General features: G+C 41.1%; 1 protein-coding gene across 1 annotated transcript; it reads left to right on the top strand.

Annotated features, from left to right (window-relative positions):
* Window positions 1-26,998: 26,998 nt before the first annotated feature.
* MAOB (monoamine oxidase B) lies at window positions 26,999-133,019 on the top strand. The gene is made up of 15 exons (XM_059910691.1): window positions 26,999-27,182; window positions 64,418-64,512; window positions 65,955-66,092; window positions 104,144-104,248; window positions 105,248-105,339; window positions 110,229-110,370; window positions 111,606-111,755; window positions 112,753-112,912; window positions 118,757-118,853; window positions 119,887-119,940; window positions 122,514-122,571; window positions 125,116-125,213; window positions 130,248-130,359; window positions 130,925-130,987; window positions 132,024-133,019. The coding sequence occupies exons 1-15, from the start codon at window positions 27,137-27,139 to the stop codon at window positions 132,174-132,176; spliced, it is 1,563 nt and encodes a 520-aa protein (XP_059766674.1). The 5' UTR covers window positions 26,999-27,136; the 3' UTR covers window positions 132,177-133,019.
* Window positions 133,020-144,179: the final 11,160 nt, after the last annotated feature.

Raw genomic sequence — 144,179 nt, 5'->3', positions numbered from 1 at the left:
AATACTCTGTAATGGCCTATATGGGAAAAGAATCTTAAAAAAAGTGGAGATATATATATATATATATAACTGATTCACTTTGTTGTACACCTGAAACTAACACAACATTGTAAATCAACTATACTCCAATAAAAATTTTTAAAAAAAGACATCCTGGATGTTGTGCTGCATTCATAGAGCTACTATACCCTTCTCACGCAATACTGAGTCTTTCAAAAACAGTCTATTCATCTTATAAATTCCGACTTCTTCAAAATGAATTTTTGTCTGTAACATCCTCCAGAAAGCCTTCCTAGTTAAAACTTAATTTTCAAGGAACACATACTATTTAGAGGTAGGTTAAAGGGGTGTATGTTTTTAATAAGTATGGGAACCGTGCTTTGGTCAGCAAATCATCATAGAGGAGAGAGATTTTAAGCTAAACCTTTAAGAATGGAGAGGATTTAGATAGGGGAAGAGACTCGGGCATTCTTAGGCAAGAAGGAAAGGTTTCAACGAAAGTATTAGAAGAAAAGGTACTTATGCCAGATTCTGAACTGAATGATTTTAATATTTATTCTGTTCCCAGTATTACAGTTTATGAGTAGACATTCGTGCTTACCCTCTTTAAGTTAAAGTATAGCATCATGTACCTTTAAAGACTATTAAGTAAACTTATAAGGAAATTTCATAAGAAGATAAGCTTGTGCTATTACAGGGCAATTAGAGACTTTGTAGATTAAAAATAAGGACAATACATACTAAAGAGCTGACAGGGAGATTAAGTAAAATGGATATTGGAAATTCAGTGAGAATTGGCCAAGAAGGAACTCTAGATATAAATTCCTTGAAATTTAATATACTTTGCCCTAGGTAAGATTTATGGCCTGCATGCTTGTGGTTTTGTATTTTTAGTAAAATGCATATAAGGCAAAGCCTAAGAATGGCAAAGAGAATGAGTTTAAGCTTACTTTGGCAAAGCAAGCCCTTTAAGGTGTAGGGTACCTGATATATTAACGCCTAGTTACAGGGCAGAGGTCGTGGGATCTCAGTGGACTTATCATGGATAGTAGTAAAATGATGTCATGATTTGAAGTCAGTGACATTATCATGAACCAGCAATTAAAAGCCTTTTTCTCCACCTTTTTTTTTTCTTTAAAAGAAATGTAATCATAAAATATATAGGTATGCGTGAAAATGCACAGATAGTAGTTCTTTCTTTATTCTCAAACTGGGCAGGACCATGCTAAAATGCCATATCTATTCCATGTTCTCTAATGTAGGACGGATCTAGAGACCTAATAGTTCAAAGGAAAGTCACTTTGCCCAGGAGAACAAACTCCATAAAAAACTGTTATTATTTTTGTCTGAGAATGAGATGACCTAGGGGTCAAGTTAACAGTGCTTTAAATATACAAAGCACAGGTTGATGAGAGTGAGGTTTATTTTTCCACTTCATTGAAAGAAAAACCGAAGCAAGACTTTAACAGAATGAAGCTCTTAGATAAGATGGAAGGAAAGAAGGGCTTTTTGATAATAAGTATCTAATAAACACTCAAATGAATTACTCGATGACCTTGGAAGTCTTCCATCCAAGTCTTCTGTAGACAATTACAAGAGTGCTGGGCTGGGGATCAAAAGACCTTGAACCCTTAGTCACTAATTAGTTCCATGACCTTGGACAAGTTACTTAGTTTCTCTGGGTTCTAATTTCTTTATCTGTAAAATGACAGCTTTCGACTAATAAAGGACACTTTCAATTCTTACCTAGATTCTCATCTTGCTAACATGATTCCTATCTCAAGTCAAGGAAATGGAATAGATTTCCTTGCTAGGCTAGCTAATGGCTGACCTCTTATGCTTTTCCTCTTAAAGCACTCATTCTTTCACATTTTCTTATCATTTCATCAGCACTCTGAAATAGAAAAATGCAAAATATCCTTTTTTTCTAAAGATTCATATCAAACATATATTTACACTGAAAGGTCAAACTTCTATGTTGTTTGAACTTTGATGCTTTGCAAAGAGTACTATATGATTTCTTGGAGCTCTATACAACAATTCACCCAGTGCCAAGAATAACTTCTATATGCTATGATGGAGGCAGATGTGTGAGTCCAAATGTGCCCAGAAGAAGGTATTCAGGCCAACTGAGGGGGTTCAGGGAAGGCTTCCTGGAGGACAGGACATTTGAAATGTATCCCAAAGAATGATTAAGAAAGCATTCTAGTTAGGGTGGCCAGATACAATACAGAAACACACTGAAATCTGAATTTCACACAAACAATTTTTTAGCATAATTTTTAGTATAAATATGTCTCAAATATTGTATGGGACACACCCACTCTCAAAAAATTATTTATTGTTCATTTGAAATTTACATTTAACTGGGCATCCCGTTTTTTTTTTTTCTTTTGCTAAATCTGGCAACCTGAATTCCAGCCTCAGCTCTATCTGCTCTTCTGTGCCTCTGACATACTACATTACTCATCTCTCTCCAAGGCAGTATCTCCCTTCTATAGCATCTTCCCAGAATGGCCATCCCTGACTATGGGGGCCCCACCCCTATTAAAGTTAATTACTCTCTACTTTGTGCCAACCCCATTCTTTTTTTTTTTTTCACACACACACACACTGTATTTTATTTTTACAAGAGATAAATAGACTGACACCAAGCATTGTACATGGATGACCACAACAAAAGCAACAATGATTGCAATTACCAAACATGAGACACACTCATACTATGTCATAATATTGACATTCAGTCCAGTAATCCTCCACTGTAACAGCTCCTATACTTTGCAGTGAAAATTGATTTGTATATTCTTAACATTAATCTCTATGTAAAGACATCATACTGTATTGCAATTATTTTTTTATGTCTTCAATAATATTTCATAAAGAGCCAAAAATGCACAGTGGGGAAAAGACTGAGTCCTCAATCAATGGTGTTGGGAAAACTGAATATTCACATTCAAAAGAATGAAATTGGAACCTTATAACACTTTAGAAAACCTGAAATAGATTAAAGACTTAATTGGGATTGTAGCCATAAAACTCATAGAAGAAAATATAGGAGAAAAACTCCTTGACATGGGTCTTGGCAATGATTTTTTAGATATGACACCAAAAATTCAAACAATAAAAGCAAAAATAAACAAGAGACTTAATCAAATTAAAAATTTGCTGTACAGCATCAGTAACAATAAACAAAATGAAAAGACAATGTACAGAATGGGAGAAAATATTTTCTTCTTTTTTTAAAAATTTTTATTGGAGTATAGTTGATTTACAATGCTATGTTAGTTTCAGGTGTGTATTGCAATTATTTATTTAGTGTCTATCTTACTATTGGAACATAAGCATCTGGAGGGCCATGTCTTATTTATCTTGGTATGTTCAGAGTGCCCGGAAGCAGATGAGATCTCCGTGAACATTTGTTGCCTAAATGAATATATGGATGTAGATATGAGTGAATGGTCCATGTAACACTGATTTCCAAATTAATCAGAGAACAAATAGGAATGACACTTTGAATAAGACCGTTTATATATTTTTTTCTATTTTCTTCTGCAAGTTGAGTATATTGGACATTTATCATGTAGTGGACATTTTTCTCCCTCTTGATTGCCCAGGATCTAAACTCCTTTCTTTTATTTTGGGAATCTGCTATTGAATTCACACAATGACATGGTGGGAGACAGGTCCTGGCAACTAGAGCATGGTCATGTGACCCAAGCCCAGTCAATTAATATGGACTTTGAATTCAGAATGCATTCAGGGTTTGGAAGTCAGAATGAATGATAAGGGAGTTTAGGCTTTATTCTGCCATTGCTAGTGGTGGCCAGCAGTGCCCAAGGGTGACATGCTAACCAGGGGATTTTCCTTCTGCATGACTGTGACAGTCCCGAGTGCTGTTTGTCATCTATTTCCAGTTTTTTCCTTCTTCTGGGAACATGGTACAATTTCATTTCCCGGCTGCCTTGTGGTTGGGTGGAGCCATATGACCAGTTATGGCCAATGAATTGGGCTGGAAGTGATGAGTGTTCCTTCAGGGCTGAGGATTTAATTGGTCTAGTGAGAACCTCCAGAGTTATCTTTTCCTTCTGGTATGGCCACTGGCAAGGTTTGAGATGGTGGTTGCCTTATCAGCCTGGGGCCCTGAGTGACTATGCTGAGCGGAGGTCCTCTGTCAACCCAAAATGGATATGTGGATTGAGTAAGAAATAAGCCTTTATTGATTTAAGCTGCTTAAACATAACCTAGGCAACCCTGTAACTTTGGTTCCTGTTTATTTATTAGCCTAGTTCTTTAGTCTTCCCACTGATTCTGTTAGCCAACCTATATCTTTCCAACAAATCTTTGTTTCGTAAGATAGATAGAATTGATTTCAGTTGTTTACTCAAGAATATAAAGTGGCCCACTAGGGATATAGTGACAACTGTGACAGAAGATGGTCATTGCAATGCCCTACCTTTAATTTGTAAGAAGAAAGTTATTTGTGCCTAAGAGCTGTTTTCCCAAATTGTTATGAACAAGAAGTAGGATATCCAGGAGGAAAGAACATTGTCAGAAATCCTAACATTTTATGGCTCGGTAGCTATGCTACCTCTGGAATGCAGCTGCCACTTTTATCATTTATCTATTCCTCCAGGGTTGATGTGAAGGCCACATAAGAAATGTCATGTGAAAATGTCCTGTAACTTTAGCAAGGTTGTACACATGTGACAGCTTATTCCTCACCCAGGCTGGGACTGAGCCAGTCTAGGCCATGGAGAATTGAAGGAGGCCCATTGCAGTAACACTTGAGACTGAATTATTAAGTCTTTATGCAAAGAGCAGATCACTGCAACCACTGTGTAAATATGGGAGGAAAGTAGGGACCTTGGGAAGTAAGAAACCCTAAGACATCAGCTTGAGTTTCAGCTGGGTTTGGGTACATGGCATGTTAGAAGAACATCTGCCTGGATGTAAGCTTTTTCTATATAAAATGGATAAATAACAAGGTCCTACTGTATAGCACAGAGAACTATATTCAATATCCTAGGATAAACTATAATGCAAAAGAATATTTAAAAAATAATGTATATATATATGTATAACAGAATTGCTTTGCTATACAGCAGGAACTAACAGAACATTGTAAATCAACTATACTTCAATAAAAAAATAAAATAAGTTGTGCTTCCCTGGTGGCACAGTGGTTAGGAATCCACCTGCCAATGCAGGGGATGCGGGTTCGAACCCTGGTCTGGAAAGATCCCACATGCTGGGGAGCAACTAAGCCCGTGCACCACAACTACTGAGCCTGCGCTCTAGAGCCCGCGAGCCACAACTACTGAGCCTGCGTGCCACAACTACTGAAGCCCGTGTGCCTAGAGCCCATGCTCAGCAACAAGAGAAGCCACTGCAATGAAAAGCCCACACACTGCAATGAAGAGTAGCCCCCGCTTGCCGCAACTAGAGAAAGCCCACACGCAGCAACAGACCCAACGCAGCCAAAAATAAATAAAATAAATAAATTTTTAAAAATAAATAAATCAATAAAATAAGTTAAAAAAAAGAAGAAGAAAAACATCTGCCTGCCCTCCCAAGCTGTCACTGGGATGAGGCCAGAAGCACTATAGGCTGATGGGAAGAGAATTACATCCAGCTGAAGATTCACTTGAAACCTTGCTTCTTATCATGAGGCAACTGCTTCTGGATTCTTCTTCTACTTGACAAAAGCATTGTATCAGACCCTTCAGGTGCATTGCCTCATATCCTGCTAGCACATCATTTATCCCCAGTCTTGAAGTAGCAGCCCGTTTTGCCCAGGTATATGCTCATCGTTCTGTCATTTATCAGTTGTGTGATGTAAGGAAAGCCCCCATGCCTGGCAGTCACAGTGTCCTTCTGTGTGTGTTTTTACTGAGGAGGTGACTTGGGTTTCAAGTCATCTCGTAAATAGCCAAAGGTAAGGCTGTGACCTCTGGAATTTGGACTCTGCTACCCTTGCCCCTCTGACATTGGCGGCCTCTGCTGAGTTAGGAATTCTCAGCCCCTCTGCTATTGCTTGTGTGGCTGTTATTTTTCCTCACAGTGATTGGGTATACATTTACTTTATTTTAGAGTTATTTGTAGCTTGGCATTTCTGGTTTTGTACACTCTTACTCTGTTTAGCCTATTTTAAATAATTTTTCTATGAATTACTATTCTATTTTCTTTTCTATTCTTTGACCCTCTAAGATTTATACTTCTAAAAATTCTTCCCTTTGATTATCTCTTCATTTTATATGATCTTTTATTTTTCAAATCACCTTTATAGTATTTTCATTCTTTTTTTACTTCCAAGACACTAACAGACTCTTTTGATTTCAACTCCTTATATTTTCACCATTTTGTTTAATTTTATTCAATTGTTTACTATGCTAAATATCCCTTTTTACTATAAGTTTTTAAATGTTACCTTTCCCCATCATTTCTACCATTCACTGTAATTGTAACCTGCTGTTACAGTTTTTCAGGAAGAAACTGTTTTTTTGTTTTTTTTTTCACATCCAGATCCCAAGCTGAGATATGTTCTTTTTCTTCTGCCTTTCAGGCAGGTGGCTTGTGTCCAATGAGCCCTTTCATTGACCCATTCTTCTTAGTGTTTGGGCTTCATCCAGTGGTCTCAGCTTCAACATCTCATGCAGCATGAGTCCAAAGCGCTGCCTCCTATCCTGTGCTGCCCCTTAAAAGCCAATTCCCTTGGTGAGGAAAATCATCAAAGCCGCACTAGAGCTATAGTTTCATATGACCACTTGCATTTCCATCTGCCTCCTAAATTTTAGCCCCTCGTGATTTCTATCACTTTCTTATTAACCTGGCCATACATTTATTTATTTATTTATTTTTATAAATTTATTTATTTATTTATTTTTGGCTGCATTGGGTCTTCGTTGCTACACATGGGCTTTCTCTAGTTGCAGTGAGCGGGGGCTACTCTTCGTTGCGGTGCACGGGCTTCTCATTGCAGTGGCTTCTCTTGTTGCGGAGCACGGGCTCTAGGTGCACGGGCTTCAGTAGTTGTGGTGCACAGGCTTAGTTGCTCCGCAGCATGTAGGATCTTCCTGGACCAGGGATCAAACCCGTGTCCCCTGCATTGGCAGGCGGATTCTTAACCACTGTGCCACCAGGGAATTCCCAGGCCGTACATTTAAAAAGATGTTTGTTATGCCTCTCTATGTTTTGTGTTGAGACAAATTTCACATAACATGAAATTAACCATTTAGAAGTGTACAATTCAGTGATATTTAGTACATTCACCACGTTGTGTAACCACCACCTCTGTCTATTTCCACAACATTTTTATCATCCCAAAGGGAAACCCTGAACCCATCGAGCAGTTAATCCCCCGTTTCCCACCCTCCAGCCCCTGGCAACCACTATGCTGCTTTCTGTATTTATGGATTTACGTATTCCGAATATTTCATATAAATGGTATCATATAGTATGTGACCTTTTGTGTCTGGCTTCTTTTATTTAGCATAATGTGCTGTCTGTTATATTTTATCTAGTGTTTTTAGCTGTTTTGTGTTGGGAGAATTTTCAGGACATCTAGTATATACATCATGTTGCTGGAAATAGAAGTCCTATATCTGATTATTACCGTGAGTAGGAAATTAAGGGACGTTACTGAAAATCCTTTTCACTGATATTTATCTGTTGGAGTTCAGAAACTTTCACTCAATGTTTTACTTTTTTTTTTTTAAAGCAAGAATAAGAGAGTTTCCTCTAATATCTGGTCAATAATTCCCTAAAACAGTGGGCATTCAAAGTATACATTCATTTTATCCATATTTTGAATACACTAAATTGCACTTAATAAATTACTAGAAAAAGTGATTTTTTTCTAACTTCACTATAGGGAAAAAAAATTCTTGAATCAGGAAAAAATGTGTTGTGAATACATCTCCTTGCTTATCTCTCCCATAGGGATCAATTCTTAATGAGCTCCCAAATACTAGTTAGAAGTAGCAATTGTTTCTCAAAGTGAGGAAATAAAGTCTCTAGGATAGGATAGCCAGAGGCAAACAGTATGGCACCTACCTCTTTTGATAGAATAATTTTGAATGTGCAAGATTTTCATGCGGTTTTGAACTGATAGAACAGTGTTTATCAGCTGAAGAGATTTGCCTCTTGGGAGGGACTCCAGATTTTCAAGGATCTTTCTCCTTTTCCTTTATCATGGGCAATTTTTCTTCTCCCCCAAATTGTAGATGAAGAAACATTTATTAAAGGTAATCATCTCTGTAATTAGCCAGTAGTAATCTGGCTTTCATTTTCAGATGCACTTATTTTAATGAGTGAATCTGTTGAGGTCAACACAGGACCACTGAAGACAGGATCTTTGAAGTGAATGTGTGTGATCTTAATGGATGTAGTTCATCACTTGCCTTTTCATCACCCAGTATTCATGTCTCACAGCACCTTTATTCATCTTAGAGATGAGCTTCTCAAATGCATAGGCCTTATTTGCTCAAATTGTCCCTTATTTGTCTCAGTTGGATAGGAAAAGAATTACATTAGAGACTTCTTAGACATCTAATTCAACCAGTTCAGGGTGCTTTCATCTAGACCAATGGTTCTCAACAGGGGGTGTTTCCCCCCCTCCAGGGGACATTTTGCTATGTCTGGAGACATTTTTGTTTGTCATAAACAAATGGCGGGGGAGGGGAGAGCAGTGGTGATGCTTCTGGTATCCAGTGGGTGGAAGCATGGTATATCATTTAGGGTTCTCTGGAGAAACAGAACCAGTGAGAGGCACATATATAGATGACGAGGAATTGGCTCACCTAACTGTGAAGGCTGAGAAGTCCCATGATCTGCCATTTGCAAGACGGCGATCCAGGAAAGCCAATGGTGTAACTCAGTCCAAATCAGAAAGCCTGAGAACCAGAAGAACCAGTGGTTTAAATTGCAGTCTGGGGCTTCCCTGGTGGCGCAGTGGTTGAGAATCTGCCTGCTAATGCAGGGGACACGGGTTCAAGCCCTAGTCTGGGAAGATCCCACATGCCGCGGAGAAACTAGGCCTGTGAGCCACAACTACTGAACCTGCGCGTCTGGAGCCTGTGCTCCGCAACAAGAAAGGCCGCGATAGTGAGAGGCCCGCGCACCGCGATGAAGAGTGGCCCCCGCTTGCCGCAACTAGAGAAAGCCCTCGCACAGAAATGAAGACCCAACACAGCCAAAAATAAAATAAATAAATAAAATTTTAAAATTGCAGTCTGAGGGCTGGAGATCAGATGAGATCTTTCAAGGCAAGCAGGCAGGCAGCAAGAGGGGCAAATTCTTCTTTCCTTCACCTTTTGCTCTAGTTAGGCCCTCAATGGATTGCGTGATGCCCACCTACATTGGAGAGGACAATCTGCTTTACTAAATCCACAGATTCACATGCTAATCTCATCCGGAAACGCTCTCATTGACACACCCAGAAATAATGTTTAATCTGGGCACTCTGTGGCCCATCAAGTTGACACATAAAATTGACCATGATACCAGGAGTGCGGCTAAGAATCCTACAATGCTCAGGACAGCCCCCATAACAAAGAATCTTCCTGTCCAAAGTGTCAGCTGTGCAGAGGTTGAGAAACCCTGATCTAGCCTGAAGCAGTTTCAGAATTTAAATCATGTTCCTTCTTGGTCTCAGATGATTTTTTTTTCACACACACACACTGTATTTTATTTTTACAAGAGATAAATGAACCGACAGCAAGCATTGTACCTGGATGACCACAACAAAAGCAACAATGATTGCAATTACCAAACACGAAACACACTCATACTATGTCATAATATTGACATTCAGTCCAGTAATCCTCCACTGTAACAGCTCCTTTACTTTGCAGTGAAAATTGATTTGTATATTTTCTGCCTCTGAGTCCTTGTGGGATTTTTTTTTTATTCAAACAGAAAGTCACAAAAATTTTAATCAGCCTCATCAGTTCACTCAGTTCCATGTAATTAATTTTTTTTTCATCTTGATCTTTGTTAGCACTTTTATGAATTCATCAGTTTTCCATTAGAGTTCTGAAAATGCTTATTCATTCAGTTCAGCAGTATAGTCAGTTACCAGAAACCTGTACTTGTCAGAGTCTTTTCCATGAATTCCTTGAAGATGAAACCCTTTTAATAGGAACATATTTGCAAAAGCATCAGAGTACACCCAGAACTGTCTGTAAATGACAAAAGACTTAAAAATGACCACGGTTAATGATTTGATGAAAGTTCATAATAATGCAATTGACAAGGAAATTTAGTTATTTCTGAGATATACATTTTAAAGTAATAACTAGAATTATGACTTATAACATTATACCAGAACATATAAGATTTTTAGAAATTTCATGTAATGTCTGAAACATTTATATTAACATATTTCCATACAAATAACCCAAAGAAAGTTTAGTATTAGTTGTTGTTTTGGTTTGTTTGTTTGTTTTTTATACTGCAGGTTCTTATTAGTCATCAATTTTATACACATCAGTGTATACATGTCAATTCCAATCGCCCAATTCAGCACACCACAGATGATTTTTGAAAATTATCTATCTATCTATCTATCTATCTATTTATCTATTTATTTTTGGCTGCGTCCGGTCTTAGTTGTGGCATGCAGGATCTTTCTTTGCGGCATGCAGGCTTAGTTGCCCCACGGCATGTGGGATCTTAGTTCCCGCATCCGCTACATTGGAAGGCAGATTCTTAACCACTGGACCACTAGGGAATTCCCTCAGGTGATTTTTAAAGACTTTTTAAAATGCATTTGAAGTCTGCCAGGCCAGAGAATATGCTGTTCTATTAACACTTTGATAACAAAATGTTAGCAAGGTAAGATTTAGTCTCTCATTTTTTAAAAAAAAAAATCTTCATTGGAGTATAATTGCTTTACAATGGTGTGTTAGTTTATGCTTTATAACAAAGTGAATCAGCTATACGTATACACATATCCCCATATCTCCTCCCTCTTGCGTCCCCCTCCCACCCTCCCTATCCCACCCCTCTAGGTGGTCACAAAGCACCGAGCTGATCTCCCTGTGCTATGTGGCTGCTTCCCACTAGCTATCTATTTTACATGTGGTAGTATATATAAGTCCATGCCACCCTCTCACTTCGTCCCAGCTTACACTTCCCCCTCCCCGTGTCCTCAAGGCCATTCTCTACATCTGCGTCTTTATTCCCATCCTGTCCCTAGGTTCTTCAGAACCCCCCCTTTTTTTTTTTAGATTCCATATATATGTGTTAGCATACAGTATTTTTTTTTCTCTTTCTGACTTACTTCACTCTGGATGACAGACTCTAGGTCCATCCACCTCACTACAAATAACTCAATTTCGTTTCTTTTTATGGCTGAGTAATATTCCACTGTATATATGTGCCACATCTTCTTTATGAGGAAATAGGCAGTCTACCTGAAAAAGAATTCAGAGTAATGATAGTAGACATGATCCAAAATCTTGGAAATAGAATGGAGAAAATACAAGAAACATTTAACAAGGACCTAGAAGAACTAAAGAGCAAACAAACAATGATGAACAAACACAATAAATGAAATTAAAAATTCTCTAGAAGGAATCAATAGCAGAATAACTGAAGCAGAAGAATGGATAAGTGACCTGGAAGGTAAAATAGTGGAAATAACTACTGCAGAGCAGAATAAAGAAAAAAGAATGAAAAGAATTGAGGACAGTCTCAGAGACCTCTGAGACAACATTAAATGGACCAACATTGGAATTATAGGGGTCCCAGAAGAAGAAGAGAAAAAGAAAGGGACTCAGAAAATATTTGAAGAGATTATAGTTGAAAACTTCCCTAATATGGGAAAGGAAATAGTTAATCAAGTCCAGGAAAGGCAGAGAGTCCCATACAGGATAAATCCAAGGAGAAACACGCCAAGACACATATTAATCAAACTATCAAAAATTAAATACAAAGAAAAAAATTAAAAGCAGCAAGGGAAAAACAACAAATAACACACAAGGGAATCCCCATGAGGTTAACAACTGATTTTTCAGCAGAAACTCTGCAAGCCAGAAGGGAGTGGCAGGACATATTTAAAGTGATGAAAGGGAAAAACCTACAACCAAGATTACTCTACCCAGCAAGGATCTCATTCAGATTTGACAGAGAAATTAAAACCTTTACAGACAAGCAAAAACTAAGAGAATTCAGCACCACCAAACCAGCTTTACAACAAATGCTAAGGGAACTTCTCTAGGGAGGAAACACAGAGAAGGAAAACACCTACAATAACAAACCCAAAACAATTAAGAAAATGGTAATAGTAACATACATATCGATAATTAGCTTAAATGTAAATGGATTAAATGCACCAACCAAAAGACATAGACTGGCTGAATGGATCCAAAACCAAGACCCGTATATATGTTGTCTCCAGGAGACCCACTTCAGACCTAGGGACACATACAGACTGAAAGTGAGGGGATGGAGAAAGATATTCCATGCAAATGGAAATCAAAAGAAAGCTGGAGTAGCAATTCTCATATCAGACAAAATAGACTTTAAAATAAAGACTATTACACGAGGCAAAGAAGGACACTACATAATGATCAAGGGATCAATCCAAGAAGAAGATATAACAATTGTAAATATGTATGCACCCAACATAGGAGCACCTCAATACATAAGGCAAATGCTAACAGCCATAAAAGGGGAAATCGACAGTAACACAATCATAGTGGGGACTTTAGCACCCCGCTTTCACCAATGGACAGATCATCCAAAATGAAAATAAATAAGGAAACACAAGCTTTAAATGATACATTAAATAAGATGGACTTAATTGATATTTATAGGACATTCCATCCAAAAACAACAGAACACACTTTCTTCTCAAGTGTTCATGGAACATTCTCCAGGATAGATCATATCTGGGGTCACAAATCAAGCCTTGGTAAATTTAAGAAAATTGAAATCATATCAAGTATCTTTTCTGAACACGATGCTGTGAGACTAGATATCAATTACAGCAAAAAAATTGTAAAAAATGCAAACACATGGAGGCTAAACAATACACTGCTTAATAACCAAGAGATCACTGAAGAAATCAAAGAGGAAATCAAAAAACACCTAGAAACAAATGACAATGAAAACACGATGACCCAAAACCTTTGGGATGCAGCAAAAGCAGTTCTAAGAGGGAAGTTTATAGCAATACATTCCTACCTCAAGAAACAAGAAACATCTCAAATAAACATCCTAACCTTATACCTAAAGCAATTAGAGAAAGAAGAACAAAAAAACCCCAAAGTTAGCAGAAGGAAAGAAATCATAAAGATCAGATCAGAAATAAATGAAAGAGAAATGAAGGAAACAGTGGCTAAGATCAATGAAACTAAAAGCTGGTTCTTTGAGAAGATAAACAAAATTGATAAACCATTAGCCAGACTCATCAAGAAAAATAGTCTCTCACTTTTCAGTGTTCCAGCTCAAGAAACTTAACACCCGTATTCTGGTTGGATATTTCCCAAAATACAATCCTTAAACCACTAATGGGTGACAAGAGTTCCCCTGGAGAGCTGTAAACAGACCTAAAAATGTAAATTTTTACATTACATCAGTGTTTCTGATCACATGCAATTCCATAGACTTTTACTGAATTTTGTGGCACTAGTTCTTTTTCTACTGGAAAGTGCAATGAGTAGCGTCAACAGCTATGGAATCTTTTTCTCTGCCGTAGTCATTCTCAGTCAAAAAACGATTGAGAACCACTGCTATGAAAACTTTTCTTTTCAACAGCTCCTCCCCATCAGCCTCCTGCTGAGATGGTCCATTCTTTCTCTCTGCTACTCTTTTCCTATAGATCTTGGTCTTCCCTCAAGACCTACCTCAAGACCCCTCACACTCATGGATGCATTCATTTATTTGTTCATTCATTACATGCATTGAGAATCTACTAAACACCACTACCGCTATGCTAAGGGCTAGGGACATTGGAAAACCCCCCAAAGACAGAGTTCCTTGAGTAGCTCATTGTTGGAGGAATTCTGACCTCTGTTAATACTTCCCTTTCCCTGCACCCCACAATTTAATACTTAATCATATCCTGCTACTTATTACTCTCAAATTGACTTTTTTGGCGTTGATTTCTCCTCCTGAACCAGAACAAAATATCTTTTCAGGCTAGGGTTGCCAGATAAAGTATGGGCCATCCAGTTAAATTTGAATTTCAGACTAACAACATCTAATGTTTTCAGTATGAGTGTGTTGCAAATGTTGTATGCAACACATTTATATTTTAAAAGATTATTCAAACAACAAAGTCCTACTGTATAGCACAGGGAACTATGTTCAATATCCTGTGATAAACCATATTGGAAAAGAATATGAAAAAAAATGTATATATATGTATAACTGAATCACTTTGCTGTACAGCAGAAATTAACACAACATTGTAAGTCAACTGTACTTCATTCAATAAAATAAATTTTAAAAAAAGACTATCCAAATGTACCTGGGCGTCCTGTATTTTTATTTGCCAAATCTGGCAATCTTGTTTAGAGCAAGCATTCTCTAGTGTTTTCCCTACATCTCCAAGGACATATGAGAGAGGCCTGGATGTGCAGTCAGGACTCAAACAAGCACTCAAATAAGCAGCTGTCTCATTCCTTTGAGGAACACAGAAAGTTAAAATATTCGTCCCCCAAAGGTAGGAACAGTGAGTAATTTGTTCTAGTTGATAGTGACATCATAGCTAAATCAGTTGTGATCTGAAGCAGAAGCAGGCTTCCAGGAAATGGTGGGGTTTAGGGTGTAACTTCTAAAATATCAAATTAGGAGAGAAGAGAATCCATGCCCTAGGGATTTTTTTCTTCCCTCCAGGAGGATAGGGTGGATGACGGTCTCTCTTTTAGTCCCATCCATTCCAAGGTGAGTTTCACACAGGGCATGTATACTGATAATGCAGGGAAACAACTTGTTTCAGTCTCAAGTATTTGGATAATTAATCACGGAAATTTCACCACAAATAGTATTTTTTTTTTTCATCTAGCACTTTGCTATCAATGAACACTATGCTATTTCTGTGGTCGACATTGTAACTGAAAATACCCGGAGCTGCTCCTGAAATCTCAACCGTGATGAAATGACTTGACTTAAATGCCCAGAAAGCATAAACAGCCATTGCCAAATAGCATCCATTTTGAGCCCAGCAGGTCAGAGTTTCTATTTGCAACCTCAACTACAAGTATTGCTTTTTGGAGCCTGAAAATGCCCTGCTATGTGGAATTGGTCGGTAAATGTCACACACATACAGCCCAAGTATTATATAAACAGGAACTACTGTCACACAAAATGCCATGACAACTTTGCGACACGTGAGCCTTCTCATCCTTGTTTTTCATTGCCAGGAGTCCTGCGTTCTAATCTTGGCTGTATAAAAGGGTGCTGTTTTTTGCAGGAGGAAGGAGTATCAGAGATGAAATTACTTCCTGTTCCTATTTAGAGCCTTCTGTCTGTCCCACTGTCTCACTATTAGGGCCTGCCTGACACTGACATTGCTCCTTGGTCCCGAGGCTTTAGATGGACTGCTATAGGGACATGACTGGAGATGTAGACCAAATAGCTCCAAAGGTCTTTTCCAGCTCTGTGGCCCACATCATCAGTCCTCTTAAGATGGGAAGGTATTAACTTTTCATCTGTCTTGAGGAGATGGAAAGTTCATTTGCATTTGTTCTAGGTTATTCCAGGTGGAGAACCAAGAAACTGAATAATTTACTAGAGTAGGAAGTAAGGAAGATAGGGAAACTTTATTTTCTTTGGAATACAGTAAATCCTCTATTATCCAACATAATTGGACAGTATTTTTCAGATTAACACAAATTTATCAGCCAATTACCAGTTTTCAAATCTTTTGAACATAATCAAATATGCTTAATAAAATTACAGTAAACAGATTTTTAAAAATATCTTATTCTGAAAAATTTCATAAATGTACACAAGTAGAAAGAATAGTATATAAGTGAAGTAAGTCAGACAGAGAAAGACAAATATCATAGGAGATCACTTATATGTGGAATCTAAAAAAAATGATACAAATGAACTTATTTACAAAACAGAAACAGACTCACAGACATAGAAAACAAACTTATGGTTACCCAAGGGGAAAGGTGGGGGGGAGGGATAAACTAGGGATTTGGGAGTAACGTATATACACTACTGTATATAAAATAGATAAACAACAAGGACCTACTGTAGAGCACAGGGAACTCTACTCAATATTTTGTAATAACCTATATGAGAAAAGCATCTGAAAAAGAATATATATGTGTGTGTATATATATATATATATATATATATATAACTGAATCACTTTGTAGTATGACTGAAACATTGTAAATAAACTATACTTCAATAAAAAAATATAACAAAATAATGTATTCCTCATGCACCTATCACTTATCACCCAGCTTCAATATCTATCACCATTCTGCTAGTCTTGCTTTATTTACAGCAATCACTATGTCCTCTTAGTGTATTTTAAAGCAAATCTCAAACACTATGTTGTTTTACACTCAAATATTTAGTATGCATCTCTAACTGATAAGGATATTTTTATATAACCACCATGCCCTTATCACATATATCAAAATGAACAATAATTGCTAAATATCATCTAGTAGCCAATCCATAGTCAAATTTCTCCATCTGTCCCCAAAATATAATTGGTGTACTCTAATCAAGATCCAAACAAGTCTACACATTGCATTTGGTTGAGCCTTTCAAGTTTCTTTTCTAGTGAGCACAATTTAATCTGTTTTTATTGGACAATTTAGAAAACATTCCAGGATTTCAGAGACTCTTGGGATCCTTAGCATAATAATAATTACACTGCACATGGCCAGATGTCTGTGAGTAAGTGATTATAGTATACAGAACATCAGACTGTGGTTTAGAACTTTGGGATAGAGAGCTTCTTCCAAGTGATACACAAAGAACCAAAGTGAGACCATGGCCTTTGTCACATAGCTTCTTTCAGAAAAATGTGTAAAAGACTTAGTTGAGCTTTGTTGCCTTTGTTGTACAAATGCTTTAGCTAGCATTTTCCAGTTTAAAACAAACACCTCCAACACTACCTAAAGTCAAGACTATCTATTAGAGAAATCACAGTAAAATTTGAAGACATTTCTACTGCAAGATTTTTATGGGTGTAAGGTATGTCAAGAAAGAGCTAATGGGTCATTTGATTTACTGAGAGAGAAAATACACCGTTTCCAATAGGATGAGAGGCTTCACCAAAGCATCTAGCTAGGCTCAGGAAATTGGGGAAACCACATGACAGGGGACCAAGAGGGAAAAAAAAAAAATCAAGCAGCGGTAACACAGAAGGTATTGGGTTGGCCAAAAAGTTCGTTCGGTTAGTGAATACATTGTTCAATACAGCTCTTGGTGAAGATGAAAAATGTCTTATTTTTTCTTAAAACGGAACAAACTTTTTGGCCAACCCAATACATGAGGTTTCAGCAAAGTGACTCAGAAAAAGGTACCTGAAGAGGGCTAAGATAAGAGGAGAAAAAAATCCTGATACTGTGCATTAATCTGCTATAACCAAATATCACACAGTGGGTGGCTTAAAACAACAGAAATTTATTTCTCAGTTTTGGAGGCTTGGAAATCTGAGATCAGCGTGCCAACATGGTCAGGGTGTGGTGAGGCTTCCTGGCTTGCACGTGGCCACCTTCTCACTGTATCTTCACATGGCAGAGGGAGAGAGAGCAGGAGAGAGAGAAAAGGAGAGGGAGAGAGAGCTAGAGGGCTTTGGTGTCTCTTTCTAATAAGGGCACGAATCCTATCATTAGGGCCCAAGGGAACTCATCTAAACCTAATCACCTCCCAAAGGCCCTACCTCTAAATATCATCACACCGAAGAAAGGGCTTCAACATATGACTTTTGGGGGGGACACGTAGCACATGGGAACCAAGGGAATGGAAAGGAATGAAGGGCAGCGTAGTGCCAATTGTCTCAAGACAAGAGTGTCACTGTTCTCTTGGGAAATGCAAAGACAGAAAGTATATTTAACAGCTTTCCTACCCCTGTATAGGAAGTGCAACCTATATATGCCTTGGATGGAGCAGGAAAAAATGAAAGTGATAATGTAAGAAGCATGATGCTGACTTATATAAAGCATAGGAAAGCAAGGCTCAAGAAAGGCAGGCAGCCGTTTGGATTTTCCAACTAGTTTTGGGTGCAGATAAAGCTGTTAAACAGCTGGACTTAGCAAACTGCTGAAAACTAGACTGAAAGCTCTCTAAGGGTCGGGTCTGGGTCTCTACATCATTACTGTCTTTAACACTTAACAGTGCATATGCCCTGTGATGGGCATTCAATCCATACATGAATAAGTGAACTATTTAGTCCTTGTGGAAATAAAGTGACCACATGTGTGCAATGGTTACGTGCACCTGCCAGCCTGGCTATATCAGGAGCTTTGAGGATGTGACAGCATGTTTCCTGTCCTCAAGGTAGACATATGCAATCAACAGAGTTTAAACCGAGTGATAGGGAATTCCCTGGCGGTCCAGTGGTTAGGACTCCACGCTTTCACTGCTGTGGGCCCGGGTTCAATCCCTGGTCTGGGAACTAAGATCAGCCAAGCAGCCAAAAAATTAAAAAATAAAATAAAAAATTAAAAATTGGTGTTTTACGGATTCAGTGTAGGTGGAGATGAAGGGGGCCTGAGGACCCCGGAAGGTTAATGTGAGCAGAGAGACTGACCTAGACATTACAGGAGAGGCAAGGGGCTTGGGCAGGCAGCGGGAAGACAGAGCAGTCTGGTGATGGGTTGGCAAAGACAGGGAATGGGTAAAAAGCAAAGACGCAGGGGCTGGAATGAGCCTGGGTGGTGGTAAGGAGGCTTGCTCAAAAGGATATGCGTGGGGAATTATGGGGAGGGCTGTTAAAAGCAGGGGGACCAAGGTCAGCTCAAGGGATGCCATGAAGCCAGGTAAAGGGTCTTAGACGTCATACGAACACCACAGGGGCAAGGTTGATCACATTTTGCCATCTTCTCACTTAATATTTCTGCATTCGAGTCATTGTTAGGAAAGTTTTACCTACTCCTAGTTTATAAAGGATTTCTCTGAGCACTTGTATAGTTTAATCTTTCACATTTAAATTCCTGATATGTTTGGAATGTATCCCGGTATATATTGTGAGACATGGATTCAATTTTATCTTTTGCTTTATGGCTATCTAGTTATTTCAGTACCATTTATTAATAACTCCATCTTTGGGGGGACATGTCAGAAAGACAAAGAAGTCAGCTTGAAGGGGCACCCCAACTCACAGACAATTTGACCAAAATAAATAAAGATAGTAGTGGATTATAACCTACTGAATGAAATAAGGATCCATGAGTCCATCCTGCTGTAAATAATAAGCAAAATACACTGAAGATTTGATGAGGAATAAGATATTTACATAGTCTCAAAGTACCTCTCCACAAAATAGTTATTAACTACAAACGAAAAAAGTAACTTTATAGAAGAAGCCTGGAAGATACCACCTTAACCAAGATATCAAAATTAACATCACTAGTAACGGGACCAATTGAAATTGTACCTGATGGGATGCAATTAGGAGAACACAGACTTCTGTGAGATCTCTACCAAAGATGCATAAAATGAATCTAATCACAAGGAAACAACAGACAAACCCATGCTGAGGGACATTCTACAAAATTCCTTGACTAGGGTCTTCTAAAATGTCAAGATCATGAAAGTCAAGGCAAGACTGAGAACTGTTCCAAATTAAAGGAGTCTAAAGAGACAGCACAACTAAATGCAACATATGATTCGGAACTGGGTCATTTTGCTAGAAAGGACATTATTGGGACAATTGGCAAAATTTGAATGGAGTTTGAGGATTAGATCACAGTTGTGAGACAACATTAATTTTCTCATTTGGAGGGCTGTATTGTGGTTTTGTAGGAGAATGACATTGTTCCTAAGAAAGACACACTAAAGTAGTTGGGGGTCGTGGTGATGGGACATCGTGCCCGCAATTTATTCTCAAATGCTTCAAGGAATAAAAGGTTCTTTGTACCGTACTTGTAACTTTTCTCTAGGTTTGAGACTGTGTAAAACAACATAGTTACAGAGAAAAAACCACCTCCACCTTTTCCTGATTTGAGATTCACCTTTTATCACATGGTAAATTTCCATATGCAATTGAATCAATGTATGCAATTCCATTCCATTGAGCTGTGGATTATATAGCTCATGAATTAATGCCACTCTGTTTTAATCATAGAAGCTTTTCTACTGTTAAAAAAACAAAATTCAACTGAGTAAATTTAAAGATCTAATTGGCTTTATTCAATGGTTCATGAATTGGGCCAATATTATAAAATATTGGCTATATTCCCTGTGCTGTACGATATATCATTGTAGACAAGAGATTTTAATAAAGTAATAGGTTATAGAATAAATATACAAAAATGAAAGTTTTCCATTAAAGAAAACAATATAATATTCAAAGATATAATGAAACAAAAGACCTCATTCACAATAGAAAAACAAAACCCAGGCATAAAATTAACAAGATACATCCAAAACCTACATGAGGAAAATTACAAAACAGTTTGGAAATACACAGAATTCTACTTGATTGAGTAGAAAAATATTTCATGTGCTTGGATAAAAAGAGTCAACATCATAAAAATGTTCGCTCTTCCCAAGTTAATTTTATAAATTTAACAGATTCCAGTAAAATCTGTCAGCCCCCTTTAGGGGTTGCCTCAGCTGTTGAAAGCCGTGTCATCATCCCCAGGCAGCCCACTACCAATGGGGGATGAGGCAGGAGTACAAAGGCCTGGCCCCTGCTCCAAGGGGGAACAGGTCTGCAGGGCCATTCCAGTCCCAGAATTCCCTGCATAGTTGGCTGAACCTTCCACTGGGACTGAATTACAGGTCAACTTCTCTAACTTCCTGCTTCCTTCCTTTCCCTTCTGCAGTCCTGGATCCTGAGAGCACTCGCTAATAAATCTGCTGTTCACTAACCTCCGTTAAAGTGATTAAACGCCCTGATGCCTTGATAGCCTATGTGAGCAAACTGATACCTAACCCAGTTCAGGCACTTGTATCCAAGAGATGGCAATTCAAGAACAACCAATTACAAACAGCCAGCTAGGCTTTCCCAGATAGGCAGCTGCTTAAGCTCTAGCCAATCAAATAATTCCCTTGCTTTGCTTCCTTCTCTGATGTGTAAAAGCCTTGCCCTTAGCTCCTGCCATCCGAGTGCCCCCAATCACTTGCAGTTTGGTGCTACTCCATTCGAGTAGATTGGAGATTTTGCTCAAATAAATTCCTGAAAATTTTAATGTGCCTCAGTTTATCTTTGAACACCTCTATTTCAGAGTCTGTTTCCTGAGTAATCTAGACTGTGACCCAGGTTGTTGGATTTGGCTTAATCTGTGAGGACAGAATCCTCAATCCTTCATGCTTTGGGCACAAGACTGCTCTCTACCCCTGAAGAAAATGATCTCAAACTCATTATGATACCACTTAGGTTCCTGAGGAACGGTAAATTCCTGCAGTGTCTCTAGGTTGCCCCCTCTCATAGAATATTTTTCTTCCCTTGTAGATGTGGGTGTCTGACTTAAAAAACATGATGATGCTATATATCTTCTGAAGAGCCCCCCACCAGCCTCGGTTGCTGGTCCACAATCCTGGCTGCAATGCCACAGACAAATGGATCTCCGTGTGCACTGCTAAACACCTGTATTCATTATGTAATATGATATATCCACTTAAGATATATTATTTTATGTGAATAGTTATAATATATAATTAATTAATATGGACTACATTAATATATGTATATGTAATATATAGTTCTATGATTATATTCAGTCTATTACTATATATTTCAGAGGTATGCTCAGGTTTTCTACCTTCTGTAATACATTTCAGGTTTTTGCAGTAGATTGCCCAATCCCCGCTTCACTTATTTTTACAGTTGTTCATAGTTGAAGCCCCTAATGGTCACAACATCCATAGTGAAGAATACTTTTTTCCTTCTTTAACACCTTGATTTCAATCATTTCGTATAAAGTGAATGTCTATTACGTAGAAGAGTTCAAGTAGCTCAAGCTCCAGCTATTAGCGTCATTTTGTAATGTGTAACCCTCTCCACCAGGAACATGTCTTGCTGTGGTAGCCGTCTATGAGGGGAGATTATTTAACACAGGACTACATAAGGATAACCAAAGGATTGATTCTGCATCCGTGACCTCACACTATGAAATGAGAATCATATAAATAAGAAGAACTAATTTATTTAACAACGAATAGTTAGTATATGGTGGGGCTCTAATACTCATTTCTAATTTCTTCTTCCCCAAAGAATTGGTGAAAACCCTTAACACGATGTTCCTGGGAAATGTTCTGAGCTTCTCTTCTTCCTGAGCTGAATAGTTTGCAGTTTGCTCTTCCCCTGTGTGTCCCCTACAATCCTTGTCATGTCATCTGATACGTCACCCCTCGTTTAGGAAACTTTATTGTGATTCGTAGAAATACTCTTAGTCTCGACATACAGTCATTGTAAAAAAAAAAGAAATCACTTTGGGTCCAGTTGGTTTAGCACTTATGTTGCAAATAAGATTTGTTTTTCTGGGCTTCCCTGGTGGCGCAGTGGTTGAGAATCTGCCTGCTAATGCAGGGGACACGGGTTCGAGCCCTGGTCTGGGAAGATCCCACATGCCACGGAGCAGCTGGGCCCGTGAGCCACAACTACTGAGCCTGCGCGTCTGGAGCCTGTGCCCCGCGACGGGAGGGGCCGCGATAGTGAAAGGCCCGCGCACCGCGATGAAGAGCGGTCCCTGCACCGCGATGAAGAGTGGCCCCCACTTGCCTCAACTAGAGAAAGCCCTCGCATGAACCGAAGACCCAACACAGCCAAAAATAAAATAAAATAAATAAATAAAGTAGCTATAAAAAAAAAAAAAAGAAAAGTGCTTTAAAAAAAAAAAAAAAAAAAAAAAAAAAAAAAGATTTGTTTTTCTTCATCAGGCTCTGCAACATGTCTAGGTATGACCTCTGTCTTTCTGAAGCCTTGGAGCTTGGTGTTTTGGCCTGAGGCCATATGTTCTGGGGCCCACCCCTCTGTGTTGTGCCCCTTTGTCCCAGTCCTGCCCTGTTGTGGCAATGAGGTCATAGAGGAAAGAGCCATCCTCTGGTTCCTTGGGCAGGAAGAGTCATTTCTCTTCCCTCTCAACCTTGTGTCTATGAGCCAGCTCAGCGCATTCATCTCACTGCCGGCCTGTTAAGGACAGTCATGGAGACCCACCTGTCCTCTGCCTTGTTCTCCGCCAACTCTGCTTTGATCCAGGTCCTGACCAGTCCCCTGTCCCTGGGGCAGGTCTTTCCTTTGGCACCTCAAACCAGCCTGTGGACTTTTGAGTTGAATCTCAAGCTTCTAGCCCAAAGTCCCGTGAAGGGCTTTGACTTGGAATGAAGCTAGGCTCCCACAACTCTCTGGCTGCTTGAGGATGTGATTCCCCTCTAAGCAAGTCCTTGAGGCCAAAAGTAAGGTCTTGGCCCATCGAAAAATCCCCTACTGCCTTTTTGTTGTCCCCAAGGAGGGGATTTAGACACTCTCAGATTAGGATCCAAGCTGATGATGGATTTTTCACTGGGCTGAACCAGAGGCCCTATAATATTTAACCATTGTTAAGTTGTTAAAATTCCTATTTAACATTGTTAAAAAGCAGCGATGGCTGAGACCCTGTCATCATTTGATACTTCCATGTATATTTCAAAAAAAAAAGTGATTAACAGAGAAGTTGGGAAAAAGAAACTGGTAAACTCTAAAGAATCTAATTTTAAAACAAAATTTTCTATTCGCTGTCAGGCTTCCAGTGTTCAAAAAAAAGTGAAATGTACAACTTAGATAATATCTGGCGAACTCTGTTCTGCACAGACTACCTCTTTATTGAAACCTCCTGTGGCATCATAAGAGACTCACCGAGATATCTGTTAATGAAAAGCTGGACAGCAAGAAAGAAGTAATAAGGACATTTTATCTCTTTGGCAGTCTTCTAATAAAAAAAAATGAAAGGAAAGTAAGTTCATTTTAATTGATGAAAGAAACACGGATTTCATCAAGTTGGAAAAGGCAGATAAACACTGCTCGGGGCAAACAGCATTCCTCTGGGCTTCTTGGTTAAAGGTGCTGAGCATTGCTCTACTGGAACATGAATTAGGTTCATGGTAATTGTCTGTTTCCATATTTGGTTTTCCTAGGATTAGCATCATTTCTGATCGATAAGGGAATATTTCCAATGATGAGCACAGTGCCTGACACAGAGCTGGTGTTCAATAAATCATTCTGGAATGGATGAATAAAAGATAATGCAAGATCTCTTCCTGCAGGAGTTTATTATCTACTTGGGAAGAGAAACACACACACACACACACACACACACACACACACACACGATGCTTCCTATCATTTTCTTCATTGTTAATATTTCACTGTCATCTTATTTTTCATTATTAGTTTTGTAGTGTTTGTAATAAGTCCTAAAGGTGGTCAAAAGTGTTCTTTGTACCCTGGACTGTGTCCAATTTTTCCAACTCTCCAGCCTCAAGCTTGCCTCCCAACTCTGCCTGGCGTGCTCATCTTCCTCAGCAGTTGATTAACTCCTGTTCATCCTTCCAGGCTCAGCATAGTTGATGTTCCATAAATGCTTGTATAATGAACAGACATCTTATCATTAAGATCACCTTGAGATAGGTCAGGGGCTCTGGACCGTGGAGCTGGTTCTGAAACTGGTGGGGAGCAGAGGCCTGGAGAAGAGTGGAATGTGTTCAAGGTGTGTGGTCCACAGACAGCAGCACTGGCATCACCTGGGGCTTGTTAGAAATGCAGCTTCTCAGGCCCCACCCCAGACCTGGGTGATTTGTACCCACATCCAAGTTTAAGAAACACTGCTTTTAGAGGCTTCATCTTGCCGCATGATACCAAGGGAGAAGATGGACCTTGGCAGTTACCCCACCTAGGAGGCTGAGGACCCTGAACAGGCCTGGACAACTGCCCGGATGTGTCTCTAAAGGCTCCTGTTCCCTCCACAACTAAGGCTTGAGTTCTAATTCAAGCCATTTTTGACCTCATAGAGCACAATGTCACTGATTATTTTTGTCTGGGGAAAATGCTGTTTGCCAGTGAGTTTTCTCTGTAAACACCATGGAACTGCAGTTCCTCTCCTGGCCTTGCTGCCGATTGGATATCGAGAAAGGATAGTCAATCTTCATTGGACTCAAAGTTTTATATGCCCAGGTCTCTGGCCGACTTTGCATTGCTGGAACCAAGCAAAAGACATCCCAAGCAGATCTCACAAGCATCCTTTCCACCCGTCCCGTCCCACCCTCCTGGATGTGTGATTCTCTTGCAGGCTAGGTAAGGGGACAGAGTGTTCACAGCTAAGGAGCCCGCAGCTTCAGGGACCTGTGGATGGAAGTGGATGAGTAAGACTTGACAAGGAGGAGGCCAGCACAGGCTGCCTGCTGGGTGAGGCAGTGGGGATGTGGGCTCAACATTCAAACACAAGAGCTGTTTTACACCAAAGTGTGAGAGATGGAAGTTTCCAGAATTCAGCTTAGAGCTGGACCAAGACTTTCTCTGCCACCAGTGACTTCTTAGTCACAGACATGCCCAAACCCTCTTCTAGTCTGAGGGCAGCAGGAGCTCAGAATTCTTTGGCAGCAAGTGGATACACGGACTGGGGTGGGATGAGATAGAGGTGTACTTCAGGCTTCATCAATTCCCCAGACCTGGGGCCAGTCCCCCACCAGGCCCACAGCTTCCCTATTCTGAACAGAAGCACTTCACAGTTATTTCTTGAAAAAGCCACACTACACTGCTTCTTCCTGCTTTTGGTTCTCAGAGGTGGCTTTCCGGGTGGTATGAAGAAGTACACCTCTGTATTACTTAGAGCTGCCTCAGCTTAAACACTTGTCATCTCGTTGAATCATCCTACGTTTGGCAAAGCCCAGGCCCATGTCCCAGGGCTATAACTAACTCCCCTTGCTGATTCAGGGGGGCCTCTGAATTCTACCCTGACCATCCAAGGCCTCACCCTGACACCACCAGTTTCCTGGGTTCCTGCCTCAGCAGCTCCCACAAGGGACACACTGGGTTGCTCAAGGATCACTTGCAAACATGAGACTTTTTTTTTTCCCACACACACACACTGTATTTTAGTTTTACAAGAGATAAACTGACACCAAGCATTGTAAATGGATGACCACAACAAAAGCAACAATGATTGCAATTACCAAACACGAAACACACTCAAACATGAGACTTTTTAAGATAACCTTTAGGTGTTGCATTTGCAATACTAGGGAAGAACCTGCCTGAGTTCACTGTGGGCGTAAGGGCAGGGAGAGTGGGGAAAGATGTGGGTATTCGGAAGCAGGTGAGAGGGGTTGGCAATCCCACTCAAGTATAGGCCAAGGTAATGGCAATACTGTGTGGTAGATCAAGGTGGGTCTTGGAATCTTCCTGGCTTTTTAGAAAATCATTATTTCTGGCTTTTTATCTTGCCTTTGCCCCTCGCTAACTACTTTATCTCACTTTCCTCATCTGTAAAATGGGCTGTTGTAAGGTTTAACTGGGAATTATGCATGTAAAATGCTTAGTACGGTGCCTGGTACCAGAAAAGCCCTCATTTGCTGTTTGCTATTCTCTCTACTGCTCCTTTCCAGGGAGTCCCTGGGGTGCTGGAGGAAGACACCCAATCTGCCATCCTCCCAGCCCCCAAGCTGAACAGCGCTCTGGGAAGCTGATGGGAAAATACCGTGCAGTGCAGAAGGCCAAAGGGTGGTGGCTCCGGGCATGGACTCTCGGAGGCCCTAGGTGACCTCTCTGCTCCGGCTTCCGCCCTCCCCAGGTTTGAGCGGCGGAGCTCCGGGCGGGGTCGGGGGCGGTGCGCTCCAACCAGGCCGGCGCGTAGGCGGGCGGGCGGGGCTCCGCGACCCGACGCCCTCGGCCAGCAATATAGCCGCTCGGCTGAGGCGCTGGTGCGCGGGGGCAGCTCAGCGGGCGGGGCCGCGCGATCCAGACGCCGGAGCGGCTGGCACCGGGGTGGCCCGGAGAGGGACGAACAACATGAGCAGCAAATGCGACGTGGTCGTGGTGGGGGGCGGCATCTCAGGTCAGTGGCGGCTGCGCGCCCTCCTTTCTCCTCCCTCCTTTCTCCTCCCTCCTCCCGGGCTCCGACAAGTGGCCGCCCAGGGAGGCACGCGGGGCGGCAGTGGGGCGGGGTGCCCCCAGGAGCCCCTAGACCTTCCGTGCGCCGGAGGGGATCTAGAGGGTCCCGAGCGTGCACACGGAATCCTCCCTCGGGGGAGGGATTTGGTGCGCCCCTGGACAGAAGCGGGGGGCTGAAAATCTGTTGAAGGTCTGGGGCTGGACTTTGAACTTCTTCCCCGGACAGCTGCCAAGCCTGAGCTTGCTGGAATTTTCAAATCGCGGGGGAAGAAAATGGGCAGGGGACAGAGTCTTACTAGGGGGTGGCATAAAGGTCAGTCACTTGCCCCAAGCAAAGGTCAGTCACTTTGTTGCAGCCTGACCTGGACACTCTACATCCTTACTTGGAGCAGGCGTGCACCACTGCGTGTTGTTATTCTGGAACCAGGAAAACGACCTTGAACAGCTCCCAGTTCAAAAAGGATTGGACCCTGGGGCAGTCGATTACCAACGACCCTCCTGACCCTGATTCTTTGTGGTTCCTTGATTGCCATGGGTCTGCCTGGGGCTGCGGGGCCTTCTTGTCAAATGCCTCTTCTCCTCTCATTCCCTCCTCCCCCCACTCAGTGGCGGTGGCCAAGAAGCCCAACAGGGGTGGCGACAGAAACTACCCTCTTAGACACGGGGGGAGAGGGGCCGTGCACACAGCAGGGCCCCCAAAAACACAGAAGCCAGAAGAGGGATGGGGTCAGTGGGGGAACCCACCCTCTCAGGAGGGTCAGGCGGACCCTATGGGATGGAGTCAGTGGAAATAAGCAATGCTTCCAAAACAGCCTGTCTAACAGACCCCTGGCGATGCTTTGGCCGAACCCCCAGGACCTCCTGGTGCTTGAGCAGTAATTAGGACACCTCCACAACCCGTGAATGTGTTAGCTAAAGTATGCCCTAACCAGATCTCAGGAGCAGGGCTCCACCTTGCTCCCTGTGGGGCGGGCAGGGCAGAGGTGCTCCGACGCCCTTGTGCCAGGTGAAGAAACCAAGGTGTTGGATGTTGGGTGCTGCTCCTCCACTCCAGCCTTCCTCACCTTTGAGTCAGATCTCAGGTTACCACTTCTGTGTGCCCGGTCCCTCCTGAGCTCACCCATGCCAGGCTCTGTGGCCGGTGCTGCAGGTACACAGGTACATAAGCACAACAGCATGCTGCCGTAGGCTAAGGCTATATAGATGCCATTGTCTTTCAGTATTTTTGACATCTCCTCTCCTAGAAGAACTTGGACTCAAAATCATATCTACCTAGGTGTTTTAGAAAATATCGCTAGATGCACCTCCATGCTGCCTTGCACAGCACCCCATCTTAGGGAAGCTGAATGCTCTCTTTCTAGGCCCCCAAAGTCCTTTTCTTGCCCAAACTATGTCTAACGGGTTCAGATTCTTCTGTTTTCCCTCTTATTTTGGCCTTTCTGATTCATACTCCAAACCTTCAAGCTCACTCAAATTGTTCATGTTAGACTCGTATGGGAAGGATAGATAAGGTTTTAGCTATTTTTCCAACAGTGGTGAATGTCTACTCTGACCCCCAAACTCTCCAAACAAGGGACTGGTGCGTAGATCTGCCTTTTCTCAAGAACCTTACATAGAATAGGCATTGTTCTACATGAGGATAACACCAACTAGTCATAGCTAGGTCACAAGGTCCTTGTGAAAGGTAAGTGAAGCAATGTGTGTGAAAATGGCTTTGCAAAGTCTGACATATGTATGAGGTCTTACAAGAGTTTTGCTCATTTATTCAAACAGTAGGCGTTAGGTCCGGCTGCGGTAGAGGATGCAAAAATGGGTCACATTGTTCTTGTCCTGGAAGATTTGTCCGTTCAGGAAGGGAGGTGAGGTATCCAAACAAAGACAATACAAGGTAGAAAGCGGTAGGTGTCACAAGAGGGGTCCACTCATTAATTCATTATCCATTCATTCAAGGAATATTTGCTTCCTGTCCCACATCTTATCCCAGAGGGAATGAAAGATGAATTAGGCAGAGCCATTGCCCCTGGGGTAGTCACACGCTGAGGCAGGAGGCAGAGTCATTAACAAGTAATACTAATGACCTATGATAGATGCCTTAGTAGCAGGAAGTTCTAGGCAAAGTGCATGTCCAACTCTGCCTGAGAATATCTGGGCAGACTTCACAGAGGAGGTGACACTTGAAGTCGATCTTAAGGAATGGATATGAATTCACCAGGAGACTGGATGAAGAAAGTATTTGAAGCTAAAGAACAGCTTATATAAAATCACAAATATGTGAGATGTTCTCATGCTTAGGAAACATAAGAACTTCAGTGTGGAGTGTTGGGGGGACTTGTGAGAGACCAAGCTATGAAGGTGGGTTGGGATGAATTGTGGGGAGCCTTGTATGTCATCCCACAAAGATTTAGTTCCTTCTGAGGTCAGTGAATAACCACTGATGATTTTTCATTCACAGAGTAGCATGTGTTAAGTGACAGGAATATGGTGATGCAAAAAGAGGGACGTGCAGAAGAAGAAGAGCAGGCTTGGGGGAAAGAGGGGACATCTAGAGTTGGAGGTGCTGGTTGAACTCCCAAGGAGAGATGTCTAGCAGCTGGAAGTGCAAGGAACAAGTTGGGCTGACAGATTTGTGTGACAGAGACATTTTAGTTGAAGCCACTGAAGTCCATGAAATGACCCAAACCAAGAGCAGAAAGAGAAGAGAGGATGCCTGGGACAGAACTGGACAAGGGCGTGCTTACCTCCTCCACTGGGAGGAAGATATTACAGTTATTCTTTTTTCTTTTTTAAGAATAATCTTTTTAAAAAATTAGTTTATTAAAAAAAAATTAATTAATTTATTTATTTTTGGCTGCATTGGGTCTTCATTGCTGCGCGCAGGCTTTCCCTAGTTGCGGCGAGCTGGGGCTACTCTTTGTTGTGGTGCGCGGGCTTCTCATTGCAGTGGCTTCTCTTGTTGCGGAGCACGGGCTCTAGGCACACGCGCTTCAGTAGTTGTGGCACGCGGCCTCAGTAGTCGTGGCGCACAGGCTTAGTTACTCCGCAGCATGTGGGATCTTCTTGGACCAGGGATCGAACCCGTGTCCCCTGCATTGGCAGGTGGATTCTTAACCACTGAGCCACCAGGGAAGCCCTACAGTCATTCTTTATAGTTTGATGAGAGGGATGAGGAAACTGAGAAACTGAAAAACACTTAGTTAACCTCAGATCTTAGCTCAGATGTCATTTCCCCGGGGCAGCCTTCCCAAATCCCTCCAGATGGGATTAGATGCCTTTGTTTAATTTTCCTCTGTCATCTTGTTCTTTTCCATGAGTTTTTAATTGTTCATATATTAATGTCATTTCTTGTTCAATATCTTTCTCCTCCACTAGGCTGTAAGCCTCTGGAGCCCGGGGAGGTGTTTCTGTTTCTCCCTGAGAACCCCTAACCCCAGCTCCAGAGCTCTGCCTGGCCCAGTTAGCACTCAAAATGAGTTGAATCAATGAACTTTAACTTTACACCAACAAAGCAGCAGTTGATTGGATCTGATATTCACATCCATTCACTACCAATCCTTTTGCATGTCCTGCCAAATCATATTGAGAGTGGGAAAAGTGGTAAAATCAGAATTTGGGGATTAGTCGGTGCCTGACACAGTGGTTTAAAAGAGTCTGAATTAGACTCTGGTTTTTTAACTTTGTTAATTATTAAACTTGGGACATTCTGGTCATTCTGGTAATTCTCTGATAGTTTGCAAAGCTGTCAGCAAATTTTAATCACTCCCTTTGGGATAAACAGATGTACTGGGGGTACAGCTGGTTAATATGTAACTTTCTTTTTTAGTGTTTGAAAAATTCCAAGGCAACTGTAGAACAGCTTTTTGGTTTGGGAAATGTGTGTGGTATATAAATGCACACCTCCTGAAATCTCTTTCGCCCGAGGAGCAGGTCATCTCTGGAGACTTGGCAGAGTAAATAGCATTTCCCACATGGAGCTGGACAGCAGCATATGGTTTCTGTTCCGAGTCTTGGTTTTAAAGTTTGGTTTGGTAGAACCATGGAAACTATCTTTTGCAATTCTGGAATGGCTCTCGCTCAAGCCTCAAAATAAAAGCTAAAAAGGGAAACTTGAAGCAGAAAGGAGAACTTTTTTTTTTCCCCCAGGCTTGAAAGAGGAGATCTGGCCATGTGAGGGTGGCAGGCATTTGGCTCGGAGTCTGGAGGAATCAGAGCCAGCTTTCCAAGTGGTAACCAACACCTGGGAGGCGATCTGTGCGGCCAGGAGGGCCAGCTTGCTGCTGGTTGGCAGGACTGGCCTGGGCAGGGGCGTCAGAGAGGGCCCACGAGGGATCACGAGTTGAGGGACGCAATAGGCAGACGTGGCCTGTATGTCAGTGGCAAAAGCCCCGCCTCACCTTTGATGAAGAAAGATGGAGAACTTCCCTGGACTCCTATAACCCACCTGAATGTTCTAAAAAATAGTAATCGGATAGAAGTGCTTGGAAATTTGTATATCCCAGTCAAGGACAGGATATAGAGAAGCAGTATGGCAATGTTAAAGCAGCATACATCAAACATCAAACAGACTTGTTATGAATCCCATTTCCTACACTTACCTATTGTGTCACCTTAAAATTTCCCTCACCTCTCTGCTCTTCAGCTGCCTTATCTTTATTTATTTTTAAATTTATTTTATTTATTTATTTATTTATTTTTGGCTGCGTTGGGTCTTCGTTGCTGCCGCAGGCTTTCTCTAGTTGCGGTGAGCGAGGGCTACTCTTCGTTCTGGTGCGCGGGCTTCTCATTGCGGTGGCTTCTCTTGTTTCGGAGCACGGGCTCTAGGTGCACAGGCTTCAGTAGTTGCATCACACGGGGTCAGTAGTTGTGGCTCGTGGGCTCTAGAGCACAGGCTCAGTAGTTGTGGCACAGGGGCTTAGTTGCTCTGCGGCATGTGGGATCTTCCCGGACCAGGACTCGAACCCGTGTCCCCTGCATTGGCAGGCGGATTCTTAACCACTGCGCCATGAGGGAAGCCCCCAGCTGCCTTATCTTTAAAATGAGACTCCTAATGCCTTTATTGGCGGAGAGGTTGTTGCTAGGATTAGAAAGAATGCCCATGAAGGACTGTACACAGTGGTCATTATGGTGTCAGCTTGTACCTTTTGAAAAAGACATCTTTTTTAGCTTCTAGGGTTTTTTAATCTGTGGGAGCAGAGGCAGGCACCTCTGTGTAATCACATCTCCCTCTTTACTAACCAGTCATTTTTCTTGCTGTGAGGCATTTATAAGGTGGCCACAGGATGCAAGGTATATACGCAGGCATGGTTCCGGCCTCATCCTGCCCCACCCCCATCCCTTCATTCCCTCTGGTGAGGAGCCTGAAGAGCTCAGGCTAACCTTGGGCTTCAGAGCCACTAAACCCACTGTGTTCCTCTTCAGAAGACATTTTAAAAGCCCTAGCTCTGTATCTCATCACTACCCCAGGCTGGCTGTTATTCCGGTTCTGACCTGGTCCTCATTTTCAGCCACCTGACTCCTGTCTTAATTATAAGAAATAATAAATAGGACTATTATTTATGTCTTTAATAATATTAATTATTTAATAATAATAAAGGAGCCAGCATTTTGAGTGCTGTCTCTATGCTAAATTGAGTAACAGTGAGGTGATCCTAGTATTAACATCTGCCGAGCACCAAATGAATTCGAAATCTTCGTGTAGAAATCTGTTCTCTGTTTAGAATTTCTGACATGTTTATCTCTTAAATATATATTAAAAATAATTGGAGTTTAAGATTTTTCTTTCAGTTTAGCTGCCGGCTTTCGTCTATCATCTGAGTTAGTAAATCGTATACAAGCCAAGAAAGTAGGGCTGTGAAGTAGCATCCCTGTTACAAGATAATATTCCACGAGTGTGTTTGTGTGTGTGTGTGTGTTAGGGTGTGTACATGCACGGCCACTAGCCACCCCCTCAACCCAAGGTTTGACAGTGGAGTCGACTGGCACGCTGCCATTTCAGATGCATTAGTGGTTAGTGGCCATTTTGTCAGCCTGATTAGCAATAATAGCCAAGGTCTACTGTGTGCTTGCCAGATGCCAAGCCCCATTCCAAGCACTTAACATGCATTTTCTCTTTTAACCCTTTAAACCACTTTTTGAAGTATTATCCCTACTTTCTAGATGAGAAAACTAAGGCGTGGAAAGGTTACCAACTTTGCTTAAGGTGGCACAGCTGGTTAGTGGTGAAACCATAATTAACGCCATGCTCTTAACCTCTATGCTCTACCGCTGCTGATTTCTTCTGCTCCCAGAGAAAATGTCACTGCAGGAACAGTTAGTTCCAGTCTCTTAACCTTTGCCCATCATCAGAGCAGCCATTTCCTCTGTAACAATAACTTAGAATTTGTTTTGATATAATTTGTTCACAGTGGAACAATGGAAAAGACATACACACTGAGTAATACAACTGATATGTATGTCATCAGAGTCTGAAAATCAGCTGGTTTGCAGCTCATACAGCTTAATATTAAAAAAACAAACAACCCAATCCAAAAATGGGCAGAAGACCTAAATAGACATTTCTTCAAAGAAGACATACAGATGGCCAACAGGCACGTGAAAAGATGCTCAATACCGCTGATTATTAGAGAAATGCAAATCAAAACTACAATGAGTAGTTGACCTCACACCAGTTAGAATGTCCATCATTAAAAAGTCTACAGACAATTAATGCTGGAGAGGGTGTGGAGAAAAGGGAACCCTCTTACACTGTTGATAGGAATGTAAATTGGTACAGCCACTATGGAGAACAGTATGGAGGTTCCTTAAAAAACTAAAAACAGAGTTACCACATGACCCAGCAATCCCACTCCTGGGCGTATACCCAGAGAAAACGCTAATTTGAAAAGATACATGTACCCCAATGTTCATAGCAGCACTATTTACAATAGCCAGGTCATGGAAGCAACCTAAGTGTCCATCAACAGAGGAATGGATAAAGATGCGAGATATATATATGTGTATATATATATATATATATATATCTTATTCAGCCATAAAAAAGAATGAAAATGCCATTTGCAGCAACATGGATGGACCTAGAGATTATCACACTAAGTGAAGAAGTCAGACAAAGTCAAATATCATATGATAACAATTATATGTGGAATCTAAAAAATGAAACAAATGAACTTACTTACAAAACAGAAATAGACTCACAGACGTAGAAAACAAACTTATGGTTACCAAAGGGGATAGCGGTGGGGGAGAGATAAATTAGTAGTTTGAGGATTAACAGATACACACTACTATATATAAAATAGATAAACAACAAAGACCTGCTGTATAGCACAGGGAACTATATTCAATATCTTATAATAACCTATAATGGAAAAGAATCTGAAAAAGAATATATATGTGTGTGTGTATATATATATATATATATATGTATCTGAATCACTTTGCTGTACACCTGAAACTAACACAACATTGTATATTAACCATACTTCAATTAAAAAATGGTTAAGAGAGGGCTTCCCTGGTGGCGCAGTGGTTAAGAATCCTCCTGCCAATGCAGGGGACTCGGGTTTGAGCCCTGGTCTGGGAAGATCCCACATGCCGCAGAGCAACTAAGCCTGTGTGCCACAACTACTGAGCTTGTGAGCCACAACTACTGATCCCACGCGCCTAAAGCCCATGCTCCGCAACAAGAGAAGCCACCTCAATAAGAAGCCCGTGCACCGCAGCGAAGAGTAGCCCCCGCTAACCACAACTAGAGAAAGCCCGCGTGCAGCAACAAAGACCCAACACAGCCAAAAATAAATAAATAAAAAATAAAATGTTTAAAAAATGGTTAAGAGAAAAAAGAAAGAATATACACAGATATATGGATTATCACTGAAAAAGAAATCTGCTTTTTAAAATATCTTTATTGGAGTATAATCGCTTTACAGTGGTGTGTTAGTTTCTGCTGTATAACAAAGTGAATCAGCTATACATATACATATATCCTCATATCTCCTCCCTCTTGCATCTCCCTTCCACCCTCTCTATCCCACCCCTCTAGGTGGACACAAAGCACCGAGCTCGTCTCCCTCTGTCGTCGGCTGCTTCCCACTAGCTATCTATTTTACATTTGGTAGTGTATATATGTCCATGCCACTCTCTCACTTCGTCCCAGCTTACCCTTCCCCCTCCCCGTGACCTCAAGTTCATTCTCTAAGTCTGCATCTTTATTCCTGTCCTGCCCCTAGGTTCTTCAGAGCCATTTAAAAATCTGCTTTTAAATGCAACTGATAGGGCAAAAAAAAGAGAAAGAAAATCAGCTGTTTTGATGATTTCTGCATTTTTGACAATAAATACGCAGATGGCCTCTGACTCAAATTTATCCTATGAACTTGAAGAGGTAATTTAGCTTCTAACTTATTTCTCTAATATTTTGGGCCTCAGTAGCATTTTCATGTTCTATTGACATGGTAAAGTCAGTATAATGTTCCGGTGTCAAGTATTTCTCCAGATATCAGTAATGACAACAGATGTTGCTATCACCAAATTCTAATGTTCGTACATTTCTTTATTCCTGTCAAGATTCAAACTATATACGCATATGCACTTGACTGATGGACACTGAAGTAGAACTTCTGCAGTTTAATAATATTTTAAATTAGTGAGTATTGAATTATTACAGGTGACAAGGTCATAGTATAATGGCAGATGTCAAGTCAGCACCTGGGACAAATGAAATGTGTACAATAGCATGTGACTCTGTATCAGAACTCCCACTAACTTTCGTTTCATCTTTGGATTTGATGGCCATTATACTTATAGTGTTCCATGTGTATGTCTATTACTGGATATCATTTACCATGTTTAATGTAAATTACCTGTTTAAGCATCTGCGAACCCTCACTTGATCATAGGCTGCTCAAAATCAGGGACTGTACAATGTATCTCCCTATCTCTGGTGTTTAGCAAAGAACCCAGCTTACCCTAGCCCCCAGAAATTGATAGAATCCCTTGATCAGGATCGTGGGTCTTCTCAGGCTTTGGACCCAGAGAAGGTAAGCCTTACAACAAGAAATCTGTTGAAAGAATGGACCTAACCTTTCATTTCCTGGAGGAAGCAGGATAACGCAGAAGTTAAATGCAAGGACTCTGGGAGCCTAAGAGACTTGGGTTCAAATCCTACCTGTGTCCCTAACTATATAGCTTGGGTTAGTAACCTACTTCCTTAGCCTCCAGATTTTCACTTATTAAGTGGAGTGATGGTCCTGGGGCTAACTTCTGGAATGCTCAATCAATATTAACTCTGCTGTTTTTACAAAAGTCAGCAGGCAGTACTTAACTGAGGGGATCCTGGAAACATACATGATCAAATGCACTTGTAAGTCCAAAAAGTGAGCCAAATTGAGAGGCCCTGTTCAGAATGAGTGTTTTTGTCCCCATAACAGAATACTTTGGAAGTTTGCTGACGTGAAAAATGTAGCATTACCATTTGGCAAAGGCCCCAAGTTTGTTGGGCTTAGCTTTTTAGGACTGTCTCTGACTAAAAGTCATTATCTCTTGAGAATGGTATAAAATTCTTTCCTGACTTTGACCATCCAAATCCCATAAATTCCTTCTGTGCTAAAAAAATGTTTGCTCTAGGGAATTCCCTGGCGGTCCAGTGGTTAGGACTCCGTGCTTCCACTTCAGGGGGGCACAGGTTCGATCCCTGGTCGGGGAACTAAGATCCTGCATGCCCCACAGCAAGGACAAAGAAAGGTTTGCTCTAGTAGAATCATTGGTGACTGAAGATGGAAGCATCTTTAGTTTTACCTGCTAGTGAGAACATCTGATTTTCCATCCAAGGAAATGCAGACCAAGAGAGGCCAAAGAGCTGGGTCTCGGCCTCATAGGCACTTCTTTTGAATAAAATCACTGTCCCGGAGGATGAACCCTCAGCTTTAGGAGGAAGGGCAATTGGAACAAGAACCTGACCAAATGATGCTGAGTGGAAGATAAAAATCACTAACATTTCGAATGCACTGTTTCTACTTTCAAGTTCACAAAATGGGTCCATCTTCAGACTCCTCGGTTAACTCAGTAAACAAAGGCACTACAGAAAACCAAGTCCCAGTCAGCATGTGTTCGTTTACTAACACAGGGAGGTACAGAAAGAAGAGTAAGAACAAGTTCCTACCCTCAGAAAACTTAAAATGCAATTGGAGACACAAGAGCAGTTCATATAGGCAATAAGAAAAGACTAGAAATAATAAATAATTGAGTTCTGGGGACTTCCCCAGCGGTCCAGCGGTTAAGACTCCACGCTTCCATTGCAGGGGTTGCGTGTTCGATACCTGGTCCGGGAACTAAGATCCCACATGCCACGCGGCGTGGTCAAAATGATAATAATAATAATTGAGTTCTGTACTGGGGGACCCAAGTACTAAGTTAGGTAGAGGAAATCACTGAAGACTCCAGGAATTGGAGAAGTTCTCCTTAAAGGAGTGGAATTTGAACAGTTCCTGAAGAACAGTTAAGGTTTGGGGTCAGTAGAGGAGAAGAAGAGAGAGGCTTTAAAGATGGGAGGAATAATATAAGGCCATAGGCTCCAGTTGATAAGAAGGTAGAAAGTACAGCAAGTCTAGAATAGTAGGATGGGGAGATAATGGGTAATAAAGTTAGAAGGAGTTGGGCAGGATCAAGCAAGGAAAAGCAAAGTGAGTTGGTTACATTTTTCTGTGGTTGGAAAGAAGGAAGCATTGACAATTTTTACTATAAAGATAAGATGGGCAGTTGTGTGCCTGATAGGTGAAAGAGGGCAACCCTAGAGCCAGGGCAGCGAAAAGATGGGTAGTAATTCAGGAATAGATTGAGAGGTGATCAGCTGTGTATAATGAATTGAGTTATCCTGAAGCTCAAGGCAGGTCGCAGGAGAAAGGGAGGGGAGGCAAGAATGGAAAGAAGTATTTCAATGGTACACTCTCCTTTTTTCTATTTTGCTGAGAACATACCCAGAAAAGAAGTATCACAAAAAATAGTATTTCCCCCCTGAAGTTTTATAATTGAAATGGAAGGACTTGACTGTATTTTTAAATTCCCTTTTTTAAAAAAATAAGATCAAAGAGATTTTCTTCCTAAGGGTTGTGACCCAGCTTACTAAATGACAAACACACATCTTGGGCAATCTCAAACACAAAGTGAATAGTTCATCCTGTTTTGTAACATAAAAGTTGTCACTGAAACTTGTTTTGCGAGAGAGAGGGCAAAATCAGAAAGCAAGTTCAGGTAGGTTTGGCCTTTCAAATGTTAGTTATGTTACCGTAGTCTCCATTTAATGGCATCTTAAATGTCATGTTCTAGTTCATTTCAACTTCATGTCAGAAGTTTACACTCTTGATCTCATGTCATCTCATCCCTTACCTGGGCCATTTTTCACTCTGGACTCATCAGCAGCATTTATCAGAATTCCGCAATGGTGAAGGTGTCCTTCTAGGTCCTTAGTTTTATTTGCTCTCCTTCCAGCCTAAATAATCCCCCCTTTTCGTTTACCTTGCAGACATTTCCAATGATTCTTTTATAGTGAATTTGGAATCCTGACCTCATCTTTTGGAATTGGAGCTACTTTTTATTCCTGTGATCCCAGTTGTGTTTCTGTCTTAAATTGTATCTTTATAATTATGTTTAATTCTATCTCACTTCTTTGGGTTATTTTCCAGTTAAAGCAACACGCTCTTTGGAAAAGTTTTGTTATCCAACACGGCTCCCTTTCAGATAACTTAGGGTAAAGTGAAGAATTAATAATCAAATTAATTAACCAAAGTTCCCTCGAAAATTTTTAGGAAGAAAGGCCACTGATGTAGATGAAAGATGAAATCACATTCCTTCTTGGTTATTTACAGCTTAAGGAATTGTTTTGGAGATGTGGGAACATTTTTTTAATAAGGTGAATTGCAGAAATAATATATGTTTATTGTGAAAATCTGTTAAGTTACAGAAAGAGACAGAAAGAAAATGAAAATCATCTATAATTGATTCCCCCCCCACACACACAAAACAGCCACTGTTACTATTGTCACCTATATTTTCTTTTTGCAAACCATCTACTGTATTTACTGCACTCGCTGGTAGTTCTTTTTAAATAAATAACATATTATGAATGTTTAACCATGTCTTAAATGCTCTTCTTCTATACGATCTTGATAACTTTATATTATTTCATCTGATTATATTTATTTACCAATCTTCTATTGCTGAACATTTGTGCTGTTTCCAAATTTCTGCTATTTTAAACAAAGCTATTATGAATATCCTTATACCCAAACCTTTGTGCATAACTCTGATTATTTCTTTAGGAAATTCCTAGAAATAAGTGTTGGGAATCCTTTTAAGGCATTTAGTAATGATTACAAAATTGTCACTCCAAGAAAGTTTCATCAGTTTAAGGTGGAATTTTAATAATGGGCTTCTTAGTTACTTCACTAGGAAACCAGTATTTTTCCCTCTCTGACACAACACAGAGAAAAGCATCATTCTTCACCAGCTCAGTGTTGTAATTTGATGAAATTGTAGGTGCTAGGTTTTGTAAATGATCTTTAGTCTTGTAAAATTTCAGTGGTGGCAAGTAATTCTTGCTCTCTACGACATGCAGGCAAACCACTTTTGCAATTAATGCTCTATGCCTACCATGATTTACTAGGTATTTATATATTTTTATAGTGCTATAAAATTTTTTGAATACCATTATCCTGTGCTTCTAGAAGTTTGAGATCATTAATTAGATAATTCTGTTGTGTTTCAGTGCAGAAAAGAAAAAAAGGATAGTCCTGTAGCAAACCATTTTCTATGATTATTTTTACCCGTCTAGATAAGACATGAATATAGCCTTGGTCCACAGTCTATTGTAAAAGCTGATCAACCAGCTGTTTCATGTTTTACATTTTAATTTCCTCTCTAGTTTGCATTCAAATCCTATGATAGATTTTGGTTTATTTAGGAGTCCTATAAGATACAGTTGATTGTTTTCAGAATAGCCCTTTTATGCTATGCCAGTGAAAGTGAAACAGCCCTTGTTAAGTACTGATGGTAAGCACACATAAAGGCATACACTCAAATGAGTTATCCTCATTTCATCAAACATGTTTTCTTATTTTGTTGTTTCTGCAGGGGAGAAAAAGAAGTCAGGTTTGCCCATTCGTTGACTGATTCATTCATTCAATAAACCCTTATCAAGTGCCTTATTTACCAAGCATTGGGCTAGGCGTGGGAATATCCAGATGGGTAATCCACGTTTCCATCTTTGAAGGGTACACCAAGCAGAGGGAGGTGCAAGCAGCCACATACAGGTGAATTCTCTGAGGGGTGGTGTGTGCTGAGAAAGATAAGTTCATCTGGTTCTGATGACACAGAGGAGAGGAGGATAGCAGTTTCACCTCAGGGCTTCAGAGGACCCAAAGGAAGACTTGGTGATAGGATTTATTAGAGAGATAATTAGCCAATTCAAATATTCTTCCATAAAGTATAGCGTTAAGTGGTTGAAATTTAAATCTACATTCTAATATACACATGGCATTGAAATTTCAGGTTTGTTCTTCTTGCCGGTGGCCTTAAAATGGCAGTGTAGTGGGTGCTGTAGTGGGCTGCCCAAGCCCCCTTTAGGACAGTTATGCCCCCACCTGCTGAGAGTGTTGGCTGCTGCTTGTTCACAGCTGAGTCCCTCTCTGGAAATTGCCCTTGACTGGGGGGGGAGCTGACTTCCTGCAACAGATGTGGGGATATAGAGGCCTGGCCCCCTTGCCTCAATGCAAGACAACTCTGAAGGGCCATCTCAGCTGTGGAGCCCCCTGTAGGATTGACTGAGGCCTATGTTGTGACTGCATTTCAGTTCAACTTCTTCCTCTGTCCAATCCTGCTTCACTTACATTTTTCCTCGTGTTGAACCCTGATAAAGCTTCTATAGGCAAATCAGGTTCAGAAGCTTCTTGCCATGGACCCTAATTTAGACAGACAATAATTGAACAGCATTTTTGTTCTGCACATCCCGAGATGTTCTAACCACGAAGCTTCAGTCAGTTGGAGGTGGAGGCCATTAAAGGACTTGGCCCTTTCCAGGATGCAAGACACCAACAGGGCCGGGGAGGGTGGTAAGCCACATCAGTTCTGGATAATCTCTCTTAGGTGTCCTGAGAGTCCCTGGAACAGGGGTGGATGGTGGAGGCTGGCCACTACACTGGCCCATACAAGCTCTGGGGAATTCAATTCTCCTCTCACCACTCTGTGTGCTGATTTAGAGGTGAGATTCATAGGCTCTGATCTGGACTTGCTACAAATGTGGATGTCTTTCTTTATTGGAGAAATCTGTGGCAGTGCAGCCAAGGCATAAATTATGGAACAGACACCCCTAACCTGTGAAGACGATTCAGGTCAGGAGCCATCCATCTCTCCCAGGCTACCATTTTGGATCCAGCTCAGATTCTGGGTTATTGGCAAAATGGCGCTGTTGGTGTCAACCTCTGTTCTTCCCCTAATACCACAACCATTTCATGCAGCTTCCTGTAGGATTTCTTATAGGGAATTGGAGATAACTGAGAGTGATTCTAGAAATGGATGGTGGAATCCCTTCAGGAGAAGAGAGAAAGTGAGGCTGTGAGGGAGCTGTTGGTAGGATTTGAGTGGAAAGGTTCATAGATCGAGGGTCTTGGGTTAAAGGACATTCATATGAGATGGATTTGAACAAGTGAACGAGAAGGATAGAAGATCGTGATTGCAAGGGAGGGTGCTGTAGAGTTTGGACAGGTAACCTTTTGACTGTACTTCTTGGAAATGACCATTAATAGCATTTAAATGAGTTGCAACATTTTGAATCAGCATGTCCAGAGATAGTATTCTCTGTGTGATTCAACAAACAATTTAAAGGCCAGAAAAATGAATGCCTTTTTAAAAAAATAGTAATCTGCTCTTGGTTTCACAATTGGGCAGAGGACACAACTATTCATTAAGTCCAAGTTTAGGGATGACTTAAGTCTAAGTTTAGGGAAGGCCCATCTGCTGGATTGAGAAAGGCAGGAATCCTGTGCTTTGGGTCCTGAAGATTCTAAGCAGAGGTCTTTGTTCAAATTGCACGCACATCACTGAAAGGATAACCCCTCAAAGGCTGACTTGTGTGTGACTGATGGACACAGAATAGGGAGGGGACCCAAAGCAAGGCGCTCAAGGTCTGGCAGTGAAGAGCAACAGGGAGACAAAGAAAGACTTTCGCTACCAGCTTACTTTTTTGAAGATGATTGGAAAAGCATAGAAAAAGGCAAGGGCTATATATAATTCAGCATTATATAAAGTCCAAGAGGGACAACACATTGTCACATTCCACGGCAAAACAGAGAGAGGAGAGAGAGAGAGCCTGCCCTTCCCATGCCCTGCCAAACCAAAGATTATAGAGCTAGACTATTAGTATTATGATGACATTGACACTTTGAGGATTCTGTTCTCTGATTGAAAAAGATGAAGCACATTACTTATGGAAATGTCTGTAAAAGGAAATTGTGGGCTAGTTTTTAATCCTGTGATTCAGCCTCTTCTGTTTACTATCTACCGAAAAATCTTGGCTGGCAGCATGCCCATCTGTTTCTGTCCATCTGCTGCTAGCCTTTGATTGAGAAAACATTAAGTGAGGGCCTTCTACGTGCCAGGTGCTAGGAATGAACAATCAGGAAACAGTTCCAGTTTAGCACAGGCACGCCCACACAAGGAATCATGTTAAATTACATTGCTTGTGCCTATTTATTGTTGATGCATGCACAAAAACGTCCTTTTTCAATGAAAGAAGCCTCCGTGTACCTTTCAAGAGATCACCCTTGGACCAAGTTAGAATAGATGCTAAGATAACTTTGGTTTGGGTTTCCAGGTGTTGTGTCCTCTGTTACCTTTTTTAGTCTTACTCATAGACGGTGTGATACTTCTGGCCTTAGGAGGGGTACGGAGAACATCACAAACGCCTTTTCTGACATCAGAAATTGGGTTGCACGCGGGAACGGCCACAATCTGAAAGGAAATCACATGGGTCGCCCTAGTCGATAAAAGGCAGAACATCCAAAATACACTGCCTGTCATCTGCTTTTCTCCTCTTGTTCCTTTCTCTCTGATTTCGTGAAGAATATGTCCAGAGGGAAATGAGTTTTCTGTAGATAAATCAGTCTGCTGGTCCACAATATTGCGCTTCCAGCGGACCGGTCTGAGAAATGGGGAAAAGTACAAAGAGGTTGAGCTGACTGCGAGGTAGGCGAGGCAAAAACATTTTATGTGCAAAAGAAAAATCATCTGGGGCTTATGCTTGCTTTATTTCTGGATTTTATTTGTGAACAGAATACTATGAGAAGCTGATGGAAATGAGAGAGCAATTTTTTTCTCCTACTGTGTTCTTTTAAAAGGTATATTTCAGTAAACAGATATCTTTTAAATATGGCTTCCTTTCCCGTAGATGAATTCCTTTGAAAGGAATTTATAGGTTTAAAGATGGCATGAGAGCAAGTTTAAAACCAATCTTTAAAATTCAAAGCATTAGTGAATTGTAAATTTCCAATGAATATATGTGTGTTAAGATATTTGAATATTTTTTCATAGAAAAATAGGGGTTTTTAAAAGTCTGAGCAATTAGAATTTAAGCCACTCTTCAAATCATGCATTCTACATATAAACTCTTGGCATTATTTTTCAATATTTTTTAAATACAATGGATGAAGACCTCAATGACAATGAAAAATGATGTCTGCATTTTTCAAGTTACAAGTAATTTGTAAAGTGAGAGCTTATTCAATCTTGCTGCTAAAACCTTTGCAGCTATGTGTGAAGAACACGTGCAAAATATAGTAACAAAAATACAACATCTGCCTGGTATTTCTAAAGGACCTTGGTTACATATAATTCCGTACTCATAAGAAAGGCAATATTAGGGGGTTTTTTCCTCCGCAAATATATCCTTCCTATAAGGTGGTATGTGCAGTATATTGATTTGTACAATTTTACATGAAGCGGAAAGTCGGAAAGAGATGGAGTGTGGAAACACATTGAAAGCTTTTGTTTCTCTCACACTGTTACTTGTCTGGTTGAATATTGTTTCCTCTGTCTTTGGCATCTGAGCCTTGTGGTACAGTGCAGTATAAGGGTGTTTGGGTCCTATAACCTGTTATTTAACTAATACTGTTTTCCAGAAGAGTTCCCACTAAGATTTTTCAGCTTCTCGTGCTATGTGTTAACCGGGCATTTTAAAACATCACTTTTCATCACTCCCATGATCCCACCATTTCATGCTTCCCTCCTCCTTCTCTAGCTGCTCCTTTAGCCTCCTGTGCCAGCACCTACACGCTTCACCTCCAGTGTTCCCTGTTTTGGGAAATAGAATCACCTGCAGACCAGTTTTCAAGCCAAGACCCTTGACGCTTGTAGCAGACATTGGAGGGGTCCCACCATCTCCCCTCGGCACCCATTCCCACATACAGGGACCTACGGCTACTGAGTGCTGCAAGTCTATGCCTGAGGGCTTTCTCTGGCCACTGGAACCCATAAGGGCTTCCACTCAGGACAGACCAGCAGTGGGGTGGGGTTAATGCCCCCAGGAACAGCCGTCTTCCTAAGACTGACATGATCAATCAATCCCCTCTTAGTTGGAATCACTAAGGCATGTTCTGCCCAGTCTCCCAGAGGTCTCGAGTGGGATCAAGCCCCAGTTGCCCACAGTAACAGCCTGCTAGATACTGTGTCTTTACTGCCTACCTTCCCTTCCCTGTTTCATCTCCCCAGAGTCCTACCGGGGCTTCTTGAGGTCACCTCCCAAATAAACTAGTGGCATCCAACTCCTTGTTTCAGGGTCTGCTTTTGGATATTAGATACTTTCTTCTTTTCTCCTTTTCTTATTCCTAAAGCCCTATTAGTTGTAGTTGCAAAATATAGCTTGGATCTGTCCACCTCACCGTCTCCGTGTCCCTCCAGACCTGGGGTTCTGCCCATCGGACCGCTATAGTTCTGAGTCTGCTCGTTTAAGTCCCGTTATTTGGTCCAGCCCTTCTCCAGTCCACTCTTTTTCTTTTTCCTTTTTTACTGTGATAAAAATATATATAACGTAAAATTTACCATTTTAAGTGTACAATTCAGTAGCAGTAAGTACATCTATATTGTTGTGCAACCATCACCATCATCCATATCCAGAATTTTGTCATCAACCTAAATTGAAACTCTGTCCCCATTCCTCTCTCCCCTCAACCCCTGGTAACCTCCATACTACTTCCTGCCTCTATGAATTTGACTACTCGGGAACTTCATATAAGCGGAATCATACACTATTTGTCCTTTCGTGTCTGGCTTCTTTCACTTGGCATAGTGTCCTCAAGGTTCATTCATCCAGTCCTTTCTTGCACTAAAGGAAGAATAATTTGTTTTTAGTGGGGAAAGCACAAATTTGATGTTTCTAAGTTACAAAAAAATATTTATTGTCAGAAGTGATGTAAACAAAGTTGTTCAAAGACAAAAGCTAACTACCCATCGGCCTTTATCCCATCCCAACCCTTCTGAGGTGACTTGTGTTGACGGCCTGGCATGTATCCTTCCAGACTTTTCTCCTGGAAGGATAATCTTTCTAAAATATAAATCTCAGGAGGTTAATCGTGTGCTTCAGACCCTTCAGCAACCTTCCATTGAACCCAAGATCAAGTCCGAAATGATGACTGTGGCCCAGACACACTGCAGACCTGAGCCCTGCCTACAGTGGAAACCCGATCTCCCATGACTTCTTCTGTTCACTCTGTAGCCACACTGGCCCACTTTCAACTTCTCAAATAATCTGCCATGTTCTCTCTGGCCTTTGCATTTGCTCTTCATGTGGATCTCTTCCTAGCTCTCCTCCTGTTACTGGAAGTGGGGTCCGGCTGCTCACCTCTTGAAAGCCAATAAAGAGGTAAGGTTGGTGGAAAGGAAAGTTTGCTTTATGTCGGAGGCCGGCAAGCGGGGGTGGGAGGGAAGGGCTGAGTCCTGTCCAAAGGCCGACTCCCCCCCACTGACAATCAGGGGGCAAGAGCTTTTATAGGCCGAGGGAGGGGGTTACATGCAGAAACAGCACAGTCAGCTCTGACGGTCATCTTGAAATTGGTCATGCGGTGGTCTGACCAGTGTCGTCTTGATTGTTTTAAGTACAGTTAGTCTTTAGCTCCAAGGTCGGTTTGTTCATATTTCTTTGAGCCAGCTCTCAGAACTGTGGCAGCTTATGTCATGGCTCCAGTCTGGTCATCATGTAGTTAACTTCTTCCACCTGTTGGGGGTTTGGTATCTATAAGACAGCTCAAAAAATATGGCTCTGAATATTATCTATAGCCCTTGAGGAGGAACTTAAAGGTCCTTGACTATTTTTAATGACTAAACTATTATTAGTTAGTCCTGTTGGACTGTTTTCCTTTGTTTCTGCATTTTCTCACTTCTCTGATTAAACTTATTCTTCGGCTAAAAGTTTTTCCACAGACAAAAGGCAGGTCGAGGACATGGGGGGCAAGGACCACAGGGTCCTGCTCCGTTTTGCTCCCTCCTACCTACGACTTTGGTAACTCTTGATCATCTTTCAGAGTTTATTTTAAAACTTACTTTTTGGGGGAGGGTCTCCTTATCTGATAGCTTTTCCCGCAAACTACACTGCACCCCCAGTTCTTCCTTCCTATGGCACCTTGTTTTATACCTTTCCTGCCCTCCCTGGGATAAACTCCAGGAGTGCAGACACTCTGTCTTTTTCACCACCTAGCACAGTGCTTGCACCTAATAAGTTCACAGTAAATATTGATAGGCTAATTAAGCCTTTCTTTGAGAACCAAATTTAGAACTTTGGGTTTTAAATTTCATTTGGACCCCTCTGTGTTATCCCTCTTTTCTGAGTTACTTTCATGTAGTTATTATGATGGGTTAGTAACTATTTTTTTCCCAAATAACAGGGTTCATTTTTTTTTTCAGTTATACATATATGTGTATCTATTCTTTTTCAAGTTCTTTTCCCATTTAGGTTATTACAGAATATTGAGCAGAGTTCCCTGTGCTAGATAGTAGGTCCTTGTTGGTTCTCTATTTGAAATATAGCAGTCTGTACGTGTCAGTCCCAAACTCCCAATCTATCCCTCACCCCATCCTTCCCCCTGGTAACTATAAGTTCGTTCTCTAAGTCTGTGAGTCTGTTTCTGTTTTATAGACAAACTCATTTGTATCATTTTTTTTAGATTCCTCACATAAGCGCTATCATATGATGTTTGTCTTTGTCTGTCTGACTTACTTCACTTAGTATGATACTCTCCAGGTCCATCCATGTTGCTGCAAATGGCATTATTTCATTCTTTTTAATGGCTGAATAATATTCCATTCTATACATGGACCACATCTTCTTTATCCATTCATCTGTCGATGGACATTTAGGTTGCTTCCATGTCTTGGCTATTGTAAACAGTGCCGCAGTGAACATTGGGGTGCATGTATCCTTTCGAACCATGGTTTTCTCTGTATATATGCCCAGGAGTGGGATTGCTGGAACATATGGTAGTTCTATTTTTAGTTTTTTAAGGAACCTCCATGCTGTTCTCCATAGTGGCTATACCAATTTACATTCCCACCAACAGTGTAGAAGGGTTCCCTTTACTCACACCCTCTCCAGCATTTATTGTTTGTAGACTTTTTGATGATGGCCATTCTGACTGGTGTGAGGTGATACCTCATTGAAGTTCTGATTTGCATTTCTCTAATAATTAGCGATGTTGAGCATCTTTTCATGTGCCTCTTGGTCATCTGTATATCTTTTTTGGAGAAATGTCTGTTTAGCTCTTCTGATGATTGGTTAGTAACTATTAAACCACCTAGTTGGCTGGCAAAACTATATTTTTAATGAAGGGAATGTCCTCGTTTTCCGAGTCTTCTTGTCCCATTTTCAACATCCATGTCCTCAGCACTTATTTGGTGACAGCTACGGCTCTAATCTACCATAATACAGGCCACAGTCCCTTATCTGCATTTCCCAAACACCCAGAGCTCTGAAAATTGAAAGTATTTTCAGGAGCTTTCAGCAAGAGCTGACCAGAACTGATGTGTCTGGTGTGCTATTAGTCATATGTTTTACTGCAGACATAATAATGCAGGTGATCTCAGAGTGGTTGTCCCAGTTGTCATTAGGAATATTACATAATTTACACCTATGTACTGTTTTGTCACTCTAAAATCTGAAAAATTCGAAGTTCTGAAATGCATTTGGTTCCCAGAGTTTCAGATCAGGCCCATCTTTAAAAATATAAACTAGGGGGCTTCCCTGGTGGCGCAGTGGTTAAGAATCCGCCTGCCAATGCAGGGGACACAAGTTCGAGCCCTGGTCCGGGAAGATCTCACATGCCACGGAGCAGCTAAGCCCATGCGCCACAACTACTGAGCCTGGGCTCTAGAGCCCGCATGCCACAACTACTGAGCCCATGTGCCACAACTGCTGAAACCCTCCCGCGGGCCTAGAGCCCATGCTCCACAACAAGAGAAGCCACCTCAGTGAAAGGCCTGTGCATAGTAACGAAGAGTAGCCCCCGCTCGCCGCGACTAGAGAAAGCCCGCACTCAGCAACGAAGACCCAATGCAGCCAAAAGTAAATAATAAATTAATTAATTTAAAAATATATATATAAACTAGGAGGATGGCATACTTTGGAAAATATAATACCAAAAATGAAACAGTCATACGTTTATTCTGTTCATCGTGAGGTTTTAGTTTGTTAGTTGGTGGGTTTTTGCTAAGGAACACAATTAGGTCATCGTTCTCAGAAAAGACCTGACTATTCCCACCAAACTTTTCAGCAAAAATTCAACATGTAGGAGTACCAACCAAGTTTCCAATTTTAAGCTTTCAGTACTTTGGTGGCAGTGCTTCCATGGCGTCTGCTGTTCTGTCCCTCTGAGTAGGGCCATCATGCTAACTGAACCTCAAAGGACAGTAGGGTTCCCTAGTCACCAAAACTTGGCTGACTCTAGAACCTTCCATCTGCTAGTCTCTGCCAGCTCTAGTGTCCCTGCTCTGATCCCCTGAAGCCCTTGCTGCTGTTTCCATGGACTGGACACGCGGCAGTCGCCCCATCCACAGCGCTGCACTGGGAGGTGCTCCTTCTACACCTGTAGGCTGAGGTCTCAGAATCCTCTGGTTGGAACCCCCAGGGAAGACAGTGCTCCAAAGGCCACCACATTCCCCATGCAGCCTGGTATGTAAAGATGGGCTGTAGTTATTATGGCAGTTGAAGGAAACTCGGCATTATTTGTAAAACCAAGTCAACAAAATCTAATTCTAAATCTATCTCTCTGTGTCTGTGTTTTTTCTTTTAATAACTTGACCAATTATCATCATTCTAGATCTTTCTAGTGGGGCAAGATATGGCTATTATTTGAGAAAGGAAGAAAGAGTAGCATGTATCTTGGCTTGGGTTCCCCTAGAAGCTGACCCTAAGACAGAATGTGAGTGCAAGTCATTTATTTGGGAAGTGATCCCAGCAAACCCCAGAGGGGTTTGGAAGCCTAGAGGAGGTAAGGAAGTCAAAAAGGATGAATTTTCAAGCCTGTCTCCACTGTGGGTGACCGGAGCTCAATCCTGCTGGGAACCCCGGGGGAGACAGTGGAGGATACTCCACAGTTATCCCCACTGAGTTGTGAGGCAGAGTCAGTCAAGGGCTTAAGTAGAAACGAATGAGGGGGGGATGTAGGGAGGGTGGGGCATGGACAACACCTGTTACAACATCTTTCATTAAAACCTCAACATAACTTTAAAGAGGAATGATAATAATTGTAAACCTTATCGAGTTCTAAAATTTCATCTTCTCAAAGTTTTTAAATGACAGCTTCGTTGATATATACAATTCACATACCATACAATTCACTCACTTCCAGTGTACAGTGTAATGGTTTTTAACATATTCACAGGGTTGTGTAATCATGACCCCAATGTAACTTCTGAATTTTTTTGGCCCCGCAGAAGGAAACCCTACACCCATTTGCAGTCATTCTCCATTCCCCATCACCACCACCACCATCACTACCCGCCTACCCTCAGCCCCTGGCAACCACTAATCTACTGTCTATCTCTAGATATTTGCTTGTTCTGGACATTTCATATAGATGGGATCATACCATAAATGACTTTTATGTCTGGCTTCTTTCACTCAGTGTAATGTTTTCAAGGCTCATCCACATTGTAGTATGTATGAATACTTCGTTCCTTTTTATGGCTGAATAATATTTCATTGTATGGATAGACCACATTTTGTTTATCTGTTCATTAGTTGATGGACATTTGGGTTGTTTCCACTTTGGGGCTATCGTGGATAGTGATAGTGCTGCTATGAACATTCATGTACAAATTTCTGTGTGGACATATGTTTTCATTTCTCTTGGGTAGATACCTAGGAGTGGAATCGCTGGGTCATATGGTAACTCTATGCTTAACCTTTTGAGAATCATCTTCCTAAGATTTTTTAAAAATTTTATTGAAGTATAGTTGATTTACAATGTTGTGTTAACTTCTGCTGTACAGCAAAGTGATTCAGTTATATATTCTTTTTCATATTCTTTTCCATTATGGTTTATCACAGGATATTGAATATAGTTCTCTGTGCTGTATGTACAGCAGGATCTTGTTGTTTATCCGTTCTATATATAATAGTTTGCCTCTGCTAATCCCAAACTCCCGTCCGTCCCTCCCCTACCCACTCCCCCTTGGCAACCACAAGTCTGTTCTCTATACCTAAGATTTTAAAATGTCATCTTCAGTGATTTTCTGGATACCACATAGTGTGGATGCACCTAGAAAGATGACATTTTGTGTTGCCTTCTGGGAAGAGAAGTTGACTGTATTAGTCCAGGAAACTGGAAGGAAACAGGAGGGGCTTGACCAGCTAAGCTGCCTGCTTCTCCCGTATGCTTTTCCCAGATGGTTGGGACTGGAAGAGATCCTTGGGGCAAAATGCCCCAACATTCGCAGGAAAACCCTGACCAAAGAAAATACTTACTGGTGTATTTAAGTATATGCTTATATATAAAATGTGTATATTTACATGAATATATTTATGTGTATATTTAGGTATTATATTTAACATGTAATAAGTATTTTCCTGGGGCTTCCCTGGTGGCGCAGTGGTTGAGAATCTGCCTGCCAGTGCAGGGGACACGGGTTCGAGCCCTGTTCTGGGAGGATCCCACATGCCGCGGAGCAACTGAGCCCGTGAGCCACAACTACTGAGCCTGCGCGTCTGGAGCCTGTGCTCCGCAACAAGAGAGGCCGCGATAGTGAGAGACCCGCGCACCGCGATGAAGAGTGGCCCCCGCTTGCTGCAGCTAGAGAAAGCCCTCGCACAGAAACGAAGACCCAACACAGCCAAAAATAAAAATAATAAATAAATAATAAATAAATTTTTTTTAAAAAAGTATTTTCCTTAGTAACAATTTTCCTATGAACGTTGGGGCGTTTTAGTTGGCCCGTGAGCCTGGAATACAGATCTTGATGCCAAATTCAGTCCCTTAATGGGTGAGCGATAATTGCATTGTATTCGTCAGTTTAGAAAGCACAATATAAACAATGTCATTAAGTTCCAAAATTTACAGGGTAATCTAATAAAGATGTATTGGTGGTGTTCAAAGAAAAAGCAATTAACGGAAACAGCTCCTGAGCCTTGAAAAACTAATGTACATCCTTCGCTCCTTTCCCCACTGTCATCATTAGGTTGTAATTGAAGTAAATTTCATAAAATTTCAAGTAGTTGAGTTTATTTTTATTAGATTTGATATATATACAGCTTTGGGAAAGCACTTCTGTCAATTTACTTGCATACAATTTTTTTCTGAAATAGGGAAGGTTAGTGACAATATAAAGGCAGATAGACTATGATTTACAGAGAAGTTTTGCAACTATGTGACTCTAAGTGCTTAATTTTAGGTCTCTAAAAAGTATAAATTTATAACAAAAAGTCAGTCATTTATACAATGAATCCTGGAAATAGCCCAGTAAACGAAACTACTCATATGGCATCACAACTAATAAATTTTTTTTACTAATTCTGGATGAATTATTTTCATAAGTTCATTTTTACGTCTTATCATCCAAAGACAACCACTCTTACCATTTGGGTATATTTTATTTCAGCCTTTTTTCATGCATTTGTTTGTTTTCTCTGTGTGTGTGTCACACATTTATATTTATAGTCATAGAACAGACACAATTTTATATCTTTTCACCTGATATTAAAACATAAGCATTTTCCACATTATTACAGCCTTTATGCACACAATTTAATATCAAATAAGCTTACCATAGCTTACTTAACTAATACCAGATTATTGGACATTATGTATTATGTGTGTGCATTGTTATTATAAACGACACTGCACTAAAGATCTTTAGGAATAATCTTTTTTCCACATTTGATATTATTTCTTGGAACTGAATCATAAAGTAATAATTTCCGATTTAAAGATACAGATACTTTAAAGTTTTTGACAGATACTGCCAAATTGCTTCTCTCAAATGTTTTATCCATTACTATTCCAGCCAGCTTTGTTTCATCACATTGTTGGCAGCCTTTAATATCATCCTTTTTTTACAGTCTTTCTCAGATTGCAAGTGAAAATGGTATTTCTCAGTTTCTCAAATTGAGAGGTGAAAATGGTTGTTTTTAACTACTAGAAAGTTGAACATTTTTCTTGTGTCTATTAGTCAATTACATTTTCTGGGAGGGCTATTTTTATTTCTTTTTTTCCTTCATTTGTGGTTAGAATCTGGGGTGGAATCTATTCTTCTTTTTGAATAAACCAGTATTTACATATATGTTTCTTGGTTACAGTTAAAAACTTTAACCAAGATGTTTAAGTGCTCTTTGAGAACGATTATGCCCTTCTAATGCAGGTAGTCTTCTGTGAGCTTCTCGACCCCTTCCATTGTACAGATTTCACACCCAGGTGTATGGCCAAAAGCCACGGGATGATTCTGATACTGCAATTAAAATGGTTTAGTCCAATAAGTAGACTTCCTTGAACATGTTTTCCTTGTGGTATTATTCTATGCAAAATTTGTATTGTGATCCTACTGCTTTTACAAACCCCCAGGGGAACGTAGCGGTTGCAAACTTCACCTGTGCTAAGATGACTCCCAAATCACTATGTATTTCCAGCCAAAGTCAACAGATGGGAAAATAGATAACTATTGGCTTTGTAGTTGGGTCAGTTATGAGAGACAAAAGGAACTGGGGAATTATGAGATACAGATGGACATAGTAAGACTAAGCTAAGAATGTACATGGAGACCCACACAAGGATATACACAGAGTAGAGGAGCCCCAGAAATAGACTCATTGAACCAAACAGAAATTCAGCTGGACGAGGGGGCACAGAAGAACAGAACATCACAGCATAACTTTCTAGATTTAGAATTTTGTTACTAAAGGCTGTTAAATGCATTTTTGCAATTGTAGGTATAAGTGTTGACATTGGCATTTTCAGTTCCATTTGCTCCTTTGTCTAGGAGGAATTTGTCAAGGATCAGAGGACCCCCAGGTCTGGATTACACCTCCTTTCAACAAGATGGAAGCCACCTCTAATGAGAGGTAGTTTCACCTTTCAACTTGGAATGCAGATTGGTATTACAATTTGGTGCTATGCCCAAAGCTTGGGAGTACAGAATTTGTTCAAGGTACTTCACACACACACACACACACACACACACACACACACACAATTTCAGCTAGAGTATAATATTAAAACACATTTAATGTATAAGAAACTTCTGTAAGTAGCTGGTACAACATAGACCAGATACCTTTCTGTTCCACAACCTAATGGTGCAGGCTTAAGATTTAAATGCCCCAGAGGAATTCATAATTAACAAAGCCTTTAAAATACCTTTTTAAAATATCAGATGCTCAAGTGATCTTGGGCTGAGGAAATAGTTTAGTTTTCTGACGGGTGCCCAGACTATGTTATTGATTAAAGGAAACTCTGTAGCCTTTAGATGTGAGGCAGGCAGGTTGTGGAGCTGACATTGTACTGTTAATATCTGGAGACCTGTATGAATCCTTCTCCAGGTGGAAGACTCCATTTCTATGTTGACACTTTTTCCCTTGCAAATTTTTTGGAATAAGTTTGTAATTAAAATGATATTTGGAACAGAAAATTTGGGGTTGAAAATTTTAAAGGGCACTTGTGATCAAATGGTCACACTGACATTAAAATAAGTTTTGTGATACATCAGATTTTGAGTAGAAATGCGTTCTGATGAACCCACTAGAGTAAGTTCTTTGCAAAATGAGCCCCTGTTCATCCTTTGCAGCTGAACTAGTTGACTTGTCTGAGTTGTTTCATGCCAGCAACAAATATTTATTGAGGATGTCTACATGTCAGATATTCTCCCAGGTGCTGGGAATAAAGTAGGAAACAAAACAAGTAAGACCCTGCCCTCACAGAGCTTATAATCTAGTGAGGAGAATCACACAGTAAATAACCAATAAATCAACCAAATAAATACCTACCTACCTACATACATACAAAGTACTACCAGTGGCAAGTAATCCATGAAAAATAAAATAGATGGTGTGATGGAGCAGAGTCAGGGAATACCTCTTCCTTAGAGGTGAGGTACAAGCTGAGATCAGAGATGTTGAACATGTAAATATCAGGGAAAAGAGTATTACAGGAGATGGGAACAATTGATGCAAAGCCCCTATGGTGGGAACAACTTTGAAGTGTTCAAGGAACAGAAGGAAAATCAACATGGCTGGAGTGGGATGAAGTGGGTACTAAGGCAAGATACGTAGGCAAGAGTGAGTTCATATGTGGCCCTGTAAGTTAAGTAATGAGGTGGGATTACCTCTTTGCAATGTAGGTCATTGGAAGATTTGAAACAGGGAAACATCTTGAATTTGATTTTGCTTTAAAGGATATTCTACCCTATGTAAGTTGAAAACAGAGAAGTAAGAGTGGAAGCAGTTGCAGTTGCAAGGCTATTGCAATAGTCCAAAGGAGAGATGCTTTCATCTTAGACCAAGGTAGTAGCAGTATGGGTGCTAAGAAATGGTTGTATTCAGGTAGAGTTGACTTACTGATGTATTGATTGGAGGGTGGAGTGGCCAGGAGGAAAAAAGAACAAGGATAATTCCTGGATTTTGGCCTGAACAACTGGGTGAAGTGTGGTACCATTACTGAGGTGGAAAAGACTGCAGAAGAACTGGTTTGGTGGAGGGGACTCAAGACCTCTGTTTGAGATATGTTAAGTTTGAGATGATTATTAAATAGCTGAAGGCACAATTAAGTAGGCAATTTCTATATCAAGCTTGAAGCTTCAAGTCTATAGGATTGAGTGAGATCACCCAAGAATGATTAAAAAAAAAAAAAAGAGATCCAAGAACTGAGTGTCCTGGGGCTCTCCAACATTTAGAAGCTGGGAAGAGGAGAAAATCCAGCAAAGGAGTCTGAGAAGGAGCAGAGTTAGAGAGGAAAAAACCCAAGGAAGTGTGTGGCCCAGAAACAAGTGAAGACAGTGGGTCAAGAAGGAGGACAGGGCTTCCCTGGTGGTGCAGTGGTTGAGAATCTGCCTGCCAATGCAAGGGACGTGGGTTCGAGCCCTGGTCTGGGAAGATCCCACATGCCGCGGAGCAACTGGGCCCGTGAGCCACAACTACTGAGCCTGCGCGTCTGGAGCCTCCGCAACAAGAGAGGCCGCAATAGTGAGAGGCCTGCGCACCGCGATGAAGAGTGGCACCCCGCATGCCGCAACTAGAGAAAGCCCTCGCACAGAAACGAAGACCCAACACAGCCAAAAATAAATAAATTAAAAAAAAAAAAAAAGAAGGAGGACAAAGGAGTTCCCCGGTGGCCTAGTGGTTAGGATTCTGGGCTTTCACTGCCTTGGCCCAGGTTCGATCCCTGGTCGAGGAACTGAGATCCCGCAAGCTGCACGGCGCGGCCAAAAAGACATTAAGGCAGATCCTACGGACATTATAAAGAGAAAGAGAGAATAAGAAGGAGGACAAGACGAGAAGCTGCTAAGAGAACAATTAATTTAAGGACCAAGAATGGACCACTGGGTTTGCAATATGAAAATCACTGACATCCTTGACAAGAGTAGTCTAGGTGGAATGGTAGGGATGAAAGCCTGACTGAAGTGAAGTGGAGAAATAGAGGCAATGGGTGAAGATAACTCTTTGAAGAAGTATTATGAAGAGATGCAGAGGGAAGGGGTTGGAGCTAAAAGGAGATATTGGGCCAGTTAGGTTTTTTGAAGATGAGAGATACCAGAGCAGGTTTGTGTGTCGATGACAGTGATCCAGGAGAGAGGGAGAAATTGATGATGCAGGAAAGAAAGTATATGATAAGAGGATCAAAGCCCTGAGAGGAATAGGATCCAAAGAGAGTGGTGGGGGTTGACTTCCTTAAAGAAGCCACTTCACTTAAGTCATAAGAGGTAAAGCAGTACATGCAGGCACAGGTGAAGGTATATAGCTGGATTTATTATGGAAAGATGACATTTTTATTTTCTCAATAAAAAATGAAGCAGAGTCACCAGTCGAAGAGGGCTGGGGGCAGGGGAGGTAGTGTCATGGAAGTTTAAGAAGAAAAGGCATGAAATAACCATTTTGGACAGTGGGAAATTACATACTAAGGTTCAAAAACATTATTCATTTAATTGCGTGAAGGTATCTGTCAAATATAATAGTCTTAATTTTAGAAAAGAGATATTAAAATATTCTTCCCATGATAAAAATGTTAGCAACAGAGAAAAAATTGCTTTACCTCTTCTCTGCTATGGTCAGTGGGCATATGTCCAATCTGTGATACAATTTATCCATTTGTTTTGTTATAGGTTAAAAAGAAGGTGGTTTAAGACCCGGTCATTTTTTGTGTGATGCACAGTTTGAAGAAATAATAAAACCTGGGATGTTATGCCAATATTGTAAGACGTGGGTCTATAGATAAATCATCTATACTGAATCAAAGGATGATGAGACATGCTATAAAAAGGCTTGAGTTGCCAATAAGCATTTGTGGGGAGGTGGAACTTAAGGAAGCAGAGGCATGATTAATTCCCTGGCAGGCCCAGCCTGCCTATCACTATATGACAACAGCAGGCCCAATATATGCAAGTAATTTGGCACACATAATCTTTGTTTCAACTCTGCCTGCAAGGTACATCCCTGTTTTACAGACTGGAATTAGGAGGAGTTCAGAAGTTATTTGCCCAAGATCCCACAGTGCCTAAGAGGCAAAGTGGGGTCAGAACCTCATTCTTCCAATTTCAAAGCCAAATACTTCCTAAGATGTTGGATCCGTTCGTTGAACAGATATTTGTTGAGTATATACCATGCAACAGGCAATGTTCTAAGAGCCTTATATATTTTGCCTCAATTTCTTTTCACAACTACTTGATAAGGTAGGGAGTAAATACTTCCACTCTTTTACAGGTCAGGAACTTGAGGTTTAAAGGAGGGGATAAATTTAATCACCTAACCAATGGTAGACCCTGAATATGAGAGATGTCTAATTTTTCAGAAAGATGAATATTTCCTTTTTGAAGTGATACAAAGCCGATTTCACGCAAGGAATTAATTAAGACAATTGGATTGGTAAGTGTTGGGGCCCACTTCTCAGAATGAAATCTAGATATTCTGGCTAAAAGCACCTAAATTTGTTTTTGATTTGGGGTAACTGAGTAGATGTCCTAAAGTGAATGAGGAAACTGGATCCCAGCTACAGATACCCCTGAAATAATTTGCCCAGACAGCAACAGATATTTTGTTTTTCTATACATTTTGGCACTAGTGTTCATTTTTGTGTGGCAGGTCCTCTCCTGATATTAACCTAACAACTGAGTCCAGGACCTCTCACTGAGATTTAGAGTGATCCTTTTTTACTTTTTCTGAGAGTATAATTTTCCCTAAAAAGAATTGAACCTAATGAACATACAAGTAACTTCATCTGAGTTCCATTTGAGGCCCTGTCTTCACAAACATTGACAGCTTGTTTTGGCTTTCCGGAAGCCTTTTATCAAACCACAAGGTGGGTTTTGGCCAGACATGGAGAGCTTTCAACCTATCTCCAAACAGTTGGTATGAAATAACAGGAAAAGCCTCTCTCCAAAAATAATTTGAGTGAAAAGTTTAAAATTATAGAGCTCCCAAAATATTCTTGGGGATTTAGATGCAAATTCTGCCTCAGCCTACCTTCTCCTGGCCCACCATGGTCTCCTCATTCTTATTGTAGGTGCCCTAATAAGGGGTAAAGTATTCATTGCTATGGTAACCGTGACTCAGGGCTCATAACACACCTTGGGGGAGACAGTTGGGTAGGGCAAATTGTCTAGAGCCTGAGCTATATTTTGGGGGATGAGATGGTATTAAGTGAAATTTTCCCAGGAGAACAAAGGCCTGGAAACACTAAACACAGTGTGGGATATGGAAAGAACCACAGGGGGAGGGGATTCAATATTGCTGGAGTATAATGAAAACTAGGGATTTCCTTACTGGTTTGATGAAGAGCCCTGCTTTGGAACAGGAAGAGCTGCCATCTTTGAAGCCATGCACGGAGCTGACGAATCAGTAAGAACCCAGGAAAATGGTGACCTCTGCCGAAGCCGTATCCCTATTAATGAGATGAGGCCCAGATAGCTTAGAGCAGAGGTTCTAAACTGGTAGCCCATGGGCCTTCCTGCTGCACTGCATGTCTTGAAAGAAGAAGAAAGAGGGAAACTTCTAGTTTCTTACACTGTTGTTTCACCATTTCCCACTTGGTGGAACTAAGTACGCTTCCAGCCTCCCCAGGAAGCTCCCTTTCCAAATATGTATATTACAGTCACCCTCTTCCCACCCCTGTGGTGCCTCGCCTGTTAGGCTTCGTTCTCTTCTAGAAGCAAGTTAGGCTTGGATATCAACTCCTTGATAACGTGCAGCTTAAGGACAGTGGTGTGGTTGAGAATGTTTGATTTGTAGGGGGGAAGAGAGGAGGGGTTATTTTTGAGAGGGGATTCTGTGACCAACCCACCACCAGTTGTAGCCACAATGGCTACAAATTGACCAAATGGACCAGTTGCTTTAGGTAGTATTTCCCAAAATATGTAAGGAGACATTTCTGCCCTTGAGAAAATCACTTCCATCCCCTGTCCCCCAATAAGTTTTAGAGACTAAGAAATTATGTAAATAGTGTATAGTATCTCCTGATGGAGGTATGCAATACGTCCAGCTGGATAGAAACCAGTTTAACTTTTTATGTGTGTGTGTGTTTATTTTTATTTTATTTTACAGCAGCTTGGTAGCATATTACTAACAACCATTGTTGATACAGAAAATGTCAGCAAACATTTGAACATTTGTACTTAAACAATGCTTCATTCATCTTTTTTTTTTTTTTTTTTTGGCTGTGTTGGGTCTTTGTTGCTGCGCGGGCTTTTTCTAGTTGTGGCGAGCGGGGGCTACTCTTCGTTGCAGTGCACGGGCTTCTCATTGCAGTGGCTTCTCTTGTTGCGGAGCACGGGCTCTAGGCGTGCGGGCTTCAGTAGTTGTGGCACGTGGGCTTCAGTAGTAGTGGTGCATGGGCTCTAGAGCGAGCGCAGGCTCAGTAGTTGTGGCGCACGGACTTAGTTGCTCCGCGGCATGTGGGATCTTCCCGGACCAGGGCTCGAACCTGTGTCCCCTGCATTGGCAGGCAGATTCTTAACCACTGTGCCACCAGGGAAGCCCCATTCATCTTTAAGTTGGGCAAACCTTAAGTATTTTGCAATTAAAAATATATATAATCTAAGAAAACCCACCTATTATTTCAAATAATCATCTTCATAATTTTGATTTTATAGCCATTTAAAAAAAATTGAGATATAATTGACATATATTAGCTTTAGGTGTACAACATAAAGATTCAATATTAGTATATACTGTGAAATGATCACCACAATATGTCTAGTTAACATACATCACCACACATAGTTACAAAAATTTTTTTTCTTTGGATGAGAATTTTTAAGGTCTACTCTCTTAGCAACTTTCAAATATACAATACGGTCTGATTAACTATAGTCACCATGTTGTACATTACATCCCCATGACTTATTTATTTTATAACTAGAAATTTGTACCTTTTGACCACCCGATTTAACTTTTTTTTTCCAGAATTTTTTATTGTGAGAATTTTCAAGGGATTATATACACTCATATACCTACCAACTAGATTGTACAGTTAATATTTTTGCTATAGTTGCTTTATTCCGTATTATCCATCTATCCATCCCTCTCTTTATCTATCAATCCCTCTTTTTTTTGATGCATTTCAAAGGAAGCCACAGACATCGGGACCTTCTACCTCTAATTACCTTAGCACGTCTATCCTTAACCAGCTTCGTTTGCATCTGCAGTTTCTTGTCCTCCAACAAGCACAAAAATCACATGTTATTTTTGTTTTTTTGTTTTGTTTTGTTTTTATCACAATGCTTTTATTATAAACAAAATTCACATGTTTTTTATTAACACCTATTGATGTCACTCAAATTTCATGCTCCACAGGGCAGACTTTGGGCTAATGCTTTGGGGTTATGAAGACACCACCTATGTAATGAAATTCCAGGTTATTTAAAATTGTTGTCCTGTCTCATGTAGATTAATCACAGAATGGAAAGGGGGTTAATCATTCATTTTACAGATGGGGAAAGTGAGGCCCAGAAAGGTGGGGACTCTTGTTCAAGGTCATACAGCCCATTAGACCTATTTGGCATAGAGCTTTTCAACAGAATGACAATGTTCTGCCTTGTCCTTGAATGAGGCTATGTGTTCCTTTCACTCTGGTCCTTGCACACCGCTGACTGCCTTGGTCTTTGGCTCACAAGGGTGTTTCAGCGGCGAAGTAAACCTCCTGGGCCACGCTCCAAGCTAGGCTCCCAAATGACTGCTTTGTAACTTCATTTCTTCCAGTTACTTGTCACATCTCATCCAGATTTCCTTTCCTTGGCAACGTCCACATTTTATTCTGTTCTGCTAGAATTCCAAATGAATCATCTCATTTTTGGTGAAAGGAGATGTTGAAATGAATAAGTGTTCAAAGTATTCTACAGCAGGCCTGTGACCCTCTTCTGGGCATTTGTAACACCCAGCTCTTTCAGAGACTAAGATCTAGGGAGTGGGTGAGCCAAAGGGGGAATGGTATCTCTCCTATTTTATATTCTACCTTAAAGATGTTTGTGATTCTAAAAATCATGTTGGTAAAATAAATAAATAAATAAAAATAAAATAAAAATCATGTTGGTAATCCATAGGAGGGCAATGAGATATTTCACCCTTAAATCACAGTCAAGGAAACTATCGTGGCATCATATGATTATTTTCGATACTTAAAAAACAGTATTCTTAAAGGAGTGTGTGTTTATTTATATATATTCCATTGAATTTCCAAAAGGTGAATTAAGCGATTAGTTTTATATAACAATTTTTAAAATGAAGACTATAACACACAAATTTGGGAAAGACAAGGCTGTAATTTCTGGGTTTGCCTCCTTTTTTCATGGGAGACCATATTGAGGTCAAGCAGAAACAAATTTTGTCTACCATGGTTATAATACACGAAAGAGAACCCACTCCTTTCACACGACAAAAAAAGACAAGAGCTTGGCTATGAAACGAGACTCATTATGATTGCTGACATTTTAGGGAAATGCAATAATTTACATGTAAAGCGTGATGAAACAATTTTTATGGTTTTAAATGTATTCTGAAAGGCCTTGGAAGGCAATCTCATTGTAGTATCTCAGAAGCAGCCGCATCTGGAGAAAGGTTGCTATGGCAACTCATGAAAGCTTGATGTTTTTTTCTCCTTTTCAAGAGCATAAATCATCCCACGGCCTGAGGCTTCAGTAAAGGTCTCCTTTATTTTAGAAGCTATTGCCATTTGTTTTTGTGTTGTATATTTTGACGGTCTAAGAGAAAACAGCAAAGGGCTTCCAAGAGGACTTGGAGTCTTTTTCATATCTGGGGGCAAGATGTGAATGAATAACATAATTCTAGACTTTGCTTCTCAGTGATCAAAGTGATGGTACATACACATTGATATGCTTAGTTTATATCATGTGTTGTTTCAGTTTTCAAGAAAGTTGTGATCGGTGCGTTCTCAGGAAAGAGGAGTTAGCCTGGACTTGAGGAGGAACTGTTTGGCCAAAGCACCTCTTAATGAGTAGTTCAATGGCGGTATCCTAGCGGGCACTGCGACGCTCTAAATGTCTTCAGATCTGCCTGTAAATGTCTTGGTCCCAGGGTTTTGGGCACTGACAGACTCCAGGTGGTTTTTATCAATATAGTCTTTCCAAGAAAGTTAATAAAGAAATATTCTATTTTTAAAACTCGGCATGCTTTGAGAATTTTTTTTAACAACATTGGCTTTGTATGTTACAGGAAGTAATGTGACTAATGAAGAACACACAGTTCACAGAAACAGAGCCGGCTTTTAGACCGAGCTCTGCCATCACTAGTTGTGTAACGCTGAGCAAGCTCTTGAATCTCTCCCAGACTCCATTTTCTAATCTGAAAAATAGGAATAACAATGAGAGCCTCAAAGGCTTATTGTTAAGAACTTAATGTGTGTGAATATTGGAAACTGTAGTGCTGTACAAATATAAGGTGGTTATTATAATTGGTTGGCTGGCTTTCTTTCCAGCTCTTTTTCTTTGAAAAAGTCAAGGGTATCCCTTTACCATTTCCGGTGTGAGGAGAAGAAATCAGTTTCAACGTGTGTCAATAGTTTAGTTTCCTATACTATATAAACAAATATATTATGTTTATATAGACACCATTTCAGCCATTTGTTTATTTCTTGACTAAGTAATTAAATGTCATCTTTGCTGCAGGGTATTAAATGAATACATTCAACAAACATGTAAGTGCCAACTGTGTACTAGCATCGAGGACACAAAGACTAGATAATTAAATTCTTATCATTCAGGAAGTAAGTTTCCTGAGTTTCAAGGCCACGGCATAAGCTGTTCAGGTTGATGCCGTGAAAGAGGGGTTGTAATCCAGCTCACACTCTGCTAGCCAAGCACCGATGTGAGCTGCATTCACCCAAAGAAAGGATGCCTTTTTGAAATTCACCTGCCATGAGTGTGTGCCTTTGTTACCGAGTCCAAGCTCGCTCTGTTCACCGCTCGACTGGCCAATAAATCGGGAGACGAGGTGTTGAGGCAAGGAATAGCGACTTTATTCAGAAAGCCAGCAAACCAAGAAGATGGCAGAGTAGTGTCTCAAAAGAACCATCTTAATGGGGTCTGGATGCCAGTTTCTCTTATAGAACAAAGAGGGGGAGGAAGTGAGGAAGTAAGGTAAAAAGGCCATAAGTCTTGCAAATATCACCTCGAATGGCCAGCCTCAGGGAGGGGATGTGTTAATTTCTTCTTTCTTGCAGCCTTTCACAGGTGGACAGGGTCAGGATCTTTCCCTGAACTTTAAAGGCACTTTGGTTTAACATTCAGGCAGAGGGGCAGGGTTCCCTGAGGCAGGCTATTATGTATAGACAGTATCCTTTTAGTGAACAAAAGCAATGGGAAGCAAAGGTTAAAGTAAAAGAAACAGATCCAGCATGTAGTCAGATTTTGTTCTTCCCTGTAACACCTTCTTGTCATTACACAAAGGTATGGAATGTGCTAGCAGTGACCCTGATGTTTATGTGGTTCGTGATGTTCTATGGAAGGCTTTCAGTGTTTCACCATTTAGTAAAGGCTGCTGGCCATTTTTGTTATCTGGAGTCAGATTGCCTGGATTTGAATACTGGCTCTGCCTTTGGCCAGCTGTGTGACCTTGGGTATATTACTTGACCTCTCTGTGCTTCTCTTTTTACATCTGCCCACTTCATAGAGTTGTTAGGAGGATAAATAAATTCTTATATGTAAAACACTTGGAATAGAAACTGGCATGCAGTCAGTGCTCAAAATGTTCCTGTTTTCAGTGATATCTTTACCTGCCTCTACTCTGTGTTGAAGAGTTCAACAATCAACGTCTGAATTCTACCTACAAATGCCGCTTTCCTTTAATGAATTTAATCTCACATTGGTGATATTTTTCTTTTTACCCCAGACCCTTTTGTTTGTGTGTGCTAACATGGACTTTTCTCATTGGCTGTTAGCATGAGGAGCTGATCTGCAGTCCCTGTAAAGTGTTTGATTCTGATTTTTTCTTGTATTTTCTCCCAGGTATGGCAGCAGCCAAACTCCTGCATGACTCTGGCCTGAATGTGATTGTTCTGGAAGCCCGGGACCGTGTGGGAGGCAGGACTTACACCATCAGGGTAAGACAATAATGATGGGCTGGAGAAACATGACACTGAAGCTGAGTTTCTTGTTTCTTTCTGAAACTCTTGAACTTCATTTGACTCTTTTTAAGAGAGTGAAAATTACTCTCCACAGCCTCTCAATTTGCTTCCTTTTCAACCCTTTTCTTCTGTCCCTTTTCTCACCTCATGATACTTGGCACTTGCCCAATAAATGATTGCACCAATAATTAGGTGTTTGAAATACATTAGTGAATAAGACAAAGACCACTGCCCTTGTGAAATGTATGTTCCCTTTTTTTTAAGTTGGGGAACTATACAATCAACAAACAAACAAACAAAAACAGAAAAGGAGGACCTGCTCTGGTGTCCCTGACTATTAGGAATCCAGTTATGTTTGGACATGTTCAAACATAGGGAGTTTTTCTAGTCACTCTTTTTCAAAGGTTGGTCCTTAGTCGTTTCAAGTGACGCTAATTCATAACCATATAGAAAACTTTCTGTTGAACATAAGAGCAGTTTCAAAGGTTTGAATTAGGACCAAATATTCCCTAATGCTATCTTTCAAATGTCTGGATGAGCAAACCACAAAGGAAGTGGTCATTTCCTGGATGGACTTAGAGTTTATCATACTAAGTGAAGAAAGTCACACGAAGAAAGACAAATATCATATGATATCACTTATATGTAGAATCTTAAAAAAATGATACAAAGGAACTTACAGAACAGAAATAGACTCACAAACGTAGAAGGCAAATTTATGGTTACCAAAGGAGATAGAGGGGGGAGGGATAAATTAGGAGTTTGGGATTAACAGATACACACTACCATATATAACATAGATAACCAACAAGGACCTACTGTATAGCACAGGGAACTATATTAAACATTTTGTAATAACCTATCATGGAAAAGAATCTGAAAAAGAATATATATATATGTATATATACACATATATACATATATACACATATATGCATATATATATATATAAAACTGAATCACTTTGCTACACACCTGAAACATTGTAAATCAATGAAGAAAAAAAAGAAAAGAAATGGTCATTTCCTTTCTCGCTTTTCCTCTAGCATTAGGTGCCTCAAAATTAGCCTGAAATGCTAAGTAAAGAGAAATTCATCAGTAATTCACAGCTTACAAATCTAAGCCACTAAAACCCAAAGCACGTTGTGGTATGTATTGAGAATGATGGGGTTCAGAAGTCTCTTGCCTATTTCAAGGTCAATCAATTTTGCTTTACATTAAGGAATGATTCAATAACTGTTAAGTTGCATGACTGAAGTAGAGTTGCTAACAGAATCCAGTTTTCTATGGATACACCTCAACGTGTGTCTAAAACCTATGAAATGCCAATTTGCTTATTTCAGGGCTGTCTTTTTTTTTATCCTACGAATAACATTTTCACATATATTTATTTTTATTTTTTTTCCATGGGAAAACAGAACCAAAAAGTTAAATATGTGGACCTTGGAGGATCTTATGTTGGCCCAACTCAGAATCGTATCTTAAGATTATCCAAGGAGCTAGGATTGGAGACCTACAAAGTGAATGAAGTAGAGCGTCTGATTCACCATGTAAAGGTAAGCCTGCACCAGCCTTTGAAGGATTTGAAGATTTCTCTATTGGTGTTTTCCATATATGAATTCCATATCCTCCCCTCAGACAATCTCCTTCATCCTTGAATGATGCATATGTATTTTATAAGTATATTTCAACCATTCTGAGAATTTTTTTTTTTACTGTTATCAAAGGAGAATTCTAAACCTATTTGGGAAGGTTATCGATGAAGTGGTATTGCCCATTTGGTAAAAAGTTTAACAAAACCAATAGAGAAAAAAACATTTGTGATTGATTTATTAAATACCTCTATTAAAATAACTGGGGCTCTTTCATGTGATACAAAAACCTGTGTATAGTTTTACTAATGCTGCCCTAGACTTCACATTATAGAGTATTTGCAGTATGTCTAATGTAATATTTTGAAATTTGGTCATTATGTCCTATATAGAGGCTAAACTCACTCTCTTTTAGAGATTTACATAAAAGTAAGTCAAGTCTCAAATTCCATCTTTCATGGGGAAGCTCCATTGATCTCCCCCAAATTCCTGTGAGTTTACTGGGTTTCCAATTCCCGTGATCATTTGTGGCTCATGGTTCTTGCTTCCATGATACTTATGCTCATTCACACTCATGGCCTGTGACTATTCTTTCCTTTGTTCTATGTCAACCTGGGTTCAAATTCATCTCTTTCTCTTGATTTTCTTCGGACCACGCCAAGCATTTGTGTACAGCAAAATTGACTGAAGTTTTGAACAGTGTGGGTAAGGGGTTCAATTGCAAAAACATAAACAACTTAGAATTGAATACCAGACGTTCTAATTCTAATAAGCTCTTCAATCAGCGTGCCCCTGGGGATTTCTCACTGGCCACATTTCTCTGTGGATTCCAGTCTCCCACCATGTTTCTGCCTTTAGACTCTTCTGGCATCTCCCGGATCCTTGTTTTCCCAGCGTCATTGTCTTGGTCCACAGTGTCACTGATGTTCTCTGACAAGCAAAGAGTCACCTACCCTGGACCCCACTCTGAAGTCCCACGGAAGGACTGGCAGAGGTTTTGAATTTCAGTCTTTCCTCTCTCTTCCTCACTTGCCTCCGTAAGTGGAAGCGAGCAGTATAGAGCCAAGTTCCTCACCAGAAGAAATCATCCATCCCCTTAGGAGACAGAAGAACTCGCAACAGTCAGTTTTGATATACATAACAGTGTTGACACCTGGTTATTATTTGTGGGTGATAATATCAAGAAGGACAAATAATAGACTGTACATTGTGAATCATTTAATAAAACAGGAAATAAACATCTGTCTGATTTGGTATAATGCGGGTAACATTTATACATAAATGTTTTGGTTGATGTTCAGATTTTGTTTTATGAGCCTTTTCACCTTGCTTCCCTATTTGTCTAGTGGAAAAAGAGACACATGAATTAGAAATGAAAATGTAGCATGGTGATAGAGTGATTTGTTGAACATCCATCAGCAACACTTAGTAAACATCCTTCATTGCGTTCCTTGCTTTTATATGTAGCTCATCTTGACTGATTTCTTCTGTCTTTATCTTGTCCTAACATTTAAGACTTGCAGAGACTGAATTCCCAGAACACTAGGATCTCTTTTAGGTTTCTCCCGACAAAGGAGATGACTAGAAATTATATTCACTTTTCTGTCTGTGTGTGGGCAGGGTTTCTTGGCAGTCAGGAGCTAAGTTCAGGACGTTTTGTTTATCTGGAAATCTTACGGCCGACATTATGTTCCTTGTTTGAAAGAGATTGCTCATAGTCATCAACTGTGGAAACGATGTAATACTTGAATTTTTCAGAGTGATGACCGAATAATGCTGCTTTCTTAAGCTATTTCGTATAATCCACGTGCAGCTAAGAAAATATAATTAAGCAGTATCTCTGACTTGATACAGAATAAATATATATGCCAACATTGCTTTGTATGAAATTCAAAATAAATGTTATTGCTTTTGAATTATTACAAAAGGAAAGCATGTTTATTGTAAAAATATAATAAGAAAATGTGGTAGAGAAAAACAATTTAAAAACCCCTCCAATAATCCTATCTAGAGAAAATCACTCTAAAATATTCTTTTGGTACCTAGATTTTCATGTTCCTATATTGCTATTTTCTGACTTCTGCTGTACGTGTTTGATATACTTACTTACTCTCTAATTAATTCTCATCCTGACACTATTGAAACACTAATGAATTTATGAAACAAAGGTTTTTTTCAGTCTTGATAAGGGTGCTAATTTGACCTCCTTGTGGCTGTATCCAGTGAAGCGCTACACGATAATAAATAACAATAAAGACCTTAGCGCTAAGAAGTCCTCCCCAAACTAAATATTTGTTCTCCACCATCATCACCTCCATGTCTTTGCTCATATGTCATTTTTCTTATTTTGAACCTGTAAAAAGCATCTCAGATGACTCCATCCATTTCTGGGATTATTGAGCAGAACTCTGATAGCTGATCTGCTACTACATGCCGAAGAATGTAGTTCAGAAAGTTGTCTTCTCTGTCATGGTAGGCAGTACTTTGGCCATTTGGACATTACTCTCTATTACCTATTTCAATAACTGCTGTTCCCAATTGCAAATACTGTTCCCAAGTGGTTCATGCAAATATCTAGTATATTTCTGCCTTGTTTCTTCAGCGGACCTGCATGTATTTCTCAACCCAAAGCCTGAGAATATCAAGAGTATCAAGTGTGTTACTTCTCATATTGTCAGATCCTGCAATTCAAATCAGCCTGCTCAAGGACTCTGGTTTTTTTCAATTTCTTACATGGTCGTTAAAAGAAGACAGAGTTTTACGTGCAGCCTTAATAACATTAAGCTAGGGAATTTGGATATGATGGTTGGAATTGAAACTGGTGAAATGGAACTACTCACAAAAGGGGGCAGGGGGGTGCTACAGCAGCCCATGATAGGATAGCTATCCAAAGGAAGGGTGTGTTTCCCAAGAAACAGGACTCCCAGTATCACCAGTTCTCTGATAGTTCTGGAAGAAATGGTCTGTTGACAGATGGGATGTGCTCATGCTGGACCCATAACAAGCATGCATCAACCCCTGGTGTGCTGTGATGTGCAGGGCGTTTTGCTGTCTGCCTCTGATCTGCCAGAAATGTTTCCATCTACTGAGTGGCATTCATTTTTAGTACTACAGTAGATCTGTCTTATGTCGCTAAAATGTGGTTTTCCAAAACCTTGTTTGTGATTCAGAGACGTGATACCAAGCTATACTGGAATTTAATTATCAGTGGGAAAAGTGATCGCTTCAGCTCAAATCTATATAATTTAGAAGGTGTTTTCTGCACTTCTCAAATCAGTGATGCAGTCCTTCCTGCTTAACAATTATTGTGAAACATCTAAGGAAGTTTTTAATCTGTTTCACAAATCGTCATGCTAATTTCTGCTAGGTTAGTTTAGAAGGCAGCTGTTTACATGCCTTGAAAGTGACTTGTGAAAAATGTTCCGTTTTAGGGACTATCTCATAATTAAAAAGAAAAAGATAAAAAATATAAACCTCTTAAGGGATCTTGCTATATTTTAATTTGTGCCTCCTCCTCCTTCATCGTGTGTGTGTGTGTGTGTGTGTGTGTGTGTGAGAGAGAGAGTGTGTGTGTGTGTTTGCATGTTCACATGTGTGGTTTTGTTGTTGCTTGTTTTTTGTTCTTTTGGGTTCTTACTTTGAAGGAGTTGGAGAAAATTCTGAAGTTTGGTACAATTTAGGTTATTGGCAAATAGAGTTCCTCTGTCTCAGAAGCTTTTATAAGTCTGGAATTTGGAACTAGTGTCTAGTTAAAGTATGCATGAAACTGCTTTAGGCCCAAAAGCTTAACTGTTAGGAGTTTGGTGAATGTAAAGATGTAGCGTGACTTAAACTTAAGAGCCCAACTTCACACTGATCATCATTTCCAAATTTCAGCTATGGGGAGAAACTGAGAAAAAAAGATGCTCTGGTCTTAGTCTACTTCCCAATGAGCAGAAGCCAAGCTTACTGTCAAAGTCCCTTTTGTGTTGTATGTGGTCAACCTCAGTGCTTGAAGAGGCCTATGGATGAGGAGCCATCTCTCAAATATATTACCTACTGCTTGTTGCTACAACTGCTATTCAAACAGCCTCACGGAGCAGGCGCCATATGGCAGAGCCCCTCAGTTTGGTGAGAACTCTGAAAGCCAGTGGAAAATACAGTTAAAAAAAAAAAAAGCACATAAAAGCGTACAGCGGAAACTAGATCTCTCATGATAAGACCAGTTGAGTGATCTTCTTGGAAGAGATCACGGTCAGTGTTGGGGAACAGCAACAAAAGTAGAGGCGAAATGTTGAGAAAGAAAATATTCAAATTTTAATTGCATTTGGCGAACGGAAACCGTCCTATGGTGCGGGACCCCAGCATCTCCCAGAAATCAGCAGACCGGGAGGGCCCAGTCCTCTTCAGACTCTTAGTATCCCCTTCTGCATGCCTCTCCCTCCAATCCTATTAATCCAGAGAAGCCTGGATCAAAGTCCAGGGTGTACTTGCTTCTCTCACGATGACAGAAGAATCCAGAAACAGGTTAGACAAAATCTTGTATTTCATCCAGGAACAGCTGCCCCTTTCACATGAATGTCACACATGCCACACAGAGCTCACTGGTTCTGAGAGTCTGCCCGAGCTGAGATGGGCTTCCTGAACCTTCTCTTCCACACCCACCCCCATTCCATTTCATTTATTTGTTGGAAACATATATGTCTTATCATCATGGGAGATTTTTTCCCCCCCAGATGTGTAGAATAGTCATTTCCTCTTCAGCAAGTGAAACCCATTTGTTTAGTGATCATTCTGAAGCTTGTGTTAAGTTATTCTGGAAACCAAAGTACTCATTTGTGTTCTTTAGAAAATACAGACGGATTTTCGGCATGTAATAATTTGCTGAAAATGATGCTTTCAATGGCTGAATGTGGAGCAATATTAGGGGATATGAGATGAACTTATTCTAAGCCTTCAAGGTTTCCTTTTAGAATTTAAAATATGATAAAATCAGTAAACATATTCTCTTGTGTACAAATACACACACACACACACATCTAGGTAAACTTAACAAAAACTAGAGTTGTGGGTAACACAGAGTTAGTTTTAAATTATACTGGAGGTGGAGGGTAGAGCATGTATAGAGTTCAGTTATGATGGTGAAATTCATGAAAGGAAACAAGCCTGTAGCTTAAATCCTGTGTGAAATGTTATATGACATCTATACGATGTCATCATGGGGTATGGCCAAGTAGTCCAAAGGAGATGCAGCGACATGGGCCCAGCTCATCAGAGGATGGTGACTAATAAAGGTGATCATGTAACAGGTGAAAGCTTCAGCAGCCTGTAGGGATTGGCAGGAAGTACAAGATGGCCTAAAATGTGTTAGCCTACCTTGCCACACCCTCACAGAGCCCATGCCTTTCTATTGGCCTCTGCTACAACCAGTAAATAATAACAATGGTAACGTTACTCTGGTATGGACATCTAGAACCTTCCAAGTGCTCTCACACTTATGTCTTATTTGGACCTCACAAACGTGAGTCCCAAATAACTGGAAGTTATTTGGCTGTGAACTAGAAGTTTTGTTCCCATTTAACAGGTAAGAATGTAAAGGCTAAAGAGATTAATTGCATATGGCAGGAAGCGATGGAGTCAGAGCATGAACTGAGGCGCCAAGAATACACATTGAAGAGCTCGCTGTCCTCTGGATGGGAGGGTTTCTGTCATTTCCTTCCGAGCCCCAGCACCTAGCTTGCCCCCCTTCCTTCCTGCCAAACTTACCCTCTCACATCTTGGAAAAACCCTGTTAAAGATCCACCTTTCCTTAAAATGTTCTGCAATTGACTCCAGTTATTCCACTGACTCCTTCCCAAGTCCTGTCTCCTCCTCACTTTCTCGATCACATTTTGTAATTTACAGTTATTTGTGCTTTAAGATTATGCACCACACACACACAACATATTTCGTTTATATTTGACTTTCTTGGATTCTTTTTTTTTATACTTTCACATAAAGAAGGTTTTTAGGTTTGCCTTTTCACTTATAAATATTTCACAAGTATTTTCTAATGTCATTAAAAGTTCTCTGTAGATACGATTTTAATATTCTGTCACAAGAACATTCTGTAATATGGTGGATATTTTGCCAATCGGTTACTGTTAAGCTTCTACACTCTATTCAAGTTGTCTAACATGTAATGCACATCTAATACAAGTGACTACTGTGCAGGGCACAGGGCTAATTTATTGAATTTGACACAATTTGGGGTGAAGTCGGTGTGGGATTTGTGGGATCAAAGATTTTTCTTTTAATATGAAAAGAAATAAACAACAAAAAAAGGAAAAGTGACTAAATAAAATAAAGCAAAAAAAAAAAAATCCCATGGCACAATTAAACCAGGAAAAGACAGCAGCCATAGATCATAAAATTTGAGAATTGATGACAAGAAAGGGTTTCCAATCCTGGCTCTTCAATCCCAGAGCTACACCATTGCTGAAAGCAAACATGTTACAAAGTAAAAAATCACTAACAACTCCGACAGTTTCTCTTAGAGCTTCAAGGTTGGTTAAGTACTTGGTCTGCCTTTCCCAATCATCCAGGCGACAGTTTTGCCAGTGCTTTACCACTTTCTCTACCTTTCAATCCTGTGCCATTTCTTGGCACCTGTGTCCTGCCCACTAAGCTAATGGCACACAATTTAAAATTTTGTCCTAATATCACTCCACTTCAAGGTATCATCAAATGATGATTCCAAATAAAGAACTCAGGAATGGATCAGCTTGGATGAAATTGGCGCTAAACATTAAATACGTTTAAATAAAGATTTAAACAAAGAATTGGAAGAAATACGACTCTAGTAAAGAATGTACTACAGACCTTTTTTTTAAAAAGCCTTTATATGGTAAAAAATTATATAATCTATAAAATCAGAATGTGGAGAAGGTGAGAAGGGAAGAGGTATAAGAAAGGTGAGGGCTACTGAAATCTTCCTTCATAGCGTGAAATCGGTATATACCAAAATTATACTTGTAGCTAATAAAAAAACAAAGGCTCAAATCTCTTAATGATTTTTATGATCTTTTGACTTTATGCTACAGGGCTCTTTCTCTTGGGTTATGCAACATTTATTTGAAGTTTAGCTCTTCCTTCAGTTCCTTCAGTTTATGTTTCTTCCATTAAATTTAAGTACATTTATGTCAGTGAGAACAACAAATATGATTTGATTCTCAGATGCTCGTATTTCTTTCTTTGCCTTTTCTTTCCTCCTTCCTTTCTTCCTTTTTTGTTTCCTTCCTCTTTCTCTCAGTCATCCATTCGTTCGCTTGTCCATCCATATCAACCATCCAGCCATCCAGCCAGCCAGCCAGCCATCTTTCTATATTGTAGATGCTTACACAGAAGTCTGGAATGTAATGTTATAGCTATTTTTTTAACCGTAATGGTACAATTTGAGGTAATTTGTTGCCTTCTTCATTGTATTTTTGAGTACTGCTTGAACTTTTATGAAGAGCTCCTCTCATCTTTATTTTAAAAAATGCGATTAGAAAAAGACTACTTTTTTTCATATTCTTTTCCATTATAGTTTATAACAAGATATTGAATATAGTTTCCCGTGCTATACAGTAGGACCTTGTTGGTTATCTATTTTGTATATAGTAATGTGTATCTGCTAATCCCAAACTCCTAATTTATCCCTCTCCACCCCTTTCCCCTTAGGTAACGATAAGTTTGTTTTCTACGCACAGACTCTACTTTTGATAGTTTATGGCCTATGAGAAGAGGTTAGGCCCAGTGTTTCCAGCAGATATCTGTGATTCTCACCTGCCTAGGCAGCAGTCTCCTGGGTGACATATCTATTAACAATAACCAAACTGCTTCCAGCCAGGCTTAGTGACTGAGCTTTGACCCTTTGAGTGTAGGCAGTCTAGATCCCAAAGCAGCTGTTTGAATGCAAACCCGCAAAGACTCTTATCCTGGTATTACTGGGCCACAGAATTTTCACAGTGTCTGCTACAGACACACACACACACACACACACACACACACACACACACTCTTCATCATTGACTTTTTTTGTGACCTTGGCCATGTTATTTATGCTTTTGTACCTTGATTTCTCCATTTGCAAAAGATGGACATTTGTACCTGTCTTGCTGAGTGCTTTGAGATTTTAAAGAGAAAGAGAACAGAAGACACTGATTAACATTATTTTCACCAAGAAGCCTGCTGTGATACACTGAAGATACTAAGGATGTTTTGATAGAGCTTGTTTCCTTTCCTTTTGAAAACAAACTTTTCTAATAGGCTCTGAGGAGCCTTACTACCAAGTAAAAATTTAAATGGTGAGACACCAGATAGGATAAAGCTTTACAAATTCTTTTCAAAAGAGAACCAGGCCAATAAACTCATCCTGAAAATATTTTCATGGGCTCCTTACACACTGAAATATAACTTCTCACTTTAAAATCCAGTCTTCTCTTCTTTATTTATTTCCCATATTACTAATAGGCTAGGACATCAGCATTTGGCTGCATCTAGACTCACATGCCCAGACGGAGTAAACAGATAATAAAAAAGAGAAATTAAAATCCCCTTTTTTAGTTGTGTTACCTTCTAAGTTTCCTTCCACTCCACTCTTCAGATCCTGGCATATGGGACCATGTTTATTATTTGGCCCAATTGAGACCCTTTCCTTTGGGTTACTAAGTGGCTTTCCTTTGGGTTACTAAGTGCTGATGGTCTTGTAGAGCTGTCAGGAGACAGTGGGCATGTCAGAGTTTACTAATCCCTAAATAACCTAAGTTCAGAGAATCAAAATACATTAATTTTCCCCCTTTTGACAAATATGTGAAATCTGGACTACTCATTAAAATAGCTTAAAGCAGCACTCTCCAGTAGAAATATAAGATGTGCCACATATGCCATTTAAAGTTTTCTAGTAACCATACTGAAAAGTAAAAAGAAAGAGGTGAAATTAATTTTAAGAATATATTTTATTTAATCCAGGATATCCAAAATATTATTATCTGAACTTGTAGTCAATATAAAATATTATTTAATAAGATATTTTACATTCTTGTTTTGTATTAAGCTTTTGAAATTTGGTGTGTATTTTATACTTATAACACGTCTTAATTTGGACTCGCCCCATACTAGGCACTCTATAGCCACATATGGCTAGTGGCTACTGTATGGGACAGCAGAGGCCTAGAAAGTTAGCAAATGCTATGGATTTTTGCAAATGTTTCTAATCCATCTTCAGTTTTTTAACAACCTGTCTAAAACATATGTCTAGATCTTATAACATAAACCCTACATTATGGCATAGATTAATTCTACTTATTCTAGCAACTCCAAATATATGGCATCACAAAGAACTTGGAAGTAAACAAAGAGTGAAACTCCTTATGTGCCTGTTGCTTCCTAAGGGCAAACCAGCTTAGAATCCCTTTTTAAAAACTCTCCTAGGTGCCCAGGAAAATGCCATGTCCCTGAGTTTTTCATGCATAAGGCAGCGAGCAAGTTGGAACTAAACGAGGTCGAGGTGGTCAGAGATACTGCCAGAGAGTGCTTTGGACACTTCTCAAAACCTTGAAGGACATTGCTAAATAAATTTAATGGACTAACTGCACGGAGAGCATAAATACTTTTTGTATGATGGCATTACCTTAATATTATTTTAATAAAGTTTTTAAATTGTCCCTGACTATGACTGACACTGGAGAAACCACAGAACTGGCCCAAAGTGTTATAAAAGATTATTGGCTTAAAATATAGTTAAGGAAGATTCCCACAAGTAATGAGTTGTAGAGAAGATAAGACTATAGTTCAGTGGAAGATGTGTATTTATTCATTTCATCTTTTAGCACACATGCTCCATGCAAAACTCTGAGCAACCGGACTGCAAAGTGACCTGGAGCCTTTTACTTCTGACATTTGCTGTTTCCTCTTTTTTAAGTTGGCAAATGTTAAGGGCAGCTGCTACAGATAGCATCTAGTCATGTGCAAACCAAGAAAAAAAAATCACAATTCATAACCACCTATAGTTCAGGCTCTCACATTGAACCAAACACACATGTGCATTGTGGTTCCTGGAAACTGAGTTCAAAGTTGAATTTAATAGCAACAACAATAGCCAACACCGTTTGAGATTTAAATATGTGAAAAGCACCAGTCTAAGCATTTGATATGCATTATCTCAATCCTCAGAAAAGCTTGATGGCCATTATTATCTCTTATTTACAAATGAGGGCACTGAAGCACAAGGTATTTGGGTGATTTGCTCAAGATCCCTCAGTTGGTAAGTGATGGAGTGAGGACTCCAGCTCTGATCCACCTCACTCCAGAGTTTGTGTACTTGGCTTCTCAGCTGAGCTGCTGACCGACACAGAAATCGTACATGAGAGTCGGGGGAAGTCTCAAGAAAAACAAGGAAAAGGGTAAGGGTGCTGAGAACTGAACTATGGACTCAACCCTCTTCTTTCTGCTCAGGTTCTTCCCCCCTAATACTACCTTTCTTCTGTCTTATGCCCCATTTATCCCCATTTGACCTCCTGAGACCCACCTGATCTCCTAGTGGCATTAGGAGCCCATGGAGGCCACTGACATGAACTTTCCATTTGGTTAAATCAAGGGCTATTGAGAGACATTGAACCATCTCATTTCATTCTTAATCCAGGAATTTTAAAAAGTATTAAAGCTGCTCATTCTGGTAAGACTGCTGGAACTCTGTTATATCAGATAAATGTGAGAGTAGACGTACACGTATCTCACATTCATTTCATTTTCCCACTGCAAACTGTAAACATAATATAGTTAGAAGAAGCATTGCTTTATGTACAACTTCATGCTTAGGCAGAAAAGAGAAGATAAAGCAATATATTTAAGGGTGAGCTATGTAGAGTAGATGTTTTGGCAGTTGAAGGGGGTCATTATGATACCTAATGACATTGATCCTTTGGATTAGAAAGGATGAGAGTCCATCTAAAAACAACATGTTATTTTAAGCTGCTACCTCTCTTTCTAAGGCCAGTGTAGTTGTGCTGCTGCTATTTTAGGGACCTCATATTTCTCCATTGTTACTTCTAGGCATTTCTCCCAGATCATTCTTGACATCTTGTCTATATATCCAGGCTGGCTTCTTGACTGTAGAACCCTGGGAGAAAAAAAAGCAATAAAAAATAAATTAGAAGAATGAATGAAACTAAAGTTTTATTATGGCCTTCAAGTACCTACATGATAGCCCCTTCCAACCTCCTGACCCAGCCCACCCTAGTCCAGGCACTCTGGCTTCTAGTGTGTCAAGTTTATTCCTATTCCAGGGCTTTTTCACTTTGAAACATTAAAAATGGCCACATACAGAATCTAAAACAATGATACAATTGAACTTACTTACAAAACAGAAACAGACTCACAGCCTTCAAAAACAAATCTATGGCTACCAAAGGGGAAATGTGGGGGGAGAGATAAATTAGGAGGTTGGGATTAACATACACACTACTATATATAAAGTAGATAAACAACAAGGTCCTACTGTATAGCACAGGGAACTCTACTCAGTATCTTGTAATAACCTATAATGGAAAAGAATCTGAAAAAGAATATATATATATATATCTGAATCACTTTGCTATACACCTGAAACTAACACAACATTGTAAATTAACTATACTTCAATTTTTAAAAAGTTAAAAAAAAAGATGGCTAGATGTTCTTTGACACCCCTCCTATGGGAAGGGAGAGGGGGATTCTATGCCCCCTCCTATTGGGAGGTCTCTGTAGCTGATTTGACCAGTAGAATATGATGGAAGTGATGTTGTTCCAGTGTCGGGGCCCAGGCCTTAAGAAACTGGCAAATCCACTTCTCTCTTGGAATAGGCACTCTTGGAGCTTTGAGTTACATCATGTATGAAGTCCAAATACCCTGAGACCACCATACTGGAGAAGCCACATATACTTACTCTGGTCTCCTGTCCCAGCTGAATCCAGCCTTCCAGCCTTACCTATCAAGGCACTAGACTTGGCAATGAAGTTGTCTTGGACATCCAGCACAGTCGAGCCTTCAAATGACTGCAGCTCCAGCCTCTCTCTGATACAGCCACACTAGTAACCTCAAGCAAGAACTGCCCAGCTGAGCCCAGTCAAGCCATAGAACTATAAGAGATAATAATAGGCTAATGTTTTAAGACATGGAATATTTCTTTATGCATCAATAGATAATCAAAACATACTTGCTATTTCTTCCATTTGGAATGCTCTTTCTCAGGTCTCAACTCAAGTATCCCCTCCTCAGAGGGACCTTCCCTGATAACCCCACCTTAAGGAGTAGCCTCTTCCACCCCACCTAATATTCTCTATCCCTAATTTATCCCTTCCCTGCTTTATTGTTTTTTCAATGCACTTAAACATGCTTAACATAATATCATATATGTATTCGTTTTTCGTATGCCTTCTCCTGGTAGAATGTAAGCTCCATGAAGGCAGAAGTTTGTTTCTATTTTGTCCTCTGAGGTACCGCCAACACTTGGATGAGGACCTGGTGCATAGCAGGCTTTAGGTAAATGTTTTTTTGCCTGAATGACTGAAAGAATGGGTCTTTGCCCCTATGTGAGCCTGCCCCTTTTAGAGTACAGTTGGGCGGACTTTGATTTGGTATTGTTCTTAGGGGCAAAAGTGAAATATTTTAGTCACAAGTAATCTAGTCTTACAGATAACAAGTGCCTACCTCATCTGATATCAAGAAACCACGAGACCCCCGCCCCCATCTCAACACGTACACCACCAGCTTCCACCAAAATTCCACAAATGAAGACTACTTTCTTTGTCCACAATTAAGTTACAAATAAACTTACAAATACAGAGGTAAACAAAACAAATCCTTGCCCTGATGGAGCTTACATGTTAGCTGTGTAGGACCAGGAGTAAACAAAAAAAAATATAGAGATATATATTTCTATATTTTCAAAATATAGAAAACCCAACTTATATACCGAAAATAAAATTGGAATTAGCCATGTTTGATTTTATATTGCGTTTAACTTGCAGTAACTGACACAATCAAGAAATATGATAAAGTGCGAAATAAAAAAGGGTGTAAAATATGGATTTTCTTACAAATGAAGTTAATTTAGATGTACCAAAAATTCATATATTCTTTTGTATGAAACTTTAAAAAAAATGCTCATTTTAAATTTAACACTCTCAGCTCTAATGGGTATATGAGTTGATTTTCAAATATATTTTAGAGTTAAAAATCGGTTAACCACCAAGTTGTGGAATTATGCAAAACGCTTTGGCTTTTAAAATCTGTGACTTTTCCCACGTCAAGATTTAATAATTTCTGCAAAGGCTTTAAACTTTTTAACCAGATCTGCTAAATCTCCCATATACATTAAAGCGATGTGTAATAAAACATCTGCTCAGCCATATTTGAAAAAAAAATATATATATATACACACACATATATATATGTTATCAGAAAGTCCCAAGTGTTACAAAGAATGGGAGGTGTGGGGATGTGAGAGAGTGGGATCCAATATCAAATAGAATAGTCAGGTAGAGCCTCACTGAGGAGGTGACCTTCTAACAAAACCTAACTCTCATCTGTAGGGTTTGCATGGTGTAAATACTTCACTGTGGCTCAGGTCAGCCTACCAACTTATCATTTATTAATACAGAGTTGGGAAGAGAGGAGCACAGTCAGTTCTCCTGAGTCAGCATTCACAAGCCCCAGCACCACACTGGAAGGTCAGAGGACCTATAGGCAGTTATAAGAACATTGACTTTTACTCTGGTCATATGGGAATCCATTGGAAGATTTTAAGTAGAGAAGTAACGTGATCTGACTTTTGTTTTAAAAGTTACATTCTACAGAAGTTCACTCATGAGCAAATAGATACTCTGTGTGTGTATGTGTGTGTACGTATGTGTAGCCACACATGTACATACACGCACATGAGCACATGGTTATATGTATATTTCTTCTTCATAGATGTTAGTTCCCCAATCACCACTCTGCTCTTGCTTTTGGGTAGATACAAAAGAAGAATTCACATCCTTTCCTGCGAAGGTCTGATCCTCTTTCTTCATTGAGGCATTTAACCAAGAGCCTGCTGAAATAAAAATGCCATACATTATCATGGCTTTTAAGAATATGTTGCTTATTTACCCTTAGAGCTTCTCATAAAAGTGAAATCAGGCACACGTTGTGAAGCCTTAAGTTGTAGTCACAATTAGTTATATTACTTCATTTCATTAATTGGTGATGAAAGTATTCGTAGGATTCTGCCCTGTCTTCCAACTCTGAGGCTCATAGCATTCTATCCAAACGGATTTATGTACGTTTAGGAAACATAAGGGTTGTCAGCAGACATTCAATAACTTTGAAGGGGAACATTTTGAAACTATACTTTGGCCAGTCTGCATTTCTCATTTCTATGGTCACGTTTAAATTTACTTTTGGTCACCGTAAATTAGCTAGCACCCTGTGGGCTGCTTTGGAAGTTAAAGCAATCATATGAGACAATATCCCTGAATGGAATTTTACAGTTGAAGCTATGCATAAGGATGGAGGTATTTAGGAACCTTCTAAGTTAATAGATTAATTTCGAGTGAGTCTAAATGATACAGATCAAAGGAAGAGAAAATACTTGTATGGTGACAGGCTTCCTGAGCATAAATACATAGGCTTGAAGATGGAAAAAGTGAGATGGCTGAAAATAATGTCCAGAAGAAGAAAGAGGTAAATGCTTATAAATTTCACAGAAGACATGAATATATCTTAAATACAATACATCTTAAAGAGTGTCTCTCCTAGCTATGAGAGAAACAGCCTTTGTCTCAGTGGTCTTTTGCTAATATCTTCCACCAACTTGAAGATGTGTTGGCATTATTATATTAAAGTTCCTCATAGCCTTGAAAATATATTTTGGGGGAAAAGTCAAAGATAAAACAGCCAGCCCACCTGTAATAATATAAAGATTGGGATCACATAGGTTTAGAACCCAGAGGACCTGGATTTGAATTTCTGACTCACTACTTATTAGCTGTGTGATTTGAGGCAAGTTTCTTAACCTCTCTGAGCCTCTATTTCTTAATCTAAAAAATGAAGATAATGATAACACCTTCCTCGTAGGGTTGTTGAGAAAGAGAGAAATGAATTAAATATGCAAATTCCTTGAAAGAATCCCTGGTACACAGCAAATGTACAGAAAGTGCTAGCCATGATGATGATGATGATGATGATGATGGTGGTGATGGGGATGATGGTAATTACGATGTTTGCCTATCACAATCCTTATTTCTCTTAGCCACCTTCTTCTTGCTCATGACTTCTCCTTTGCAGTGGTGGGGTTTTTTTTAAGCATATGGGTGTCGATCAAAAGTACCCCTTAAGTGAATTTCTTTGAAAACTCTTTCTTCCTGAAATGAATTGTTTCAAATAAGCAGATGCCTCTGGGATATTCCTTTCATCTCAGTCCAGCTGGTAAAGTTTGAATTTCCTTAAAGTGTCTTCAGAGTGTATGTAAAATTCACAAGTTGCCTCTTTGCCAGACTTGCCTCTTTCTTCATCTGAATCTCACTCCAGGTTTCTCCTGCCAGGTCTCTTCTCTGCGAGACTCCAGAATGTTTTTCTAATTAGGATCTGCTCAGCATCCTTCTTACTGCCTCAACAAGTGACTCCCTCAAATCAACACTATTCTGCCACCAGGGATTAATGTTCATAGCAGCAAAGCTCATTTGGGGGCCAAGGCAACCTTTCTATTTATGCATAAAGTCTCTTTTGATTTATTCCAAAGTGGAGTTCGTATTTCAAAGCATTGAATTTGAAATCTGGGGATCTTCTGACTCATCTAAGTGAATCATCATTTTGGTCTGTACCGTTAGAGATAGTAAGCATTTTCCCTCACGCTATTTATGGAGTGAAAAGTTGATATCTTTACCGGCATTAATCAGTGGCCGACTTCGGAACTGGGTGAGTTATTCAGTGGAAAGTAGAATACATGTTGTGTTGGAAACATTCAAGGATATGAATTTCCATCTTGTGAGGACCTCTCCGTAGAGAAAGGCAGACTGGCTCTGGAGTCACAGCCCTTTGTTAAAGTCCTGGGCTTTCAGTAAATTCACTATGGACCCCGGGTATGTCATTTACTGCTTCTTAGAACCCTCAAGTTCTAGTCTGTAAAGAGGGACTATTAGTTTCTACCTCCCAGTGTTGTCATGAAAATTAAATATGATAATATATAAAATGACTTTATAAATATCAGGTACTTTTACTACTCTAAAAAATCTTATGTGGTAGAGAAACCCTTCAGGAGGGAAATTTTTTTGATAACTTGCTTTTTATTTTATTTTATTTATTTATTTATTTATTTTAACTTGCTTTTTAGACACAATTTTTCTAGACCTAGATCATCACATTACCTCAGATTTCAAAATGACAGTCTGCTAACCCAAAGAGGATAATTACTGACATCTGAGGAAAAACGCATTGTGAGAAAAATCGTTTCTTTTACAAGTCTTAATCTCTCTCTCTTTCTCTCTCTCTCCCCTTTGATGTTGTCTGTGCCTGAGTTACAAAGAGCTTTTTCATCTTCTCATTACTCTGTATAGTTTGGGGACATCAAAAGCATTCGGATAATATCTTTGAAAGACTAGGGACGCACCTGTCGTCTGGCACCTGTGACCCCAGTGAGACTACAGTTGGACTAGGAAAGGGTGCAGTTGTTTGGGATTAGTTGAGCTGTGCTCTCTGAGGCTGGAGTTCAGGGTCCAGGTCTGGAGGTTCAGAGAGTACTTGACAGAGAAGGTGACTAGATGAGCACCTTCCCTCGCAAGGGTGTACTGGGGTGAGCAGTTGGGATTGATTGTTTCTGCTGGTAAATCCCAGCATGCTGAGTGATGTTGTAAGGGCAGGAAACTTTGTGTCTTCTGCTACAAAATCATCCATGGGCTCACACAGTGGAATTCCCCTAGAGGGCCCCGGGGAGATGTGTTTGGAAAGAGACATTGTATTTATTAAAATTATAACAATAGCATCCTTCTAAGCACTTTGCATATAGTATCTCATTTAATCCTCGCTTCAGCCCTGGAGGTAGGTATTATTATCCACATTTTATAAATGATGAAAAGTGTCGGCGATGTAAAGTAACTTACCTCTAAGGTCACAGAATCAGTCTGTTTCTAGAGCCAACGCTCTCAACCTCTAAATGACAGTTGGTGAATCAAAAAGAATGAAATAATGCCATTTGCAGTAACATGGATGCAACTAGAGGTTATCATACTAAGTGAAGTAAGTTAGAAGGAGAAAGACAAATACCATATGATATCCCTTATATGTGGGATCTAAAATATGACACAAATGAACTTATCTACGAAACAGAAGCAGACTCACAGACATAGAGAACAGACTTGTGGTTGCCAAGGGGGAGGGGGTTGGGGGAGGGATGGAGTGGGAGGTTGGGGTTAGCAGATGTGAGCTGTTATACATGGAATGGAAACGACAAGGTCCTACCGCGTAGCACAGGGAACCATATTCAATATCTTATGACAAACCATAATGAATATATAAAAAATGTATGCATATGTATAACTGAATCACTTTGCTGTACAGCAGAAATTAACATAACATTGTAAATCAACTATACTTTAGTTAAAAAAAATAAATGAGAGTTGGCCATACCTTTTGTGGAAAGAAACGTGTAGGGACAGTAGTGATGATATTAGTTGGTATTTACACATTTGCTATGGGCGAGGCACTCTGTTAAGAGACGTATATGCCGGCAGTGACACCATGACATTGATTCTATTAACAGCCACGTTATACAGAGGTCAGGCAGTAGAAGTCATTTGCCTGAGTTCACATGTGGTTACCTAGTGCTGCGTTGAACATCACAAGCTGTGCTCTCGCCTCTAATCGCATGTATGTGGGTGCAAAAAGGGATCCTTTTCAAGTGACTTCTGATGTCTGAGTATTCTAAAATGAGGGTTGGCCATGATTGTGATTAAGCCAGTGTCCCTTTTTTGCTAAGACTAGTTGTGTTAGGTTTTATTTCTTTAATATACTATAATTCAGTCACCTATGATCTATTTTTTACTCAGCACCCCTCTGATGGCCAAATGTGTGGGGTTTTTCCCACGCCAACCAGTTCTTTAGCTCTCTGGACATCAACTGGGTAACCTACAGTTAAATTCAATTCTGACACTACCTGAAGTTAGCGTAGGCTCCACAAATTAAGAGCTCAGTCCCACAAAACTGTCCCCACTTCAGATGCCAGTCGAAATTTCCAGGCCTCGCCTGCTTCTGACTGGCAAGCTAGAAATCAAAGGTTTCCTATGACATACTCTCCAGGTTTGAAACTTTGCTAGGACAGCTCACAGAACTCAGAGAAAACAGTTGACTTACTATTACTCGTTTATTATAAAGGACACAGATGAACAGCCAAATGAGGAGGTACGTAGGGTGAGGTCTGGAAGGGTTCTGAGCGCAGGAGCTTCTGTCCCCATGGAGTTGGGGTGTATCACCCTCCAGGCACGTGGATGAGCTCTACTTCACTGACCCGGAGGCTCTCTGTGAACTCCCTGGCTTAGGGGTTTTTATGGAGGTTTCATCTTGTAGGCATGATTGATTAAATCACTGGGCACTGGCGATTACATCAAGATCCAGCGGCCCCCTTCCTCCCTGGAGGTCCAGGGAGTGATTAGTGGTTGGTTGCCAAGGGAACCAACCACTAATCACGTGGTTGGTTCCCTTGGCAACCAGCCCCGATCCTGAAGCTATCTAAGGGCCCATTAAGAGTCACCCTCATTAGCATAAACGCAGGTTTGCTTGCAAAGGGTTTGTTACGAATAACAAAGACACTCTTCTCATCCCTATCACTCAGGAATTTCCAAAGGATTTAGAAGCTCGCCAGGAACTAGAGACAAAGATCAAATATATATCATCACAATGTCACACTATTGAAGAAGTGTTGACTTAAAGAAATGCATAACGTGAGAGTTGCGAGTTAAGTTAGATTTGGGGCAAAATGAGGACTGCAGCCCGGGAGACAGCGTTCCAGATAACTCTTGAGAAACTGCTCCGAGGAGGCGGGGGGAGGAGCCAGGATATATAGGAGTTTTGCAACAAAGGGCAGGTAGTCAAAAGATTATTGTTAATTAAAGAAAACCAGATATCTCAAGTTAAGGAATTTGGCGCTTTTCTGTGTACGGGAAGATGCAAGAGTCTGGGCTCACTGAAATCATTCCTTTGATATGTACTTTAGCTATCTGGGGCCTGTATTTTCACATGCTGAGTTTCCTCAGGGCTCACCGCAGGGAGTGGCTGCAGTCTGATGGCTGCTTGATGGCAGGTATTCTTTTCAGCCCTGAGTTTCCTCAGAGCTCACCAGCTCACGTTGGAGGGCTGCAAATCATTGGTGACTGTGACACCCTTTGTTTATTGATATGGCAGCAAGTATTCCATTTATAAATATTCCATCCCACTTATAAATATTCCTTCCATTTATCAGAAGTAAAATTTTCCAAACCATAACATATCTATATGAGCATGCAATTTTACAACTCTTTAATAATGGTTATTTTAACAAGCATTTTATCAGGTTTTTTTCTATGAAAAACCACATTGGATTTATTAGTTAAACTGTAATATTAGAGCTGGGGAAACTATCTTTCGTGTAAATTATTTATGGAGGATTTTATGAAGACTTTTAGTGAGACTAAAATGATCTTTTCTCTAATTTGAGATTACATATAAGTTAATGCAGCTAGCAGAACATGTAAAAATGCATAGAAGGGAAGATTTCAATATTTAGACTTGTTTAAAATTTATTGGAATTTGGGGATCATGTGGATTTTAACTCCCAGGTCCTTTCCTAAATAACTCAAAACATACAATAGTAATTATTTTTGTAAGGTCCTTGGAAACATTTTTACGATGGCAAATTCACTCTTGCTGCTGGCACAAACCTCCAGGTGAACATTAATGGGATTTTAAAATTATGACCTGTGATGTAAAAGTGAGCTTTGCTTTGTAGGCCTTCTGTTGCCTGAAAACTGGGTTTGCCTCTTGGTGGGTGTCAGTAGACACCCTCTTGGTGGTTGAGCCAATAGACACAACCAAGCCAAAGCGAGGGAGAGGGAAGGATTTATTATTACTTGCAGCAAGTAAGGAGAACACTGCGGATCTTTCCCAAAGCAGTGTCTCCCCAACAGCAAATCTGGGGAAGTTTTAAGCTACAGGTATATGCATATTCATGAGGGGGCTTGAGCAGAGGAGAATTCAGCATAGAATTGGGGCAAAGGTCTACAGAGTACAAGCTTTAGTTGATTGAAGTCAGGAGGGTCAACATCATCATTCCAACCTCCACCTGGATGGGGGCGTTAGTTCCTGCTGAACTCAAAGGTATTGTTATGTGTATCCCTTGAGGCGGAACCAGGACCCTGCCCCAAGGCTGCACCATTGTTTCCTGACTGCTCTTCCCTTGTCTCTGCATTCCCTCCCTTCCCTGATTAGCAACTGTTTGAATCTGCCCTTTGGAACTCAGGCAAGGTCAAGGAGGCTGAATGGAGCCCATTTCCTACAAACCAGAAAAGGGAGACACAGAAAGGATTTGTACCGGGAGCCCCACAGGGTCCTGCTCAGTTTCACTTAGATTTGATTACAAACTTTCTCCTCTCAATTTCCCCCTGTCAATCTGTTAAACTATGTGAATATGTTTGTAGCAGCTATGGTAGTATTTCTCATTTCCTTCAGCAAGTCTCCCGTGAGGATCACGGAGAAGATTGGGACCTCCCCACTAATCTTCTCCAAAGAAAACACCCCTATTCTCAAAGGAGGTCCCGTTGTGCCTGGTTCTACATGTTTTCCATGAGGTTTGGGCCCCCCCTAGAGCCCAGGGATTGCAAGTCTTTAGACATTGCTATAGTCTGTTGTGCCCATTCCATTGAATGGCTGCTGTGGTGGAGTTTCCCAGGAAGCAGACTCTGAGATGGAGATGAGCATGCAGGAGGGTTATTAAGAGGTGCTCTGGGCATCGACAGTTGTAGATAGGAGGGGAGAGAGGCAGGAGCTGGCAGAGGGAGAAGTCAAACTGTCGCAGGAAGGAAAAGGTGGGGTACAAGAGGAGGGTCACGTCCCAGGTCTCGGATGAGTCCCTGGGACGGGCTGCCAAGAGTGGGTCCTTGGCTTCGAGCAGGAAAGAATTCAAGAGTGAGCCGCAGTAAAGTGAAAGCAGGTTTATTGAGAGAGATACACATTCCATAGGCAGAATGCGTTCCACCTCAGAAAGTGCTAGTGTATTACAATGAGAGTATAGTGAGGCTCAAGGTCTAGTGGAAGTCGACTCGTCCACCATCTTGGATCTCGTTGGTCCTAACCAGTTTATGTCGTGTCCTCAATGGCTGTCATTCTTTTAAAGGTTGTGCCCTGCCCCCTTCCTGTCTCAAAACTGTGATATATTTTCAATGGAAGCCTCGGCTAACTCTGCAAGGGATTCTGAAGATGGATGACACTTCAGAACTGTCCTGAGTGGGGCAGGAGGACAAGACCTTTCTACCCTCACATCAGTCAGTCATTGGAAGTGGGCTTCCCAGAGAAGGCAGCATGACCTTGGGCAAAGTGGTTTTTCTGCAGCTGGGGTCATCTCTGAAGGGGGCTAAGAACCAAGGGCTGCCTGCCAGGAACACTCCTAGCAGGTGAAGAAATAAGACCCTTTCTTCTGAATGGAGAGATGGGCAAGCTTATGACAATGTCCACCATATTGACCACTTGGGTAGACCACTCTTCTCTTTAGTAGTTCTAGACAAATCTTTACTTATTGGGGCTTTTGTAGACCTTGACACCTGGCTAACAGAATGGCTGTGGATGGAGAAGCATAGGGGTGTTTGGGGTAAGATAGATGCAGTCATGAATCCTGCTGACTGCACTCTCCATGAAATAGCTCCCTTCACCCAAAAACTGGGGGTTCCATCAAGGGGCTTTGCAATACACAGCCATGTAGCCAGGTGACACCGTGAAGCCAGCCATGTGCCATGTTATAATTATGGTGCTATAATTCTGTTTCTATGGACCTGCCTCTCCAACTAGACTTTGGAGCTCCTTGAGCCTGGGATTGTGTCTTATTTCATTTCTGTGTCTTCAGAGTGTCACATGGTACCTGTCTCATATCTGTGGTCAGTATGTTTTTACTGAATGAAAGAAATTGTCCAAGTGTTCATAGCACTTAAAAGGATGATGCCTAGAGATTTTTCCTGGGCCTTTACAAGCCTATCAGTCAAACAATTTTAATTCTCTTCATCATTTAGCTAAATATAGTGTTAGTGCTAATTTAATAGTTAGATTTTGGTTAGGATTTTGCTTAGGGCTTTTAAAGTCACAAACACATTTAAGCAGACAGAGTGGAATGGCGATGAGGTGGCCCTTATTGGTGCCTGCTGTTTCCTGTGCCCCGGTGACCATCCAGATCTTGGATCTCCTGCTGCATGAGAGGTGGTATGAGCTGGGGAACAAGCTTGACTTTAAGCATGGCTGAATTTGAACCCCTGTCATTAGCTGGGTGATCCTGGTGAAGTTGTTTATCCTGACTCACTCTCCTCAATCTGTAAAATGGATCAATATACAAATGTTCATGCAGCATTATTCTAATAGCCAAAAAGCGAAAACAACCCAAATGTCCATCAACAGATGAATGGATAAATAAAATGAAGTCTATCCATACAGTGGAATATCATTCAGCCTTAAAAAGAAATGAAATTCTGAAACATGTTACTACATCGATGAATCTGGAAAACATTATGCTAAGTGAAATAAATAAGATGCAAAATCCATTTATATGCATGCGGTACCTAGAATAGGCAAATTCATAGAGACGGAAAGTAGAATGAGGGGGTTAGTGGGAGGGGGAAATGAGGTGTTTGTTAGTGTTTAACGGATATGAAGTTTCTATTTGAGATGATGAAAAAGTTCTGAAAAAGGATAGTAGTGATGGCTGTACAACATTGTGAATGTACTTAACGGCACTAAACTGTACACTTAAAGATGGTTAAAATGATAAATTTGTTAATTTTATGGATGTGAATTATATCTCAATAAAGCTGTTAATAAAAAATAAGGTTACTCTGTGGTGACCTAAATGGGAAGGAAATCCAAAAAAGAGGGGATATATGTATACGTATGGATGGTTCACTTTGCTGTACAGCAGAAACTGACACAGCAGTGTAAAGCAACTGTACTCCAATTACAAAAAATAACAGTACCTATTCCATAAAATACTTGTGAGGATTAAAAATGATATATGATACATACTACTAAGTATAAAATAGATTAACCAACAAGAACCTATTGTATAGCACAGGGAACTATACTCAATATTATGTGATAACCTATAAAGGAAAAGAATCTGAAAAAGAATTTATATGTATATATGTATATATATATATAACTGAATTGCTATGCTGCACACCTGAAACTTACATGATATTGTAAATCAGCTATACTTCAATAAAAAAAATTTTTTTTAAACTTGAAAAAATGATATATGAGAAGTACCATGCACAAGCACCAAAGGTAGTTGTTACTAAGCATGACCTAGAAAATAAGCATTTGTTTTATGCAAAAGACTGCATAATTCTAAAAGGCAGTGGTGCTTAAGGACTGAGGTGTGCAGCTCTTTCTCTGGCCTTGAGATGGGTGCAGGAGTCTTCTCTAATAATAATCCATATATATGTGTGTGTGTGTGTGTGTGTATACAATTGGGTGAGAGCTGTCCTTTCCCAGAGGAAAAACAGAGTGCTTCTCCACTGTACATTGACCCATTTTAACAGAAGGCATCTGTTTGACATTGGTCACTGACCTCCCACCAACCTGAGCCATCCTGTGGTCAATGGTAAGTGTTGTCAAGACAGACACAGTGGTATTTCAGTTAATCACCATGGGACAGTGACCTGACTTCACAGATGAGCTCATCGTGAACACCTTCCAAATACGTGATTAAAGCATAACTGCCCTCTTGGCATTGCTACTATTTGTTTTGAATCTCCTCTGGCCTCTAAACATGGTTTCAGAAGAACACAGCATTAGATTTTTTTTTTTTTTTGGCTGTGCCTTGCGGCATGCAGGATCTTAGTTCCCCGACCAGGGATCAAACCTGTGCCCCCTGCATTGGGAGCACAGAGTCTTAACCACTGGACTGCCAGGGAAGTCCCTAGATTTTTATTTATGGGTAGTTGTAGATCATTCATTGTCATTGCTGTAGGGTATTCCATTGTGGGAATAGAACTCAATTTGTTGGTCCATAATACAGTTAATGGACATTTCACATTCTTGTGTATGTGTTTGGAGAACATTTTCTTGGGCATCTATCTAGAAGTGGGTCGCAAGCTGTGTGCATAAGCATCTTTAGTAGATACTGACAAAGAGTTTTCCAAAGTGGTTATACTATGTCACATTCCCATTAACGGGGCATGACAGTTCTGGTTGCTTCTTAATCTCACCAACACTCGGTATTGTAATCAAATCTTCTCAACCTCAAATCCGTGCCTCTTGGGGAAGAGCCCAAGATAAGTTTCAGTTACACTCTCCAGTTTTATATACAGAATTGTTTGTATGTGTGCACTTAACTGGAGAGATTACATGGTTTTCTACAGAGTTTCAGAGGGACCCTTGTCCCAGAGAAGAGCAAGGACCACTGCTTCAGGTTTTTGGCTTTCTTATAATGGTACACACAGTGTTTATTTGAGCCAAGATTTCTCTTGGGAAAGCTAAAACTGCTGGGTAGCTGTCTCTGTTTTTGAAAAGCACATTATGGAAGGCCTGAGCACTCTGGCATTTTGCTAGTGCTGATGCATGTTGGGTAATGTGTTGGCAATGTTCAAAATTACACGCCCTAAGAAAAAGAGATTACATTTATTGGGATATTCTAGATGCCTGTGCTAATTTGATCTAATAAACACGTGTCTACAAATTGAAAGAGTGAAAAATTGGAACAGGAAAATAGATTTTAGCTGTGGGCGTTATTCTGCTTTGGAAACAACCTCTTGACATCAATAGTGTGTCCTGATGGTTTGCCATGTGATACAGCTGGAAATGGCTAATACAAGCAGCAGAGGATTAGGGGCACAAAATCCTGCATCCTTCTCAACACACTGTTATTCTTTGAGGTAAATGTATGGGCTGATTTTGGAAACTCTCCCCTGTGGAGGCCTCTGTCTCCATCAGCAGGTGTATTTACAACAGATTATGAAAGTAAAGTGGACAAAGATATTGATCAGGTTTTGGGAGGGAAGAATTACAATTTTCAGCTTCCTAGTTGAAACATTTTAATTTTTTTCAGAAGATATTAACTTTCATTGTATTTAGAAAACATTCAGTCAGACTTCTGTCTCAGATCCTGAAGAATTCCTCTTCTTATTTTAATACTATTTGCCTTAGTCAATTTAGGCTGCTATAACAAAATACCGTAGATTGGGGGCTTCCCTGGTGGGGCAGTGGTTGAGAATCTGCCTGCCAATGCAGGGGACACGGGCTCGAGCCCTGGTCTGGGAAGATCCCACATGCCGCGGAGCAACTAAGCCCGTGAGCCACAATTACTGAGCCTGCGTGTCTGGAGCCTGTGCTTCGCAACAAGAGAAGCCGTGACAGTGAGAGGCCCGCGCACCGCGATGAAGAGTGGCCCCCACTTGCCGCAACTAGAGAAAGCCCTCGCACAGAGACGAAGACCAAACACAGCCAAAAATAAATAAATAAATAAATAAAATAAATTTTAAAAAAAAGAAAAATAATTAGAAATGGACTGCTTACCTTTAAAAAAAACTATATTAAAAATTAAGATTGTGGTCATAAACATAATTCAAATGCAGAAGAGGAATGGTCTTTGTTATAATAACTGCTACCTTTTATGGACTATAAGGAAAGAAACCTTATAATGTTCATCATCATCCTTCATCACCCTCAAGCAAATGATCAGGTTGGAAAATGGTAGACAGTAGTAGTACAGTGCTGGGCATTTAATAAAAGCTCTCCAACCAGGGCTTCCCTGGTGGCGCAGTGGTTGAGAATCTGCCTGCCAATGCAGGGGACACGGGTTCGAGCCCTGGTCTGGGAAGATCCCACATGCCGTGGAGCAACTGGGCCCGTGAGCTACAACTACTGAGCCTGTGCGTCTGGAGCCTGTGCTCCACAACAAGAGAGGCCGCGACAGTGAGAGGCCCGCGCACCGCGATGAAGAGCGGCCCCCACTTGCCGCAACTAGAGAGAGCCCTCGCACAGAAAGGAAGACCCAACACAGCCATAAAAAAAAAATACCATAGATTGAGTGGCTTATAAACAATAGAAATTTATTTCTCATAGTTCTGGAGACTGGGAAGTCCAAGATCAAGGTTGCTGGCAGATTTGGTGATGCTGTCTGCTCACTGTATCCTCGCTTGGTAGAAGCTCTCCAGACTTTCTTTTATAAGGGCACTGATCTCATTCATGAGGATGCAGCCCTCATAACCTTATCACCTCCCAAAGGCCTCCACCTCCAAATACCATCACACTGGGGGTTAGGTTTCAACATATGAATTTGGGGAGGCACACAGACATTCAGTCTATAGCACTATTCATCCAATCAATCATCTATCCCTCCATCCCTCCATCCGATCATCCAATGCTCGTCAAACACCAATTGAATATATATCACTCTTAAGCATTATATGAGGAGGCAAATGTTTCTTTTCCTGAAGTAGCTGGAGAAAAAAGGCATACTCACGTGGAACACGTTGAGAATAATATCAAGGTAACAATTACAAGCTGCTATGGTAAGGACTCCAAATGGAGTGAACCTTATGTTTCGAGCACTGATGGGGGGTGAGGTGAATTTCGGAAGGCTTCTTGAAGAAAGTGAGTCTTGAGCTGGGCATAGAAAGTAGTTTAAGCTTTGCACTGCCGGAGATTAGAAGGCAAAGGAGCCTTTGAAGGACAGATGCAGCAACAATGCAGTGGTGAGGATGGCCTGCTGACATCAGGGCACAGAGGCCCCGGCCAGAGCACAGAGGCCATCTCCTTGGCATCCACCTTCTTCTGGCAGCCTTGAGAACCAGGCTCAGGAGCCTGGATTCGTTCCAGTGAGCAAGAGTACATCCCTGCGGAAGAAGAGAGAGGGTGAATCTGGCCTTCTTTCTGTTCCTTGTGCAGTCCATCTCAGGACGCTTGCTGGGGCCTCTGCCTGAAGTGCACTGCCCCCCACCCTGCCGAGTCACACAGTTTCCCCCTCTCCTCTCATCTTTTCCCTCAAATGGTACCTTCTCAGTGAGGCCTTCCCTGTCCACCTTATTTAAAATTATAATCAACCCCAAACCACCAACACCCCCTCTTGGCCTTTCCTACTCTCTTTTTCTTCATAGCACTTATCACTGTCTAATATACTACATGATTTTCTTCTTTATTTTCTTTAGTGTCTGTTTTGTTTGTTTATTGTGTTTACACCTATTAGAATGTAAGCTCTCAGGAGAGCAGAGACTTTTGTCTGTTGTCGCTCACTACTGTGCCCCCAGAGCCTGGAACGGTGACAGATACATAGGAGGTGCTCAAGAAGTATTTGTTGACCTATGTGATTTTAAAATTTCTAATAGCTGCATCGAAAAAATAAATAAACAGGTGAAATTAGTTCTTGTTAATCCTCTCGGGTAGCAATGGGGGAGCTACAGCATTATTGACATATAATAAACTGCACATACTTAAGGTATAGAGGTTAAGATTTGACATATGTATACACCTGTGAGACCATCCCCACAATCAAAGGTCTTTGTGCCCCTTTGTAATTATATATGTTTAATAGTATATTTTGTTTAACCCAATTTATCAAAAATAGTCATTTCTACGTGTATTCAATATGAAATTGTTAATGAGGTGTTTAACATCTTTTTTATACCAAGTTTTCAAATTCCAGTGTGTTTTACACTGTGTGTAAAGAAATATTTGTTGAATAAATGAGTGAATGAACTGGCATGGAAGTCATTTGAGGATGGGCTGGACTGGCCCTTGCCTGGGATCAGGAGGGAGAGCCACGGAAAAGATCTGGCTGGTCATTGAGCCCATCATCAGCTTCTACCTGGTTTGTAAGACTCTCAAGTGGTTACTGGGTCAAAATGTCTTCCAGAGACCTTCTTTACACCAACTGAGCAGTGGCTCATGGAGGAGAGATCTAAGTAAGAGCTTGAGCTCTGAATGCACAAACCCGAGGTTAAATTCTGTTTCCCCTGGCGTGCAAAGCTGTGTGACCTTTGAACAAGCTTCTCAACCTCTCTGTGCTTCAGAACTCATCTGTAAAATGAAACATACAATTAGCAATTTACTGACTGAGTTGTTGTGAGAATTAAATTAAACTATTAAATTAAAACCATCAGCCTAGTGTCTGACAAATGGTGTTCAGTAATTATAATTAAGAGGCTGGGAAGTTTCATGATCAAGAGTATTGGCCTTTGAATGTCTGAATTGCAATCCTGCTGCCACTTAGCAGTTGTGAGACCTTGAGCAGACGATAATTATTTCACCTCTCTATGTCTCAGCTTCTCCATCTGAAAGGGTGGCTGTGAAGATTAATGAATCAATACATGTAAAGTGCACAGAACAAAGCCTGAACGGGGTAAACACTCTCTGTCAGCTGTTGTCGTTATTGTTTGTTATTTTTATTCCTGCAAGGCTTTGCCTAATTTCTCAGCCAGTACCATCCCCATCTTCCCTATTTCTCCCTACATGGATGACTCTGTTGCAGGAAGGGGGACCCTTTCCAGGGCCCGGGAGTGGGCTCTTGTCTAATGCTCCAAAATGAATTGTCCAAGGAGACACACGTGCTGACAAAGCAAGAGACTTTTTTAGGAAGGGGCGCCTGGGCGGAGAGCAGGAGGGTAAAGGAACCCAGGAGAACTGCTCTGCCACGTGGCTCGCAGTCTCAGGTTTTATGGTAATGGGGTTAGTTTCCGGGTAGTCTCTGGCCAGTCATCTTGCTTGGCCCCTAGTCTGACTCAGGGTCCTGCCTGGTGGCGTGTGAATCTCTCAGCCAAGATGGATTCCAGCAAGAGGACTCTGGGAAGTTGGTCCTCTCCTCCCTCTTTTGGCCCCTCCCGAATTCACCTAGTTAGTTTTCAGTGACCACCATGTTCCTTATCAGGACCTCCTGTTGTGAGACAACGCAGGCAAGCGGGGTCTGGCCAAGGCAGGTGGTTTCAGTCAACACTTCCCTAACAACTCCAGGCCTTTCCCGTGCTAAGTGCTGCTGGCCTGTTCCAAAAACGTTGTCACTGTTGTCTGCCCCTCCCTCCAGCTTCGCCCATGTGATGATGCAATCAGAACCCCGTGCTGGGGCTTCCCTGGTGGTGCAGTGGTTAAGAATCCGCCTGCCAATGCAGGGGACATGGGTTCGAGCCCTGGTCCAGGAAGGTCCCACATGCCTCAGAGCAACTAAGCCTGTGCGCCACAACTAGTGAGCCCACGCGCCGCAACTACTGAAGCCCACGTGCCTAGACCCCGCGCGCCTAGAGCCCGTGCTCAGCAACAAGAGAAGGCACTGCAATGAGAAACCCGCGCATCACAACGAAGAGTAGCCCCCGCTCGCCACAACCAGAGAAAGCCCGCGCACAGCAACGAAGACCCAACGCAGCCGAAAATAAAACAAATAAATAAATAAATATATTTTTTAAAAAAAAGAACCCCTGTTGACCCCAGGCTCCAAGTGCTTAGAAATGAGAACAGATAAACAGAGGAAGAAAGCCATTTGCCTAAGTAGAGCTTCCTTCCCTCCTCCCCCATAGGGTAAATTTCTTTTCTTCCAAACTGGAAATACAGATCAAAAGTTAAGCTTGGTCCTCCTGTTTTGTTTGTGGCCCAAGCATAGTCCTTTCCAAGAGCTGTAAAAGTCATTGAGTTCTAGAGGGGCCGGGTGGCCTGCTCCAGCTCCCCACAGTGAGGAAGGCGAGATTCCCATGAACAGCAGAGGAGACACTGAGAGGGCAAGGTCACTGTCGAGAAGCGGAATCGAAGAAAGACCAGGCCACCTGTTCTTACTGCAGAGACTGGGGCCAATATGGGGAATAAGATGGCAAAAGGGCTTCCCAGATGGGACAGACTTCAGGGTGTGCGGTCTTTGCCTCAGAGAACAAGGGTCAGGAGAAGAGCAAGACATCTGGAGCATCAAAGTTGACATTAGTGATGTGTTTGCCGCCAAGCCAGCCCGTCTCTGAGAGCTCTGGCCCACTCGTTAGGGGGAGAATTGAGAAGGCAGATTTCAGATGTTTTTACTGAGCCTGCCGAAGCTCTTAGGCTACAAAATAAGGCCATGTGATAACCGAGTTGGTTGCTGGTTTTCAGCAAGTCTGCTTTAAAAAGTCAAACATAAATCTTCATGCCAGGGTGTCTGATTCTAGGAATTTACCCAAAGGAGATTAATCAAAAATGTGGGCATGGATTTATGGGTAAGAAGTGGTTGTATAAATGACGGGGCATTCATCATGATCCCAGAACTGTTCAGCTACATCCATTAACTGAGTGCATCCTGTTTGCCATGTATCATTTTGGTTAATTCTTACAATACCCCTGTGAGATGAGTACCATTATTCCAAATCTAAAGACAAGAGAACACAAATATTGAGCAACTTGACTGTAGTCACACAGCTATCAAGTTTCCGAGACCATTTTGAATCCGTTCTTTGGTCATTTAAAAGCCACCCTGGGGACTTCCCTGGTGGTGCAATGGTTAAGAATCCGCCTGCCAATGCAGGGGACGGGGTTCGAGCCCTGGTCCGGGAACATCCTACATGCTGCCGAGAAACTAAGCCCGTGTGCCACAACTACGGAGCCTGCGCTCTAGAGCCCATGAGCCACAACTACTGAGCCCGCGAGCCACAACTACTGAAGCCTGTGCGCCTAGAGCCTGTGCTCCGCAACAAGAGAAGCCACCACAATGAGAAGCCCACAATGAAGAGTAGCCCCCGCTCTCCGCAACTAGAGAAAGCCCGTGTGCAGCAACAAAGACCCAACGCAGCCAAAAATAAATAAATGAATAAATATATTTATTAAAAAAAAAAGCCACCCTGCATCCCTTCTTCTGTGGTTCTATACCAGCCCTTTTCAGACTTTTACATTCTTGAAAATTACTGAGAACCTCAAGTAGCTTTGGCTCAACTGACTCCATCTCTTTGTATTTTCCATATTAGGAATTGAAACTGAGGATTTTTAACAATATCTATTAATTCACCTAAAATAACAATAATAACCCTATGACAAGTTAACATTTTTATGGAAAAAAAGTGGTTTCTAAAGCAAACACATGAGTGAGTGGCATTGACTTTCATTTTTGCATATCTCTTTCACATCTGGCTTGAGAGAAGACAGCTGGCTTCTCATATCTGTGTTGGCATTCAATCTGTTGTGTTATGTTGTTTTGTCCCTGAACTGGGGACTTACTCTGATGTCTTGTCATGATTTCTTCAGACAAGACAGGCCTCCCTGGACAATGTTCTAAATAGTAATAATCACTGGACTGTTTCTACAATAGCCAAATCTGAGACACAAAACTCTCATGGTACCTTTGGTCATGTCAAATAAATTTAGACATTCCCGCCCTCCCCTACTTATTCCCTGAAGCTTGAAGACTTGAGATTTTTATGTCTCTAACAATAGTTCTTTCCTGGGTTTATCAGAAGCTTTCTCTAATCTTATAAAAGAATACAGTTGGCTCTCCGTATTCACAGATTCAACCAACCACGGATCGTGTATTATGTTTATGATCGTGGTTGGTTGAATCTGCGGATGCGGAACCTGTGGATACAGAGGGCCGGCTCTGGGACTTGAGAATTCGCGAATTTGGGTATCTGCTGTGGGTCCTAGAACCAGTGCCCTGAGAACACTGAAGGACAACTGTAATCGTTTTTATAAACTTAGCTAAGATGCTACCTGCTTGGACGTAAGACACCAAAGACTGTCAGTAAATGAGAACTTAAAAAGGGTGGGGCTTCCCTGGTGGCGCAGTGGTTGAGAATCTGCCTGCCAATGCAGGGGACACAGGTTCGAGCCCTGGTCTGGGAAGATCCCACATGCCGCGGAGCAACTGGGCCTGTGAGCCACAATTACTGAGCCTGCGCGTCTGGAGCCTGTGCTCCGCAACAAGAGAGACCGCGACAGTGAGAGGCCTGCGCACCGCGATGAAGAGTGGCCCCCTCTTGCCACAACTAGAGAAAGCCCTCGCACAGAAACGAAGACCCAACACAGCCATAAATAAATAAATAATTTTTTTTAAAAAAAGGTGAAGTGTTTCATTCTTCTTCATCACGGTGCTCTTTACATATTGTTTGGCTTCCATTTACTCACACAGAGCCCTCTGTGGTGGTCACTTCTCACTCTGGTTTTGGCTTTAGAGTTCTGAACACACCTCCTATCTAAGAGCGTTCCTGATTTAGGAGGGCTTTGGCAGCTGGTCTCTGACACCATTGAGTTGCTGGAATGATTGCTGTTGGTGCAGTCCTCACTGTGTTTAGGACCCCATTGAATGAGAATCCCTGGGCTTCAGCTGGGGTGACATTTCAACTGGGCTACTAAGCTGGCATCTATCAAGAACAATCTTGGAAGCCCCACCCCACTTCCATCATATCCCTTCCATAAGACATGTGCTGTACAAAGACCTTATCCTTGAGAAAGGAGGGAGGGATGGTGGAGAGATGCCCATCTCACAATGTGTCCTTGAGCTGAAGGTTAACGGGGAAGGAGAAACAGGTTACTGTTGTTGATGGGGCTCCTTGTGCAGGTCATGGTTTTCCGGGTAGCTCTGCCCTCACCCAAGAGCTGTTCTTCACCTTTTCCTGAGCCAATCCACGAGTCAGACTGGGGTTCTCAGTTTCTTAAGCAGTTGTCCTTATGTTCGCAGGAGTTGCCATGGCTGTTGGTGCAGACCTTGGCAGTGACAGAGCAGACACCAATTAACCAAATCTGCTGGGCTCACACGCTTCTTCAAGTCATCTGCTGGTGATTTCTGGCAGAACCAAAGTGTTTGTGAAAACAAGCAAACACAGAGCCCTGAATAACTAAATTGTCTGGCTGACTACCAATTTCTTCCCCTCCATTCTTGGTCCTAAAGATTTTTGCAACAAAAATGGGCTGTTCTTCCCATTTAAGGGGTGGCTCTCCAACCTGCTTGTGGTTTTATCTCTTTCTGATGCCCTTTACCTGTGGGCACAATGCCACACTGAGGAGTCCAGGGAGAGGTCTCTGTATGCCGGTCTCGGATGTACTCTGCCCTTGCGAGGTAGCCTGACTTGGTTCTTCATAATGGGAGTTCCATCTCTCACCCCCTTTGTATAAATGCATCTCTGGTGTGTGGTGGGAAGCAGGGCAGGTGTTGCTGGTGAGGATCTGTGGAGGCCAAAGTAGGTGACTTAAAAACAAAGAAGTTAATAATAGCATAGGAAACCTGCTATAAACTGAATGTTTGTGTCCCCCTCCAATTCATATATTGAAATCCTAACCCCCAAAGTGATAGTATTAGATGGTGGAGCCTTTGGGAGATGATTAGGTCATGAGGACAGAGTCCTCATGAATGAGGTCGGTGCTCTTATAGACAGACCCAGAGGGCTCCCTTATCTCTTCCACCATGTGAAGATACAGTAAGAAATGGCCATCTATGAACCAGGAACTTGGTCCTCACCAGACACCAAATCTGCCAGCGTCTTGATCTTGGACTTCCCAACCTCTAGAACTGCAAGAAATAAATTTCTGTTGTTTATAAAGCACCCAGTCTATGGGTTTTTTTGTTATAGCAGCCCAAATGGACTAAGACAAAATCTAAGTACAAAAGATCTCTTTAGAATTCAGGACACTGTGTGCCAAATAAATAACAAGTTCAACGTCACACAGCTGAGATGATATCCAACATTTATTGTGAACTTACTATGTGCCAGCAATCTATGCCAACAGGTCCTAGGCATGCAAAAATAATAATTACAGTAGTAACAGCCGCACTAATAGCAGCAACAACATTTATCGAGAACTGACAACATGCCAGCCACTGTTCAAAGTAACTTATGTGAATCATCTCACTTCGTCTTTCCAGTACATCTGTGAGGTAGTTAGTGTCATCCCATTTATACACAAGTAAACTGAGGACAGAGAGCTTAAGTAACTGAACACAGCTAGTGAGTGGCAGAGCCATGACTTGATCCAGGTAGGCTGGCTTGAGTCCATGATCTTGCAGCTTAGAGTCCGATGGGTGACACAAAGTGGTAAATGCATGAAGCTGGTACAGTGGAGTTAGTGGCAGGTGAAAGGTAAACGGAGAGCTCTGGGACACTGAGAAGGCCACCTAACCCAGTTGTTTATGGTAATCTGGGCATAATTCCTGGCGGAAGATCATGAGGCCAAGAGATGTTGAGTTGGAACAACGAGATTAAGCAACTCACTCGCTCGGTGTCAATCAGTTTCAGAGAGGCGGTGCTGGGGTGGGACCCACATGTGCTTTGCGGGGAATGATCCTATGGATCCTTCCATAGGTTTCTACTGAATAAATTCTATGTGCTGAGCTCTGATGGAGGCATAAGTAGAGGTTTAAAAAAGTCAGCATGCAAATTGTGTGGTATGTGAATTGTATCTCAATAAAGCTGCTTTTTTTTAAAATCCAGCATACACCTAGTTGATTCTATTAAATTCAACTTTTTTAAAAATAAAAGAAATGAAGGCTCCTTGGAGAAATGGCAGATCCTAGGGCTGTGGCAGAGACAATAGACAATGAGCCTGGAGAATCTTCTAGTGCCAGAAATGAAGAAAGTGCTCAAGAAACAGAAGGATGAAGGCATGTCAGAAGGACACAGGAGCCCCCAACGACCACAGATGGAACAATTTGAGCAAGAAAACAAATAATGTAGTATTGGATTATAACCCAAAGCATAAAGTGAATATATATAAGCCCATATTGATATAAAGAAAAGATAGAATAAATAAATAATAGGGGAGAAAGAGGCAAATATTCCTTAGAGAAGAATTTTAAAAATTTATGTGGATACCTCCCTCCAGGAAGTAGTGTTTACTCCCTACCATCTCCTCTTGAGAATGGACTGAACTTAGTGACTCTCTTCCAAAGAACAGAGCAGGGAAAGGGGGAAATATAACTTTACGGTGGAGAAAGCTGGCAGGCACCACCTTAACCAAGGAATCAAGTTAATATCAGCAGGGATAAGTCAGGTGCCCCCCAAGGTGATGTGATGAGAAGGACACTTTCCTCTGTTGTATTCTTCCCCCAAACCCACAACCCCCATCTAAAAATGAAAAAAAATTCACACAGATCCAGATTGAGAGACATTCTACTAAATACCTGACCAGTATCCTTCCAAACTGTCAAGGTCATGAAAAAGAAGGAAAAACTGAGACACTGTCACAGACCAAAGACCAAGGAGACTTGATGACTAAGTGTAATGTGGTATCTTCTGTGGGATCCTGGAACAGAAAAAGTACATTAGTTTACAAACTGGTGAAGTCGAACAAAGTCTTAAGTTTTATAAATAGTCATGTACCAGTGTCAATCTCCGGGTTTTGAGAAATGTACGATGGCAATGCAGGATGCTAGCATTAGGGAAAACTAGTTGAGAGGGATATAGACACTTTCTGTACTATCTCTGCAACTTCTCTGTAAATCTAATATTCTAAAATCAACAGTGTACTTAAAGCATAAAAGAAAAGTCAGCAAGTGTTGGTTGGGATGTGGAGCAAGTAGAACTCTCATACATTTCTGGTGAGAATATAAAGCAGTAGAACCACTTTGGAAACAAACTTGAAAAGTTAAACATACACCCACCATGCAGCTCAGCCATTCTGCTCCTAGGCATTTATCCAAGAGAAAAAAAAATATGTATACAAAAAGACCTGTACAAGGATGTTCATAGCAAACATCCACAATGAATGAATCAAAACTGGAAAGAATCATCAACAGAGGAATGGATAAACAAACCATGGTACAACCATACAATGGAATACTACTCAGCAATCAAAAGGGACTGACTGCAGCATGGATGAACCTCAAGAACGTCATGCCAAGCAAAAGAAGCCAGATAAAGGTGGAATCATACATACTGCATGATTCCATTTTTTAAAAAATTCTAGAACAATCTATAGTGACAAAAAACTGATCAGTAGTTGTCTTGGGCCACAAAGTGGGCAGGAATTGCCTGGGGAGGGGCAAGAGAGAACTTTCTGGGGTGATGGGAATGTTTTGTATCTTGATTGTGGCAATGGTTACACAGGTGCTTACAGTGTGTCAAAAACTTCCCAAATCGTGCATTTTTTTTTTTTTTTTTTTTTTTTTTGTCTTAAGGCCGCGCCATGCGGCATGTGGGATCTTAGTTCCCTGACCGGGGATTGAACCCACACCCCCTGCATTGGAAGCGCAGAGTCTTAACCACTGGCCCGCCAGGGAAGTCCCCCAAATCGTGCATTTAAAATTGTTTCTTTGGGTGTAAATTATACCTCAGTAAAGTTGACTAAGAAGTGTGATAGTTAATTTTATGTGTCTACTTGGCTAGGCCACCATACCCAGATATTTGATCAAACACTATTCTAGATGCTTCTGTAGAGGTATTTTTTTAGATGAGTTTAACATTTAAATTAGACTTTGAATAAAGCAGATTACCCTCCATAATGTGAGTAGACCTCATCCAATCAGTTAAAGGCCTTAATAGAAAAACACTGAGGTCCCCCAAGGAAGACGGAATTCTGCTAGCAGACAGCCTTTCGACTTGAACTGCCACACTTCTCTGGGTTTCCAGCCAGCCAGCCTGCCCTGTAGATTTTGGAGTTGCCAAGCCTCTACAATTGCCTGAACCAATTCCCTAAATTAATCTCTCTCTCACTGCCCCCCTGCCCCCCGCCACACACACACACATACATCCTATCGGTTCTGTTTCTCTGGAGAACCCTGACTAATACAAGAAGAAAAGTAAGCCTGTATGATAACTCTTCCCTGAGAATCTTAGGGCCTTGTTGGAGAACAAAGAACAATATGACCATAGAATTAATTATTAAAATAGTTTCTGTAACTACAAAATCAGTGTGAGATGAATCTTTGCCAAATGACTGAGAGCTATTGTGAGATCTTGGTTGACTGTGGACCTTGAGTTACTCCAATTTGGTTGCAAGATGATGCCAGAATGCATGGCCTGACTTCTGACTCAGGTTTTCAAATGAACCTAAAGTGGTTTTTGTGGATGTACCTGAACTGCCATTAAGTTAAGCCTCCCAGAGATGACATACAAGCTGCCATGTTAGTAATCCTTGGAGAAATATATGCCCTTTGTCTCTGTGTCGAGGCGTCCCTGCTCTTCTGGGAGAACCAGGCAGTGTAAACATGTCACAAAGAGAAGCTTGAAGTTGTGTCTTTTTTTTTTGGCTGCCCTGCTCAGCTTGTGGGATCTTAGTCCCTGACCAGAGATCAAACCCGGGCCACGACAGTGAAAGCGCCGAGTCCTGACCACTGGACCACCAGGGAACTCCCTAAGTTGTCTCTTCTTTCTGCTTTGACCTTGATCTCTGGGAACTCCTGTGTTGACCTAGCGCATCTGATTCCTTGGAGAAGCTTGCTGGGCCCTGTTTTGTGGCTCTTCCTACAGATACTTGCATTCCTGCAATCGGTTTTTCATCCCCTTCTATCTTGTGTAATATTTATAGTTGTCATTTTCTGACCCTCCACCATGCAGAGTCTCCTGGCTCTGAGATATTTGCAAGTATCATTGGCAAATGAGATTAGGTAACCCCACCTCTGTACTGGCATTTACATTTTACATGATAAGGGTTCCAATTTCAGAGAGAAACCTTTCTATTGCGTTTGGTGTGGCACCAAATTTCTTTAGGTAACAGGGAATTTTGCTGGAAATCTTAATGCTAAAAAGTTAAGTTGGGTTCTGAGGACAGTAGGAACTAAAACACTTGAGTGTATATCACATATTGATAACGTGATCTTGCTTACAGATATTTAACAACTTGGCATATTTAACTACTTTTCCATTGTAGTAAATGTTTCCTTTTAAAATTATCTTGTATCTCACAGGGCAAATCCTACCCCTTCAGGGGCCCATTCCCACCTATGTGGAATCCAATTGCCTACCTAGATCATAACAACCTTTGGAGGACGATGGATGACATGGGACGAGAGGTAAAGCTTCCTAAAGCTTCTTTGATGACATTTGTATTCTCCATAATAAGTTTAGTCCTTAAAAGGAAGAAGGTGAAGCGTGTCAGCAGTGCCTAGCACATTGTGTAGCACAGTAACTTGCAGTAAAGATTTGTGAGATGAGTAAGTGAACTTGTTTCTGACCTCTAAAAGAATGAGATGTCCAACAGGCTGCAATTTGCATACTACTGATGAGGGGGGAGAAGATCTTCTATCATTCAGCTTTCCTGGGATGATGTTTCTAATTTAGAATATCCTCAGGACATAGCAAGTAAGACTTCTGGGTCTTTGAGTCACCACCATGCCCAAACCTGCAGCTCCTGAGTAAACACACACAGAGCTTGACCTGAAACTCCAGTTTAGACATGATCTGGTACATCTGTCTGATCTTTGTTAAGGAGTTGATTTTTTTTAAAAATTATTATTTATTTATTTTTGGCTGCGCCAGGTCTTAGTTGTGGCACGAGGGATCTACGTTGCCACGTGTGGGATCTTCAGTTGTGACATTTGGGATCTTTTAGTCGCAGCATGAGAAATCTTTAGTTGTGGCATGCGAACTCTTAGTTGCGGCATGTGGGATCTAGTTCCCTGAGCAGGGATCGAACCCGGGCCCCCTGCAGTGGGAGCGTGGAGTCTTAGCCATTGGACCAGCAGGGAAGTCCCAAGGAGTTGAATTTCTGAATTGTTCTCTCTAAATTACTCTCTAAATAGTAACTTAGTAGTTGATATTTGGAAACAGCCTGATTACAACATAGCCTCCATTTATAGCACAGGAAAGGTTATCAAAAATTAAATATGGATTGAGCGAATAGGAAATCTACACAGACAACATGGATTGTGCAGTAAAAAAACCACTATTGGGGGAATTTGGAAAACTTGCATTTTCCTTCTTTAAGTTAGAGTTTTGAATACTATTGAAATAGTTATTTAAAATGGAAAATTACATTTGCTTTTCCCCTCTGAATCGTCATCTGAATGTAGATTCCCAGTGATGCCCCATGGAAGGCGCCCCTTGCAGAACAGTGGGACCACATGACGATGAAGGAGCTGCTGGACAAGATCTGCTGGACGGAGTAAGACTCGCCGTTAGGCACAGGCATTGACTGTGACTCTCTTTCAGGTTTATTTAGCAATTCCGTTCAGCAGCTATGAAACAAGTAGCCGCTTTGTGTCTATAACCACACCATTTGTCCAGGTGGAGTGCTGAAAAATATTGGAACCATGTCCTGCCCTAAAGATGTCTATACATCAAACCTACTTCTTTGGAATAGTTTTGCATCACAAAGGTGGTATTACCCCCTAAAGTCCTTAGGACAGACCACGTTGTGCCACTTCCCTTATTTAGAACAGCTTAAAGATCTCACTTATCAAGCTGTTGATGTAGGGATACTTGTATACTCCTCACTGGTGGTCAAGTATGGAGAGAGTGCATCAGGACATGCATTTCAAACACCTATGGGGTGGAGTGGAACTCTTCAAAGCTTTGAAGAGGAATTTCTAGAGAAGTTCTCTGGATAATTCACAACTGTCCAGGAAACATGGATGACTGGACTGACCGCTCCCCATTAGGGAGAAACGTGTAGCGTTGAAAGAAAGGGTTCAAGAGTCAAGTATTAAATTACGGTTGGCAGAGTTGGGAACTATACATGAGCTGCGGAAGCTGTATAGACAGACAGCGTGGAAAGGCCTCCCTGCTCTTGGACAGCAGGGAGAAAGGAAAGGATGATAAGGGTTCCATCTCAAGCACATGGTGAATTTGTGGTAAGCAAAGTCAGAAAATGGCATTGCTATGAGACTGTTTGCCCATGCTAAACAGCATTAGTTGGGAATGTGGCTCTGGGGTTGATGTCTTCATTCTCTAGGCATTGGAGGGGGGGGGAAGTTGGAGCACTGACAACTAAAAGTAAAAAGTTTTTAAGGATATCTGAATCTAAGCTATGGAAATAACCAAAAGACATAAAATGTACATACTTCTTCATACATAAATTCAACTTCTTAGAATTTAGCTTAAAGAAGGAGAGAGAAAAGAAGAGAGGGAGAAAGGGAGAGAGAAAGGGAGGGAGGGAGATTCAAAGCATTATTTTTAAAAGGAAAATCTAAATGTCCCATAATAGAAGACTGGTTAAATTAATTATGGTTTGTCTGAAAACTGGAATACTCTAAAATCTTTAAAAATCGTGTTGAAGAAGAATATTTAATGGCTTGAAGAACATCATACTATTAAACAGATAGAAAAGCAGGCTGTCGTCAAGTATGTACAGTGTGATATATCATCTCATTTCTAAAAAGAAAACTGTACATGCCCTGCAAGCAACGGATATCCATCAGAATGTTTTTTAACATCTAATATTACAATGCAAACAGTTATCCACGTCATTAAAATTCTTCATCAAACATCATATTTCATGGTTGCAGACTATTCCATGGGAAGTGAATACCATAATGTGTTTATCTATTATCATTTGACGTTTTAGTTACTTCCAGTTTTTAATCATTATCGTTATTATTATATAATACTCTATGATTAACATGTGCCTCTCCTACGTCTTCAGCCTTTGAAAGCAACCAATTTTGAAAGAGTAAAACTCTTTTATTGTCATGAAATCAATGCCTATTATTAATTATATCCTTTTTAACACTTATCTGATGCTATTTACCACTCTGTTTTAGAATGTAGTTTGTAATACAACTTATTTTGTTTGTAATAAAATTGCAGTATTTACTTTTAAATTTTATACATGAGATTTTCAAAATATAGTGAGTATTTTTTACCTGCATTTGTTTTATAACTCCTGTTATAAAAAGCTTTTAATAAATTCATTAGGTCTTCTCTCTCCGGAGAGCTTTGAAGCTCATTGAAGATAGGACTAATTATATTTCTTTGGTCTCACAGAGATCTGAGTTTTTCTGCCATAGTCCTTGGCCTAACCCTCCCCTTAGTGAATATTCTAGGTTGTTGGCTGACAAAATAAAGCATTCTGAGATGTTAGGAATATATGAACACAAAGTAATTTTTAAATTTTTCCTAAGCAAGATAAGCATGATATCATTTCCTGGTTTTAAAGGAAGTAATCCCCAGAATATCCAACCTACCGTGGTTCAAACTAAAGCATAATCATATATTCAAAGACTAATGTTGATTATTCTTTCTGTTATCATTTATAAAGTGGTTTTCAGAAACAGATTAAATTTATGATGTAGTCACAGCTATGTAAATACACTTTTTAAAACCTATAACTAGAAAAAGAAATGCACCAAAATGAGTCTAGGGGTTATCTTTTGGGGGGCAGAAATGTGGAAGATACTCATTCTCTCATCTTTTTATTTTATGAATTTTCCAAATTTTATATAATATGTGTATATTTTTCATGTAGAAAACATAATAACGTTTATCTTTTAAAGAGTCAACAGGGCAAGGAACACGAAAATATTATTGCACTAGCTTCCTTGGCCTTCCATCCCTCAGATATTTTTCTTCTCATTTCTTTTCTCAGTAAAGCTCTTAGAGTAAATCAAATAAAGGATTAGGAATGGCCTGGCCCTCCAGAGACAAATTACTTTTAGATCTCCCTTGATTTCAAACCAGGGTTATTTCTTTCTCACCAAACTGGCAGCAGTAACAACTAGAATCACAGCTCTATTTTTATATTTAATATCAGTTATCTAGCTAGGGCAACATTAGGTTTTAGTTATTTATGACTCCCTTATACCATCCGAATTCACCTGTACAATACAGAGCAAAGAAAACGGGACATCAGGAAGCAGCAAAGCATGCTTTCACTTTGAAGTAATATTTTAAACCAATCTTTGGATATTTGTTTTAGATAGAAGCCAAAAATTGCCTCTGCAAAGAAAGCATGAGTCAGCAATTTCCATCCCTTCAGTTATCATGAGGAATCTTGCAAAACTAATTTGAAGTCACTTCAACATATATATTACACTATTTGCAGGCTTAATGATGGGGACTGTCACAAAAGTGCTACATGTAACTGGTATGTGTGTTAGGTGTGATTCTACAAACTTCCAGAGTCAAGGTACACTAGGGTAGAGAGGTGTCCCTTGGTCAATATTTGTCCCTTCAAGGTTGTTGACTGACTAATTTTAAAGCATTTTGAGGTATTAAAAGCATGAAGTTTGAATCAGGTATGACGTGGTTTGCAGTTGTACCATTTAGTGAGCTGTGCACTACATATTATTAACTTCCCTGAGACTCAGTGTTTGGGTTTGTGAACTGGGGAAAAATAATGACTGTCATTTTTGTGACAAATCGATAAGACAATGGGTTTTAAAAACCATGGAGTGTGAAAGAGTTCAATAAATGGAAGACAGTATTATTTATTCCACCCATTGTCAGCACTATCAGGTGGAAAATTCTGCCTCAGGTATAACCAGATTAACAGCATGCAAACTTTATGTCAAAGTCAAAAGCGGGATTGGTCCTAATTAAAGATATCCCAGAGTACACATTACTACTGGTGAATTTTAGGATCTGTTAGATTTCACTGAGCTGTTGGAATTGCAGGAGATCATTCACTTTCTGGTGTGGCTCCAGATAGGACATAACCTCTCATCATTTACCTGCCAACCTCAAGCAAAAGTTTGTCTATCTATACTCTGTTAATCACTTTTTCCCCTCATCCATTCTTTGAGCTGGTCTTCCATTAGACAGTAAAATAACTGAATAGGTAACTGTGACTAATTCTTTACTTGGTACAGCACCTAGCATATCCTTTGAGCATTATGGATCATTTAAAAATAATGTTTAGGGAGTTTCCTGGTGGCCTAGTGGTTAGGATTACAGGCTTTCACTGCCGTGGCCCGGGTTTAATCCGGTTGGGGAACTGAGATCCTGCAAGCTGTGTGGCATGGCCAAAATAAAGAAAAGAAAAGTAATGTTTAATTGACATTTCTCATCAACCATGTATTCATTCAGTCATCTAACAAGTAATTTATTAAGTGCTTACTATGTGCCAGTCACTATTTTATTAAAGAGGACACGATGGTGAGCAAGAAAGTTAAGATCCCTGTTTCACTGATTGATATTCTAGTGGGGGAGACAGCAATAAAAAATAATAAACCAATAATTAAGTTAATTTAAGACAGTGAAAATAGTTTTAAAGCTACCACACTATGGTAAAATGATAGAGAATGCCAGGGTGCTGGGAATATAGAAGCTGGTGCCCATTTTTATAGACGTATAAGAGTTCGTCTTTCTGAGGGGACATTAGAATAAGTAGAGAAGGTACAGGATGAGATAGGAAAGGTAAGCATGGGCTGGATCACTTAGGACTTTGGAGGCCATGGTAAAAGATCTGAATCTTATTCTGGTTTTGATAGGATGCCACTGGAAAGTTTTAAGCGAGGGAATGACATGACTTGATTTACACTATAGAAAGAGCACCACGGAGGGGAGGGCAATAAAAAGCTTTTGGCTTCAAGTGTGGTAAATAGATATTCAGTGAGGACAAGTGGAACGAGAGAGACCAGTCTGGAGGAAATAATTCTAATCATCCCGGCAAGAGATGATGCCAATTTGGTGGTAATGAAGGTGGAGTGATGTGGTGAGAGACAACAGGACTTCCTGATGGATTGGATGGTGGGAGAGTGATGGAAAGAGAGAAATTAAGGTTGATTTCTGGAGTGTTGGCCTTAGCAAGTGGGTGAATGGTGATGCCTTTTACTGAGATGGGGATGCCTAGGAGAGTAGCAAGTGATGACAGCATAGCATATGGAATACACGCTGATTCTGAGCTAGGTCTTTTGATTAAGGGGAAAATATGTCTCCTATTCCCCAAATCTCTGATGTCATGTTTTGTAATATTAGATTCTAGTGACAATTTTCTGCAACTTGCTAAATTGTGCTCCACTTAGCCAAGTAAGTTTACTGCTTGAATAATTTCCAGAGACTGAAGAAGATGCTCCCCTGCATTTGCCAGCTTTGCTCTTGTTTCTTCCTGAGCAGGTCTTCGAAGCAGCTTGCTACTCTCTTTGTGAACCTGTGTGTCACCGCAGAGACCCATGAGGTCTCCGCTCTCTGGTTCCTGTGGTATGTGAAGCAGTGTGGGGGCAGTGCCAGGATCATGTCAACAACCAATGGAGGGCAGGTACCCATTCATACCCCGACCGTTCAAACAGAAAACCACCACTGCCTAAATGAAAGATTGGCATCATCCTTCAATCATGAAAGGTTGGAGCAGGAGGCAGGCTTGTGGCTTTTAGAGCTTAATCATAGCAGCTCAAAGTGACTTTGGAAAGGGACAGTCTGTTGTTAGGTACCCAGGGTGACAACCCAGTGGCCAATGTCATTTTAAAATTAGGCTTGTCTCCTTTTTTATGTACTTTTGCAACTTTCCATTTGGATATACATCCGATGATTATTTGATAAGTTTGTAAGAGACCAGCTGATGAACATAACTTGAGTACTTCTTGGAAAGCTGAACAAAAAAAGTCAGAAACGTATTTTCAGTTTAAAACACATGCACCACATGGAATTCATTCATTCATTCATTCATTCAGTGCCTATTTCCTGAGCCCCAGCCTTGTATAATGCGCTATGCTGGGCACAGTAGGAAATGGATTAGAGTTCTTAGATAATCTCCTCGACAGTCATTTTCCTTTCCTTCCCTTCCTCTTCCTGCCCCCTCCTCTGCCTCATCACCCTCTTTCTTCTCCTTCTCCCCCTCTCTTCTCTTATCCCCTCCTCCGTGACCTTCTTCCTAGACCTATTTGAAATAGTCTTTTTAAAAATTAACTGAACTGAAAATTTAGGAGAAGACAGTCAGCGCAACTGTGTGCGCAATCACGCAGAACATTTGGAAGCTTTTGCAGGTGGGTGCAGTGAGGTGAAATGGCCTCAGTGGCCACAGAAACAGCAGGTACCTGACCCAGGGTGAGACAGACAGACTGCAACAGGGAGTAAGCTGGCCTGGGGATGGGTGGGCCAGCAAGATTCTGAGACTGAGTAACAAGGAGACAGGAAACAGGCCTAGGTGTGCTCAGGCAAGTGGTGGCCCAGCAACTCAACCAAAGGATGCAGGTAGGACACAGGGCAGGGGTCTCGGCCAAGCAGGTGGGACATGGGAGTCAGGCTGAGGATGTCCAGCTGAGTTTGGAGCCTGGGAGGCCATCAGAACATAGCCTGGAAGGCTCGAAAACCTGTAATTTTGTTGAAAGCCAGCAATCATTGGTTAGAAAACAATGGTGAAAGACACTACCCACAACGGCCGCGTGAAATTGTATACCTCACACAGTAAAGATATGTGAGGAAAACTAGCAACTTAGCAATTTATATCCATTCCTATATTTCCTACCCACCTCTTGGGTCCTTTTTTCTTTCCAGGAGAGGAAATTTGTGGGTGGATCTGGTCAAGTGAGTGAGCGGATAATGGACCTCCTTGGGGACCGAGTGAAGCTGGAGAGGCCTGTGATCCACGTTGACCAGACAGGAGAAAACGTCCTTGTGGAGACCCTAAACCACGAGGTGTACGAGGTAACCAAGAGCCTTAAACCAGGGAGAAGAGACCAGAGTCCCATAGAAAACCAGAGCTTAAATGAAGCCAAGAATATTCTAGACTTCGTAGACAATGCCTTTGCCAAAAGCGAAAAAGCTACCTCTATCTGAAAGAAAGGAGAACAGAACCATAATATTTGGGGGTGAGGGGGGAGATTTACAAAACACGTATTATCAACCCTCTGTATTGGGCTCCTACATAATTAGAAAATCAAAGAAAATATTTATTTGATAAATATCAAGTGCCTCCTATGTGCCAGGCATTATTCTAGGAGTTGGGAACATAGCAGTGAACAAAACAGATAAAATTGTCTGCCTTCATGTGGCTTACATTCTAGTAAAGGAGAAAAGTTGTAATCAGATATATAGTTAAAATATAGACTGTGCCAAATAGTAATGAGTACTGTGGAAAAAACCAAGCAGGGAAGGGGGAGAGGGTGTGCCAGAAGGTGAGGTGGGACGATTGGTCATGCAATTTTAAATAAGGTCATCAAGGAAGACCTCACTCAGAAGGTGATGTTTGAGCACAGAACCCAAGGAGATGAGGGATTGAGCCAGGTGGCTCTCTGGGGAATAGTTTTTCAGGTAGACTGAAACAGCCAGTGCAAAGGCCCTGAGGTAAGAGCAAGCCTGGCATGTTGAAGTAACAGCAAGGTAGTCAAAATGGTGGAATTAAGAGGATTGAGGGGAAGAGTAACAGAAGATGAGATCAGAGATGTGACAGGGGTTCCTTTCATGTATGACCTTGAAAGTGACTGTAAGGAACTTAGCTTTGACTCCAAGTGTGATGGGAAGTCATTGGAGGTTTTGAGCTAGGGAACAACAAGAGCTCATTTTGATTCTAACAAGTTTGATTCTTCTAGTTTCTCTTTTAAGGAGAGATTGAGTGGGGGACGAGGGTAAATGAGGGAGAAACATTAGAAAAAGAGCAAAAACAACCCACCAGCAATGTTTAACCATGCCATTTTTCTTCCAGGCTAAGTATGTGGTTAGCGCTATTCCTCCTGTTCTGGGCATGAAGATTCATTTCAATCCCCCTCTGCCAATGATGAGAAACCAGCTGATCACTCGTGTGCCTTTGGGTTCAGTCATCAAGTGCATAGTTTATTATAAAGAGCCCTTCTGGAGGAATAAGGGTGAGTACTTTTCTTTGCTTAAAAGGTCCAAGAAACTTGGTGCAAAGTCAGCATTTGTGTGTAACTGTTTTTCTTAGAATTCGGACGTAAAACGTTCATGCAGTTTCTAAGGTCAGTTCCATCGAGTAAAGTACATTGGCACACACTCATGCAATTAAGTTCCCTTAGAATATGATCAACTCTTTTCATGATTCAGTATAAAGTTTACTAATCCTTTCACAAAATCTTGTGAAAATAGGTTATTAACATTTTCTGCTACAGGTTTTTAAAGTATGAGTTTATAGAGCCGTTCACAACGGTGGGGATTCTGAAAATTTCCAGGCAATTTCTCACTAGTGTCAAGATTCTACTATATGAAATTAAATTCATTTATGCATTCATATATATTCAATAAGTGTGTGGCTCTACTGGATAGAACATTACAGGGATGCCCACTAAAGTACTAGATTCTGCAACGATGGAAATGTTCCAGAGCGGCTCTGTCCAGGACAGCAGCCACTAGCCACGTGTGTGGGTATCAAACACTTGAAATGTAGCTAGTGAGACTGAGGACCTGAATTTTTCAATTTTATTTCATTTTAATTGCTTTAAAGTCAAATATAAAAAGCCACACATGGCTATTTCATTTTAATAGCTTTAAATTCCAATGTAAAAAAGCCACGCATGGCTACTGTATTGGACAGCACAATGCTAGAGTCTTATCACATCGACTCTCATCACAGCTCCTTTTCTTCCAAGAGGACTCCACGTAAGAACCCTCAGTGCCTGGGACTGAGGGCAAAGGGAAGGATGGACTGAAATGAGGAGCTAGATTGCAGAAGGGAGAGGAAGGATGTGCTGGAGGCAAAGGGGGAAAAGTTTCATATTCTTACCTTAGGGCAGCTCTTCCTGTATCTACCCCTTTCCACCACATTGCAGCCTCCTGATTCTCCCCCTTTGCAGGAAATTCTGTATAGGACTATTATTGGATTGGTGCATCAGTTGAACAAGTAATCTATCTTTCACAAAGGACGGTGCAGTGACCCACCATGGAGAGCTTGCTGGTGCTAAGCTGCTTCCTCTCGTGGTCCAGGGCACCCGTTTTAGACAGCTGGTTGCTGGCAAGTGGATAAGGTTTAGGACCGTGGAATGGAGATTTTTTTTTTCTCTTAATGACTCAGAAGGCCTTTATTTATGGAGAGAATCTCTAGCTTTCCATTCCTGTCTGCAGACCTTTATCTTAGGTCTGCAGTGTTCCAGGCAAGTTCATTGTTAGGTACTAGTATCAAAAAGAAAACCCAAGATGCAAACTATTATACATAGAATGAGTAAACAACAAGGTCCTACTGTATAGCACAGGGAACTATATTCAGTATTCCGTGACAGACCATAATGGAAAAGAATATGAAAAAGAATAGATATATATGTATAACTGAATCACTGTGCTGTATGGCAGAAATTAACCCAACATTGTAAATCAACTACACTTCAATAAAATAAATTAAAAAAAAAAAAGAAAACCCAAGTTCTTCATCCTCAAGAAGAGGCTGGGTCTGACTCGGTCCTTATTGGTAATGAGCCTTGAGTTACACTTTAAAAAATGACTGTAGACATGAGAGCCTCTTCAAAGCATTTTCAGTTTCTTTTGAGAAATTGAATGTGTTTCCTCAGCCAACCACTACTGAGCACCTATTGTACGACAGGCGCTGTGCTAGGCATTGGGAATTCAAAGGCATGTTTCCTTGCCCAGAAAATCCAGACTTGGGAGGAAGCCAGTCTTGTAAACTGATAATTGCATTACAATGTATTGAGTTCACTGTTGGTGTTACCTAGCCTATTATAGAAACACAGGGGAGGGCTCCAAGACTCACATCCAATATCATTCCTGTTACATCGATAAGCAATTCAATAACAATATTTTGAAGGATTCTATAAGGGAATGAAGTCTGAGGAAGTTAACTCTTGTAAGAAGGTCTTTGCTTTGCGTCAGACTTTCAACGCCATCCCTAAAGGCACTGTGATTAATGAGTAATACAAAAGCACAGGGGAAAAAAAAAAAAAAGCACAGGGAATATGAGTTAACCAGATTCAAAGGGGGTGATTTTTGCAGCCCCAAACAGCCTAGCACAGTGACTGGCACATATGAGGCACTCAGCAATCAATCGATCGGTCAAGATTACTGTTTGTTTGTTTTATAAGTGCAGCGTGGTTTGGACTATTAAAGACAAGGTAACTTTTTGCCTTTTGATACAGGTAGCCCTAGCCAGTTCTTGCTGGCTTGTAGAATGATTGTCCCAGGAAATGCTTTCCAGTTTCTTAAGTGTGTAATATCTTTGTGAGTTTACAAGGAGGGGCCCCCTCTTCTTTGCTGGTCTCCCACCAAATCATCCTAAGCTCAGCCTCCCTCACCGTCAGCACCCTGCCCTCCCGGGGTCCCTGCAGGGGCGGGGGGTGCATCACAGCCACCTTAGCTTTGCCTCCCATCCCCACTTACCTGGAGAGAGCAGGCTCTTGCCAAAGCCTTATGTCTTTCAGTATCCCTCGCTTTTGCTCATCTGCACCATTTCTATTTTCCCTTAAATCTAAATGATTTCACCTGAAGTTTAAAATAACAGAAGCAGTACCTGCTTTTAAAAAAAAAATTACAGAAGTGAACTTATTCACGATAAAACTTTCAAAAAATAAAAGTGTATGAAAAATGTCCCTCTCCAATTGCCCCTCCCCTTAGGGAACCACTGTTAAAAATGTAAGTTGTTTATCCTTAGAGATTTATTGTAGGCACAGGTAATATTTTCAATATATTGTACCTATATATTGAAATGTATGTATACTTTAAATGTGTATTAAAGAATATGCATAACATTTATATGCAAATATAATTTTAAATAAATGTTATATACTTTCCCCAAACCATTTTTTTTAAAAAACATAATACACATTATACTGAAATTTGCTCTTTCCTATTAATGGTATGCCACAGACATTTCTCCACATCAGTGCATTTAAATCTACCTCATTTCAACAGCTGAATAAACAGGATTTCATTGTATGGCTCTATCAAAATGTACCCAATAGGTATGCTGATGATAGGCATTTCGATTGCTTCCAAGTTTTTGCTATTATACGCTATGCTACAATAAACAGCTTCCTTCATATTGCTCTGAAGATTTGAATAGGAGCACTTCCTTTTGATAAATTTGTAAAAGTGCAGTTACGAAGTCAATTGACTTGGGTAGACCAGCTAATAATATTTTTAACTTTCTGCCAATCAGTAGGGGAAAATGTCCCATTTATCTATAATTTGTAAGTTTCATCATTAATAAGGCTTCAGGGCTGTGTGAAATCATTTTGTAAATTATCTATTTATCCTGTGCTTATTCATTTTTTTTCTGTATGTGTTGCAAATATTTTCTCCCAGTGTACCAGTTTTTAAAAATTTTTTTATGATGGTTTCATTCTCCTATGAAATATATCTACATTCGGCTTTTCTGGACCAACAATTCTTTTCCACTGATTTTTGTCACTGGGTTCCAAATATTTTTTATAGTCCTATATATAAAAAATTAAACATCAGCTACCACTGAATATATTTATTCCTAAATTATGTACATGGACCACTGGAAAAAAGTGTATTGTTTTTATTATAAAATATACAAGAGTAGTCATTTTTGAAAACCTGGAATTGAAAAATAAGAATTTCTAATATCTTTCTCCACTATCCAGATGTGCAATCTAGGTGTGCACACCCCACTTTGGAGAACACAGATTTATATTCTCTAATCCTTTGGCAGCACTGTACTATCTTAATCCCCGTGGCTTTATAATATGTTTGATATCTGGTAGGATATTCTCTCTTCATTATTTTTCCTGTAATTTTGTCCTTGGTAAATGTCAGTTATTCTTCCAGATGAATTTGATGGTCTTTTCAGAACTCCTCCTTCCACACTTCACACTCAAAAAGCTTCTTCTGAATTATTTTATTCTGAATAGTCCTCTTTGTTACCTCCCATAGGTACAATATCTTCTCTTTTCTCCTTGAGAATGTTACTTGCCACTTTGGGGGAAATTTCTTCTACTCTTTGTCTTTTTTTCCTGAGAGTTCCTTTTTGTTTGTTAGTTTGTTTCTGCTTTTGTCTTTACTTCTTTTGTTAAAGAATTTTGTTCAATGTCTAGATGTCCTTGAATGGCCCTTCCTTTTTAAGAGTGAGGCTGAACCAAGCTAACTGGAAGTCCCATGTGCATGGGCAGAGCTCCTGAGCTTTCTACCTACAAATGATAGAACTGCTACTGATGCCACATGGTTTGTTCTGGCATGAACAGGACTCTTCCCTCTGCCCCCTTGTTCCTTCACTTCTGCCCAGTGCACATGCATGGTGCAGAGGCCAACTTTGTGCTGTGAAGGACGTGTCCAAGGAGCCCCTCCACCCAGAAAGCAGGGCCTCCACCCCAGCCAGCCTGGTGTCCTGCATGATCCCTCTGTCCGGTCCAGCAGAACCCCAAGTGACCCGTGTGCCCTTGCTCTTTTCTCTTATTACATCCTGTCCTCTTTCTTGTCTTCTTATAACAAGGTGATTCCTTAACTATTTCTGTTGTATTCTTAAATCTTCTTAAATTCTTTGACAAACTTTAAGCATTTCTCCTCCCCCTATTTCAGTTTTTCTCAATGTTTTTCTTAGCCCCAGTACACCTGAGGGGCATGCAAGTCCCTCTCAATCCAGTGGCTGACTAGGACATTGATTCTCATGGATGCAAAGTGGGGAGAGTCGTGGGGAGAGAGAGAGAGAGAAGCAAGTGCAGGTCAAAAAGCCTACAGGTGTGTCTGCTCCCACACAGGTCGGGACAGTGCATACCCTCCAAGTTATTTCTCTGTTCTTTTTTCCAAATTTTGAAACCCACTCATTGGATTTTCTATACAACATTAGTTCCCAGGTCTTCCACCATAATTTTGTTCGAACAACCTCAATTTGCAAGTAAATGATGGGGCAGGAGGAGTGGTACACTGTAGTAGGATCTTATTATAACATTTCAGATTCTGCCCTGACATTTTCACCATTGCTCTGTTGTATTCTTTTGTTGAAATTACATATATTTTGTTCAGGAGGGGAACGAGAGAAGCACTTTTGTGCAGAATGAGCTGAAATTGTTTTCCAAGTTGTTCCGGAGGTCCTGTTTGCAATGAGGGTTTGGGACTCTGTGCGTTTTATTTTATTATTATTTTTTCGATATCCAGCAAAGATATCTTTTTTCTTTTTATTTATTTATTTTTATTGGAGTATAGTTGCTTTACAATGGTGTGTTAGTTTCTGCTGTACAACAAAGTGAATCAGCTATGTGTATACATACATCCCCTCCCTTTTAAGGAGGAGGGTGGAAAAGTGGAGGGACTCTGTGCATCTTAGTCATCTGTGTCCTCTCTGCCCTGTCTCTAGATAATCAAGAACTAGTTAGCATTGAATAAGTGGCTCCTCGTAAAAGGTGAATGTTCAGTCCCTTCTCTTTTACAGTAAGAGACTAGCGTTTCTTTAACACATCTTTGGTTTTATCTGATTTCCTGTGAAAGAGGAAAGAGGGGCACACGTATTTACAGCAAGGAAGACAAGATTTCATTAAATGTTGGCCTGGATTAATTCATAATGTCACGTTGCTTCTTTGCAGAGAGGGGCTTACCGTTTGAGTTTTTCACCAAATGTTGGCTCCTTAGCCTTCCTTTTGACATCAGCTTGGTTTGACTTTGTATATTTAGGGTATAATATCTTATTTTCAGCCTTTGGGCTTCTCAAGTTGAAAAATGTGTGCTTCATTGTAACTGCTAAGGGTAGCTTGATAGGGTGATGAATGCCTTTTTCCATTTTGCTCTTCTCCAAGATTACTGTGGAAGCATGATTATCGAAGGAGAGGAAGCTCCAGTTGCCTACACGTTGGATGATACCAAACCTGATGGCAGCTATGCCGCCATAATAGGGTAAGGCATGCTTATGGTGGTGTGATGATCTCCCATGTTGACAACGTATTCCTATACTGTTAATAAATGTGCCCCAAACTTTGTTCAATAATTTTTTTCCCAGCGTCACTCTTCTCCAAATTCAGCAGTAGGAAAAATCTTATTGCTTTTTAAAAAATAATGTCTCCAAACAAATTAATATTTAGAAAGGAATTAGAATACCAATAACATTTGAAAATTTGTTATACTAGTTTTCTGCTTCATGTTTAACACTGGGGGTTGATATATTCTGGTAACCTATCTTTTGTGAAAACATGATAGGAAGATTTGACTTAGGGTGTTTCACTAAGAGGGCTTCTTGTGGAGGCTGTGTAGGCATCCATGGTATTTACATGGGATGCTGAGATTTTCCAGGTGCCACTAGAGAGGAGCCAAGACCAGCCCAGTTCTCAGCTTGGCAGGGAAGAGCAGCACAGATGGGGGTGTCATGGGTGGTGGTTACCTGGAGCAGCCAAAATTGAGATGGGTCTTAGGATCTGTATGAGTTTATTTCAGAGAGCCAAGGGTCAAAACAGGGAGATCAAAGCTAGTCGGTAAGTTGAAGGCAATCGTAGGGCTAGAAATGGAGGCGGATTCTAAAAGGCTGGGCACTAGGGAGATACCATCTTGAAGACAGAACCAAAGAGAAAGGGCTGGATGAAAATGGAAAGTCTCAGACACATCTTAGATAGACCTTTGAGACCCAGGGCATATTCCTATTGAACATCAGCCTTGCAGGGGGAGATGGGTCAGTCATGGTATTATCCCAGGCAAAAATTATGGCCAGTCATCTGTTTTGAGTCTCTTGAATCCCTAAAACTAGAAGGTGCCTTTTAGTGTCAGGAATGTAACTGGGAAATAGTTAAAACATGGAACATAAAACTATATAGTGTATGATTTGTTTCTTCTGGTTCACTTTTAACCTGTACACTAGGCACATGTGTAGCTATAGAAATGAGGCCAGGATGAAAGCAGCCATTGATTTCCCTTCCTTTTTCTTGTTTGTATGTTTTAGATTTATTCTTGCCCACAAAGCCAGAAAACTGACCCGTCTTACCAAAGAGGAAAGGTAGGGGAAAAAAAGTACCTCTTCTTTCTTCCCTCCCTCTCTCTCTCCCTCCCTCACTCCTCCCTTATTTCCTCTGCCCCTCTCTCCCTTCATGCCCCCCTCTGTACTCCATCTCCCTTTCTTTCCTCCTTCTTTTCTTCTTTCTACCCACTTTCAACTTTGCTTAACTTTTAAACTTAAAGACTGCTTAATACTATGTGTATTCCCAACACAACATGTCTGTTATGTTCATTATGAGGGTCTTGTATAAAGGCACAATGCTGATAACTGAAGAACCAAGCATTCGAAATAATATTTATTGAGTTTATTGTACATAAGATACCATGCAAGGAGCTATGGAGGATACAAAAATGGATATAGCCCAGGAGCTGAAATTTTACTTGGGGAGGAGATAACCAGGTAGACAAATGACCGCATTGCAGGGCAGTCTGCAGTATATCCTGCATGAATGATGCATAACTATTACAGATTATAGGTGCAGAAGGACTAGTTTCTCTGGAGGTGGCAATTTCTTTCAGCGATTAGTATTCACCACTACCAATTATTTATTCCCACACCACCACTGATAACATATTTACCAACTAAGAGCCCCTGAATTACGTTATGGCACATTCCTAACCCTCACAACCCTGCACCCTCCCCCCCACTGTTAGCATGCTGCTTTATGACTATCGCCATCACTGTGCTTGGCCAGGGCTATGGAAGTCTGACTGACCCACTCACTAAAAAAATGTCCCCACTAGAATATTAACATCCACGAAGGTAGGAAGTTTTGTCTGGTGGGTTCACTGCTGGATCTCCAGTGCCTAGAACAGTGCCTGGGACAGATCTTTTCCCAATTTGTCTTTTGATCATATTTATGGCTTATCCATTTTATACTATAATAAAAGTTTAACTTTTTATAAAGTTAGGTTGATCAGTTTTTAAAATCATTGCTTCCAAATGGTCTATCATGCATAGAAAAGACTTTCCCATTCCAAGGTTATGTTTTAAATTACCCATTTTCCATTACTTTTCTGGTTTCATCTATTATGTGTAAATCTTTGATCCTTCTGAAATATATTTTGTGTAAGAAGTCACATAGGAGTCCAACTTTGTTTCTTTCATGGGTAGCCATTTGTCCCAGTGCCATTTTATTGAATAATCTTTTTGTCATGGGTTTAGAATACCCACCTTTATGATTCTAAATTCCCTTATGTATTTGATTCTATTCCTGAATTTAACTTTCTTTACTCTGTCTGACTGTTCCTCTGCTTGTGCCAAACTAGTCCATTTATGTAAAAACAAATTAGAAAGAAACAAAGAAGGAAAAAAATGAGAGAGAGAGAGAGAGATGGTGGAGGGGGAGAAAGAAGGAAGGAGGGTTGGAAGAGAGGGAAGAAGGGCGGGGAAATTAGGCATTTTCATATACTTTTGTTTGTAGAAAGAGCTCCTGGGTTTAAAATAATAATAGGGATTTCCCTGGTGGTGCAGTGGTTAAGAATCCGCCTGCCAAAGCAGGGGGCACGGGTTTGAGCCCTGGTCCGGGAAGATCCCACATGCCGCGGAGCAACTAAGCCCGTGAGCCACAACTACTGAAGCCCGCGCGCCGCAACTACTGAAGCACGCGTGCCGCAACTACTGAAGCACGCGTGCCGCAACTACTGAAGCCCGTGCGCCTAGAGCTCGTGCTCCACAACAAGAGAAGCCACCGCAATGAGAAGCCTGCGCACAGCAACAAAGACCCAATGCAGCCAAAAGTAAATAAATAATTTTAAAAAAATACAGTTTAAAAAAAAATAAAAAATAAAAAAATAATAATAATAATACTTTTGAAATCATTGGCCTAACTCTAAATCACCTGTAAGATCCCCTTTAACAATACTATTCTATAAAAATCAGAATGGAAATAAGTCTAATCTCATACCTTAACTGACTAATTATAACTTTTGGCTTACATCCAATTCCCCCATAAGACTAAATTTCTTAAGAGCTACCATTTATTGAGCATTTATTACGTATGTACCAGTTATTGAGCTGGGAACTTTATATGCTCTATATCAGTGGTTCTCAAACATAATCACCTGGAAGGTTTGTGAAAACAGAGTTGCCACCACTGCTATTTCTGAGTTAGAAGGTCTGGGATGAGGTCTGAGAATTTGCATTTCTAACAAGTTCCCAGGTGATGCAGCCGCTGTTGCTGGTCCTGAGACCACATTGTTTTACCATCATTAGTGAAAAAAATCAGGTGAGTTTGTTGATAAAACTAAAGGTCAGAGAGTTTAAGTAACCTGCTCAAGACCTCATAGCATGGAAGAGGCAGAAGCAGAATTCGAAGCTTTTCCTGCTCCACTTTGCCCATTTCCTCTTAGTGGGATGGGGAGAGAAAGGAAGGTGAGCAAGAATCAAGTCTCAGTCCTCCCAGATTTAAGATATTGGAACTAGAACAAGGTGCCTTGTTTTGAAAAATTGAAATGAAATGTCAAGTGGAAGCAATAGCTCAGAATCTTTTTGAATGATGGGAATCATAGGTACATCTTTGACTTTTTCTTCCTTCTTCATTTTCACTTATTTTTCCCCCTCTCTTCCCATAGGTTGAAGAAACTTTGTGACCTCTATGCAAAAGTTCTGGGCTCACAAGAAGCTTTGCACGTAAGGCTTCCCAACCCTTCCCTAAGGGAGAGAGATCTTGCTTTGTTGTCAGGGGGCTAGCAGGGATGGGCTTGTGCAAGTAGGGCTCTAGAGCTCATGTTTTCCCTGATCTATCCTCAGAGGAGTCTGCACCAGAGTTGGTAAACTATGAGTTGTCCCAGAGAGTATGGGCCCTGGCTGTGCTAGTGGCAGCTTAGGGACCCTGCAACACTGATGTGTTTTAGGTGGTGCTACCCTTGTCCCTGAGTTCAGAGCTCTTCCTGTAGCAGGGAAGACATGCTGATTGGCTCAAGGTGAGCCCTGTCAGCTGAGTTTCCTAGACATCTTGGCAGGTAGCCTGAGGAAGCTGTGATCTTCAAATTCAAAGTAGTTCCCTTCCCCACTGGGTGGTTAAAGGTGGGATGGGATGGGTAGGGAGGCAATGCGGTAGGGGCATTTGGTGAGAGTCAAAGGGCCCAAAGTGCCCATAACCAGTAGCCATAACGACCTCCTTCATCAATATTTAAAACAATGAACCGACATTCTCATTCCATTCACCAGACTGCTGGGTTTTAATGTTTTGACACGGATTACATCACCTTTTGAAAGCTATTATTAAATCCAGTTATCCGTGCAGCACTTGAAGACAATGGAAAAGGATGTCCAAATGAGCAGTTAAAGCATGAGAAAAATCTAATAAAGGGGCTAAGAATGTTTAACTTGTTAAGCCTCTTAAATCCAAATCTCTGCAGTGCACGCCATGACCTAGTTGAACAGCTACATGGCTTCATCTTATCCCCCAAACACTTACTTTGCTCAGCTTTGCAGTGGCTTGCTTCCTCCTAGTCAAGTTGTTGTGGCTTTTGAATTTGTCATTTTTGTTCATCCTTTTAAAGCAAGAGTTACTTGTTACAGGTGAAACACATGCTCTTGAAGGTTTGGGGGATTCCTCCTCAGTAAATGAACAAGAATGATGAATTGATTGGTTTGGAGAGAAACATAATAATAATGAAGAATGTGTTTTGTTTCATTTTTTGCTTTCATATACCATTTAACAAGTTTAAATATAAGCATAGCCTCTGGGCACAAGTGTAATATGAGTGAGGTAGCAAGACCCAAAGTATATACACATTAAAAATTAATCCTACCACAGCTGCTAAAATTGACTGGTCTTTCTGTTTAAATATTCGGTTCAAGATATTTCTCCCTGGTAGATACTCAAGCTTTTTTGAAGTTATGTTCTGAGACACCCTCAGGCTGAGGCAGTGCAGAACTGAGGATTCTCCAACAACCTGTGAGATGGTTGTCCAGGCAACCCCAGTGGGAGGGGAAAGCAGTTGTGCTCAAGTTCCCAAAAAGTTGATCATTTTTAATATGGGAAAGTCTCTTTTCCTAAGAAGAATGTGGGTGATTAATTGCTGGTGATAAAAATGAGTTGGTCCTGGGAATTCCTGGCCGTCCAGTGGTTAGGACTCCGAGCTCTCACTGCTGAGGGACCGGGTTCAATCCCTGGTAGGGGAACTAAGATCCCACAAGCCACAAGTCGCGGCCAAAAAAAGAAAAATAAAAAAACGAGTTGGTCCTGCTGTTGTTTGCTCTTGGCATAGAGATGGGCACTTGCTTTGGTGTCTGTCCTGGGAGCAAGGAAAGGTGAAAGATGAAATCTGATCGGCTGGCTGGAGACAGCCAGAGAAGGATGCCCACGAGATGGTTGTTACCCTCAGATGCAGAGAGGGAAGAGGGCCGGGCCTGAGGCATCAGAGCAACTTACACCCCTCAGACAGGGCCTCGTGCTTTGTAGATAGGATTCGTTACAAATGACTATCCGAAGTCCCATGTGTGACTGCAAATTTTTAAAACAAAACATCTTTTCCAAATCTATCTTTATGCTCACATTTTTCTCTTAAGACTTGCCATGTTGATTTATCTTTTCAAAATAATACCTAATGATAACACTTATGTTTAGCTATTGTAATAAAGAGCTTGAACTTTGCAAAATCTCAGCTAATGTTTTGCCTGTTCATGGCAAAAACATATTTTTCAGACCGATAGTTGCCTGCATCGCCATCAACAGAAGTGCCTACGTCCCATGAAAACATTAATTCGTCTGTTCTAGCTTCTCTTAACAAAGTTGACTTGCATGAAGAACATGAATCTGGTCATTCTTTTTCCTTAACAGGCATGCTTTTCTACTTTCTTCATCCTCCTTACTCCAGTAAGCATAAATCCCTTTTTAAACTTGTCTTGAAACCATTAGGCACTAAAAACGTCTTAATACGTAAGGCCAATTTAAACATAGAGCTAGACAATTGCAGCTTATGAACAGTACCTGGGACATGAATGAACCAAGTGAGAAAACTTTCTAAGTCAGAATTTCTTAGAAGTCTATTACCAAGGACATTTACCTGCCCAAAGTCCTATCTCTAAAAACATCGGCATAATAAGGCTCTATTTCAGACAATTACTGATTCTCCAATATGAAGTCTACTGGACTGTGTTTGATTGATTCGAGACTAGATTGCTTCCTTTGAGTCTCCTTTGAGTTTTTGTCACTCTGCCTTGCAGCCGGTGCACTATGAAGAGAAGAACTGGTGCGAGGAGCAGTACTCCGGGGGCTGCTACACGACCTACTTCCCCCCTGGGATCATGACTCAATATGGAAGGTAGAGTAAAAGTGGGCTCAGTTCTAACTGAAATTCCCTGAATCTGAGTCCATAACTCTAAGAAGGTTCGTGTAGCTCTTCTCCCCTGTTCCTTGTAAATGCTGAAAAAAAAATCCCCAAATCCCCAATTTCCTTTGGATCTTGTGAATCTCACTAATGAAGTCATTATAATTCTGCATCGTGGTGGTGCCCTTGACTCTTAATTCCTCTGAAGGAGCAATCCCAATCAATAGAACCAAAGAAGGTGGCAGCATAAGAACAGGAATTTAGATAGAGGGTTCACTTATATTGTCAGAAGAAGTGTCTTTATAGTGAGTTTAGGGCTCGGTGGAACTTCCTCAGTGGGCACTGTATAAGTGCCAACATGGGTACAGCATTATAAAAGCAAATCGTGTTCTAGACTGGGGGTAAAGGAACTTGGGTTCCACCCCCTGATTCTACCAATAACCAACTTTTTCATCCTGGACAGGTCACTTCTCCTCTCTGGACCTCACTTTCCTTAGCAGGTGTATGAGAAAGCACAAGATGGCATACAGTAGACAAGAATCAGTATGTTAATAAGAGCATAAGTTATTTTTAACATCTTCATTGAGATATAATTCACATACCATACAATTCACCCATTCGAAGTGCATAATTCAATGGTTTCTAGCATTTACAGTGTTGTGCAGCCAAGTATGACTCATTGGTGTTTAGTTTATTGTATTTGATGACAACAACAAGGTATGAATTAATAATGTAGTAGTAATTATTATGACCATGAAAGTAATACTAAACGAAGCAATCATTTAATGCCAAGAGCTCAATCTAAACAAAATAGGAAATGTAGAGTAATGAGTAAGGCTGAGTATGCAACAAAAAAAGGGTGTTAGTAAATGTAAATGGCTAATCAATCTGTTTGTGAAAACCAGTCAAAGAAGGATTAAAACCTGCTTGTGAGAGGATACATAATGGCTTTGGTGATCACTTTCCTCATCTTCCTGAAGATGGCAAAATACCATCTATGAGATCATTCAGAGGGTGCCACCTGATTAGCTACTGGTCATTAAGTTAATTTTTGGATATGCTGATTGTAGAATATGTCAATAGTAATTGTTTCAGTCAGCACTTATTGGCCAAGTGCCAACTATTTGCCAAGCACTCTGCTGAAAACTTCAATATATAGGCAGACCTCGAAGATATTGTGAGTTTGGTTCCAGACTACTGCAATAAAGCGAGTCACACAAAATTATTTTCTTTTTGGTTGCCCAGTGCGTATAAAAGTTATGTTTACATTATACTGTAGTCTATTGAGTGTGCAAGAGCATTATGTCTAAAAAAATGTACATATCTTAATTAAAAAATACTTTGTTGCTAAGAAATGATAACCATCATCTGACAAGGCAGGGTTGCCACAAACCTTCAATTCGTGAAAAAAAAAATGCAATATTTGCGAAGCACAATAAAGCAAAGCACAACAAAACAAAGTTTGCCTGTACCAAGATAAGCCCTCCCTGCTGTAAAGGAGCTGACGGTGTTAGGAGGTAGGGTAGGGATGGGGAGAGGAGAGAATATCAAACATTGACTCAAACATACTATGGTAAGTACTCTAAGAATAGAGGGGCATGAAAATGCCATGGGGACCCAGGGAGGGATGGGCTAGCCTTACCTAGAGAAAGCTGAGAAGGCTTCATAATACACATACCACCTGAGAATTGTAGAAGGCAGAGAAAGGCTACTGGGGAATGTATTCTAGGCAGACGGAACCATATATGAGCAAACGCTTCCTACAGGAATCTAACAAGTTCTTGGAATGTCTGGGGAAAAGTTACACGGCTGGGCCCTATGGGTGATTTTGAGGGTAGAATAGAGAGTAAGAAAGGCAGATAGGATCCTTTGCTTCATAAAACACATTTAGGAATACAAAACTTAACCTCTCAACAGAGAAAGACCATCAGTTTTGTGATGTGATTAGATTTCTGACCACGGGGTAGCTAGTTTCATGCTCAATCCCATAAGGAGTGTCAGGAAAATGCCTTTGGAGCCATGGGGTCAGTGGGGGGCGGGGCGGGGGGGGGAAGGGCACTCACCTGCACTAGCCTGACTCTGACCACATGAAAGAAGCAAGATAAACCCCATCATATCAGGCATTTGTGGTGACATGGCAGCACCCTCCTTCATCTTTATTCCTTCTCAGGGCCATGTTTCAGGCTTCATGTGACTAGCTTCAATTTGTAGGGTAGAAACTGAGGCAGAGCATATCTTAGTGACGTACCTCTGAATCCAAGCAAGGACAACTGGCCCGCAGGGATCCCCTTGACCTTTCAGGTCCATGACGTTTGGGATACTGCAAGGAATTTTATCTTCATGGCCTAGAAAGTACACAGTAAATGTTCTGCTTCCAAATGGAAGACAGAGGACAGTATTGACAGTACAACTCTAGTAAAAAAATAAACTCACATTTCTTAAGGTTTTTTACTTTAAGAAATGTGTGTTTATTTCTTAGACAAATATTGGGTTGGATTTTTCTGTAAGATGTTATGAAAACCCGAATGAACTTTTTGGTCAACCCAATACTTTAGTGATTAAGTGGTAAAACACATAAGGAAATATTTTACTCCACCCAGCCACAAGAAGTATACATGGAAATATCCTATAGTGTCTATTCCCTCACCTGCACGAGAAACGGCAGGGATTTTTCTTCCCCAGTTTTGGGGCTTTCTTTTTCCCCAAAGGAAGAAGATTTCCACATGACAAGTGGAGGGAAGATATCTTTGCCTGTTTGAAATAAATTCTTGGTTTTTACATTTTTACATTCCAGTAGTCAGCATGATTAATTCTCTAAGCCTTTATTCTCTCTTCTAATATTTAATTCCAGGATTTGGCCAGGCCTCCCAGAGGTTTCCAATTTGGGTTCCGTCTGTTTGGAAACAGTGATTCACGTGGTGAAAGCAGCACTGCTTAATAAACATGGAAAAAGCAAAATTACCTTCTCTTGCCGAGAACCCTTCCTGAATACGCTTAGGCTCTCCAGCCCATGCTGGCTATGAATAATTCCAGATTATGCTATGTATTATTATCGGCATTCTGGTATTCTATAGTATCTTCTATTCTCCTCCCCTTTTTTTGCTTGATGGCAACAATAAGGGTAGGTGAAGGAAAACCCACCAATTCAAGCCAACTCATTTGGTTTTCTGTAAAAGGCCCAGTGGTATACAGTGTTGACTAAGACAGAGCCTGGATGTTAGCTCTGGACATCCACATCCATTATCTGGAATATAATGGAAACCTGGAATAGGATGAATAATGACATGTTGATGGCGCTTCCCTTATAGTATTTTTGTCAGGGTAACAACAAACGGCCCCTCGTAGAAACTAAGTGCTGTGACACTCTGTCCTTTTGTGTAGCATATGGGCACTCTTTGTTAACTAGTGATGTTGATGATACACTAGGAAAAATATATAGCATAAAGACAGAGACTTTGACATCTGGTCGACCTAGTTCAAATCCTAGCTCTGCAATTTTCTAGCAAGTGGGTCTTGGCAAGTCAGCACACATTTCTCTAAGCCTCAGTTTCCTCATGTGTAAAATGGGATAATGGATAATTGTAGCTATGCCATGGAGTTCTTTAAAAAGATTTAAAAAATAATTCAATAGAGGGAGGATGTATAACCAAGTGGTTAAGACTGTGGGCTCTGGAGTCAGATGACCTGGATTCAAATACCGGCTCTGCTACTTACTAGCTATGACCTAGAGTAAATTACTTTGTCTTTGTTGCTGGTTAGATTCCCCAGCAAAGCAGACTCTGAAGCAAAGATGAGCATATAGGATATGTACTAGGGAGAGCCTAGGCGTCAACATCTGTGGAAGGGAGAGGAAGGAAGCAGGAGTGGGCAGACAGAGAAGTTGGGTTTTTCCCAGTGAAGACCTCAGCTGACCCTTCAGGGAGCTCTAGGACTAAGATGGCCCTTCAGAAATGTCCCAAGTTGGGGCGAGGGGTCAGGTTTTTATAGCCCTGTGATGATCAGTCACTGGATGCAATTGCTGCTGGAAGGAGGCATGACCTTGAACCAGGCAATTTTCTTTAGTGGAGGCAATTGCCAAAGAGGGCTGACATCAGAAGGCCATCTTCCTGCAGCACTTCCAGCACCTGGGAATAAGTCCTTCATGTTTTTTTGTTTTTACTGTATGATTCCATTTATATAAAATACTCGAAAATGCAAACTAATCTATAGAGACAGAAAGCAGATCAGTGGTTGACTGGGGAGGGGGGCCTGGAATGGGCCAAGAACAGGGAGGAACAGCAAGGTCCTTCATTTTTGAAGGGAGGTCTAGGCAGGGCACCACAGTGTCCACCACAGCCTCTGTGCCTCCATATTCTCACCTGCAAAATGGAGGTTATAATCGTACTGACCTCATATGGTTGTGGCAAAGATTACTGCACTTAGAAGAGTGTTTGGCGCCCCCCCCCCCCAAATGTTAACTGTTATAATTTAATGCAGTGAAACTCTTCACACTGGTAGAGCTAAGCGCTCAAGGAATGGTGGTTTTGGAGTCATAGTCATACTCACAGATTTGTTAAATGTTACTAATAGAAAAGGTTTTAAAAATTATTGGATCATGCCCCTTAGGAGATGGGGAAGCCAGAGCTCAGTGAGAGGAAGTGATTTGCCAAGTTCATTGGTGGAACGACCAGGTGGGAAACTGGGGGCACGTGTCCCCTCGCTCAAAGTTGGTGAACCAGCTATCCATGACCGGGCATATACAGTCCCTCACTTTATGTATGTGAAGCAAATACTTATTTTACCTCCATTGATGTCAGTCCCTTTACCTGTAAGTTCTTGGTGCAGGAGTGAACTTTGGCTTTTATTCCATTTTGTCTGTGACAAAGATCGTGTAAGAACTGGAGGAACTCATGAACATTATTCCAGAATTGCCAATGGACTTCCTGACATTTAGAGTCTGAGGAAACGGACCAGCCTTGGTCTTTGTGGGAAGGCTCTCCTCTGGCTCTCTGAGACTGACCACTTTTATCTCTTTGCTTTGCTTTCAAGGGTTCTACGCCAGCCCGTGGGCAGGATTTACTTCGCAGGCACGGAGACTGCTACACACTGGAGTGGTTACATGGAGGGGGCTGTGGAGGCCGGGGAGAGAGCAGCCCGAGAGGTAAGGCCTGGGGTCACGGGCTGTGGGGAAGGAAGCAACTCATGGGCCTGACAAACAGGTTAAATATGTCTGAGATCCTGGGAGCCAATTCCCCATGAACCCCCATCTGAAGGACAATGAAACACCTTTTTAACAGTAGTCTCAGGTGAAATGAATACCTTAACCCAAAAGTAACAATGAGTCCAAGGTAAAAAGAGTCCATGGGGCAAAAGATCACCATGGCTATACTTGAGAGATAACCTAGGTCTAATATTATAGAACCAAACATGTTTACACTAGGATTCAGAATTCATTTATATATTTTCCGACAGTTTCTCTGATCTCATCCCTATTAAGGCGTGTTCACGGCTATTAAAATTTATGGTGAGTCTAATGGTTGGACCTTCTTATGCTACAGATGGAAGACCTTTTGGATCTTTTCAAAGGTTCAGTGGACTACACTGGCTTTTGCCCTCGTGTTTTTAATGGATATCCCAAAAGACATTGTTAGTCCTTTATTTAAAGAGCAGATTAGGAGAAAGATGGTGTCATTTTTGTTATTCACCAAGATGCACTTTCTTTTCAGATCCTGCATGCCATGGGAAAGATCCCAGAGGATGAAATCTGGCAGCCCGAACCAGAGTCTGTGGTAGGTTATATTTTATATCATGAATTTCAATCTCTTTCCTCTAAAAATAATTACTTGCGAATAGAACACACTTGTATATATTCACAGACCTTCCCCTAAGTGATTCAACCCATGAATGTTTAAAGAGATGCCACGGGTTAGGGCAGAGGTGAGGGATTTAGAAGAACTTTGATAAATTTGCAGCTGCCACATGCCTTGCAGATTATTAGGAAAAAATTAATTATTTTTTGGTCGGATGAGATATTACTCGGAGAGTTCTAGACTTATTAAGAACTCAATAAATGTCTGTTGAATAAATCTCTAACCTGGTGATCGGGGGGAGGAAATGAAAGGAAGATATGTCAGTATCCCCTGTCTGGGGACAAAGGAGTGGAATGAAATGGAGCAGATTTAGGTTAAAAATGCATTTTCAATATACCTATCATTTTGTAATAAAACCCCAGGAAATTTTCCTGCCTGGAAGGAAGTACACACATCATAGAGGACAAGGGTCCAAAAGGTCAAAGTTATTCGTCTGTCAAGTGTAAGGTTAAAAACAGTAGCCTGGCCACTCCAAAGTCATTCTCTTAGTGCTTCTGTCAGAGATGGGATTGAGGACCGAGTGGACCACAGATGCATCCACTCAGCAAATATTTGTTGTGCACCTGCTTTGAATCAGCCGCTGGGATAACGGTACAGCAGCGCTTTCAGAGCTCAGCATGTGGTGGGCAGAACAGAAGATAACAAAAAAGCCCACGTGCCATGAAGTTGACACGCTGAGAATGTAAAAAGAGGGGGTCATCTTAGTTTGGGGACACTGGAAAGGCTTCCGAAGGAAATGAGGTATAAACTGAGACTTGAAGTTAGTGGTCAGAATTAGTTAAGTAAAGGGCCCGGTGGGGAACGGGGAATGAATGTTCTGAGCAAAGGGAATGTGGTGTTTCATGGCCTAGAGGTTGGCAAGTGTGAGTCACGTTCGGAGAACTGGAAGAAATACAGACTTTCTGGAGCAAAGTGCATAAGCCCTGTACTGACACCAAATATTCTCTGAACCCAGGATGTCCCTGCGAAGCCCATTACCACCACCTTCTTGGAGAGACATTTGCCCTCTGTGCCCGGCCTGCTGAGGCTGATTGGATTGACCACCATCTTGTCAGCAACTGCTCTTGGCTACCTGGCCCACAAAAGGGGGCTACTTGTGCGGGTCTAAAGAGAGGGCATCTGTAAGCACACCCTCTTCTGCTTCTATTTGGTGTGTGGGTTTGGGGAAGGAGTTGTAACAAAGTTCCATGAAGACACAAAGAATGTAGAGTGAAGTGGGGAGCATGACGATAAGTCAGACTTCCGACCACAGGAAAACAATATCTCTTTCTCCATTTTGATCCCTGTGTATTGTCTAGTACCTAGCTTAGCACTCTGTCTCACCCATTTCCAAGTTCACTGGTCTCAGAATCTTTACAGTAGTTAAACAGGCTTGTTAAAGGTCCTTGCTATCCTACAGTATACATTGCCCAGGCACAAAAAACTAGCTTTTTCCTACCTCTGTGGTTTTGTGCTTCTCCTTCCTCTTACCTGTAAGGTCCACATCTTCCAAGATCTCTGCATTTGTCCTTAGAATGCTGTATTGTTACAGCTGGAAGAACTTAGACACCACCTTGTCCTTACTTGCTATTTTAGAGTTGAGCAAACTGAAGCCAAGAGAGGTGGGACTTCATTGCCCAAGGTCCACAATAAGCCACTGATATTTTGTTGACTAGAACACAGGTCCATTGCTTTATCCCATTTCCCAGGATGAATTTCCCAATCACCCTCTCTACTCCCTGCCATGGTCGCTGATTGTGTCCCCTTGTGTGGGTTTACTCTGTACTAAGTTGTTTTGTGCTGCTCAGTATATTTCCTTAAGTCTTACTGTCTTGGGCCGTGTGTCTTCAGCTCATTTTAATTTTTTTGAGGGTAGAAGTCTTGTCTTTTCTTCCTCTTGTATCCTCCCTTGTATCTGGATATGAAGGTTAGTACACATTTGGGTAATTAAAAATAAAGTTGATTGACCAGATGTCTGTTGCCTTTTCTTTTTGGGTAATGACTTTCAAGGGTTTTGACAAATCAAATCAAGATCCAGTATTAGGTATATAATTGTGGCTTAAAAGCATTGAGTCAAAATTTCCTTGAAGCTCAGATGATGCATGCATTTGGATTGTGTGATCCATCATGGGTGGTGTCTATGTGAGCACTTGGTAAATGGTTTATAATGATATCATAAGGCTGCTAAAAGACACAGCTCCTTGCTTTCACCCCCTCCGCCCCCGAAAAAAGGCTGTCAAAATAATTGACATGTTAATAAGTAAGATGCTTTAACTATGAAGACAATTATAATATTTCAGTTGACCTTTCATATTCCTTATCAGTGCAAAGCTTTTTACTAGGTACACTCATTAATTTAAAACCATAGTTCCACAGTCCATTAAATCCTATTTGAACTACTTTTTAAATGAGATCATCATTTCAAAGTATTCATACCTCTCAACTCCCAAGATCAGTTTTTATCAGGATATATATATATTTTTTAACATCTTTATTGGAGTATAATTGCTTTACATTGTTATGTTAGTTTCTGCTTTATAACAAAGTGAATCAGCTATACATATACATATATCCCCATATCTCCTCCCTCTTGCGTCTCCCTCCCTCCCACCCTCCCTATCCCACCCCTCCAGGTGGTCACAAAGCACCGAGCTGATCTCCCTGTGCTATGTGGCTGCTTCCCACTAGCTATCTATTTTACATTTGGTAGTGTATATATGTCCATGCCACTCTCTCACTTCGTCCCAGCTTACCCTTCCCCCTCCCTGTGTCCTCAAGTCCATTCTCTACGTCTGCGTCTTTATTCCTGTCCTGCCCCTAGGTTCATCAGAACCTTTTTTTTTTTTTAGATTCCATATATATGTGTTAGCATATGGTATTTGTTTTTCTCTTTCTGACTTACTTCACTCTGTATGACAGTCTCTAGGTCCATCCACCTCACTACAAATAACTGAGTTTCGTTTCTTTTTTTGGCTGAGTAATATTCCATTGTATATATGTGCCACATCTTCTTTATCAGGATATATTTTAAATCCATAAATGACCATTCTCACATGCTCCTTTAGAAAATGAAGGTTGTTTTTCTTAGCATAAATGAAATTTAAGAAATCTCCCAGGATTAATCAATAATAGTATAGTTTCCAATTTTTACAGTGACATTTAGCTTCGTGAATTTGTAGGAACTTTAGAGACTAAATGAGGAGATTAAAGAACCCACTAAGACTTCTGTAATCATTTTGGTTTGGGGATCTGTCTAGAAATATAATGTATTTGGTCTAGGAGCGTCTTCTTGAGAATGCTCCCCTTGGAAACAGCCCCACCCACCCTGAGAGTCGTCATACTACTAACTCCAGCACATACATTAAGAAAGAGTCAAATAAGGAATTACCTTCTCCAGGAATCTCCTGGACCATTCATCCTCCAGCTGGGCCAGTGGAGAATGCTCAGTGTTCTCCCAGTGTTACATGCCTAGACCTCTTGTCTTGCACTTACCCTATGATATTGCAATTGCGCCAGCTTGTTAAATTACGTGATTTGAGGTGCCAAGTTACATTCGATATTAGTTACCAGGGTAAATCCTGAGATGATAGACAAAAATGGGAAACTTTAAATGAAAGACCTAAAAACCATTTTCTTGTCTGATGAAACCCCTCACCAGTTTTGAGTGTATGAAAAGAGTGAGGAGGGTTTAAAAAAAATTTTATTTAAATATAGTTGATTTACAATGTTGTGTTAGTTTCAGATGTACAGCAAAGTGATTCAGTTATACATGTATATGTATATATATATTCTTTTTTTACATTCTCTTCCATTATAGGTTATTACAAGATATTGAGTATATGTCAAATCTAAATAATGATACAAATGAACTATTTTACAAAACAGAAATAGACTCACAGACGTAGAACACAAACTTATGGTTACTAAAGGGGAAAGGGGGGGAGGGATAAATTAGGAGTTTGGAATTAAAATATACACACTACTATATATAAAGTAGATAACCAATAAGGACTTACTGTATAGCACAGGGAGGGGGTTTTGAAGGGGTAGACTCGTGAAGAAGTCTCTTTAGAGAGAGCTGCCGTGCTTTGAGTCCAACCCACCCCAAAAGGGAGGGCCAGGGTTTTACTTTCTCATCCGAAGTCTTAAGAGAGGGGCTTCAAGAAGACCCCTTCGAGAGCTTGAGACACCCCAGAGGAATCTAAAGCCTTGGCTTCTGTTCAAGATGCTTCTGACTTGAGAGTGAGGGAATGCTAAGACTGCCAGAAAACAGAAGCTGAATGGAGATCAAAATTGACTAACCAGACAATCCTATATTACCTACTCTTTTTAAAAACCATGTATCTGTGCCCTCGTTTGCAGAGAGCTAATTTTCATTTTTCTTCATACTCATTTTCAAAGCTTCAACTGCCTTCTTGACTATATTTTAGTTGAGGTAGCTCTAATAACTGGTTGGATCTGGTTTTCTCTTGGGTAGGTGATGAGTCTCAAGCAGTGATTCTCAGCTGAGGGTACACATCAGAATTACTGGGGTCCTTCGGAAAGACCCACATGCCTAAGCTTTACATGGAGAGTTTAATTTAGCAGGTTGGGAAGAAGACAAGTGTCTTCATAGATCTTCTCTGTGAAGGTCTTAGCCAAGGGCTAAGAATCACAAGTTCAAAGGTACAATAGGGCTTGGGCATACGGAGTTGAGCTTTTCTCAGAGGCCTGCTGCTCTGTCTCCATCCTCTGTTACATCAATGTGAAAAGAAGATGCTTATAAGATACTTGGAATAAAAGGAAACAGTGGGACTTCCCTGGTGGCGCAGTGGTTAAGACTCCATGCTCCCAATGCAGGGGGCCCAGGTTTGATCCCTGCTCAGAGAACTAGATCCCACACACATGCTGCAACTAAAAGTTCGCATGCCACAACTAAGGAGCCCTCAAGCCACAACCTGGAGCCCGTCTGCCACAACTAAGGAGCCTCCCTGCCGCAACTAAGACTCAGCGCAACCAAATACATAAATAATAAATATTAAAAAAAAAAGGAAACAGTGTTCCTCTATGAAAGTTAAGCATTAATTCGACATGTTAAAGAGTGAGACATGTTCCCTGGATCATAAGAACTGCTTGACTGGGAATTCCCTGGCGGTCCAGTGGTTAGGACTCCAAGCTTTCACTGCCGAGGACACTGGTTCGATCCCTGGTCGGGGAGCTAAGATCCTAAGATCCCACAAGCCGCGCGGCATGGCCAAAAACAAAAACCAAAAACTGCTTGACCAGAGAAAGGCTATCTATCTTGATTGGAAGGCGTGGTTGTCTTAGGCTGGGTCCTCCCCAAAAAGTAGAACCTCAAACAAGGGCTTGTATGCAGATAGTTCACTTTTGGAAGTGATCTCAGGGAGCAGAAATGGGATTAGGAAGAGTGAAACCGGGCAGGAGGGAAAGCCAATCCAAGGGTGAGTTATTGAACTGGTCACTGCTGTGGGCTACTGGGGCTCAGTGCGGCCAGGGACCCTCTGAGGAGCTATGCAGGATGTACCTTAGAAGAGATCACCCGAGGGAACCAAAGAAGGGTGCATTTATCTCCCACTGGTTTAAGTTTTCCTTGAACTGTTAACTCCCTTCCAGTTTTGTCCATGTATCAGAATCGCCAGTGAAGAAGGTGCTATCAGTAACTTGCACATCTGGTTGCTGCTGCAGCAATGGCTGGAGTGAAAAAATAGGCTGAGAGTATGTGGTGATGCCCAAGAGATGTCCTATATATAGGGCCCAGTATACAACTTAAAAGACAAGTTAAAAGAAGCCCAGTATGTTTTTGTTTGTTTGTTTGTTTTGGTTTTGTCCAAGGGAGAGATTCTGAATCTTGGGGGAAAAAAACATCTGTTTATGTGACACTCTTATGGATATTTTAGTTTTAAAAGAATACATCCCAATTTGAGATCTTCAAGGCTGCACGACTGGGGGTCAATCCCATCTACTGATAAGATCCCATGCAAGAAAGAGATCGACGAAACACTGTTTGCCATGCCTGTGGTCTCCTTTTAAAAAAGTGGTCAGAAGTGGATCTTTGCATACCAGTCACCTGCTTTTGTGATCCTACTACTCTGGCCGCAACCGATTGGACTAGGGTTGATTTCCTGAGTCAAAGACAGAACTCTATGAGTAGCCAGTGGCCCATGAATTGGCCTGGCCCAAAGTCTTTCTGTGGCAGTGGTGAAGATGAAGTGGACACAAGGAGGGGGCAGACTAAGGCACAGGAATGGGGTAATGATGGCCGATCCTGAGGGAGTGACAGTAGAGTGGCCGTTGTGTCACCTGACCTATCGATGCATCTCAACAGCAATGACCGATGTTCCAGGACATCAGAAGACTTGACTGAGCCCCAGTGGCCTGATCTCCCCTACTTCTTCACTTCCTCTAGTTTTTCTCTGGAAACTGAGTGTATTTAACAGAGATGTCTTACCTCTGCCAACATTCACCTCCCTCCTATCTGCTTCCTCTCGAACTTCAACTTCTGCTTGTCCCCTGCGACCTGGTCCTCTGTCACTGTACACCTTTTAGGATCTTGTCTCCTGGACCATCTGTTAGGATCCCTTAACTTCCATCTTAACCTCGGCTCCAAACTAAGAAGGACAAGTTCTCATTTCCACAATAAATTACATCTTGTAACCAAAGAGAATAGTCTAGAATGCTGTGTACTCTAGGAGAATGTACAGGCAACTTGGTGTGATGTGGTGGTGGGTTTGTTGTTTGTTTCCTGTTAGTTTGTCTTTTAAGTGCTGAGGAAGACTCATCTGAGTTGAAAATTCTCCTGGGGAGTGATCTTAATGACATCTCAGCCTGTGGACACTAGAAACCGAGCTCCTGTATTAGAAATAGCTGATCTAATCAGACCCTGCACTTAGCCTGGGCTGCTACTTTCTGATGTGATTGTTCTTGGCATTTCTGCTGAGATCACGCAATGAGTCACTGACAAGTCATACACCACTCCGGCAGAAAGACATTCCAGCCTCTGGCCTCCATCCATGATCACTTTGACCACTTCTTTCACCTTTCTTTACATCTCTAATCCTCCACCATTTCTTCCGTAAGCATTCTGGCTCAGTTTATTCTCCTTGAAAATCCATTTCCCTGCAAGGCAAAACGCTGAGTGGCACTGAGCTTTTGTTCTTGAGTTTGACATATCTGTTTTACCTCTAGGCCATTTCACTGTATTATAGTTTCTTTTCCCTAACCTGCTGTCAAAATCTTTTTAATACCGGAATCTTCCCTGGGTTTTAGAAAATCAAGCAGAAGGTTCTGGAGTTATGTGGGAGCAGTGAGAAGGAGACCACCAGCTGTTTCAGAAAAGACTTAGAGCTGGCCTGGGCCCTAAGCCCCTCATTCCCATGGTCGATCCCTCCTTTCTGGTCTCGTGTTGTCCTCTACCTGCCCTTCTCCTCTTCTGCTGTTTGAGCTCCCGTGCTGTCAAACGCTCAGGCCCTTAGTCCACTGGTCAAGCCTGGGTTTGGATAAATATAACTCCTTCTGGAGCTCGAAACTCAGTGATGATGTTGGCCCTTTGGACTATGCATCCCTATATTTTGGGAGCACTCCAAGGACAGAATTTATCTTCAAAATAACGTCCTCTAAAAGTTGCTTGGAGGGAGTTCCCTGGTGGTCTAGTGGTTAGGATTCGGTGCTTTCACTGCCATGGCCCAGGTTCAATCCCTGGTTGGGGAACTGAGATCCTGCAAGCCGTGTGGCATGGCCAAAATAAAATTAAATAAATAAATGAATACATAAATAAATTAAGAACTGCTTGGAAGGTTAAAACCAGGAAATACGTTATGTGTCTTTCAGAAATTAAAGAGCCTCCCTGCCAACTCCCTGCATCCTTGAGCTTCCTTTGTTTTAGGTGCCCAATGCCACAGGCGCTACTTAAGCAAAGGACAATGTAGGCGATGAAACCCGGCATAGAAAGGAGCAGTATAAGGGCAAGGTTCACAGAGGGAGCTCTAGGCATTACTGGTCATTCCCCAATGGCCATCTCTTTTTGAGCCACAAGTTAGGACAGAAGGTTGGGTATAGACTTACTCAATATTCATCCTTCCACTTCCTTCCTAATAGAATCTTGATTTTGCTTAGCTATTCACCCACCACTATGCCTCAGGGTAAGCAGGCTGGCCACATCCTCAGTCCCAAAAGATGGGCATTGGTTAGTCTAAGCTGATCGTGGTGGGCCTGTTTCCTTTGTCAATGGTTACCTTAAGCCTGGGTATGTTATGTAATTCTGGCTAAGGGCAAAAAAGAAGTCTTCTTGGGGGGTGTTGGGGGGAGTGGGCTGGAGCTTCTGGAAAAGAGTCCGTCACTCTTAAAAACAGACCCATGAAAGAAAAAGTCCCATCCCATCCTTTCTCTGGACATCATAAGTGTCTGGATGTGACACTTGTAACGGCTGCAGCCATCTAACTTTCAAGCTAAGGATGAGGCCCACACACAGAAAAGGTCAGGGCCAAAAGAGTCACAAAAAAACCGAGTTGTAGCCCTGATGCACCCTGCTTACAGCCTACCCTGTCTCGGGAGTGCTGGTCATATGAGAAATAAATTCAACAAGTTTGCATACAGATTTTCTGGTACTTACAGTCCGAAGCATCCTAAAAGATACACCTGACTTGACAAAAATTAATACCTTCTTCTAAGGCTATCTTTGGATAATAATCATGCTTATTGTTAATTATAATAACAGCTCCTTTCATTAAACATGTATTATATACAAGACACTGTACATTATCTCATTTTATCATGAAATCACCCCCACCTACATTTGACAGATAAGGAGTCTGAGTCTGAGAGATCCTATGAGGCTAAGGTCTCATAATCAGTAAGTAGTGGACGTGGCTTCAAACCTACCTGGGAATTGTTCTTAACCTATGAGTGTTTTCTTCCCTGTCTACACTCCCTGAGCCAGCCTTATAGGATCACTTATCCGGAATACTTAGGGCCTGAGCTTTTTTTTTTTTTTTTGCATATATCTTTTTAAAAAAATATCTTTATTGGAGTATAATTGCTTTACAATGGTGTGTCAGTTTCTGCTGTACAACAAAGTGAATCAGCTATACGTATACATATATCCCCATATCTCCTCCCTCTTGCATCTCCCTCCCACCCTCCCTATCCCACCCCTCTAGGTGGTGACAAAGCACCGAGCTGATCTCCCTGTGCTATGCGGCTGCTTCCCACTAGCTATCTATTTTACGTTTGGTAGTGTATATATGTCCATGTCACTCTCTCACTCGTCCCAGCTTACCCTTCCCCCTCCCCGTGTCCTCAAGTCCATTCTCTAGTAGGTCTGTGTCTTTATTCCTGTCCTGCCCCTAGGTTCTTCAGAACCTTTTTTTTTTTTTTAGATTCCATATATATGTGTTAGAGGACCTGACCTTTTTGAATCACTAGTATTTCCAAAGCTTAGACATTTTTATTTTCGAAAGAGCTTTTTCTTGCTCTCTTACCACCCAATCTAGTCCCAACATCTTCTTGATAATGTTCTTTTGCCTTTTCCACGATGTGGATCAAAGAATGAAAATCATTCAACAATAACTCAGCAAATATATACTGAATACTCTCTCTATTCCAGGTATTTTTCTAGGTGCTGGGAATAGAGTCGTGAACCAAAGTGGGAAAGACTCTTTCCTCATGGAATGTAAAATCTAATAGGTAGACAGTAAATAAGTAAGTAAGTAAATAAATAAATGCTGTCATATATTGTCAGTGGAGAGACGTGTTAGCAAGAAAATGTAAGCAAGGTGAGGGGGTGGGCAGAGAGTGATGTGGCAGTGAGGGATGGCTATAGGAAGTTTGGTGGTCAGCTTAGGCTTCACTGAGAAAGTGACTTTTAAACGGTGATCTAAATGAAGGGAATGAAGCATGGTGCTGTTTGGAAGAAGAGCATTCCAGGCAGGAGAAACAGGAAGCACAAGGCCCAGAAGGGAGAGGGGATGGTTGGAGTAATAAAGGAAGAGAAAAGGGGCCAGGGTGACAGGAGGAACAGTAGCAGAAAACTAGTGGCAGGAAGTGAGGTTGGAGAGTTAGATAGGGGCCAGATCAGGTAGGGAGTCTTAGGCTATACACAGTAAAGGCTTTGGCTTTTATTCTAACTGTGAAGACAATCCACTGGGGGATTTCTAGTAGGGGAGTGGGTCTGACAGATGTTTACTAGAATCACTCTGTCGTGGATACTGTGGTGCACTGCCCACATCCTACCTTCAGGACTGCTGCCGCCCTCATTCTCCCAGCTGCTGGAAGCTGGGAGGCTGACAGCTCATGGCTGTGTCCCTTTCTGTGGGCTGAAGAAAGCCCCCAGGCCCAAAGATATGCCCCTTCCTAGGGGGGGCCCACATCCAATGACTGGCCCATGAGTACAAAGGACCATCCCAGCTTCACAGCTTCCATGGGATCAGCTGACGCCTCTGTTGCAAATGCATCAGAGTTCAACTTCACTTTCTGCCCCGTTTTGCTTCCTTCACTCCCTCCCAGGTGTTGATCCCAAGGGCACCCTCCAATAAACTTCGTGCATGCAAATCTCCATCTCAGTGTTGGCTTCTTGGGGAATCCGGTCTGTGACACACTTTGCAATGTGGAGTAATGTACAGGAAGAGGGGAAGCAGGAGGCTAGTTCAGAGGCCAGGGCAGTTGTCCAAGCCAGAGACTCTGGTGGCTTGGTCTAGTGTAGTAGACTGAAGATATCTATTAGATATCCGTGGACATCCAAGTGGCAATGTTGGGTAGTCTGTTCACTATATCTGTTACAGTTTAGGGGAGAGGTTGGGGCTGGTGATATAATTTGGGGAGCCATGGGATTGAGTATAGAGAAATGTCTCCTTTCAGCATCTCTGTTATATATTTCTGGAGTTCACACACCTGGTTAAACAATCTGCTGCTATATTTAGGTATTTATTGCCTGCTGCCTCCCAAAGAATTTGAGACAACATCCAGTACATGTAAATATAAAGTTAATAAAACAAAAACAGAAAATCAAAGCTCATGCCAAAAGGAGATGGTAGGTGGGCAGTAAATGGATGAGGAGAATGTGGATGAACAACTGGACACGGGGAAGGCCAACTGCTACGTAGGTGGGGAATCTGAGGAACTTAGCAGGGACACGTTGACCCAGGCCTGAAATGTAACTATTTCATTTTGTCGCACTGGTGAAATATTACATCAGAAATCCTGTTGGATTGGGGTTTCTCAAAATGCACATTCAACTCACCAAGTGGATTCCTGGCACATCTCACCCTAGTGTGAATAAGCTTCATCAAATTGTAGTCAGCCAGGAATAAAATCTACTCTGAAAATGAATTTCTGGGCAACGTCAGCCCAAGGTGACTGCAGGATGTTGGGAGACCCAATGATTCCTCCTTCCCCATGACTTCCTGGGCTCCTCTTTCTGCCCTTCTCCTCCATGTCAGCTTTTCCTCGTGTCTCTCCTTGGCCTCCTCCTGGAGCCCTTTCAGTTGGTGACCTCCTCCTTTCCCAAGATCCTGCTGATGCCCAGAAATAAGCCCACGCACCCATGGTCAACTAATCTACTGCAAGGTTGGCAAGAATATACGATGGAGAAAAGACCGTCTCTTCAGTAAGTGGTGCTGGGAAAACTGGACAACTCCATGTAAAAGAATGAAATTAGAACATTCTCTAATGCCATACACAAAAATAAACTCCAAATGGATTAAAGACCTAGATGTAAGACCGGATACTATAAAACTCCTAGAGGAAAACATAGGAAGGACACGCTTTGACATAAATTGCACCAAGATCCTGCTGATGGAGGGAAGAGGGTCCCATGTGCGTCTGGTGCTTCCCAGGGGCCAGCAGGGGGACGCTAAAAGATACTTCATGGCTCGGCCTCAGAGAGATGGGTTCCCAAAAAAAAAAAAAAAGAAAGAAAGATGGGTTCCCTATTTGAAAGAGTTACATGAAAAAGTGGATGGGTAAGAGAACTAAAATAAAGATAGGTGAGGGGGGGGGAAGGCTGCAATGAGTTTGATTGGCTTTTTGTCTACCCAGCTGACTGTGACCTGAGAACCTTCCCCTGGGACTTGTACCTGTGGGCAGTACTATTTCCTTTCCCTTGGACATCCTTCCCTATTGTCAGCCTGGAGAAATTCTACATTTTGTCTTCAGCCACTCAGCTCCAGAATATCTTTCTTCAGGAAGCCAAGGAGAGGAGAGTCATCTGGGTCCAGTGAGGGTTTTCCCCCCAGAGGCAACCCATCAAGGCTCTCAGTGCCAATCACACCAGAACACCTGGCTTGGTAGGGTGACCCAGACAGGTGAGCGGGACAGAGCGCAGGATCCCAGGTCGGGCAGGCAGGTGATTTAGTCGAGGTTCCATGGAGACTAGTGCAGGTGGATTCAGGGGCCCAGACCTCAGCAGGGGTATGAAAAGTCATATTCAGCAGGGGGGTGGGGAGGGTAGGAGATGGGCGGTGCCTGGGTTCCAGCTTTATCCCTGCTTCCTAGGGAGACATGGTGAGGACATGGTAGTTAAGGTGCACAGTGCAGACCACTGGCCTAGGACTGGCTCTCAGGCCCCATATTCTCACAAAGGGTCTGCCTGAGGGGACAAGACAGAGGATCCATGCCCAGTAGCCATCAGCAGTCCCCTGGGAATTCTGTGGGAGGCCCAGCCTCTGCTTCTTGTGTGTGTGTGTGGGGGGGGTCCTCCTGCCTGAACTTGAAAGTGTGCCTTGCCCTGGATTAAGATTTGCTGCTGTTATTCTCTGCCAACCTCCCGAGAAACCTAGACTGAGGATGGCTGGACACTTGCATGGCAAGCCCATCTTTTCCCCTGAACGGTCCCTGACCACCAAGACTGTCGTTTCCCTTTGCTTACCCTGGCCATGCCCCTATGTTGCCTCTGCCTCAGGAGATGGAATTGTGCCAGGCACAGGATCCTTCTTTCTGTCTCAGGGGGACTGGCCATGCAGATCCAGTTTTCCTAGACATTGATCCATGAAGGATGTTATCTGCCAAGCGCTTGAAAGCACCCACCTGATGCTAAACAACCCTCATATTGTCCCAGTACTGTCTTCTCGCTTTACCTAACTAGGAATATCTACTTCGGACAAATTCATGTGTGTGCCTGGGTCTGGGGGTGCAGATGGTG

This window comes from Balaenoptera ricei, chromosome X (assembly GCF_028023285.1).
Source record: "Balaenoptera ricei isolate mBalRic1 chromosome X, mBalRic1.hap2, whole genome shotgun sequence".
NCBI lineage: Eukaryota > Metazoa > Chordata > Mammalia > Artiodactyla > Balaenopteridae > Balaenoptera > Balaenoptera ricei.
This window is presented reverse-complemented; position numbering and strand designations above follow the sequence as displayed.

Excerpts from the sequence above, each read along its gene's own strand:
- MAOB (XM_059910691.1), top strand. The coding sequence starts at position 27,137 with ATGAGCAGCAAATGCGACGTGGTCGTGGTGGGGGGCGGCATCTCAG. Across the intron at positions 64,513-65,954 it reads GCAGGACTTACACCATCAGG|AACCAAAAAGTTAAATATGT; the intron begins GTAAGACAATAA and ends ATGGGAAAACAG. Across the intron at positions 118,854-119,886 it reads AGCTATGCCGCCATAATAGG|ATTTATTCTTGCCCACAAAG; the intron begins GTAAGGCATGCT and ends TGTATGTTTTAG.